The following is a 143,233-nucleotide window of genomic DNA, read 5'->3' as shown; positions in this document are numbered from 1 at the left end:
ATGAATGCTCCCTGCAAGCCTTCAGGGAGAAATACGACGTACATAAGTAAGATTAATCAGTAAGGCTAGCGTCTACCTAATGAGTTATCTCTGACATCACAAAGCTAGAAAAATACAGGGCTGGGGCCTGGTGAGGAGTGTACTCTCAGAAGACACAAAGCGGGAGCCACCCATGTCTGGGTGTGGGGGGCTCCTGAGCACACTGTCTCACACAGAGGAGGTGATACAAAGTGACCATCTCCTGGGTGCTATTGGCCACTGTGGGAAGAGAGTTGGGTGGGTACCGAAGCAAGACTGGGGTGGTCCATGTCCCCTCAGCAGCCCTCCTGTCTCTGGGGGACGGTGTTTCTATAAGCAAGTGCAAGTCTCTAAACCAGGGATGGTCTTACACACCTGTAATCCCAGCACTCAGCACTCGGGACACTGAGGCAGGAAGACCGAAAGCTTGAGCTAGTGTGGGAGATAGATAGATAGATAGATAGATAGATAGATAGATAGATAGATAGATAGATAGATAGATAGATAGAACTTACTAGTCAAAAAAAGGGGGGTGGGGAGGAAGGAAGGAGCAAGCAAATCTCCAACTCTAGGGACACTAAGATTCCAGAGCAAATGGGACCACAGCTTTCTGAACTAACTATACATCCCCAGTCATTTCTTAGTTTTTGAGACTCCCTTTAAACACTTGGCATGCTGCAACTAACCCTCTCTCTATTGGCTGTATTAACAGTATGGCCCTGTCATAGTTAGGGTTTTTATAGCTATGAAGAGACACCATGACCACGGCAACTCTTATAAGGAAAACATTTCATTGAGGTGGCTTGATTACAGTTGCAGAGGTTATGTAGGATAAATTGCTAACCGGTCTTATTAATTAAAAAAAAAAAATCCCTGATCCAGATATTGTAGTAAAAGCTGAGAGATCAGGAAGGCAGAAAGAAGCCAGTCACATTCTTACCATTAGAAATCCTCAGCCAAAGAGAGATCTACTTCCTGTATATCCATGCCTATATGCCTTTCTGTCCCTGCCATCTCTCTTCCTCTCTCTGCCCAGCTATATCACTTCCTCTTTCTGCCCAGCTCTGTCACTTCCTGTCTGTTCGTACCAACCTCCAGACCTCTATGGTTAACTAGTGCTGGGATTAAAGGCGTGTGCCACCATGCCTAGCTCTGTTCCCAGTGTGGCCTTGAATTCACAGAGCTCCGGTTGAATCTCTGCCTCCTGAATGCTAGGATTAAAGGCGTGTGCTACCATTGCCCGACCTCCATGTTTAATACAGTGGCTGGCTTTTCCCTCTGATCTCCAGGTAAGCTTTATTTATTGGAGTACAAATAAAATATCACCACAGGTTCAGTCCATTATCATCATGAAGGGGAGCATGGCGGCATGCAGGCAGATGTGGTGTTGGAGCTGAGAGTCCTACATCTTGTAGCAACAGGAAGTCAGCTAACAGTCACACTAAGAGAAGCTTGAGCAAAAGAGACCTCAAAGCCCACCCCCAAGTGACACACTTCCTACAACAAGGCCACACCTCCTAATAGCGACACTCCCTTTGGGGACCACTTTCTTTCAAACTACCACAGGCCCCAAGAGCCCTAAACCAAGTCCTCCATGATTAGAGGCCAGGTCCCCACATCCCTCACACAGATTCTGTGGTGTGATATCACCCTCCAGAGACCACTGCCTGACCCTGGTCTGATATACCCCAACCAGCAGGCCAGCTTACTCCTAACAGCAGCATTCAGTGTGTGAGCGTCTGACAGTCATTACGGACAAGAATGTCCGGTTGTGTTTTCTTTCTCAGCTCATCTAGATGCAAAGGAAACCGAAGGTCTTCTGGAACTCTTCCTCAGTGATGGCCATTGGGTGGTCAAAAGAGAAAGAGGTTTGGAACCAATGTGGCAATGCACTCAGGTTGGTGTCCTGGGTCAGGTGCCAATGTGCAGCCTACCAGTGAGCTAACAGCTCCAAGCCACGGTTTCCTCACTTCCGGTGCAGTCCTGTGACTGTGCATTGTGACTGCTGTGCACCTGCACTGTTCTGGGCACCGAGGACACGATAGCAAACCGCGACAACACAACCTCTGCTCTGTCGGATTGTATTTTTGTAGAGAAACAAGTAAGCGAATAAATGCAATCAGGTCGGACAGCGACAGATGTCCTGATGACAGACGGACCGTGGCTAGTTGGGTGGGTGAGAGGGGACCTGGGTGGCACAAAGAAAACCACTGATGGGTGAGTCTGAAGTGAGGCTTGATCACCAAGAGGAGGTCAATTCGGGAAGGTCTAGTGAGATGTGGGCAGAGGGGAACACAGGTCACAGTGAATTTAATGTCTCCCCCTAATCTGAGGAATGTGTTCCAACACCCTAGTGGATGGATGCCTGAAACAGTCTACATCCCGGTATACATACCTATGATAGTTTAGTTCAGAATTTAATCACAGCACGAGATTAACAGTGGAACCATGCCTGGTGGTGGTGGCTCATGCCTTTAATCCCAGCACTCGGGAGGCAGAGCCAGGCAGATCTCTGCGAGTTCGAGGCCAGCCTGGTCTACCAAGTGAGTCCCAGGAAAGGCACAAAGCTACACAGAGAAACCCTGTCTCGGAAAAAAAAAAAAAAGTAACCAATGATAAAATAGACTGAGAGTGATATAGTGTAAGTTATATGGATATACTATCTCTCTCTCTAAATGTCTTTTTTTTTTTTTTTTTTTTTTTGGTTTTTCAAGACAGGATTTCTCTGTGTAGTTTTGGTGCCTGTCCTGAATCTCACTCTGTAGACCAGGCTGGCCTTGAACTCAGAGATCTGCCTGGCTCTGCCTCCCGAGTACTGGGATTAAAGGTGTGCACCACCACTGCCTGGCATTCTCTAAATATCTTTTTTTTTTTTTAAAAAAAAAGGGGGGGCGGGCGGTGGTGGTGCATGCCTTTAATCCCAGCACTCGGGAGGCAGAGGCAGAGGCAGGCGGACCTCTGTGAGATCGAGGCCAGCCTGGTCTACAGAGTGTCTCGAAAAACCAAAAAACCAAAAAAAAAAAAAAAAAAGATTTATTTATTTACTATGAATACAACATTCTGCCTTCATGTATGCCTGCAGGCCAGGAGAGGGCACCAGATCTCAATATAGATGGCTGTAAGCCATCATGTGGTTGCTGGGAATTGAACTCTGGGAATTGAACTCAGGACCTCTCGAAGAACAGCCAGTGCTCTTAACCTCTGAGCCATCTCTCCAGCCCTCTAAATATCTTAAAAGATTGGACATCTTCACAATGTCAGCATGTGAATTTTTTTCTTTCCTTACTAAACTGAGGACTTCTGTTTTTGTCCTCACAGCAAGCACCTCACAGCTTTTTTTTGATATATTTGAATCATCAGCATCAGTGTTCTTGGGCTTTGGGGCTATACCAACCATGACAATTGATCTGATCACCAAGGTGACTACTAAATAAATGACTAATGGGTGGGTAGTGTATACAGCTCAGATGCACTGCACAAAGGGATGCCTCATGTCTGAATGGGACAGAGTAGTATGATGTAAGATTTCATTATGCTACTCAGAATGGCATGCAACCTAAGAATTATGAATTATTTCTGGAATTGTCTACTTAATAGTTTTAGAGCATGACTGATAGTGGGTAATAAATTGTGGAAGTGAAACCATGGATGAAGGAGGACACTGAATTCAATAAGCAGAGGGAAGCAGTGGGGTGAGGAGGAGGGGGTGGGAACAATGAATAGGAGACATGGGTGCGACCGGATCACATAGTCTTGGAGCTTGTCCTGGTCAAGTTCACTATTGCTGTGATGAAACACCATGACCAAGGCAACTTCCATATCGGTTTACACTTCCATATCACTATTCATCTTCAAAGGAAGTCAGGACAGGAACTCAAGCAGGGCAGGATCCTGGAGGCAGGAGCTGATGCAGAGGCCATGGAGGGGTGCTGCCTACTGGCTAGCTCCTCGTGGCTTGTTCAACCTGCTTTCTTTTAGAACCCAGGACTGGCTGCCCAGGGGTAGCCCCACCCACAATGGGCTGGGCCCTTCTCCCATTAATCAATAATTAAGAAAATTCCCAACAGGCTTGCCTACAGCCCCATCTTATGGAGGCATTTTCTCACTTGAGGTCCCCTCCTCTCACGTGACAAAACTTGTGTCAAGCTGACATAAATCTAGCAAACACAACTGCAGAGTCCTTGTGTGAATTTCCTTCTAGACTTAATAGCAAACCACTGGATGGCTTTGGTAAGTGGGATATTAGATTTTGGTTTGGAACTTCAGCCCCGTGTCTGACTGCCATGGGATGAGTGGGTGGTGGGGAGCAGGTGGAAGTGAAGCCAGATGTTTTTGAGGCTACCTGGAGGCACTGTGAGTCACTCCCAAATAGCCACAGACTTTGCAGAGGGCAAAGCACCAGATCCTTCATAAAGCCCAGTGGGAACACTGGTGGGCTCTGGGCAATAGGAGGCAGCCAGTAGAGCAGGCCAAGATGGACCAAATAAGAGAGGAAACGGAAGGGGGTGGACAGCTGGTAAATGTCCTTCTGTTAGCCAGAATTTTCACCAAGGATGCAGAGAGCAAGTTTTGTCAAAGGAAGAGTGGACCAAAGGCTCATTAGGATACCAGGAGCATGCTTTACCTAGGGAAGCCCTCTCTACACAGTGGTTGCTATACAGTATAGCTCAGCGCAGACTTCTGAGCAGTGTTTCAACCACTGGTCATTTATAAAAGAGGAAACAGGATGACAACATTATTTTAAAACAGCTCTGTCACTTCCAGGGTCTCTACCACGTCTCGTGTTTTTAACAAACCACAATAATTAAAACACAAACACACACACACATAGAGTTGTAATCATGAACTTTAAGTACTGAACTCTGGTGTGTGTGTGTGTGTGTGTGTGTGTGTGTGTGTGTGTGTGTGTGTGTGTGTGTATGAGAGAGAGAGAGAGAGAGAGAGAGAGAGAGAGAGAGAGAGAGAGAGAGAGAGAGCAGGAGAGCGAGCATATGCACAGTAGAGCTAGAAACAGATAATTCAATCAGGTGGTAAATGAACCTCTTTAAAATCAGGTTCTCTGTGACATAGCATCATCAGATCTCTCCCCTCGGGTCTCTAGTTTCCTCTCCCCTCTCACCAGCTTCTTTCTCAGAGTACTATTGTCATTTAAAGCTTGACATGTAAACAAAACTCTGCCTGGCTAAGCAAGCGTCCATGTTATATTTTCCAAAGTAAGAGAAAGCAGAACATCGCTTTGAATTCTCAGAAACTCCGAAGTTGGTCTAGTGTCTGAGTGCCGTGACAGTCAAAGGTCACAGTTACCACAGCGGTGCCTGAGTGGCAGGTCTGGGGACTTCAGAATCAACCCAGAACGTTGGTTACACTGGGCCCTGACGCTGCCATAGCCCAGTTTCCCTTGGGTTGTTTCTGCAGTGACATCACAGAGCAGCTGGACTCAGCCTCACGCCCATCCCAGCTCTCTGCCTCTCTTGGTTTGGCACCCACTGTCACTCTGTCAGGACTCCAGCCAGTGCAGCCTGATCCCGCCTCTCCCTTGATGCTGGGCGTTGTCTTCCTCTTTCACTCTCCACGTTATATATTGGGGAAGGGTCTCTCACTTGAAACCAGAACTCACCGGTTCAACTAGTGCAGCTAACCGGCTTGCTCACTGGGCCATAGCCTCTGCCTTTTGAGTGCTAGAATCACAAATGGGCCATCTCACACTTGCCTTGCACCTCCGTGGGTGCTGGATTCTGGACTCTGGTCCTCACACTTATGCAGCAAACACTGGACCAGCTGCACCCTCCCCAGCCCCATTCTTGTTTAATGTGTAAACTCACAGTGGGCGTTTGTCTCTGAGCGCTGTTTTGGCTGCACCGTGTAAGTTGTGGTCCACTGTGTTTCTGCTTTCTTTCATCTGTGGGTATCTTCTAGTTTCTCTGTGACTTGGGCATCTCTTGGTTAAGTGTATGCTTTTTCATTCACACGTTATTTGTGGCCTTCATGGTTTTCCCCTGCTCCTGTTTCTAGTTTCATTACTGTGCAGTTAGGAAAAACACTTTTTAAGTCTTTAAACTTTTAAAACATACTGTGTATCACCCAAAATAGGATCTGTTCCAGAAAACACTCTAGATCTACTTGAGAAGAATATGCATCCTGCGATAAAATGTCCTCCTTTGTGTCTTGCTGTATGTGTTTATAATTTTTTTCTTTTCTTGGTTAATTGACCCCTCTTCATAACACTGTTTACCTGAACGCTACTTCGTTCTTTGTTTTTTTGAGACAGGGTTTCTCGGTGTAGCTCTAGCTGTCCTGGAACTCCCCCTGTAGACCAGGCTGGCCTTGAACTCAGAGACCCACCTGCCTCTGTCTCCTGAGTGCTGGATGTAAGTTGTGTGTCTGGCATGAAGACTGTTTGCCTTCTGATACTATGCATCCTGTCTGGTTGGATTTGGAGAGTTTTGTTTTGAATGGAATTGTTTTAACTGTTAAGGAAAGCCAGGCCAGAAAGAAAAAATGAAAAAGAAAAAAGAAAAACTCTAAATTGCAATAACACAACTTGAAATGCACATGTGGTGTGAAAGTGGGGGACAAGAGCAGTTATTTCTCTCATCGCAGCACCCACAGAAAAGGGTAAGAGGGCACCCAAAGAGGAGAATCCAGAAATTCGAGATCAGCAAAGGGGTCAAAACTCAGGTGATGCTGAAGCTGCCATGGCCAGCATCCTGTCCTTAGAGAACAGCCGAGGATGTGTTACAGTGGCTGGACACCCATTGGTGGTAAATCTACAGAGAGAATCTTCAATTTAAACCTTTGATTAAAGTTCTTAAAATGTAGGAAGCGGAACTTGAATAGTTATAGCATTACAAAAGTTGTGATAATTCATTAGAAAACTATAGGATGGAGGGGAAAAAACAACAGAGGTCATGAAGAAGGCTCCAGAGGCCCCTGCTGGCCCGGGCACAGGTACCTGTCGTGTCCAGCTTCACATGGAAGGGCTTTGTTGAAAAGGCAGCAGATGTCAGAGGAATTGGAGACAAGAGCTCTCCTCCTCCCTCCTCCCTGCAGTTTGGAATGACTTTGAATTTCACAGAACCTCCCCCACACTGGAGAATAATTCAGCCCTCAGTGGCCTCTCAGCTCTGTGGCACAGCAGCCAAAGTGTCTTCACATTCATACAAAGATCAAAACAAACAAACAAAAAATCCTGCAAACCTTAATTCCCACTGTCAATTCCTATTCTAAAGTCAGCCATTGCTTGGTGCTGTCGATACCTGACGATATACTCAGCTGGAAATCTAGATCCAAAAGATTGAAACTGAATTTTTACCCCAAAATAAAATAAAATAAATGACAAAAATTGTAGCACATGGTTGATGTTCATACCCATCAAAGGAGAGAGGGGAAGAGGACATGGAGGTGTCAGAAGCAAAGTGACCCAGCACACTCACCTGGGCAGAGCTCTACACGAAGAAGACCCCTCACCAATAAATACAGTCGTCAAGCCCATTTGTGCCCTGGGGAAGACTTTCTAGACTTCTCATAGGGTCAGATTTTTCTTATTGTCCCCATGTTTGGGCTGAAGATGACCTATAAAAGGTTGTGGGTCAAAGGGAAAAAGATAAAGTCTCCTTCAAGAAGCCTTAGGACACAGACAGGTACCAGGGCCAATCATCTAAAGACATGCCAGCATGCTGTCTGCATCACCCTCATCATGTGTTCTAAAAGACGAACCTGGTGCTTCTCAGACATTCACTCCCTTAAAAGAATAAAAGTGCTGAAGCTTTAAATAAGTTGACGAAACTTCAGGAATGTTCTCAGGTAAAAATACAGCACAACTGCGGATCAAGCCTTCCCGTCTGCTCAGTGTGGTCCAGGTCCCTGTCCCTCATCTCAAGCTTTGTCAGTGTCTGAGATAGACACAGGAAGTTCCAGAGAAGTCACGCCAGAAAGTAATTGCACCCATCGCTGGAAACCGAAGGGCTTGGAAGTTCAAAGGTAAGGGACTCAACGTCAAACTCAACCACTGTATAGCTTGGCACTCAGTGCTAGCACTGTGTGTGCCAAAGGGTATAAGGATGCTTGTACTGAGAGCTCCGGGAAAAGGCCTTTGCTGTGGGTTTGAAACTCGATCCTCAGGGCAACAAGATTAAGAAGTGGTACCTGTAAGGGATGATGAGTTCTGCCCTCACTAATGGAATTAGCTTTCTTTTATTTAAAGAGCGGGACAGGACTAGGTCAGCCTTCTTTTATATGCCTTCCAACGTGTGAAGACACCCACAACGGCAAATTCTGGAAGCAGAGACTGAGCCTTTACCAGATATCAAATCTACCATGGAACATTCCACCTTCTAATATTAAATCATTTTCTGAGAAATAAGTGTGTGGTTTTTTTTTTTTTTTTTTTTATAAAATGACCTAGTCTTGGGCATTTTGTATAACAGCACAAACAGATGGTGATAGAGTGCTGTTAAGTTTATCTGGGAGATGACTGCCTTACTGTAGACAGATTCCTGATAAGCCTCGCCCCCCATCCCCGACCCCCGTCCTTCCTTGAAGCACTTCAATACCCAGGAACCTTCTAGAAAGTGGATTGCAAACCTGCTGTGATGAAGCATATACATGTTCTGAGAAATCTCATTCCTACGATCCTTGCTCTGCACTTGGGCCACTTAGAATGAGTTCTATAAAAGTGAAGGGACTCCGGTTTTGAACTTCTGCTTGCTCACTCTTTTGTTCTATATCTTCACAAACAATATGGGTCAGGGGAATAAGCAGAGGTAGGACTAAGTACATGCTTCATGGCTGTCACTCAAGACCCACAGTTTTACCCTAGGACAAGAGGTTGGAACAATTCCCCAGGTATTATTAAAGCTTGGTCCAATTGTACAGGCAGGGCAGCAGGCAAAACTCCTTTGTCCCCACAGTCCATGGATCGGAGCCATACGGCTCTCCTGTGCTCTACCCGCACTTGCTGACTGCGCCAGAATGTCGCAGGGTCCTGCACTTCCCGGCACAAATCAAGCCTTCCACTGGTACTCAAGCTCTGCAGTGAACACACAGCACAGGCTAGTCCAGTAGGGAGGCACAGCCCAGGTCTCTGGAGGCCCCAAACCTCTTCTATGACCAGGGGTGAAAACTAATTTCCTTTTCAAGAAAACCAGGAGTTCACTGGAGGTCACACAGCAAGCGGCAGATCCTGAATTCCAATACAGGGCTGACAATTCTTAGATTCTGATTCTGACCAAATTGCCTGGAGGAGAAAGAAGAGATGTTAGCAATAATTAGCACCGAGTACAACGAGCACAGTAACATGGGGGGGGGGGGACAAGAGATGATAATGAGGGATGGATATGAGCAAAGCACATACGGAAACATGATACGAAAACCCATTATTTTGAATGCCAACTTTTAAAGCATTGATACAACTTTAATTGCCTAAATTGGATGAATTAATAATTTCATAAAGAAAAATCAGAGGCTGAAGATTCTGTAAAACTTATGGATAAATCAAATATTCACTGGGAAGTGTACAAGGGAGAGAATTTACTCGTTATGAAATACAGATTAAAATGAAACTGGATGAGCACACACTTGATTATGAATCAAAGGAAAAGCCTGTCATACTTCACTGTGACCACACGGTGGCAATAAAGACTAGCAGTGATGCGGTCCCAGGCATTTGCACCAAAAAAAAAAAAAAAAAAAAAAAAAAAAAAGGTACAGCTCCAGACAATCGCACAGGAACCCAGAAATGCAAGTCCCTAACCTAGGTACTCCCAGACTCTCCCAAGCACCACTCGTGTCCCCCAGAATCACCAGACACTACCTTCAGAATTTATTTATCTTATCACTAACCTCTGCCTAGCCACAAAACTGCTTAGTTTTGAAAGAAAAACAATGCAGTCAACTCCATCTGAGAATCTGCCTGCCACACTGAACCTCATCTGCAGTAAGGCTCGGAACAGGCAAGGATGGAGCCCTGAGTCTTCCTACTTGGGTGATGTGGCCACTCCCCTCCAGCTGACACCCCTTTCTGACTTGACCCCTGATTACCCAATGATGGACTTTTTACTCTATCTTGGGAAGGAATCTGGCTCTATGTTTTTATGTCTTGGCTCCTTCTGAAGGTCAGAGGTTACCCTCAAAGGAGTTCTCTCTTTCTATAGAATCCTAACTAGTAAATTAGAGCACACGTCCAAACCTGGCCCTCATATACAACCATGTCTTCCTTGGTTCCTCCTCCAAATGCCTGGTGGTTCCCATCCACCCCCACCCCATACCCTGCCACTGGCTTGCCCAGTGTGGACTGTCTACCCATGCTGGCTGGGAATTGGATGATAGCATTACCAGAAGTGAACACAGCATTGCTCTGAGGAAGGCAGACCTACCCCAGTCTTAGCCCTGCTACTTTGGGCAGGGTTTGCACAAATCACCAAACCTCAGCTGTAAAACGGAGGCAAAGCTGTGTCCCTGCTTCTCACTAGTTGACCTGGCATCATTTGTAGGTTCCTGAGAAGTCTCCCCTTCTCTCAGGAAGTAGGGAGTTCCCACGCCTGGCAGTCTAGGGACTGGGATGTCCGTTTTGTCAGAACTTGTGAAGCAGAGATGACAAGTGTGGGTATCTACAGGGTGTAGGAAACACACAAACCAGCACACTCGCGGGCTGGACCTGTGGGACTCAGAAAGTTGCCTGCCTTCTAAAGGAAGTATGACTTGGGCTTAGGATAAGAACCTAAATTTTCGGAGTCCCTAATGACTAAGCTCGGCCGCCTGTGGCAACCCACCAGCCAAACAGAAGAGTAGTGTATAAAACGGAGCCTCAGTCATTGTGGTCAGAGCAGGAATAAGGAGTTCAGATGTCCCAAGTCATCTTTGGGGTAATGACATGAGCTTTGGCTTCAGGAGAGGAATTATTGGGGCAGGGAGCAGCAGTACGCAGAATCTTGGTCAAGAGCTATAGTTTGGTTGGACATTGAGCTTTGGTTGTGCAAAGTGTCACCAAGACTTCCTTGTTGCTTGAGAAGACACGCCTCTTCCTGTAAGATGATTGCTTCTGTTTAAAAAAGGGTTCTTCTGCCGGGCTCTGCTGCTCCTGACAGTCAAGGTCTAGTACAATTACTGAAAACCTGCAGGCGGTTTTGGGGGCTCTGGAGCAGGACACAGTGAAAGCCGGTAAGATGCCTCCAGGAGCAGGACACAGTGAAAGCTGGTAGATGCCTCCAGGGGCAGGACACAGTGAAAGCTGGTAAGATGCCTCCATTAATGTTTTTGTGCCTTCATCCTTGAAGGGATGAAAGAGTCGAAGTGTTAGTGGTTTTCATACAGACACTCCCTGAGGAATCAGCATGCCTGTGGGCCCAGCTAGAGTCTGACTGCAAAGAAAGGGGGCAGACAAAATGCAGGCAGAGAGGCCAGGCTCTCATCTTGCTTTTGGTTACCTTGGAGACCCCTTTGGTGGGTTTGTTTGTTTGTCTGTTTTCACAAAGCAGCTTATAAGCGCCTGTTTTCAGGAAAGCTGCTAATGGTTCTGCTGGATGGATAGGAATTGGGGGTAAACTATACATGTATGTGTTGGTATGAAGCTCAGGCTGCTTCTTGAGGACTCTGGCAGAAGGGATCCATGCTTAGCCAGGGTCATGCACAGTTGGAACCTACTGACACCATCATATTTGAGAGGCCACCTGGAAGCCTCTAACTAGTGAATGTTAGAAACACAGACACAAAGCCAGGGTCTTATCTCCTCTCCAGCTTCCCAGGCTGCCCCCCAACCCTCAGTCAGAAGAGGCCAGCTCTGTAGTTCTACAAAAGGCCCTCAGGTTGTATGGTGCTGGGGAGCATTCTGTGGCTGATATCTCTCTGTAAATCTCTAAGGATGTCGTGCTGAGAAATCTTGTTTTCTAATACATGGCCCGAGAGGGCTGTTTGGAATGGTGACTGAGAAGAGGCTAGCCCAGTTTTACTGCGAGGACTTGAGTCAGGAGTCACCAAGGCTCAGAGAAGCAGGTTCACTGCCAACTTAGATGTAGAGGCCTGGGTGAAGCCTCTCAGCCAGTATTTCGTACGGATCATAACTGCAGTTTTGGAGGACAGGAACCCAACTGGCTTCCCAATCCAGCTCTCCTCCTAAAGCTCTGCTCCCATCAGCCTTCCCGGTGCTCCATCCAGCCTGCAGGACCTCTGTCTCTCCCCGTATAGGAAGCTACAGGTCCCGGGTGTGCAGCCCACCTTTCCTCTCCAGTAAAGGGAGAAAGCTAACTTGGCTGGGCTCCAAGGACACAGGTCTGGTGGTCTTTATTAGGTAATTTTATCACTGTTGGTCAGCAGGACAGACTCAGCCTGGGGTCTCAAAGCCCCCTTAGAAGATGGGTAAAGCAGACTTGATTGCCATCTGTCTCCATGACACGGAGGAAGAGATCTCTGAGGACAGTTCCATCATGTCTCAGTTCTGCCTCCTTTGCTCAGCCGTTCTCCATTCCAGTCTCAGATCCTCAGTGTGGGGACAGGACAGACCAGCAATCCTTTAGCTGCAATGTCAACCCTAAGAGGCACCGAAAGCCGGAAGACTTCTTGTGACTCATACGGCTCCCAACACTGTCTGGACTTACGTCATTGGGTGAAAAACCTGACCTGAAACGACATGAGTCTATTTATGCTCTATTGATCTTCCAAAATAGGGATATTTGTCCAATTTTCTGCACAAATGTCAAACATTTGATTATAGGTAAATTATCCCAAATCTTGTGGAGGAATTATAAAAGGCATGCTATGTGTTGTACATGCATCATCTTATTCCCCTAAAATATTTAAGATGCTCCATTCCAAAATCAATGAAGGCCCAGAGTCTCCGAGAGGGATTTGTGGACCTTTGAGGCTCCCACACAGGGTGGTCAGGATCACTTATGAGGCTGAGCTCTGCTCCTTCCAGTAGAGGCATGAGACTGGGTGCTGCTGGTGCTGCTGCTGGTGCTGGTGCTGGTGCTGGTGCTGGTGGTGGTGGTGGTGCCTCTGGTGCTGCTGGTGCCTCTGGTATCGCTGGTGTTGCTCGCATGGCCCTGCCCTGGCTCCCCATGACTCCAAAGCACATTTTCCTTCAAGATCTTCAAAGCATCCTCTGGGCATCTCTAGTTATGCACGGTCCCCATGGGATGACCGGTTCCTAAAACTGTCTTGTTAGCTGTTCGAGTGCTCCCTTGCCCTGGCACATCCTCAAATGATGTCCTTCATTTCACATCAGTCACCAGCTGGCCCCGGCTGCCCTGTCCTCCTCGTTCCTTCCCACACTCAGGAGCAAGGTAAGCTTACTTGTCTAGGCACTTGTATTTTATACACCATTCTTGACACTGAAGGAAGGAACCCTGTTGGCCATTTACCCTTAGGGGTAAGGCCTACTGTGGGCTTCCTCCTGGATGCTGGGGCAGAAGCGTGGAGGCTTTGCAGGAGTTCCTGAATTCTGGAGTCTCCAGGCTTCCTAAATGTACCATATGGAGACCCATTTGGCTATTGGAGTAAAGGTCAAATCTAGAAAAGGAAGCCAGGCCCAACAGCTCCCTTCCAAAAGCTAGGGCTGGCTGCCTGAGTAGCACTCTTGAAGATAAGGCCCTGATTTTGACCTGTTCAAAGAGCTCACACTGGCAGCTTCCAGCTCCCCTGAGGCCAGGCCTTACCCAAGAGGGTAGTGTCTCTAGGCCCAAGGGAACAGTATCAAAGAGCCACTCTGTTGAGACCATAAACAATCTAAAATGAGGACTGGAAGCCCTCTGACCCTAAGGAAAGGGTTTTCTTCCCCAACTCTCTTTGCATAAATGCCCTCAGCTCAGGGCCAGGGATCCTTTGCATCTCTCCTACAGGGTCTCACAGAGAGGGAGGACAGCTGGACCAGTCTTTCCTAGCATGACCAGAGGGGCCTTCCTGAGAACCTTCCATGTAGGGTACAGCCTGGGTCCCTCTTGAGCTCTGGGCTCTCTCAGTAATCCTGCCCTCTCTCTGATGTTGACTTAAAAAAAAAAAACCCATTCCAAAGAGGCATGACCCTTGTGTTCTCTGTCCAGTCACTCAGAGACTGTCTGAACCAATCAACCACCATGCAGACTGAACGCTCCACAAGGGAGTCTGCAACTGACTCAACGTCTGGGGTCAGTGAGGACGTTCCAGGTCGTGAGCTCTGCTGCCAGATGGCATCTGAGGAGTTCAAATGAGGAAATGGCACCTGTCATTTGCACATCCACGGGCAGTTCACTCTGAGAGGCGCCTGGCAGTGTCTGGAGCCAACCAATGGTCAAATACATCTCATTGGACCACACGTTTGGGCGCTAGAAAGACAGGCACTCTCCTTTGGGATGGATAGAAGGATGAGTAGATAGATATGTCATGATTAGTTTGACCCAATCTTTAGATGAAGCTTAATCAGTTGTATCATAATTACCCAGGAAACAATTGTTCTGGTTACTCTTCTTGACATTCTAAGCACATGATGTTTTCATATGAATCAGAGTGCCTCGGTGGTCTTCCCTGAAGCCGCCTCTCTGCGCTGCCTGGTCCCCACACACCTGTGGGAGGAAGGCTATATGTCTTCAAGTACAAGATCTGAGTCCCTGCCCAACATCACCACTCCAAGCTCTAGCACCATTCCAGAGAATTCCTTTCCCCTGTCCAGCCACCATGCGTCAAGCCTAGCTGTGGAACTTGGCACTTGTGTCCAATCTGGACAGTCAAGGTCCGTCAGGATCGTTCTTCACCACGTTCTCATTCCACTTAGATACAGGCATTTCACATGTCTAATGCCAGCAAGAGTTTAGAATATAGATCCCCTACACTATCAGTTCATCGGCCCAGACCACTTTTCCCTTGCAGAGACCTCTTGCCATGAGGGCACAGTATAACACTAAGATTCTTCAGATGGGTTTAATGACTTAGAGCCTCAACAAGAAAGAATCAGAGTTCTGGACATTTTCCTCCCTGTGAGAGCCTCGACGTGTGCCAGGAATGGTACCAGCTGCTAGAGACACAGCGGATGATCAGGCATTAAACAGCGCTCATCTGGACCACGATATTGACATTGCTACCCCAAACGGCACCCCAGCAATAGTCAATGCGTCAGGTATGTGATCTGTTGCTCCCTCAGATCCATCACCTTGGTGTCACCAGCACCTGGCAGGCTCAGTGTGACCTCCTGACGTATGAGTCGTCCAGCTTCATGAACCGCCATCAGTCATCACTGCCACGTTACGGGGGATGGAGTAAGGCTCTAGAGCACAAGTCTGAGTTCCAGTTCTGATATGATGCTCCGTGATGGTGTGATCTGGAGTGAGCTACTTCCTCTCTTTACACATCCACTAAGATGGGGGAGAATAGTAGTTTCAACCTGATGGAGGTGCTGTGAGGAGGAGTTGGTCAACAACCATTTATCTGTTTTAAAACCAAATTAGAAAGCCAGGTGTGGTAGCACAAGCCTGTAATCCAAGTGCTGATGGGTAGAGACGGGCTGATGTAGGGGTATGTGTGGAAGGCTCACTGGATGACCAGACTGCACAGTAGCAGCTCTGGGGTTAGTGAAAGACCCAGCCTCAAAATAATAAGATGAACACCAGGCAGAGTGGTTACAGGCCTTTAGTCTCAGCCTTTGGAAGGCAGAGGCAGCCAGAGTTCGATGAGTTTGGGGCCAGCTTAGTCTACATAGTGAGTTTCAGACCAGCCAGGGCTACAGAGTGAGACCCTGCCACAAAAATAAATTCAAAAATAGTAAAAATAAAGTGGAAAGTAATAGGACAGGACGCCTGAAGTTGGCCTCTGACCTCCTCATGTGTGCGTGTGCACATGTGCACACTTAAACACACAGACACACAAACACCTTCACCATCACACACAAACCCAGAACAAATTAGTGAGTTGTAACACCTCACTTTGGAGGTCTACACACATGTCTATACGTGTATATTCAAAGCATTCCTCTTAGTCTGGGGCCCATGGCTGGCCTGAGAGATGCCAGGTGAATTTAACACAGCCAAGAAGCCTTCCTAATGATGCTGGGCCAGTGTGTCCCTTGTTGGGAGTCACCTCTCCTTCTGGAAAAGTGGGGGAGAGAACACAGTAGGCTCTGAGTTCAGGCTATCAGGACCCAGGTGCCCTGGGCAGGCAAGCCTGTGGTGGCCATGTGCAGGGAGGAGGTGACAGGGGACGAGCAGACCACACACAGAGGGCCTCGAACACCTTTTGCAGAGCTGATGAACTTGACCTGAGCAGTGGACCTCTGAAGCTGAGCCTGCCCTTTTGTGCCTAGGGTGAGCTAATCCCCAACAACCAGTGGTGATGGCAACGTGGATTCTGCACTAACGAAGAGGATATGAATATCTATTTTGAACTCCTATGTACGAACCTAACAAAATCAAATTATTACTCTATGTTATGTTAGCCTAATATTAATCTTTGCCTAGAAACAACAGGATTTTTTCAGAAATAGAGTGAATTAAGGTTTTGCTTGAGTTCTGATTTCTGCCCACTTGTAAAATTCCCTACCCCTTATCTTGGGAAGGCAAATACTCTAAATAAACTTTGTTAAGGAGTGATTCCCATAGCTACCTATCCCCATGGTTATACTGTAGATCTTATTTGTTAGGAAAGAAGTTGTTTGTATCACTACCTACAAATGTTTGTATGTTTTTTGTTGTTGTTGTTGCCACCTACAAAGCATCTACCTGCAAATGTTTGCTCCTGCTTTTGCTGTTTCTATAAACATGTCACATTCTTTTTTGTGGGCACAGGACTCAGAGATCATCCTCAGGTGGCCACACTGTTTATCTGACCTCTAAAAACTGTAAGAAATTATGAGATGTTGCTGGACCTTTCCAAAGCATTAGCTTGGGTCCCAGCCTGTGTGTAAATAGAGTTCTGTCTCTCTGGTTGCATGGTTTTCTGTGCTGGTTGGAATTTCCATAACATAATTTGGAGGCCCAGCAAGATTCCAGTCACCCCAGCCCTTCACACTGAGGAAACAGCAGCTCATCCAAACCAGAGTGAAGGATTTCAAAGTGAAGATGGTAAGCATTACCTGAAATTCCTTGGGACAGTACTCTGACTCAGTACTTGACTCTCCAGACAGTCAACCTCCCGGACGAGAAAACTCACTGGAGAGAGAAGGACAAATTTGACAGGAAGAACTTGCAGGATAAGGCAAGGCACAGAATCCCAGAGTTCTAGTCAGGCCCATTCTTGGGGTAGAAGAGGTCCCTGATCACATCCTAAAGCTGCAGACAAAAGGTCATCAGATCAGGATCCTCCCAAAGGGGCAAGGGAGCATGATCACCTCTGAATGTGCGTGGCTTATCGACTTGTACTTCAGGTTCAAGTTTACAGCTCCATGGATAAGGATTTCATGAGGGCTTGGCTGGAACACCATGGCAAATGCATATGGTCTAAGGGTGGTCCCAGATTAAAGTCCAGTTGCACATTATGAGAAACTGGGTCCACTGTATCCAAGTGTCACCAAAGCTCCATAAAGGGACATGGACAGATGAGTAACGAATGGTTTTCTCCTTGGAGGGGACTCTTAATCCTTGTCTGTCTGTCTCACATTATTGACACAGGAAAGGAATACCAAGAAATTTGTAAGGTAGAATCTATAGAGACCGCTCAGCCCTCAGTGCTTGGGAAATTTTTCTTTGGAGAAACCAGCGCCCCCGTCTGGTCAGGCCTGGGAGTCATTCTTGTCTGCAGGTTCACTGTTAGCCTGAAGCCTGCCCTCTGCACTCCGGGGCTGAGTGGCTGGCCCATAGACCTTTTTCTTTGACACAAAAGGACCAATTGACATTTGGGGTCTCTTTCCTTCTGGGGGATCCTGGGAACCCCTAGATCCTGCCCAAAATGAGGAGGAAGCTCTGGGTCACTCGCTACCACTTTACGCTTTGCTGTCCTAGTCCTCCATTAGGGTCTCAGTTCCCCAAGGAAGTTTTACCATGGGCCCTCCACCCTACCCCTCTGTCTGAGAAGCCTGCCACTGTGTGGGAGCATCACCAGAGTGCCCTGGAAGAGCCTAGAGGGGCCCAGGGGACAGAGCAGCTGCTACAGAGACACCTGTATCCCAATAACTTACAAGATTAAAATTAATATGATTTCTGATGGCTTGAAATAAGTATGGCCTTTATCCCAGTGTGCCATTTCAAGTCTTGAGGTAATAAAGTTTTATCTTTGAGAAATTCTGTATTATATATAACAAAAAGGCCTCTCTTGACCATGGAGGGACTAAAAGGGAGAATGTTTTCCCCCTGCCTTCCAAGGTCAGGTAGGTCCCAGGAGACTGTGGGGCAGCTCTTGACAAGTTCTGTAACTGTGAGGACTAACCTGTTCTCCTGGGCAGGAGGTCCCCCACCTGGTGATTTCTCACCAGTGTCCAGTCTACAAAGAGGAGGGTCAACACGGAAGAATAATGTCCTCAATACTTCCAAGGGAAGCCATCATCCAGCAAGGCCTTTGACATACTCTCACATAACTAGAACAACTGGTCAGAGGAACTAGAGGCTCTTCCCAAGATCAAGTGACCCCCTGAAGGCCAGATCATCAACTGGCCTTGACAGTGAAAATAAGTGGTTACTTTTGGGCACCTACACTGTTTTAGACCCCCAACAGGAAAATATAACCAGAGACTGAATGCTAGATATGGTCCCTTAATTGGATATTATACTTAACCATGTAAGATTATATAAAAAAATTATTTCTCTCTAATAATTTTCTTCTTGATAAGAAAATTTCTTCCAGGCTATAGGACATCATGACCTCCTCGTCTCAATTCAACCTAGCAGTGTTGATCTGCAGCCAAGAAAGACAGGCCCTCTTTGGGAAATTTGGTTGCTCCCCCTGCTGTTGGAGTTGCAGGTGTTACTCCATGGATCTGCCATTCGTGGGTTAAATGGGTACCACTACCAGAGGAAAAGGGGACCTGGACTGCAAGGGCCCAACCCAGGCCAACCTCTCTGAGTCACCCTCCAAAAACAATGAGTAACCACCTGCTGTAGTCACACCTGGAAGCTGGTTAGCTTGCACAGGGCAGCGCTGCTCCTCTCACACACCTGCAGGCTAACATGAGTAACCACCTGCTGTAGTCACACCTGGAAGCTGGTTAGCTTGCTCAGCTCTGCTCCTCTCACACACCTGCAGGCTAACAGGTCTATGCACAGCAGCAGCCTCAGGAACTTGACGTGGTGGTTCGGTACTGGGGGTTGTGAAGTGACCTTGTTCCACTGGGAGTTGTGGCGATATTATCCCCTTTGCTTTCTGTAGGACTGGTCACCAATAGCTCCCTGAAACTGGAGCCTGGCACAGAGAATGATTCTAGCCATGTTTTCTATAGGATCAAGCAAGTTTGCTAAGAGGAATGCCTTGCTTTCTCTAACTGTTGATGTCTTGTTATATATTCAGGTAGCAGCCCTTTTGAGGACTTCTCATACCCACATTGCAACTGCCAGCCTTACATCCACAGTAAAACAGATTTCTAAAACTTTTGGGCCAGTCAGAGTCTTAAACTCTACAGGGCTTGTTCAGGTCTTATATAGCAGGGTCACAATCCCATTGACAGGGTTGTTACTTAGCAGACCCGCTATATTAAAAACTCAGATGACATTATCCTCTCTGAGAATCTCTGTTGCCAGAGGAAAACATTATATTGTAGCCAACAGTCAGAAGGCATATGTTGCCCTGTTGTAGAATGCCCTCACTGCCTGACGTCCAAGTGTTGCTCATACATACACAGGACGTCTGTACTCCCAAGCCCTAGCAATATGATAGGCAGTCATCTAGGGCTTCTAGATGCCACTTTTTAGCTCCTGGGCTTGTCAAGTCCTAGCCTAGTACTACTGCCTTTTCCTGCCTCTTGGGATGCCCCAGCCGATTGCCATACCAGAAGAAGCACGTGGAAGCATTAGATGAGTTGTCCAGGTTGGACCTTTGTTGCTGGATTTGGAAATAGCACTGGGAGTAGGGACTGGTATTGAAGGACTAGCATCCCCTGGGATCCAATATAAACAACTGACCACAAAAGTAATGCAAAACACGGAACAGGTAGCCCAGTTGCTAGGGACAATAAGAGACCAGGTAGCCTCTTTTGCAGAAGTAGTCCCCAAGATTTGCTGACCACCAAGAAGGACTCCATACTTTTAAATGAGGGGTAGCATTACTATGCAAGCAGATCTGGAGCAATAAGAGGTATAGCCAAGCAACTGAGAGAAAGCAGAGCAAAAAGAAGGGATCAATCCTGGAAGCAATTATTTTAATTGTTACTTACAAATGTTTGCATGGTTTTTATTGCTACCTACAAAACATCTACCTGAAAACATTTGTTCCTGCTTTTGCTGTTTCTGTAAACATATCTAACTGCGGCAGAAATCTCTTTCGATAGACATGGGATGCAGAGACCACTCTCAGGAGGCCACACTGTTGCTTGACTTCTGGATGTTGCAAGAAACTATGGGAGGCTGCTGGACTTCTTCAAAGCCTGAGCTTGGCTCCCAGCCTGTGTACAAATTAAATAAAGTTCTCTGGTATGGTCTCTTTGGTTGCATGGTTGATTCTTTGCTCACCGTAACTTCCATAACCCTGCCTATGGAGGACTAAGGAAGCCCACAGAGGAATCCCGTGAAATCCTAAGGCACTGAAGATAGAGGACCAAGCAGCTGAGCAACAGAGGGCAAGTCAGACGGTCTGTGGTTTGGGTACATCACTCCACCTCTGTGCTGTTCATCTGAACTTGGTCAAGTGGACTGTGGGGGACTAACCTCCCAGAGGGTGATTGGACAAAAAGCTAGTAAGGGGAAAAGTCTTCTACTAGGCTGGCCCTAGCCATGGCTGGGGTCTTTTCTGCTGCTGGTCTCTTTCTCAGTGAACCTGACTGGATAAGGCACCAGCCGGAAACTTTTGGAAGGACACTTAGAAAATATTTTTTAAAAAATTAAAAACAAAACAAAACAAACAAACAACAACAACAACAAAAACAAAAAACAAAAAACAGACCCATTGAAAAAAAAAAAAAAAAAAAGCCTTCTCTGGATTCTGTTCCCAGGTCAGAGACTGCAGTGAGGTTGATGGACATGGGGCGCAGGCTGTGCAAAGCACCACCTTGCCACTAGAGGGGGCTTTCTCCTTATGTCTCCACTGACTGATTCACACTAAGGAGCCGGATTTCAGAGGCTTCCAGACAATCTTGCACTGTGCCTCAATTAACAGAACATATCTGGTAGATGGCCATTACCTACCTGTTCAGAGGTATTAGCTCCACACCAGCCCTTTCTTTAGATATTTAAGGAGCCTCCCACACCACTGTGCTTGGTGATTTTACACACTGTTGATGCTTCCTTCTAGGACATGAAGGGGCCCGTGGCCCTGTTCTCCAGAGGCCCTGCCCCAAATCCACACTTTTCAAGACTAAAAATGAAAGCGATGGTGCCTAATCAGACCTCTTTCCCAATCACAGCAGGCCTCGGCATTTAGGAGAGATGGCCAACAGCCTCTATTTATCTTCTGTTTTCTCAACAAAGGCAACTCTAGACTGTAAAATGCAGTTTCCTATTGAAACTTAGCTTCCCAAAACAGTCCATCTATGGAGATGTTTCCTGGTTCTTCCCAATGTTATCTGGGGCATTTTTTTTTTTCAGGGATATGTCCTCTTCTCCCTAAGTGTCCCCTAGTCTATTTCAGGCTCCACAGCACTTTAGAAAAATGAGAAATCCCTAATTATTTTTGAAATAGGAAAATTCCACAGTCATCTGTCCAGCATGCTCTGCACCAGCCAAGGAGCCAAGCTAAGCTACCTTAGATCCCACTATAAGAGTAACACTCTATTAGAGCAAACAGCATACGTTGATGTAACATAATGTGATCCACACAGTGATAGGCACATGGTCAGAGCACAGAAGAAGATCAGTTTTACTCAGAGGTTGACTTGACCATAAAAGTTGAGTTTAAGCCATCTAGGAAAGCAGGAGTGGTGGACACAATCTGTGAACTCAGTCCATCTATAGGATCATCAATGCACCCATTGCATAAACAGTGTGTAAGGTTTGGTGAGCTTGAGTAAGATATGCAAGGGCAGGGTTTTAGATATGCACAAAGAAGGAACAACTTATTAAAAGAAGGAACAATTCTTCAAGGGTTTTTAAATGACAGCTGCTAAACCCAGAGCATTTGAGCAAGTTTTTCCAGAGAGATAGAAGGTGATAGAATCAGTAATTGAATCTGGGCATTGCATTAGAGTGGAGGCAGTGGGTGGATCAGATAGAGGACCTTTTACATCAAGCTAAGGAACTTGAATTGTCTCCTGTCAAAGAGGCTCTTAGGGCTCTCACTGATGCAAGCAGCCTCACATCCACTCTAACTTACCCTGTTCAAAGAGTATAAATTGCCAAAGCTAGAGCAAAGGTTTAGCAATAATTGTCATCTACAATGGGCAAAGACAGCACATTTAAAAATTCTTATGATTTGGGAAGAAAAGGACAATCTAAAAGAAAAACAGGGAAGTGAAACAACAGGCAATTGAGAGAGAGAGAGAGAGAGAGAGAGAGAGAGAGGAGAGAGGAGAGAGGAAAAGTAATGCAAATGGCCTACAAACATATGAAAAGGTTCTCAGCCAATTAAGCATTTAATGATTGAAATGACAGTGAGTTTTGTCTCCCATCAGACTGACAGAAGGAAAAGACAGCTAAGAGCAAGCGCTGGCACTGATGTGGACTTGGGGTGAAGGTTTATGCAACAATTTGGAAGGCAATTTGGAAATTTCTTTTAAAGTATAAAATGTGCTTGGTGTGAGGCAGCATTCAGGAGATCTGGGCAGGAATATCCTCCCTAAGTTCAAGGCCAGCTTGGACTGCAGAATGAGTTCCAAGCCAGCCCTATCTACATAAGAGACCTGTCTTAAGAAATAAAATAAATGTGCATAGATTGCTGAGTTAGGTATGACAGTCCCAGTTATTTGTTTTTCAGTGGAAGAAACTTCTCTACAAGTAGAGGAAGAGATTCATTGCAACATTGTTAACATCAGCAAATAAGGAAAAACCCAGGGGCATCTATAAGTAGGAGGTCAGTGGGAAATTAATATTTTTTTACAACAAAAAAAATCCCACAGTATAATAGCAGCTAAAAAAATTGAACTCAGAGCTGGGCGTTGGTGGTGCACGCCTTTAATCCCAGCACTCGGGAGGCAGAGCCAGGCAGATCTCTGTGAGTTCGAGGCCAGCCTGGGCTACCAAGTGAGCTCCAGGAAAGGCGCAGAGCTACACAAAGAAACCCTGTCTCGAAAAAAAAAAATTGAACTCAGGACTGGAGAGATGGCTGGTCAGTTGAGAGCACTTACTATTCCTGCAGAGGATCAAGGTTCAGTTCCAGCACCCACATGGCAATTCACAAACATATGTAATTCCAGTTCCAGGGGATCTGGAATCCTCTCTTGACCTCCATGAGCTCAAGTCATGCATGTGGTGCACAGACATACATGTAGGCAAAAACACTCATATACATAAAAATAAATAAACCTTTAAAAGAAGGGAGAAAACAAAACCCCCTTTGTATAAACTAAAGTGGACTTAATGTTAAGTAGAAAATGAGAGAGCCTCAGAATGACACATATATAACACACATTAAAATACACTTAACTAAGCACAATGTTGTTTGTTAAATTCTATATGAGCTCATATCTATGCATAGAAAAGTTTAGAAGGCGCTTGGAAATACACATAAAACGGTAGTGGCACCGGGGGAATAAACATCTATAACACTACGATTTCCATTAGCAGAACATATTCCTGTATTATTTGTGCAGTTTATTTTCATTTCAATAAATGTAGAGGTGAATTTGAAACCCACTAACCTGCCAGCTCCCATGTAAAGTGTTGTGGCCAACGCTGTACAGAATCCCTAACAAACAGAGCCCATCTCTGAAGAGTTCTCAGGCTGGCGTGAGGGTGTCTCCAGGGATGTCATGGCAGACTCCCAAATGCCAGGACTTGGGAAGCTGAGTCAGGATAATTCTGAGAGTCCCAGGATGACAACAACAACAACATCAAACTTGCTGGCTTACAGGAGGGCAGGTGTGAGCTGCTGGAGCTGTTTAGGGAAGGTCTGAGAACTGGAAGGCTGGGAGGCCAGTACGCCAGGCGAAGAAGCTAGGCCCAGTAGCAGGTGCTGGGGGGGCGGGGGAGGGTTGGTGACAAGCTCGGAACTTGCCTCAAGTTTGACAGAGTAAATAAATTTTATGTTGTGCAAGTATGCATTGGCCAAGGGAAGAAGGAAGGGACCCAGCTGAGCGCTGTTGAATGCCCCAGGCTTGGGGGAAGATGGAGTGTCTAGAACAGTGGTTCTCAACCTTCTTAATGCTGCGACCCTTTAATACAGTGACTCATACTGTGGTGACCGTAAAGTTGTTTTTGTTGATACTTCATAACTGTAATTTTGCTACTGTTATGAATCCTAATTTAAATATCTGTGTTTTCTGATGGTCTTAAGTGACCCCTGTGACAGGGTCATTTAAGAGGTTGTGACTCACAAGCTGAGAAGTCCTGGTTTTGGGCAAGTTTTAGAAAAGGAAAATGAACCTGAGGGACTCATCGAATTGAAATGAAAAGTAAACATGAGGGCTAAAAGCAAAGCGATTTACGGGCAGGCTTCCTATCAGAATGCATGTGAGGTATCTCCAAGTCAAATGGCCACGAACTGGCCAGGTCCTTTCTCCGGGTGCTGTGAAGAGCAGATCAGGGTTCACTCACAGTGTAGGAGACTTTGTCCTTTGCTCAACAGTGCCCACTATATCGTCCAAGACTGGGCCCTAGGATGGGCTGGCCAAGGGCAGCCAGGCAGACACATAGTCCTCTGGCTTCCAGCCACCAGACTCACAGGTTTCCGGGAAAGGCTGACACGGGCCACTCTGTTCTTTTGAATCTGAGAATATGTGGCTGTGGGGGCCTAAATTAATTAAGTAATGCTGAAACTCTGAGGCCCTCCAAGGAGGCGCACAGGGGAGGGAGGGCTTTGCGGGGGCCTAGGAACACTCTGCCCTACCCCCACCCCAGTGCTGGAATCCAGAGGCTCATGAGCGTCATTGGAATGCAGCCTGCACTTAAGTGCTCACGGAGACAAAGAAATAATAAATCAGGAGTAAGCACCCCGCCCACACACGGCCAACCACCACATCAACCTGCTTCTCCACAGACACTCAGCCAGTTCTCCTCTCTGGGATGAATTTCTCCAGAAAGCTCTGGAATTGATGGGGCCCCTTTGACCACCTCTGAAATGAAGCTGGGACAGGCTAATCCCTCCCTCCCCGGCAGCAACTACAGAGCCGTGAGCTCAAGAAGGCACTGGTGCAGTATGACTCTATTTCCACCCTCCCCAGACTCCCCAACCCAAGAACTCACCACTGCCCCCCCCCCAGCTCCCCTTGGCACTGATCCAGAATGGAGCAGATTTTGTTCTATCAGGACTAAAGCCACAGCTGTGTCCACTGAATGAAGTGAGAGGAAGAGTTGTCACCCAGAGCCCAGCAAGCCGTCGTCGGAAGCTATTCAAGCCCCCACTGAGGATCAAGCATTCATCCCTGAGACCATGTGGCCAGTCCCTCACACTGTCTATCCCGCTGCAGTCAGATAGCACCGTGACTAGGAGGTGAACATGGGAGCTAGATGTGACCGGGGTGGATTTCTTCACTGCAGGATCCCCGATTATAGAAAGGTAATACGAATGTTAGTGAGGTGATTAAATGACTTGGTTCATGCTTAGTACACTGCTCGGCACAGTGCTAGCTCCTTTTACAGGTTTAATAAATAAATTCCTTCACAGTCCACTTACAGTGTGTGTATCCTATAGTAACGGTTTGAGAAAGGAGGGGAGGGGATGCTTCTGTTTTTTTCCCTCCAGGTTTGAATAGGAAATTTACCCTTGTCTATAAGTTATGCTCAAATACAGGAGTCTCCGGACAGGAGTTTGCCAAACACTGGGGCGAGGAAAAAGCTGCAGGCACAGAACACAGCAGGGAAGGGGCCCTCGGAGGCCGCTGCCCGGCAGCGAGCAGGCCAGCACCATGGACAGTTCCGGAGATTTTTGTTTTGTTGTTTCCATCCCCCCTCCTCCCACCCCCTAGGTCTGGAAAGGACGTTGTTCTCCGACTCTGACACATCCAGGAGAGAGGACGTTTTGTTGAAGGGGATCCTCCCCTACCTGTAACCTCTGCATTCCAGTCCAGATGGGAAGGCTGTTGCCTTTTTACATAGAAGCAAAGAATGACATTTAAGGACCCTGAAGGAGCCAGCCCACTACCTTCCGCTTTCCCATCTTTATCTGCCTCTTGCCCTTACCCTGCCAAGGTGTGCCACATTGTAGATGGAGTGACATGGGCATCATGAAACACAAGGCGTAGAGAGACAGCACAAAGACCATGAAGCAGGTCTCAACAGCCAGAAATCTCCGGCAAGTGACCAGCTTCTTTCTCCATGCCTGGTTTCCTATGTAAGGGAGACGGTAGCATCTCCACTGTACCAGAATTGAGGGACGATAAAGGAAGAGCATACACATGGTCCTGACACAGACCAAGTGAGTCTGCATTCTACCGTACAGGAATGGAGGAGCAGAGAGTCGGGTGTGAGTCCTGAAATGAATTGGCTTCGTTCACGAAAACAGCTATGGATTATTACGTGGGCTGGAGAGCTGGGAGACCAAGTCTGCTGCTCGCTAGCACTGGGAAGTTTCTTTTCTGGAAGATTCCACTGTCCATTAACCACTAGAAAAAAACCTTCTTCCTCCAGTCTCATCCTGCCTCCTGATTTTATTCAGACAGAGTGACAATATATGAATAAACAATCGCTACCACGTAGGTTGGGGAATATCTCTTTAAAAGCCATGAGGCTCTTGGAGAAAAGTCAGAGGAGCGCCGAGTTCTTAAACTCAAGTGTCTGGAGGTCCAGGGAGGTGACAAAAGTTCATGAAGCAAGCTGAGGAAAAACTAGTCGCTGGAGAGTGTGCGATGGACGAAGGGGAGGGGTAATATTTAATATATTTCCTATACTTTCTGCAATGTGTCTTTTGGTAACCTCTTAATGAACAGAGGCCAGGTGGGCCAGAGAGGGGCTGTGACGTGCCCAGTGCCACCCACAGCCGTGGTTGTCCTCATATTCAGGCTCCTTCCCTCGTTTAAAGGGCAGCTGGGCCATCACAGGGCATGTGATGGCAGCACCCTAAATGGATGAGTTTCTCTTCCTCTCATGGGCACCTGTGTGTGGGGGTTGAGAGGTTGAGCACAAGACTGTTGCCTCTCACCCTGACGTTCTGGTCTCCATCACCTCATCTTGTAGCCAAAGAATAGAAGCCAGCTTTCCAGTTCTTTCTGGATCCTCCACCATCCCAGACAGAGCCCAGGCTCACAATGCCTACCGGATCCGAGGGATAAACCAGGGAATCAGAATGCATCTGTCTGCTCTTCATAAGACCCTGCACCACAACATGAACATAAGGCAGCAATACTCTGACAATAATGGCAAATACTGATGTTGCTCATTATGTGTGTACCACACCTTAAGCTGTAGGTACTCCTGTTCCATTTTACTGATAAATAAAGGGACAGGGGAGCAGAAGGAAGAAACAACAGCTCCCTTGGCACTTTTATCTAGTAAGTGGCAGAGCTGGGAGCCATCCTGTCTGCCCCTGGAGTCCAGATATCATGATGCCTCCTTCCCGGTGGGAAGCACGGTGGAGGAAGCTGAACCCCATGCTAGCTTGGGATCTGAAGGCTAGAAGCATCTGAAGGCTCCTCTGACTACGGAAGACAGAGAAACTGCAATCTCAACATCAACCCCCACCCCCCACCCCCCATCTCAGCTGACCAGTACCCTCTCTTCTGCCAGTCTGTGGACTGGAACACGGGCCTCACGGGCCATCTAGGGTCAAAGTTCGTCTGAGGACACCCCGGGCCCAGCGCATAGCCTGATCTGCTTAGCTTGTCGGCTGCAAACCAGGAGTCTCAGCCTGTGCAACCCTCCCGGAAGGAAGGTGAGCCTTCTCGAGCCTCTATTGACAGCAAAGCTGCGGAGGCCCTGCCACGTGAGCCCCAGAGGCGTCCATGCAGGGCTTCTTAGTAGTGCCACACCACTTGTGAGCCCACTCAGGGCTTGGAGGCGGCTGAGGGGGGAGGGGGTTATGCAGAAAAGTGGGCGGAGGCTCGCCAGAGCCAAGGGAGGGCTTGGTCTGGAGAGAAGAGGACCTGGGAGGAGTTAGAATGAGGAGAAGGAGAGGAGAAAGGGAGAAGAGGCGGGGAGCGGGGGGAATGGGAGGGGGACCCGAGCCCGGGAAAGCGGAAAGGGAGAATCCAGGCGGGGGATGGGGGGTGGGTCAAAAAGGGTTAGCGCTGACGTCCAGGACCCTGGGTGCGGGGAACGACTCCTCCCCTCAGTCCTCACACGCGCACAGTCGGGAAATCGCTGCCAAGACATTCTGCCCAAGGGCAGGTGGGTCGGAATCAGACCCTGAAGTCTATGTACCTCCCCCCTCCCTTCCCGGAGGAGGGGGACGAGAGGGGCTGGGGGCGGGGTTGAGGAAGGGGGTTGCTCGCGCTGTGCCCCAGGGTCCCGGCTGCGCGTTCCAGCTGTGAGAACAGATGGAGGCAGCACGGCTCACCTCGGGGGCTCCATGCCCGCTGTGCGCCGAGGTCCAGGCTGAGGAGGAGGTCTAGAGCCCCCGGCTGTCCCATCTCCCACCAGGCTGCGGGGAACCAGCTGCCGCACCCCTCCTACCAAGTAGGGAAGAACGGGGCCTCACCCCTATAGGTCCCAGAATTGGGGGGAATAGAGAGCCGGTTCCTCCCACGGCGCACCCATCCCCAGGGGCTTGTCTAAGACTCTTGCTCCCCAAGACCCCTTCCCCTGGCTTCCAGCCTGGGCTCATCTGGGAAGCGGACCCCTGCCCGGACGCGCCCCGCCCCTGGCCCCCGCCCCGACGACGTCGCATTAGCATGAGCCACGCCAGTGGCCGGGGCATCACTCGGGGGCCGAGACTCACCGCGTCATAGCCCCAAGTGGAAGGAGAAAAAAAAAAAGAGAGGCGGCGGCGGCGGAGAAAGAGGCAAGAGCGGACGCGCGGGGTGGGGAGCGCGGCGGCGGGGCTGGAGAGACGGCGGGTGGTGGCAGCATGCCCCTGGGCGGGCGCACACTGCCTCTCTGCTTGGCAGGGGCTGCTCCTGCGCTCTCTGGGCACCGCGCGTCCAGTCTCCCGCCTCAGCCCCTCTGCTTGCCCGCCTCCGCGGCTGCACCTGAAACATCGGCAACTGGTCCCTGGAGCAGCTAAGAGCAGCGGCGCCGCGCGGGACAGTCCTTGCTTTTCTCTGAGCTCAGGGATATGAGCCCCACAGCCACCTGAAGCACAGGGGGCGCTACGCGGCTAGGACCGCGCCCCCGAAGTCCCATACCCTAGCCTCTGCACTGCGGGACGCCGGCACCCGACTCCGGCAGAGGCGTCTTCGGAAGAGCAGCGGGTGGGGGCATGGAATCCACCGCGCCAACGGGGCAGGCCCGGGCGGCGGCCACCAAGCTGTCAGAAGCGGTGGGAGCCGCGCTACAAGAGCCCCAGAGGCAGCGACGGCTCGTGCTGGTCATCGTGTGCGTTGCACTGTTACTGGACAACATGTTGTACATGGTCATCGTGCCCATTGTTCCCGACTATATCGCCCACATGCGAGGGGGCAGCGAGAGCCCTACCCTGGTCTCTGAGGTGTGGGAACCCACCCTGCCGCCGCCCACTCTGGCTAATGCCAGTGCCTACTTGGGCAACACCTCGGCGTCCCCGACGGCTGCTGGGTCTACCCGATCAATTCTGCGGCCTCGCTACCCTACAGAAAGTGAAGATGTGAAGATAGGGGTGTTGTTTGCTTCCAAGGCCATCCTGCAGCTTCTGGTGAACCCCTTGAGCGGGCCTTTCATTGATCGCATGAGCTACGACGTGCCACTGCTTATTGGCCTGGGCGTCATGTTCGCCTCTACAGTCATGTTTGCCTTCGCAGAGGACTATGCCACGCTCTTCGCGGCGCGCAGTCTACAAGGCCTGGGCTCAGCCTTCGCGGACACGTCTGGCATTGCCATGATCGCCGACAAGTATCCGGAGGAGCCTGAGCGCAGTCGTGCCCTGGGCGTGGCGCTGGCCTTCATCAGCTTTGGAAGTCTGGTGGCGCCACCCTTTGGGGGTATCCTCTACGAGTTCGCCGGCAAACGCGTGCCCTTTCTAGTGTTAGCTGCCGTGTCGCTCTTCGACGCGCTGCTGCTGCTGGCGGTGGCTAAGCCCTTCTCGGCGGCGGCTCGGGCGCGGGCCAACCTGCCTGTGGGCACCCCTATCCATCGCCTCATGCTGGACCCTTACATCGCTGTGGTAGCCGGCGCGCTCACGACCTGTAACATTCCCCTCGCGTTCCTCGAGCCCACCATCGCCACATGGATGAAGCACACAATGGCGGCATCCGAGTGGGAGATGGGCATGGCTTGGCTGCCGGCTTTTGTGCCGCACGTGTTAGGCGTCTATCTCACCGTGCGCCTAGCGGCGCGCTATCCACACCTGCAGTGGCTGTATGGCGCTCTCGGGCTAGCGGTGATTGGAGTGAGCTCGTGCATCATGCCTGCCTGCCGCTCCTTCGCGCCGCTAGTCGTCTCGCTCTGCGGCCTCTGCTTCGGCATCGCGTTAGTGGACACGGCGCTGCTACCCACGCTCGCCTTCCTGGTGGACGTGCGCCACGTATCAGTCTATGGCAGCGTCTATGCCATAGCTGACATCTCCTATTCTGTGGCCTATGCTCTCGGGCCCATAGTGGCAGGCCATATCGTTCACTCGCTTGGCTTTGAGCAGCTCAGTCTTGGCATGGGCCTGGCCAACCTGCTCTATGCACCGGTCCTATTGCTCTTGCGTAACGTGGGCCTCCTCACACGCTCGCGTTCTGAGCGCGATGTGCTGCTTGATGAACCTCCGCAGGGTCTGTACGACGCGGTGCGCCTGCGTGAGCGTTCGGTGCAGGGCACGGACGGCGGCGAACCTTGCAGCCCGCCTGGCCCTTTTGATGGGTGCGAGGATGACTACAGCTACTACACTCGCAGCTAGCAGACCCGCTTCTCCTCCAGGCCACCTGCTCTCCCCGTTTAGGTCAAGGTGGGCATTCTGCGAGAGCACTGGCCAACTATGGCTCGGGGCCCACCTCCTTCAGCGAGTACCCTAGTACCCTCTCCAGTCTTGAATTCCCTTGTTGGGATCCCTTCTCCATGACCCATCTCAATCTAACCCCCTTCCCATACACACTGTCTAATCCGTTGAGGGAATGGAGCAGGGAGGCATGAGAAGCTATTGGGCTCCTGGCAGAGGTGAAGAGGTGTGCGGGGTGATCTCCAATCACCGACCGAGTGCCCCAAAATAGTCATGCAACTGTTTGTCCTTCCTGCGGATCTTTCCAGTGCCAAACTTGATCTGCTGCACCCCGGTGCTTCCGGCCTGAATTAATAAACCATATCTGTCTGAGGAGGCCGTCTCTTTACTGATGGGTGGGTGGTGTCACACAAAACCTGAGCGGAGAGATGGCTGGTCTGGGTTTCACAGGTTCAATCCAGGCCTGAGGAGGAATGAGAGCCCATAGGCTCCTTTGCTGCCTAGAAAAAGAAAACAAGTTCAAATAGGGCTCTCCCTATGGATACCTACACACACACACACACACACACACACACACACACACACACACACCATAGTCCCCCTTTCCAAGCTCAGTGCAGCACCTGGAGGTTCCACCCGAGGGAGCCTGAGGATGTGCCTGGCCTTGGAGGACAGTTGGTACCAGAAGCTCTTGATGCCTGAACTGGCTTTTCCTACACACTGGGATTTCATCTCATCTTGTTAAGAAGGGAGCAGGAGGGGGCTGTTTTCTGCAGAGAAGGGGGAGGCAGTCCTCAGCTTTGAGGGTTCCAGCCTGGGGGCAGTGTTCCTTAAGGAGCTACGCTCTATTATCTGAGGAAGGGGAGACCAGTCGCCTGTGGGTCTGACTTTTCTCAGTCATGCCAGTTTGAATGGAGAAGGGAAGGAATGTGGATGTGAGAGCTGGTGCCAATCCCTAGCCCTCCCTGTCCTGAATAAAAGTAGCCATTCAGGGATATCAGGGAAGTTTCCCATCCTTCATTTCCCATGGTGGAGGCCCAGGCTGTAGGCAGTACACCCATTCCTGGATCCTGCTGTCTGTCCGTGGAGCCCTCAGATTTCAGAGTGGAGAAGCAGTTGGGTTGGGGTAAGCTGTATGTGTGTACTGGTGTGTGTGTGTGTGTGTGTGTGTGTGTGTGTGTGTGTGTGTGTCTGTCTGTCTGTCTGTCTGTCTGTCTGTCTGTCTTGTCTGTGGGTCTGCTTGTGATATATATATGAACAAGGGGGGTACTTTGCCTGGGAGAAGTGTCTGTGGGCCTTTGGTTGAGTCCCTAAACAATCCCTGCCTGCCATCAGAGTGGACCAAGTCTATGTTCCCTTGTCTCCTCCTCCCTCCCCAAAGAGCCTGCAGGAATGCCATGGTAAAAGAAAGGAAAGGAGGTCCCCGAATGGCCAACACAGTCATTAATTATAATATTTAAAGGGCTGCAGCAGGGTCCCAGTCTGGTCTAGCTTGTTAGGAGGGGCAAATTTTCTTCTGACCCAAACACTCTGCAGGGTTCTCCATAAGCAGCTACACAGGAGACCATGGGGATGGGGGATACAAATGGGCACTGTCGAAGGCTCCGGGGGAGCGATGGGCATTAGTAGGACAATGTTCTGTGCCCCTTTCCAGGGCCTAACTGCGATGCCAGCTCACGAACTCATCCGGGAAGCTGTCCGAGACAGGTTTTGAGGACAGAAGAAGGGAATCGCAGGGCGGGGCGTGGGGTGGGGGAAGCAGAGGACAGTGAGGAGGAAGAGGGAGGGAGGGACGGGGGAGGGAAAAAAAGAGAAGGAGAGGGAGGAGGAAGGGGAGGGAGTTGAGAGAGGTGGGGCTGGTTTGATTGCTGTCAGTAGGGCGGCTGCTGGGACCCGGCAACGTCGTCGTCGGAGGCTCTACTACGGACCTAGGCAGCGGCCCCAATCTCTGACGCTGCTGCCACCCCCTCCCTGGTCCTTCTGGCTCACACAGCCGCCTACAGCCCTGCTTGGTGTGGAGCAGCGCCGGTTCGGCGCAGAACAGCCCAGGAGAGCAGGTGAGGAGGGCTGGGCATCCGTGCGCTGGCTGCTGGCGCGAAGAGCTGAGCCACGGAGCGCCTCAGATGCAGGCACTGTCCCTCCGGAGGAGCTGTCCACGGAGGGACAGCTCCCAGGAGACTCTCGGAGTCCTCAGCGTCCCAGGCACCAGTGGTCGTCGGGGTACATTCAGGAGACTGCGGGATTCTGCTTCCCGGATGCCTGGGCTGGGAGGGCTTGATAATCAGGGCTGAGGACTCCCTTCATCTTTACCCGCCCACCTATGTTATTTTTACTTCACCTACCATCTACCAAGCCCAAGGTCTGTGGTTTTGGTGTCCAATACCAGGGGCTGTTGCTGTCATCCCTGGGCCCCAGTTTTCTCCAACCATCCTTGGGAAGGTAGGGAGTGCCAGAGGGCCAGGTGATACTTCTGCAAGAGTGGAAGCACAGAGAGCCTGGGCAGCCAGATCAGACTGGTGGTGGCCTTCATGGCAGAGCAGAGACCTCTCCCAGTAGCCCCCCACATGCCAAGCCAGCAGAAGCAGAAATGGGACGGTACCAAACCAGGGGAAGATAAACACATACAAACTCTTTAAGCCTGGGCAAAGGAGGTAAGGAGGAAGGAGCCGGGGCTTGGGGAAGACAAGGGGACACCCATCAGCATGGCAGCTGGCAGGGGTCCATTCTCCTCTCCAAGATAAGAAGTCCTCTGAAGGCTGGCCAGTGTTTTCCCCTTCCCACTCCTTAGATGGCACAAGAGGAAGCATTGGCTGAATAATCTGTAGAGCCTTTATCAACTTGACCTTGGCTTGGTTGACCCCCTCAAAGTAATCAACAGAACATCCACATCTTCATCGGCAATTTCTGGGCACGGTTGGGCTCAAGGACTATTGTATTGGGAGTGCCTGTGCAAACCTCCAAAGCCTTTACGTTCTCTGTTCAGTGGGGCCAGGCATTCCCAGACTTTTCTATCCCTGAGTCTGGTTCTTCCACCTTTCTGATTGGCCTCTCCCCAGGATGAGCTGAGCCTTCTGCCAGCACCTGGCTGTGCTTGGCTCTGAGAGAGGCTGCTGCTGCTGCTGCTGCTGCTGCTGCTGCTGCTGCTCCAACAAGCTAAACAGCAGTGTTAGCCTCTTGGGGGGAAATAAAGAGTAGGTTGGTAGAAATCTTGACTGTGCGTCTGTGCAGGTTTTGGTTTAGTGGGGTGGAGGATGTACCCCACAGCCCTAAAAGATTGGCCCCTGTCATTCTCAGCCTAGTTTATTTCTACTGCACCTTCCAAATCAATGTGCCTTTCCCAGGTCAGAGACCCTAAGAGGTCTTGACTACCTATCTTTCAGTACCGTGTCCTTCCATATTCCCATGGTACCAGAGACTACCCAAGTCACCACTCTGCTAGCAGACCCCAGAGTCCTCAAGCAGCCCAGAATGTCACACAGAATTCAGCGCCTTAGAAGACTGGAGGGCACTCAAGCATGCACACACACACATTCAAACACACACAGGTGAGGAGGGAGCTTTCTGAACTCACATCCTCTCTACTCCATACCTGACCCAGGTCAGGCATCCTAGAGGAAAATCTGAACACAGTTGGTATAGTTTTGCCCTTGAGGAGCTACGGTTTTGGGTAAAAATTGAGACCAGCACAGTGTGTATCAGGTGAGTTCCAGGCAAACCAAAGCTAGTGCTCTGATCCTGCTAGGTTGGGAGTGAGCAAGCCCAGCCCAGGTCCTCCCAGTGCTACTTGAGGTGGTCAGCTAGCCTTGAGTCACAGCAGCTTCAAGAAGCAGGTTCCAGCTGGTGGCTCAAGGCAGGACTCATCTCCCCTCTGCCCCCTGCCTCTGGATTCAGAGAAGTCACTGTGGTCAGGGGCACAGGACAGAGGTCTGAGATAGCAGTCAGAGCAGCACTGAGTTCCCTACACACGAGTGTCAGGCTCTGGCCTCTTTCTAGTATGGAGGTAAGGCTATGGGAGGTGAGGGATTCATTCTGGCCTAAGTGGCTTTCTGTGATACCACTTCTTCTCTGTTCCAAGGTCCATAGTTCTGCTACTCTGGAGCAAGAATCATCAAGATGCCCATCCTGGAAAAGGTCCCCCAAAAGATGGCTGCCAAACCTTCTAGCAGTGAGGAGGAGCTGGTAAGTAACTTTCTGATCCATGTGTCTTATCCCCGATCTCTCCTCTCACACACTCTTATTCCCGGAACAGTCCTGGGTGGCACTGGCCCCTCGATTGTCCCCCAGCTCTGTATTCTCTTGGTCCAACAAGCTAAATAGCAGCTTTAGCCTCTTGGGGGAAATAAAGAGTAGGTTGGTAGAAATCTTGACTGTGCATCTATGCAGGTTTTGGGTTAGTGGGGCGGAGGATGTACCCCCACAGCTCTAAAAGATTGGCCCGTGTCATTCTTAGCCTAGGCAAAAGGCCAGACTGCAGCCCCATCCTGTTCTTCAGAGGAGTCTGATTGGGCCTGAAGGGCTAGGAGCCCCATTACTGGAGTTTTAAGGCAAAAGCCCCAGCTCTGGTTCTAGTAGTTCCAAAAGCCTAGACTGAGTCATCTGTCCTCAATATATCAATTAAGCTGGCACTATGGTAAAAAGGCAGAGGATAGAGACTTAATCAATTGACACATTGGGAAGATGAAAAGGTAAAGAAGTCCAGGGATTCTAAATCTATCTTCAAGGCCTGGCCATAAACTGGAGTTTTTAGAGGAAGAATTGGCATAGGAGCAGAAACACATACAATTAAACAGTCATGATCCAGACTTAAGATGGGGTCTGGTTGGTCATTATGTCAGCTATGATTCCGCAAAATAGTCAGAAGAAGTTTCTTCTATGACCATTCAGGGGAAGCAGTTTGGTTTTCAGTGTTTTCCTGGTCCAGAAGGAAGCTTCCTTATTATGAATAATTACCCTGATTTGAAGGATTGTCTGTTCTGTAAGGCTTCAGATGGTGCTGTTTGTGGAAGGGCAAGGTATTTAGAACAATGGCTGGAGAGGTTTAGGTACCTCTGGAGGGTCTGGGGCATTGGAAAATCTGTGAGAGATGGTTAAGTTTCTCTTTGTTTTATTTTGTTTTTTTTTTTTCTGGGGGGGAGGGTAGGATTTCTCTGGGTAGCTTTGGCTGTCCTGGAACTTGCTCTGTAGACCAGGCTGGCCTTGCACTCAGAGATCCACCTGCCTCTGCCTCCCAAGTGCTGAGATTAAAGGTGTGCACTGCCACCACCCAGCTACGTTAAATTCCTCTTATCTTTGTCCTTTCAGCCATGTAGAGGGGTGAGTTAGGTTAGGTAATGCTGCTGTTGTCTCTTCGTTGTTTTTTGTTTGTTTGTTTGTTGTTGTTGTTTTTAAAGACAGATACTCCTTGAGTGGTTATCATGCCTACATGCAGAATCAGGCAGGAGTCTGACCCAAAGTGGAGGACATTCAAAATGAAAGCAGAGGTGCCAGGCTTTCGTCCCATTCTTCATTCCTTTGTGGGCCACATGAGGAGTCAAGGCTTTGGGGGCAAAAGCGGCTTTTACATGCCAGCCATAGCTTCAGGCTGCTGGGGAACGCAGATGACCATACCTCTTAATCTGAAGTCCAAGGGGGAGGCCCTGGCACCAGTCAGGCACCATCTCCCTCACCTTTTCCCAACCTCACTGTACCCCAAGTTTTACTTCAGATGGCTTCGAGTCCAATGTACTTGCCTAGGCAAGGCTGAATCCCCTTCCCAAGCCCTGGCACATCCCAGCTCCAACTGCTGCCACTAGTTCAGCCCAGGAGCATTAGGCATCATCTTTTCCACTGCTTTGAAACAACACTACCTTCCCTGGGCAGCCTCCCTGAGAAGGCACCCTCCCTCCTGCTACATCTAACCTTCCAGAGATAGAGCAGTGCATCTCAGTTCAAGTTCCTGCATGCGCTGGTCCCTCTACCACACCCTTCTCGCCCCTCCGCCTGGCCCTATCAGAACTTTCCGTCTTCTGTCCTTGAACTTGCTCCTTACATTGCCCAAAGTTCCATAGTGGACCCATGCTTCTGCTGCTACAGCCCGTGGCATGTCCCTCTTCTTCCCCTGTATTGGGATGTAGCTTCCTGGAGGGCAGGCTCTGTCTCTCCACTGTCTCTAAGACCAGTCCAGAGCCTGGTTCATAGGAGCCACCCAGGAAACATGCAGACTCCAGGATTCCGAGTCTTCACAAGGCCAGAGGTCCACAACAGTCAGGGGAGGAACCATGCCTGGAGCTGAAATGCCTAAACTGAGATTTGTTCATCTTACCCACCACTGTTTCCCTTCCACCCAGGCTGGACCACAGCACACTCTGGTCAAAGCTGCCACCACTCTTGACCAGACCACCGCTTGCTCTGTGCTTTCTGGAGATATTTGCCTGCCCCATCCACACAGATCCCCATAAATATAAGAGGAGGAACAAGAGTGGCTGGGGGGGGGGTCAACCTGGCTTGCTTAAAGCCGGCTAAACAACCTGGGGCATTGGCCAGGCCCACTCTTGCATTTGTCACGTTCCCCAGGACAGCAGCACCAGAAGCTGGTGCTGACACTCCACCTCCAGCCAGAGTAGTGAGCTGCAGAGACAGGATCAGACAGGTGGGACTTACTCATCCATCAGTGCTTCTTCTGCCAACACCCAGGGCTGCCTCAGGAGAAGACAGGTGCTTTCAGCAGCCCACCAGGGTAGGTGAGCCCTCAACTACCCTACAGAAACTTGACTCACCACCTCACAGACAAGAATCCCCGAAGAAGGGCACCCTGCTGTGTGTGCCAACAGTTTAAGCAACAGCAGGCATTAAAGATCTGCTTCTCTGTTATCAAGGGTTGAGAGAGGGAAACAGGGGGGAAGAGCAGAAAGGTTGTGAGAAGAGGAAAATCCCAGAGAAAGGAGGAGGAGTGAACTGGGGGTGTAGCTCAACAGGACTGCCAGCCTAATGTGTGCAAGGCCCTGAGAGAGGGGAGGGGAGAGATGCGGAGGGGAGAGAGGAGGGCAAAGGATGGTGGTGGGGCAGGGGAGTCGGGAGGCGACGGGAGGAGGGAGAGGAGGGGAGAAAACACATTGACTATGTGACCTAGGATTAGTCTCTCCACACTGTGGATTAGTTTCCTCATGTGTACTGACAAAACCCCCCACCCTGGCTATGTGACACATGAAGACATAAGCACACAGACCCTTAGCCCACCATGCCCGTGTGGGAGGAGTCCAGGGGGGTTCCTTTCTGACTCTCACCTCACCCGGAGTCCAGAGACCACAGGCTTCTTCTCATAATTCCCTTTGGAGGGATAAGGCCAGTTAACCAAACCTGACATACGTCTACGGGAACCAATTATTTTTCTCTTTCGTTCCCTTGGGGTCCAGGAGGCAGGAAGATTTGTTGTTTGTGTCCTATGGGTGAAATGACTCGAGGAGAGATCTGGGCAGGAAAGACCTCCACTGTTCCTTATGTGGCTCCAGTTCCCACATGGAACCAGTCCTCTGCCTGGGTTTCATACCTGGAAGTGTGAAACAAGAAGCACAGGGCAGAGCTAGCCCCTACCCCCAGGAAGCCATGTCTCCACGCAGAGCTGTCTTAATCCACGGGGCTCTCTCTAAGAGAGCACACACACCCTGGAGCACCAGCTGGGAAGAGCTCCCCCATGAAGAGTGACCAGCAGTCAGCAATCTCGCCAATGATCTTTCATCCCAGACCCATCCTTTACGGGCTGTAAGCACGCTCACATCTGTCATCCCTTCCGTCTTGTGAGAGGATCATTTTTCATATGAAGAGCTGGGCCCTTGCAGAGGGAGAGACTTTCCCAAGGACGTACAACTGACCAAGCAAGGTCAGGGTGTGAACCTGGGCCTGTCATCTGCCTTCTGTGCCTTCCTGAGACCCAGGGACAGTACAGGGGCAGGGACAGCAAACAGGAGGACCTTTGATTTACAAGTCTGCTGAACTAAGCCCGGTAAACAGGTTCCAGAATGGGGAATGTGGATGGGACAGAATGGGACATGTCCTGGCGTCAACTCAAGGATAGGTATGGGCCATATTAAGGAAGGGGAGTGAGTGCCATGAACCCTCTTTTCCAGGACCTACCCAAATTGCCAGTGCCCCCACTGCAGCAGACACTGGCCACTTACCTGCAGTGCATGCAGCACCTGGTACCTGAGGAGCAGTTCAGGAAAAGCCAGGCCATCGTGAAGCAGTTTGGGGCCCCTGGTGGCCTGGGTGAGACCCTGCAGAAAAAGCTCTTGGAGAGGCAGGAGAAGACAGCCAACTGGGTAAGGGTTGCCGGACAGAAGCTGACAAGAGATCCCTGTGGGGGACGGAGGGAGAGGAGAGGATGTGGGTGAGGCCGATAGGTGGGTGGGATTGGGGGGAGATTGGGATTGGACCATAGAGGGGAACAGACCGGTAGCATAGGTTGGGTAGCATAACAAAGGAGAGGGGCAGGCAGGATGGAAGATAACGGGAAAGAGAGGGAGGGACGCAGAATGTGAAAGGTGAAGGAAGACAGAGAGGTGAGAGACTGGGAGAGATGGGGCCCAGAGCTAGGGACAGGGACGTGGAAGGATGGGGATAGAGATGAGCTCAAAAGGCAGAGTGCAGTGACAGGCAGGACTGAGGCGTAACAAGGACCTACCGGTAGTGCAGGGATGTATCATTGAAGATGGGGACAGAGGAGGAATAAAGGGAACAATATGGGGTGGAGATGAAGGGCAGGCTTGGAAGACTGGGTAGTTGCAGGTTCAGCACATAGCTGGAGCTTAGTGCATTTGTGGAATGACTGAAGGATCCACAGGGCGGGGGCGGTGCTGACCCAGGGTAGTCGCAATGGGACTGATGACTTCTGCTAGCACAGCTCCTGATCAGGAGGGGTGTGTAGGGGGTCAGATGTAACGTGCCCCTCCCCTGTGCTCCCTGGCAGGTATCTGAATACTGGCTGAATGACATGTATCTCAATAACCGCCTGGCCTTGCCAGTCAACTCTAGCCCAGCTGTGATCTTTGCTCGGCAGCATTTCCAAGACACCAATGACCAGCTAAGGTAAGGCCACGGTGCCACTGGGTGTGCAGCAGAGGAACCCACCCGAGATGTGGGGCCTGACCTCATGCCAGAAAGCAGAGGCCAGAGCTTGTGCATTGGCTGAGCTTTCGGGGGCTCGGGACATTAACTCCCAGCACCATCAGGCCAGGAGGGAGGTTAGACATGGTAGTGCTCAGTAATAAACACACAGTCTTGCCCCAAACACATTCTTTTTTTTTTTTTTTTTTTTTGATGGCACTAATGGGGGCCATGGACCCCAGGGACCCACACAGTGGTTTTGACCCGGCTGGATCTGTGAGCTGTCATTTAAAAGTAGTCCCGGCTGGGACATGCTGCTCCAGGTGTCTGAGAGTTTCCTGTGCCCCCTGGAGCCCTGCTCCAAACAGACTTCTGGAGGAGGGACGTCCCTCCCCGCCAGCACAGCTGCCATCTGCTGCAATTTCAGAGCTCAGTGAGCCGCTGGAAGGGCCTCTAGGTGCACTGAGGATGGTGGCAGTGGCGGCGAGGGGCAGGGGAGAAGGGCCCCCCTTTTGGAGTCTGTCAGAATTTCATCCTCTTACTATCCCAATAGGGTGAACAGAGGCACAGCCCAGGCCTGGCTCCCACTTGCCCCCCTCTCCCCTAGAAGGAAGAACGAGGATGGATGGATTCTGAAGACAATTCTCCAAATTGCATCTGAGGGACATTTCCCCCGTATGCAATTAAGTCAGGTCTCGTCATCCATGGCCAGTTAAGAGAGCACTGTCCCCTGGCACCGTCCCCGAGGCTTTCCTCCCAGGACTCACTTTCCTTTTCATTAGCCACTAAAAGGATCCAAATTGCAGGCTTGCCCCAGGAGACAGCATTTCCCAGAAGATCCAGCCAAGGGGCTGGCCTTGCCCAGGGGTACCCCACCCCTCAGCTTCCCTCTCCTGCCACTCACTCTACCACTCCTTCAGACACCTCTTCCTCCTCAAGGTGATTCTGGCTTCCTCTCCCCACCCCCAGAGCTAAGCCATTCTCAGCCCTCACCCAAGGGCCATTTGTAATCCGAGGCTGGGGTGGAATGACAGCCTGGGGGAGGGGCAGCACGCCCCACACCCCGTGAGTGCACACGGGGGCCTGTGTAAGGCAGGCAATAGATGGGCGAGTCTGAAGCAGAGGGAGAGGCGGGGAGCGCGCTGGCGCTGGCTGGGAAAGGAAGGGGGGGGGGAGGAAGTTCGGAAGGAAAAAGGAAAAGTGAGAGAGTTGGGGGGAGGGAGAGCTGGCTCACAAGACTCCTAAGACTCCTCCTGTCTCTCCATGTCCCTGCAGGTTCGCAGCCAGCCTCATCTCTGGCGTGCTCAGCTACAAGGCTCTGGTGGACAGGTAGGCCTGGCGCCCAGCCTGGGACGGGGTAGGGCCCTGCTTGGCCGTCTCCTCCCACGTCTGTCTCCCTGCTGAGGCGTTACAGGGTGCTAGGGAGAGCACACCAGCCGCGTGGTGTCCCTTGCCCACTGCCCAGCATCAGGACGGCCTTCAGGCAGGCTCTCCTGGCTATTAAGCATTCCTTTCTCTGACCTTTGAAAGTGCCCCTCCCTCCCAGCCTCCGCTTTCCTCCCGTGGTGTGAACTAGACAGTTTGGGTCTGGAGATCCCGGGAAGGCGGTGTTAGGGAGGGGTGCTGAAACGGTGCCAGCAGGATGACAGTCTCCCCATTGGGAGCCTCGGTGTCCACATGCCCACCCCAGCTTAGCGAACATAGGCTCCTCCTACGGGGGTGGGGGCTGAACATAGGCTCCTCCTACAGGGGGTGGGGGCTGAACATAGGCTCCTCCTACAGGGGGTGGGGGCTGCTCCGGCAGTGAGTTCTCCGTTCTAGGAGGAAGGTCCCCCTCCCAGTCAACCCCAGGGCACTAGGGACACTGGGGAGAGCAAAGAGCCACAGGTGCTGGAAAGAAGGAGGGGTCGACAGCAATGTCCCAGGCATAGATGAGGAAGTGAAGCTCGGAGAAGTTTAGTAACTTATCCATGGCCACACAGCTGAGACACGGAAGGGCAAGGAGTGCACAGGGTAGCCTTCCCTCTCTGGTCTGTGTGGATCCAGGTCAGTGTTTACCCAACCTTGGGACAGAAGCTAAGACATACATTCTCTCTGGGGAAGAGGGGAAGAGGGGCGAGGCTCCGGCCCTGGGGTCAGCCCGATTGAGTCTGCATTGTTTAAGACGGTGGTGGGAGCGTTGGCTTGGAGCCAGTCTGATAGCTCTTTTTCCACACTGGGCTGCCAGGCCTGTGGGCTGCCCTTTCTTACCAGGCTTCCAGGGCTCCTTCTGGAACTCGCTCCTCCATTCACGTACCATCTCTGTCTTCAGAGAGCTTGTGCCTTTCAGCACCCTTGCTTGCAGAGTAGAGGAGGAACGATTCCGAGCCCGGCAGCAGAGTGCAGGGACCGTGGAGCCAGGCATTACCAGCAGGCTTGACCCCCGACTCTCACATGAGTATGCAGATACATGTGTATCTGTGAGCACAGTTCATGCACACACACAGACACCTATTTCCATACAAGCCCACACAAAGTTTCCTGTGCCCTGTACTTGCAAATATCACAAGGTTGCAACATTTGAAAGAGTGCCTGGCTAGGACGCTCCAGTAACCATTCACTTTCCAGTGTGTTGATGTGGGAAGAGAACAAGAAATTAGGCCTCTTGCCTTCTCCCAAAAGGTTCACAGGTGGATACAAAATAAAACCCCATTCCTTCCCCGAACCCCAGGCATCCCCACTGGGGCATCTCCTGGTCACTACAAAGGGGTCCAGTGAGCTTTGTATGTTTCTTCCATGTGCACTCATCCCTCAGCCATCCTGCCTTCTCAGAACAGGCAGTAGTACAACCTGGACGGGCAGATCCACAAGTCTCTTGGGGTCACTCTTTCTTCCTCCATGACATCCACGCTGCTTAGAAGTGGCTACCACCTACCCCAGCTGGTTCCCAAACATCTTCCTTCCTAGCTGGCCCACATTATTTTCACACCTTGCCTGCAGCCTTCTTCCTGGTGCTTTCTGGGACAGACTTTGATCCTCTCCCTACAGAAGCTAGGCCATTAAAAAACAAAACAGGATAGGACATGCTGGGAATATAGTTCAGTTGTAGAGCACTTGCCTTACATGGGAGAGGCCCTGGGTTTAGGCCTTAGTACTAACAAAAACCAAACCAAACCACACACACACACACACACACACACACACACACACACACACACACACTCCAGAGCTGGGAATGCTGTGTTTCTGTGATGGTGTGTATGCTTAGCATGGGCGAGGCCCTAAGTTCAACCTTTAGCTCCAAAAGAAAAAAGCCAGTGTAATTCAAATCATGCTCCTGCATGTCAAAGCTCCAGGGGCTTTTTAATGCACCAAGCATAGGGTGCCAACTTCTACCCTGCCACAGCAGCCCAGAGGCTGTCCCTGCCCGTTTTTGTAGCCTTTTCTGTGCACTTCACTCAGTTGTGACCCTGCTGGCTTACTTTCTGCCTTCCACTGGTCCACTGGTAAGTCCCAAACTATCTCTGGAGAAGGGTCTCTATTTTCAAATTTTGTAGTGACTTCTACAAAAAAGTAGTCACTAGACCAAGTTTATGAAATACAGGACAGCATGTTTTAGTATGGAATTCAGTTATCAAAAGATCTCACCATTGCTAAGGTGCTTTTGGATCCTGTCACTCATCTCACCACAGGTTGTCATGAAATTGCCATGCAATAGCTTCATTTTGCGGGGCAGCGCTGTGGGCACTCCACCTAGCCTACCTGCCTGGAAGCTTTTTCCCCTTTGGGCTCAGCTCAGTCAAGCAGGTCTTCATAAGACTTCCCCTTAGCCCTGGACTCCTGCCCCTGCCCGCCACTCAATATGCCTGAAATTCTCCTGATTGCCGATTTGCGACGTGCACCCCAGCAACACATCCCAGGACCCGTACTCTGAAAAGAAAGCTGCCTGAACACATTTGAACAGCATGTATAAAGGAGAGAGAAACAAACAGACAGAGAGAGACAGAGACAGAGAGACAGAGATGAGTGGAGGGGGAGCTCAGGAAAGTAGGAGGAAGCTATAAACGCTTAAAGCGCCCCCCCCCTGAAATATACTTCTTCCACCAAGTCTGTACCTCCTAAGGGTTCTATAATCTCCCCCAAATGGTGACATCAAATGGAGGTCAAATGTTCAAATACATGAACCTACGGTGGAGCATTTCTCATTCAACCCACAGAAGACATATATGGTGACTTAGTGGATGGATGGATGGATCTTTAATAGACAGATTTATAAATGCATGTTGATGGATGGATGGATAGTGAATTGATAGACAGATGAATGGATGGGTTAATGCAGTGGTTCTAAATCTTTCTAATGTTGCAACCCTTTAATGTAGTTCCTTATGTTGTGTTCACCCCCAACCATAAAATTATTTTCATTACTACTTCATAACTGTAATTTTGCTATTGTTATGAATCATAATGTAAATATCTGTGTTTTCAGATGGTCTTAGATGACCCCTATAAAAGGGTTGTTTGACTACCCAAATGGATTGTGACCTACATGTTGAGAACTACTGAGTTAGTGCGTGATAGTGGTATATGAATAAATGAATGTATTGATAGTAGCTGGATGGATGACTAGATAGTGCATGGATAGACATATGATGGATTAGATGATAGGTGGATGGATGTACCAGGTTTTTTTCTTTTTGGTCACCAACCAGTTCCAAAATCATGACATGGAGACTTATTGTTTGTTTGTTTGGTTGGTTTGGTTTTTCAAGACAGGATTCCTCTGTGTAGTTTTGGTGCCTGTCCTGGATCTTGCTCTATAATCTATGCTGGTCTCGAACTCACAGAGATCCACCTGGCTCTGCGTCCCGAGTGCTGGAATTAAAGGCATGCACCACTGCCGTCCAGCTTATTACTAGTTTTGAATGCTTGTTCTATCTTAGGCTCATTTCTAGTTATCTCTTTTAACTTAAATGAACCTGCTTCTCTTTATCTCCATTTTGCCTCAGGGCTTTTTATTTTTCTTTCCTTCTGTATAGCTTACTTTTACTGCTTCTCATATCTGCTGACTGGAGACTGCTTGACTCCTGATCCCAAGCGTCTCCCTCCTTCTCTCCTCCTCCTTCTCTCATTCTTTCCTCAAGCCTGGGTTTCTTCTCCTATTTATTCTTTCTGCCTGGCAATCCTGCCTATCTCTCTCCTCCTAACTATTGGCCATTCAGCCCTTTTTTAGACCAATCAGGTGCCTTAGGCAGGCAAGGTGAAACAAATGCAACACATCATTACATAATTTTAAAAAATGCAGTGTAAACAAAAGTAGCACACCTTTACACAGTTAAAGTAATATTCTGCAGCATAAACAAATGTAACACATCTTTGCCTAGTTAAAATAATATTCCACAACAGATAGGTGTATGGATGGATGGATGACAGTTGTGGTTGGATGGTGGATGTATATATGGATAGACAGATGCATGGTGGATGTGTGGGTGGTTGAATGGCAGATGGATAGATGCATGATATCTGGGTGGATGGATGGATGGATGGATGGATCGATAGATGGATGGGAGGATACATGGTTGTTGTTGTACTTTGTTTTTTATTCTTTTTGGGAGACCTGCCACCCAGCTCCCAAATTAGTCGCACACAATGGCTTACTCTTAGCTATAAATGTCTGGCCTTAGCTTGGCTCATTGCTAGCCAGCTTTACTTAACTTAAAATTATCCCATCTAGCTTTTGCCTCTGGGCTTTTACCTTTCTCTATTCTTGTATACTTTTCTTTCTTACTCAGTTGCTGGTTGTGTAGCTGGGTGGCTGGTCCCTGATGTCCTCCTCCTTCTCTCTCATTCCTTGCTCTCTTCTCCCAGATTTCTCCCTCTCTATATTCTCTCTGCCTGCTAGCCCTGCGTATCCTTTCTCTTGCTTTGCTTTTTACTAGACCATCAGGTGTTTTAGATAGACACAGTAACACAGCTTCACAGAGTTAAACAAATGCAACATAAACAAAAGTCACACACCTTAAAATGATATTCTACAACATTTCCTCCTTTTTGTCTAAATAAAAATAAATGTTTTAACTTTAACATAGCAAACTATATACAAAAAAAAATTATCAAGTAGGAATTGCATTTACAATATTCTGTCCATTTTTAGTTAGCATATTCAAAGAAAATAATGCATTATCTATCCTATCTTAGTGAATCCAAAGTTTTACACCTAACTTAGTTTCTATCATAACTAAGAAAAATGGTAACTATAACTATCTAGTCTTCAAATCCATCAAAGACCCAGAAAGGTGTAATATTATCTAACAACAGAGACATTTAGCTGCCCAGACAGTCACCCAAAATTCCTCTGCAATGTTGGGGTATCCATCTTCAGCCTACAGGCCCAGAGTATCAGGCAGACTTTTCAATGAAGCAGGAAATTTGAAAGACTATCCCACCTATATTGGCAAAGTTTGTCAGTCACTTTCCTCTGTGTCCTGAAGAATGTCTGGAAGTTTCTCCTGTGAAGCAGGAACCCTGAAGCACCATCCTGCCTAGTTTGGGCAAAGTTCAGAAGTCATGTTCCCGTGGGTCCTGCATGTCCAGTTTATACAACACACTGTCTAACAGTCCAGGCAAGAGCAGCTTCTTGCCCAAATGGCTAGCCTTGCCACATTGAAAACAAACTCCATAAGGAGTATTTTTGATGCCCATCATCTCTGAAGTAAATTGGTACTGCTAGGAGCAGATCTGTCTCATTGTCATGAAAAGCCCTAAGTTAACAAAACATTTTAAATTCCATAGTAGGTCTTTGAAAGGCTTGAAGACCATCTATCTATCTAAAATATATCTCTATATGATCTGGAAAGCATACCTAACATATTTACAATTTTGATTGCTATAAATGACTAACCACTAATCTATGTTCCTGATTATCCTATACAGATTATAATAACAGCTTTTAAAAACTAGAACAAATGAACTTCATAGGCACAAAACCTCAAAAAAATAAAAATATACATACAATATGTTGTAATAAAAATAACCTTAAATTTTTATCAATATACAAAAATCATTTAAGCAAGATAGAAACATATATACAGTGTAAACAAAATAACTTTAAATGTGTATCAATATACCAAAACCCATGCCAATGAAAAGTATCTGAAATTACTAGTTGTCTTTTTGTCCTATATTTCTATATTCCCCTAAATTACAACAAACATCCATAACGCACCAAATAACCAAAAACCACCCACACCCCCCAACTCTTGGGAATATGGGCATTGTTTTCTCTAAACAAGATTTAGGGGGTCTTCCCTGATGACACCTCATTCATTTTATTCCTAAAGAAATCCACAACTTCTTGTCTCCTGTGGGAACAAAACTTCAAAGCATTTTTTATTTCCATTTGACAAATATATTTTTGACTTGATTTTTAAAGCTAAGATAGCCCTAAAGTATCTAGATTGATTCAACTTTGCAGTCCTGTTCACAAACCCATGTCTGCCAGCATCTGTTTCTTGCCCATCAGTCATCAAAAAATTCAAAATCAACACAATACTACACAGGATTCAGATTCCCTGTGTATTTTCCATCTTATGTGGCTTTTTTCTTTTATATTATTTTACTTCTTTCTTTAAAGACTTTATTTTTAAACTATTTCTTTCTTTCTATGACTGTCTATACCCTTTTCTTTCTGTCTTAAGCCTACACACATTGTTAAACACACTGTAACCTATTCAGAAGTTTTTTACATCTGGACCTCTTTTATCGCATATCTCTAGTCTTTTTTGACTACACAAACTTTAAACTGCAAAGCTGCACAGGCTGGGACCTCTGGCTGTGGCTCTGGCAGCTGGCTCTGCCCACTTCTCGGATCATGAAAGCCATCCTAAACCTTGTGGCCTGATTGGAGTTTTGTCTGACCAGGAACTGCATTCAACCTTTCTAGAGCTCTAGAATGCCAATGCTTGCACTGTGGCAGGCATTTTTACTTAGTTTTTTGTTCCTATGTAATGTACTGGCTGCTCAAGGGTGTGACAGCAGGAAGAAACTCTTAAAGGAGCTGTATCCTCTTTTTTCCCCTCAGCTTTCTTAAGCCCTACATGGAAATAAGGCCCCATGTTGGGTGCCAAAATGTTGTTTGTTTTTTACTCTTATATGGGGGCCTGTCACCCAACTCCCAAATAAGTCACACACAAAGGCTTATTCTTAATTATAAATGTGCAGCCTTAGCTTGGCTCATTGCTAGCCAGCTTTATTTAACTTAAAATTGTCCCATCTAGCTTTTGCCTCTGGCTTTTACCTTTCTCTATTCTTGTATACTTTTCTTTCTTACTCAGTTGCTGGTTGTGTAACTGGGTGGCTGGCCCCTGATGTCCTCCTCCTTCTCTCTTGTTCCTTGCTCTCTTCTCCCAGATTTCTCCCTCTCTATATTCTCTCTGCCTGCCAGCCCCACCTATCCTTTCTCCTGCTTTGCTACTGGCTGTTCAGATCTTTATTAGACTATCAGGTGTTTTAGACAGGCAAAGTAACACAGCGTCACAGAGTTAAACAAATGCAACATAAACAAAAGTAACACACCTTAAAATAATATCCTAAAACACATGGAGATAGTGAATGGGTGATAGATAAATGGATGAGTATTTGGAGAAATGGATAAATTGATGAATTGATAGATTTGGTGGATAAAATGGGTGAATGGGTAGAAGGATGACTTAGCATGCATAATGATGGATTGGTGGATGAATGGATAAAAGGATGGATGGATGGGTGGATGGATGCATGGAATAGACATATCATTTAGAAACCACATGACAAAAAGAACTTCCTACTTTGAACTTTGAGAAGGTTTCCAGAAGAGATAATATAGAATTGGCTCTTGAAGGAGGAGTTTTCTAAAAAGACAATAAGTACCAGGGTAGAGGTAAAGGTGTGCCAAGAAAAGATTGATGTAATCAAAGGTACAGGGGATTTAAAAGGCAAAAATTACACATGCATTGCCTGAGACTGTGGTGAGGATGGAGTTGTAGAGGTTTGGGGAAACTGTGAGGTGCTCCATGAGTCACAGAAATGGAACATTCCATTACTTCACAAAATGAAGATGAGCTCTGCCATAGTGCAGTTGTAAGTTTGGTATAGCTTTAGCCTAACCACAAGAAAGTATAGGGTAGCAGCCCAGCGGTAGAGTATTTGTTTAGCATGCCCTCAGTTTGATGCAAAATCCTTCAAAAAGGAAAAATAAGGTTACCATAGAAGCCACCTCAGTGCCTCTCTCCTCCTCCATCCTCTCACCTGCCTGCCTGCCTCTCTATGCTCTCCCCTTCCAGCCACTCCCTCCCCACGGACTGGGCCAAAGGCCAGCTCTCAGGGCAGCCCCTCTGCATGAAGCAGTACTACAGACTCTTCTCCTCTTACCGGCTTCCTGGCCATACTCAGGACACGCTGGTGGCCCAGAAGAGCAGCATCATGCCTGAGCCTGAGCACGTCATCGTTGCCTGCTGCAACCAGGTAAGTGGCCCATTGTCACAGGCTCTCAGACTTGGAGGGGGCGTGGAGCATAGAGTGGCACATATATGTAGCATATAGTTCCCATCTATTTCTACTCCTTCACAAGCGTGCATGCACTTGTGTTCCTGATCAGTGAGCTTGGGGCACGGTGCCCCCCAAATAGGATTCCCTACTCAGTCAATCTATTTCTCTCTTACAGCTGTAATTTAAGAATGAATAGAATATTCAGTTAGGGAATGCACCCCCTGGATGCTTATCCCTGAGAAGCTGAGTCAGGCTGAAAACCCATCTAATGAACCTTCATCTTCACAGCTATTCATTCTCATATAGTAAATGTCCTTCCTGGGGACTAGATGGATGGACAGAGTAAGAACTAACAGAAAAGACCTCCCATGTATAGGACTGTGGGTCCAGAACTTACATTTATTAATTTCATTTAATTATTCACAATGACCCTGTAGAAGAGGCCTTTGAGTCTTCATTGACAGGCGAGAAGATGAGGCTTAGGGAAGCTAATGGTGTGTGTAAGAAGAAGAAGGATTCCAAGTCCTACCACCTGCCCAAGGGCGGGCTCTATATCCTAAAGTTCAGGTTTTCAGCCAGTTCTACAGGGCTAGTCTGGGTCCCCATGGCAAGGGAACAAGGTGAGCGTGAAGGCTACCGACCCCTTCCCAGTGCCCACCACACTGTGTATCTTGTATGCTGATGCCTCATAAAGTATTTCTTGTGACAGAAAGTGGGGGTTTGGGGATCTTTCTGACTTTTTATATTGAGAGCCTAAGTCTGAAACCATCCCTGCCTCCGTACCCACACTCTCTACTTATCGTCTAATGTTTTCTTCCTGGGCTCATTTCAGAAAATTGTGAGCTTGGGGAAAGTCTATCATCTGAGGGTAGATGTGACCACTGTTTGCAGGCTTAAAAGTTAGCAGCATGCTTCCCAGCCACCTGATCCCCTGACCAGCCAGCCACAAAGTGAAAAACTCTCTTCATTTTCATTCAAAGAAAGTCAAATCAAACATTTCTCAGCCTCCAAATGGCACATTATTCAAGCCTTCTGGAAGCAACCATAGACCAGATTTCATGGACTTCGCTGAGGGTGACGGGTGGGGCAATTGCTCATGTCCATATGCTGAAAAGGATGCAGCAGGATGTGTCAAGATTGATACCCTTTACCAAGTCCAAGGCCCTGGCTTTTAGAGCTATAGAAGCCCAGCATCACAAGGCATAGCTCGTGCATACACAGATGAATGTGCACAGATGTACCTAGTGTTTTGTGTGTTGGTTTTCTATTTTAATATTTGTCATGACTGTTGGCTTCTTGTTGTTGTTGTTGTTGTTTAGATATACACCCACAGCTCTGTCTGTAGCTGTTTGTTCCAGTTCATAGGAAAATGCATAGGTGCACTGCATTTTACTTACCCAGTCTACTCCAAAAGAGCACCTGGGCTTTTTCTATTGTCTTGCTAATACAAGAAGTCTGATTTACACACACTCTCTCATATTCTTCTGGTACACATGAATGTGCTTCCCTAAGCCCCAGGCTAAACTCTGCATATACAAGTGCAGCTGCTGAGTCAGACAAGCGCTTTTAGTTTTGATTGACACAGCCTTCCAACAGTGGTTGTACCGGTTTATACCTGACTCTCCGCAAACAGGAGAATTTTGCATGCACTAGAAGCCACAAAAAAAAAGAAAGAAAGAAAAAAGGAAGGGAGGGAGGAAGGGAGAAAGGAAGGAAGGAAGGAAGGAAGGAAGGAAGGAAGGAAGGAAGGAAGGAAGGAAGGAAGGAAGGAAGGAAGAAGGAAAAAGCTTTCTCGTAGCTAGGTTTAATCAGACCTGTGCTAGAGAGAGCTTGGAGTCGAGTACAGTCGACAGCTTTGGATGCTCTCCAAAATGAGACAACTCGGGAATATTAACCCCCCTGGGAACCTTGGGCCTGAGCTTCCTGAAGGCTCCGTGAAGCCTTGGGAGCCTTGGGCTGGCTGCCACAAGTGATGTGTTTGACCTGTTTCCCCCACAGTTCTTTGTCTTGGATGTTGTCATTAATTTCCGCCGTCTCAGTGAGGGTGATCTGTTCACTCAGTTGAGAAAGATAGTCAAAATGGCGTCCAGCGAGGATGAACGCTTGCCTCCCATCGGCCTGCTGACGTCAGACGGGAGGAGCGAGTGGGCCAAGGCCAGGACGGTCCTCCTAAAAGGTTAGCTGCAGCACCCAGCCCATCTCCATCTCATCCTCATGCCCATCGGCTTTCCCTCCATCAGCCAGAGCCGGCAGCTCAGGAGCCTCAGCTCAGGGTGGGACAGTGGGGAGGTCCCTGGAAGCAGAGGGGCCTTTGCGTCCTACGCCATGACACTCTAGCTTTCCGGATGCGAGAAAGGAGCCCGGAGTGTGGGTCATCTGGGAACGCCGAGTGCTGACGACAGCCAGCAGCTGTGTCATGGTGGGCTGTGGCACGTTCATTTGGAGACTCGAGTCCCTGGAAGAGAAGGCAGATGGGAATCGGGTGCAGGGCCCCCCTCTGGGAGTATAGCTGCCCCTTCTTTACCTGGCTTCTTGGTTCTAGGACTTTTCACATACAGCCTGACACATGCTCCTCTGGCTGTTCTTATGAAGCTTCTAAACATCCTCATTAGACATCTAGTTACCCCCTCCCTGTGTGTATGTGTGTGTGTGTATATGTATATATGTGTGTATGTGTGTGAATATATGTGTGTATGTGTGTGTATGTATGTATGTGTGTGTGTGTTCATGTTCATGTGCATACAGGTGCACATGTGTACGCATGTATACATATAAAGGTCAGAGGACATCTTCAGCTGTCATTCATCAGGTGTCTTCCCCCAACCCCGCGCCCACCCCACCCCACCCCACACACTTTCTGAGACAAGATCTCTCACTGTTCTGGAATTCAGAAAGTCAGCAAGCCTGGCTGTCCAGAAAGCTCCAGAGATCCACCTACCTCTGCCTCTCCCCATGCTGAGATTACAAGTGTGTTATACTATGCCCTGTGTGGTGTTTTGTTGTTGTTTTATTTAACTTTACATGAGTTCAGTAGAATCAAACTGGTCTGTGTGCTTGCAAAGCAAGGATTTTTATAAATTCAGCCACCTCTCCAGCCCCAGCTTTAAGTTTTTATTCATCTCCTAGAAGCGACTTTTGAAACAAAAGCCAGCGTTCACTGAAGGAATGGCTTCCTTTCTTGACTCTGTGGGATGTCATGCACCAAGAAGCCAGCCTTCTGGGAGTCTTCACCCACTGCTAGGGATTGCAAAGGGCCAGGCCATAATTCAGACTCTGTGTGTGCAAGCTCTGGGGTGTGAGAGTCGGACAGGACCAAGCCCCCATGCAATCCCGCGATAGAGGCGTAGAGAGGACGCCATCTTTACCCACATGGGACAGGGAGAGCAGGTGTCTCATGAACGCCCCAGGGCTCCGGAGAACAGAAGGAACACACCCAAATAGGATTTGGAAGGTCTTGTAGGGAAACTCTGAGTGAGAGAAGCCGGTGGGCTGGAGGGTGACACCTAGGCACATAGATTAGTGGGGACAAAGTTGGCCACAGTGTAGGGACGTGTTGTCCTGTTCTAGGAATCACAAAAGCGCAACCTGTAAGCAAGGATGTCTGTGCTGGTCAGATGTCCAGGGGCCTGCTCCCAGATGATAAGTGTTTGCATGTTCTAGTCCCTCCCCCTAGAGAGTTCTTCCTCCAGAGTTGGTGGGCCCCTTGTACCATGCCAAGCTCAACTCTGGTGTCAGGGCCTCGGGCCTCCCTAAGCTCCCTTCCTTGCTGTTACCTTGATCCACTTTTTAAAGGTTTGTTTGAATCTCTCTCCCCACCCCTGGGTGTGTGGGGGACTATGGGCATATGAGTGTAGAGATGGGAGGAGGTACTGGATTCCTGGAGCTGGAGTTACAGGCGTTTATGACCCAGCATATTTTAGTGGGTGCTGGGCCAAACTCAGGTCCTCTGAAAGAACAGTAAGTGCCCTTAACCCCCGAGCCATCCCTCCAGTCCCCTGGACCCATTTTCTCATCTTGAATGACTCGCCATGCAGAAGGAAGGTCTGCTCTTTTCTGATCAGTGCTCTGACTCCCTGCCACCACCTGTCAGGTCTGGTAGGACAGGGACCTGTTTAGTTTAACTTCCAAATCTACCAGGCCAATCACAGAAGCAGTGCAATGTGGAATAAAACGACAAAGGGTTACCAAGGATACTATGCGGGGACATATTTACCAAATACTCATCCAAATATTGAGCTGCATACTTGGTCCTAAATAGAGGGCTGCAGAAATGTGTACCCCAAATCCATTTTCATGGACATGATGCCATGTTGGGGAATTAATAACTTAGAATTTGAAAGTAGTTAATTCCCTCAGGAGACTGTGGTGAAATCACATCCCACTCCTTTGCCCTCTGGGGATGGAGACAGGCATCAAAATAATCACCTCTGCAGTCCAGATAGTTTCCACTTTATTAGGTGGCCAGGCCCAAGATGACTGAATGGGGTTGCCTTAAGGTCTGAGTGCTTGGGCAGCACTAATCAGAATTAATTTGTTAATGGCACTTGATCTGGCTTTCTGAATGGAAGTGCTGTTTTTAAAGGAAGTTCTGCAGAAAGGGATCTCACACACACCTCCCCTTGGGCAAATCAATTAATCCAATTAGCACCGCTGGCAGCATTCTCCACACAGCAGGAAACCAGTTCCTCCCAGAACGGCACCCTCTTCCCTGGACCACCACGGAAGGGAAACAGGGAAGCCAGTTCAGAAATTATTCCTGTTTCCAAGTGAACTCCTGACGCAGCGTGGGCGAGGGGTGAGATGGGGATGAAGAGATTCGGGTGAGTCTAGACAGGTCGCAAAGCAGAAACCTCATCAGGAAAGCACGGGAAAGGAGGGAGAGCCATGTGTTTCTTATCTGAGCCACTGAGTGGACACTGGGATCATTTACTGAGATGGGGAGCGGGTTGAAAATGGAGAGATCTTGTCTAAGCACACTTGATTTGAGGCACCCTGAGTCATCTAAGTGGAGGTGTCATGTTAGATCTATGTGTCTGGAGAGAGAGAGAGAGAGAGAGAGAGAGAGAGAGAGAGAGAGAGAGAGAGAGAGAGAGAGAGTTATAAATTTGAGAGGCATCAGAACCTAAGTAATATTTAAAGTTATGGGCCTGGATGAGATCATCTAGAAATAGAACAGGGTCTCAGGGGTCAAGCAGAGAAAAGCAGAGGAGTGAGAAAAGCCTGGCCAGGACAGGAAAACCAGGAGCTGAGGCAGAGACTGAAAGGGGGAAGAGGAGAGAGCGTTTGGCCACATGGAAGGCTGTTGAGAGCTTAAGAAAGGAGCTGCTGAGCTTTTCATCCTTGACATTGTCCGGGAGCTGACAAGTGCACATGTGGGTAGGAACAGCAGCAGGGAACTGTTGATGAAGTGGTCAGTGACCAGACCCAGCATGTGTGGGTGACTGTTCAGAAACTTGGGGACTGAAAAAAAGCAGAATAGAACATTTCTGGAAGAGGATAAGGGCCAGGGAAGTGTTAGTAGGAGAGACAAGTGCATGGTTGTGGGCAGGCAAGTGCCATGAAGGAATGGAGTAAAGGGAGATGCTGAAGAGGAGAGGGGGTAGAGGACACGGGATGTTTGCAAAGGAGAAAGCAGATCGAAGCAGGGATGAGACCTTCGTTAGATCTGAGACCCATTCATGGGTCTACAGCTGGCAGAGTGGAATGGAAGGAGGCTCCCAGGAGCAGATCCAGGTCAGGAGTGGGCAGAATCATAATGTGAGTTAGAAATGAGGGTAGGATTCTGAAGACAGAGAAATTTGTAAATAGCGTCTTTGGAAATGGGGGGGGGACCCTCTGGATATAGAGATTTGGGGACTGTTTTGGGCCCACATAGGAGGGTTTCAGGAATAATCAACCTAGGAAAAGCTATTTAACAATGTTATAGGAGTCTCTCTCCACATACACACACACTGTTCAGCTTCTCAGATTCAAGGTGGGTGTCTGGATTTAGCAGAGTTGATGAATGTCACTAGGGGACAGGTAGGGCAAGCAGTGGCTGTGACGCTGGGGTCTGAATTGAGTAAGTTGCTACAGTGCCATGCTCAGGCTGCCACAGGCTGTGGTTAACAATAGAGGGGATTGCTTCCCAGTTTGGGAGGCTGGAAGTCCACTGTTGGGGGATCCACAGGGCTGTTTTCTACTGAAGCCTCACTTTGAGCCTTGCAAGTGACAACTTCAGCCTGAGCCTCCACATGGTCATTCTTCTGTGTCGGTCTGTGTCCTAGTCGGCGCCACCACCCCCCACCCCACCCACCCCACCCCCCACCCCACCCCCCGCCTTCTTATAAAGGTTCTAGTACTGTTGGATTAGGGTCCACAATAATAAGGCCTCATTTAAGTTAATTAGTTCTTTCGAGGCAAGGTGCTTCTAATAGAGAGAAGTTCCCCAGTGGGTGCTGTGGTTACTCAGTCAGAGACGAGTGAGTCCAGGAATAGAGAGGGGAATTGAATAAGGACCGGATCGTCCGTATGGATGTTCCAAGTTGCACAGAATGAGGATGAGAGTAATAAGGGATGGGAGCGGGGAGAAAGTGATACAAGAGCCCAGGTACTCATGATAGGAGGTTGGAAAGAGATTGTCACAGTGTAGTCACAAGGAGACAATGCCTGGGGGGGGCGGTGAGGGGAGGCACAAAAGTAATTATAGGCTCTAGACCCAAGTGTTAGGGGATGAGGGACAGGGACTGCTGAGAAGGTACCTACCCAACTTGGCCCGGGATATGTGGAAGTGAAGGAAAACAGTAGTGTCCTATTATGGGGCCCGGGGGTGGGAACCTTTGGGAGCATCAGACTCCAGCTAGTTCGTAGAGGGATTAGGCACGCTGAGAACTGGCCCATCACAAGGAGCAGTACGAATTGCTCGGGGAGTTACAGAGGGCAGGAGACTGACCAAGTGCTCTTAGGGGATACCTGAATGGGGAATGGGAGGAGGAATCGCCATAGGCAGCCATGGTCTGAAGTCTGTAATGTCTGGGAAGCTGCTGTCTGCCAGCTGGCAGTCCCTGGCCAGAGGAACTCAGTGTTGGTATTGAGCTGTTTCTAGATGACGTAGATCCCAACTCTCAGCTGAAACCCAAGAGCCCCACCCCCCTCTCAGGTGTTGGCACAGGACCAGAGAGGTGCTGTCCAGCAGACTGACTGGCACACTCCCCTTCTCTCCCTGGTAGAGGGGGCTGACCAGGGACACCGCTCACAGGAAATGTGCTCTCTGGTCAAAATGAGTCCTTCTCCAGGCAGCTGAGAGCCAGTGGGGCAGGGCCTTGGACAGTCCTTTACCTTGCCGCCCCTTCTCCTTCCAGACCCTGTCCCTGACCCTCACGCAGCCCTCAGCTAGGACTGTCCCTTCTGTGAGCTCCCGTCAGTGAGTCCAACCCCCTGCCTGACAGGCCGTGGGGCTCCTGAGGGTCCAGGGAGCACCAGGAGGCATAGCCCACTCCAGGGAGCAGACTGCCTGCTGCAACGTCCGTCCCTTCCCTACACCCACGTTTCCCCTTCCAAGCTCCCTCAGACACCACACTCTGGACAGTAGCATTTGCACCCCAGCATCGATGGGCCAATGCTAAGAGTCCTCTAGGAGGCCTTGGTGCCAGGACATACAGGCTACCACCAGAGAAGCATTTCAGACAGCATCTGAAAGCAATGTGGAGCCACATTCCACATACCTGTCATAGTTTAGGAGGCAGTGGAACCTGAGACCCAGCAAGCCATACAGTGAGGTTGGCTGATGACATGAGAATCCTCTGAAACACTGCTGAAAACAAAACAAAACAAAAACAAAACAAAACAAACAAAAAAAGATCCCCAAGCCCCAGGAGTTTCCCAGTGAGGTTGGCATGGACTAGGATTCCGTTCTAAAAGCACACTGTCGCCTTGGTTGGAATTCACTTACTCAAATATCAGCCTCAGCCGCACTCCAATCTCCCCCCCCCCCCACCGTTGCTTCAACCTGGGCATTTCTGTCCATCGTCAGAGTTTTCATTTTGCCTATGAAGGAGAGATTTCGTCTGCATGGCTTTGTGCAGCGTCCTAGCCTTAGAGGTAATGGCTGAGGGCACTAGGTACCTAGGTAGCCAGCCTGAGATCCATGCTGCAGGGGGAGAGGATGGAGTCTGAAGATGAACTTGGGGCCTCAGAAGGGTCTGCTCATCCTTAGAGGACCTTCCTCCCCATCAAACTGTGAAACTGTGGCCTCCTGAACCCGGGAGGAGCTAACACCATTATCGTCGTCTGGAAATTTAATTAGACATTCAGCCCTGAGTCTGGAAGACTACAGCGCTTGTCAATTTGTAGGAGAAGTATGGCCAGCTTGGAGAGGTTGCCGGAGCCCTCCAGCCTTCCTGGGCGCTGTGTGGTGATCCTGGGAACAGACCTCACAGGCAGATGCTCTCGTTTACACAGCCCCGTAAATATTTATCCCCAGCAGCCAATTAGAGCCAAGGCACTGCTTCCAAGAAGGGAGCTAACAGAAGGTGGCTGCAGCTGCATAAGGCCGTGGTCATGGTTTACAAGAACCACTCAGGAAGGGGGCAAAATGCTGCTTAAATATTGTCATCCAGAGCTCAGCAAGTCTGTTGGCTTTAAAACCAATTATACATTAGCAATAACAGCCTCTCTGATTTAATTGGCCCAGAAATACCTCCTGAGCTTTCGAATTGGAATACAATTTTCTTTCTCTAGGGAAGGAGGATCTGGGGCTATGCCCCCGCCCTCTGCAGTAGAAATAGAGACCTTTGTGATAAACACATCCAGCAGGCGAGTGAGAGGTCCAGAGCAAAGGTCTGGTATTGACCCATCCTTCTTATCAGTTACAGCCTGGGATTCCTATTCCATGGTGGAGACCACAGCCTGCTCCTTGGATATAATGGGGGCATGTGGCCTGGTACCTGGTGCACCAAGGGTGTTCACTAAATGAGAGCTCTTATTAGATATAGGGGAAATCTCTGCGTCACTTTGCCCAAGGCCCCCATGGGCACTGCCCATGTAGTCAGAGACAATGGCCTGCAAACTTGTAGGCTGCACAGCTTTCTTTCTTACATGCCATCCTAACTTAGAAGCTTTTTACCTTGGGAGCATTTTGTGTCCCGTGCCTTCTACATATCATCTTGTGCACACATGCAGAACCTGTCTTTTTAAATATGTCTCTGACCTGCACTTCTCTAGCCTCCGTCTCCCATTTTAGGCATGAAGTGTAAAGCACTGGGAAGTGGGTTTTGCTTATCTGCCCCTGCCACCCGACCCCACTGCCACCCCTGACCCCGGTTCTAGAGCAAAAGGACTTGTTTGGCTTGATTCTTGACTTTTTCTTCTCCTCCCCTCCTTCCCCTCCTCCTCCTTCTTCTTTAAATAAATTTTGATGGCTGGGCATGGTAACACACACCTTTAGTGTTATTACCAATTTCCAGGACAGCCAGGGCTACATAGAGAGAACCTGTCTCAAACAAACAAACAAACAAACAAACAAACAAACAAACAAAACACAAACTCCATAAAAGAAAATAATTTTTTACAGTGTATTCTGATCACAATTTCCTTTCCCCTCATCTCTCCCCAGTTCCTCCCCACGTTCCCATCCATCTCTATACTCCTTTTCTCTTTCTCTCTCTCTCTGTAGAAAACAAATAGGCAAACATAAAAAATGAACAAATTAAAATACAAACAATAGCAACAAAGAGAAAGCACAAGAAACACACATACCCCCACATACATACAGATAACACATACATATAGACACAGATATACATACACACAGACAGACAGACACACATACAGATAACACATGCATACACACAGATATACATAACATACATACAAATAATCCATACATATACACGCACAGATATACATACACACCACACATACACACACACAGACACACATACAGATAACACATATATACACACACATAGATATACATATACACACATACAGAGACACACACATAAAGATAAACACACATACAGATACACATACATGCACACACAGAGATATACATAACATACACACATACAGATATACACACACATATAGATACACATACATACACACACACATAGATATACATAACACAGATACACACACATACAGATACATACATAGGGACACACATACAGATAAACACACATACAGATAACACATACATACACACACATAGATATACATACACATACATACAGAGACACACACATAAAGATAAACACACAGATACATACATAGAGACACACACATACAGATAAACATACATACAGATACACATCCATACACACACAGATATCAGATATACATACACACAGACACACACACACATACAGATACACAAAAAAAAATCCAAAATCCATAAAAAACACAAAGTCAGAAACTATAATATGCAAGCAAGAGACCAGTAAGATAAACAATGCCCAAACAATGTGAGGCAAAAAAAAAAAAATTACAAAAATACCATTGAGTTCATTTTGTGAGCCATCTACAGGGCTTGGGGCGTGCCCTTAAGTGTGGTTACCATACCCAGTGAGACTCCACTGGAGAAAACTAATTTTCCTTTGCAAGTTGTTTTCAGTTGGAGATAGCTTCTGGATTAGGGATGGGGGCTCATGTCCACATCCCTTCTCGGAGCCGGGTGGCTTGACCCTGTGCAGGCCCTGTGCATGCTCCCACAGTCTCTGTGGATTCATATGTGCGTAGTCCTGTTGTGTCTGGAAGACCCCATTTCCTTGGAGTCATCCATCCCCTCTGGCTCTTACAATCTTTCTGCTTCCGCTTCCTCATAGCTCCCCGAGTCTAAGTGGAGGGTGGGGAGGGTTGATGAAGACATCCCATTTAGGACTCAGTGTTCTAAGGTCTCTCACTCTCTGCACATTGTCCAGTCGTGGGTCTGTGTATTAGTTCCCATCTACTGCAAGAGGAAGCTTCTCTTGCGATGGCTGAGTCAGACACTGAGCTGAGTCCTTGTCCCATGTGACCACTGGGGGTCCCAGGTAGAAAGTATTTCCAGGTATCAACAGCTGACACAAAGGAATTGGAATGGGCTGGAAGAGAGGGTCCACAAGTATGAGGAAAGCTGAGCGAACACCAAGGTTAGGCAGGGTCCCCAGGAAATGGAGATAGGGAGCGATCTGCAAGCAGCCTGTACCAGGCTGGGCACAAAACCCCCAGATTGTGGTGAAGGGTAGGAAGAAGAATGGAAAAGAGTTCTTTTTTCCCCAATAAAGTTAAACTTATTTTGGCATAAGTATAGGTGATCCCAAAATTGTGCGGAAATAACATGGAGAGAGGCCGCCACGTGTCTCTGTTTACCCAAGAGTTGACATCTTGCGAAACTACAGTACAGTGCCACACCCAGGGTGCTGACAGTCAATTGTAGGACATCTCTATCACCTCAGGGACTCCCCAAAGTAGACTTTTGAGCCACACTTGCCTTCTCCCACCTCAACTCCTCTTTAGCCCCTGGCAACCACAAATCTCTCCATTTTTATAATGCTGTTGCTTTGAAAATATTATATAAATTAAATCCTATAGAATGTGTGGTTGTCAGAATTTTTTGGTTTTTACTCAGCATAATTCTCCAGAGATTGATTGATTGATTGATGATTTGGGTGTTTTTGTTTTGTCACAAGGTTTCTCTGTGTAGCCCTGGCTGTCCGGACACTTGCTCTATAGACCAGGCTGGTCTCAAACTCAGAGATCTGCCTGCCTCTGCCCCCTGAGTGTTGGGGTCAAAGGCGTGCATCACCACCACCCAGTAGAGCATATGGGTTTTTACAGAAATGTGTTACCATTTCTGGAGAAATGTTCAGGCATGAAAGGACATACTATAGTTGCCTACTAACCTTTTATTTTATTTACTTATTTTTATTTTGTGTGTGTGGGTGCTTTTGCCTTCATGCATGTCTAAGGATACTGAGTATCTTTGCATGTGTTAGTTTTCCATCCGAAACAAGGTTTCCATGTCTGTTTGCTAACTGGATTCCTTTGTTCACTGTGAGCTTTGAGAGTTGCTTGCATATTCTAGATGCAAGTTGTCGGTTACATGGCTTCCAAATATTTCACACTAGTCTATAGCTTATCTTATTGGAATATTCTAATGGGCAATATGTTTTTATTTCATCGTGGTTTAATTTATCAACTATAATTGTGGTTTTGGTGTCAAGACTAAGAATTCTTTGTTTAGGCCTAGATGCCAAGGCTTTTCTCCTCTACTTTTTCCTGACAGTTTTGTAGCATTACAGCATATGCTATGAAGTCAGGAATCCATCTTGAGTTAGTTTCTTTATAAAATTCAAGCCCAAGTTTTCTTTTCCTTTTCCTCTGGGGCCTCCATCGCTTTGAGAACCTTTGCTGAAGAAATGGCTCACCTTCCTCCATTGCATGGTCTTTGCACCTTCCTCAGTATCAGTGGGGCATATTTAGAGAGTCTATTTTAAGGAGTTCTATATATTATTCCACTGATGTTTATCCCTCTGCCAATATGGTATAGTCTTGTTTATGTGGCTATATAATGGTCTTGAAATTCAATATACTGATTCCTCTAACTTTATTCTTTTTGAAGTTGTTTGAGCTGTTTTTCTTCCATTGCCTTTTCATACAGACTTTAGAATAATCTCATCTCTATCTGCAAAAAAATTCTGCTTGGAGCTTGATGGGAATTCTGCTAAACCCATGTATCCATGCAGAGAAAACTGAGAGCGTCATGATGTTGGGTCTTCCAAAGCATGTGCCTAGAACAGCCCTCCTCTGTATTTTGAGCTTTCTTTCTTTCTTTTATGGTTTGTATTTTCAGCATAAAAGTGTCCCATATATTTTTGTTAGATTTACACTGAAGTATTTAGATTTTTTTTTTTTGAGACAGGATTTCTTTGTGTAGCTTTGGAGCCTTTCCTGGAACTCACTCTGTAGCCCAGGCTGGCCTCAAACTCACAGAGATCCACCTGCCTCTGCCTCCTGAGTGCTGGGATTAAAGGCATATGCCACCACTGCCCAGAAAGTATTTAATTTTTATTTAATTATTATGATTGGGGTTTTGTTTTTTATTTTTCTAAATGTTTGTCAATGGTATACAAAACTATAGTGACTTTTAGGGTAGTGATTGTATATCTTGAAATATTGATGAATCTATTAATTCTAGGAGAGTTATTTTTTAGTCTATTTAGCGTGTGTGTGTGTGTGTGTGTGTGTGTGTGTGTGTGTGTGTGTGTATGTGGGAACACATACTTGTTTCTGTAGAGATCAGAAAACTATTTGCTGGAATTAGGCCTCTCCTCCCACTGTATGAGTTCTGGAGATCAAACTCAGGTTGTCAGGCTTGGCGGCAAGCACCTTCACTGATTCAGCCCTCTGAGAGTCCTCAATAGATTACACAGGACATCCTAGGAATTACAAAGGATAACTAGGTGCGTTATGTGAAAATGGTCACGATTTTCTTTCTCTTCTAAAAACGTTCTCTTTCCTTATTACAGTGGCTAGGCAGCTGTCACTGTGTTTAATAGTTGTGTGGAGAGAGTGGGTGCTTTTATCTTGTTCCTGATCTTAGAAAGCATTCAGTCTGGCTAGAACTTTGTGATTGTTGGAATGTTGTGGCCCAGAACCAAATTATCTTGGACTATCTTTAGTCATGTTGGTAGCCAATCATCGCCCACCTCTGTATCTAAGCTAACATCCTGTGACTACCCGGTAACCCTTGGGACTGTATTGACAGACCACTACCTTTCCCCAACCCCAAAGCTAAGATTGTCATCAGATTATCTGAGACATACACTCTGCTGTAACCCGCATACACAGTGAGCCCCCCTGTGTGTTCGAAAGCCCTACTTTAGGACTTTCTTTCATTCTGTAACTGTAAAACTTCATGAACAGTTTCCACATTGGAACATGTTATTTGGGGCAGTCTGAACCCACATTCCTGGGCCATGTCCATCCATATGTGGCTCAAGAATAAACCTTCTACTCTATTAAATTTAAAAAAAAAAAGATTCAATTTTTTAACCTATAAATCTGTGAGCCAGAGCTTTTATAGATTTTTATTTATTAAGTTGATGTTCCCTTTTATTTTCTGGTTTTTAAAAATATTCATCTATTGATTGATTGTTTGAGTGAGTGAGTGTGTGTGTCTATGTGTGCTGTGTGCACGCACACAGCAAATACAGGTACCATGGCACATATGCAAAAGTCAGAGGACAACTTGCAGAAGTCAGTTCTCTCCTTCCACCACGTTTCGGGGATCAAACTCAGATTGTCTAGCTTAGTCACAAGCACCCCTGCCCGCTGAGCCATCTCGCTGGCCCTATCCTTAGTTTTTGAAGAAATTTTATCATGAACAAATGTTGGATTTGGCCAAATAGTTTTTCTTCCTGTATCAATGTTTATGATAATGTGATTTTTTCTTATAGAAAAGTCAGTCTGCTGCTGACTTCTATCCTTTAGCATATAGTTTGGTGGGTTTTGCTGTTTGTAAATGGGGAGCGCTGGTCTGGAGTTGCCTTGTTCTTTTGTATATATGTAAGTCGTGCTGGCAGTGGGGTGATCCAGTGGGAGTGTTCTCCTTGTATTGTATGGAGTAAATGACACAAATGTGATGCTCATTCTACCTTAAACACCTAGTAGAATTCTTCAGTGAAGTCATCTGGGTCTAGAGATTTGTTGGAGGGAGGGGTCATAAACTTACAAAGCCAATTTTCTTAATAGTTGTAAGACCATTTCAATCATCTATTTCATACTCAATGCATTGTGGGAGTTTTATACATTTCATGAATTGGTCCATTTTCTCTAACTTGCCAGATTTATGTGTACAGATATTTATAATATTTTAATTGTATTTTTGTATCTATGGGGCACTGATATTGGTAATTCATTCTTTCAGCCTCTCTCTCTCTCTCTCTCTCTCTCTCTCTCTCTCTCTCACACACACACACACACACACACACACACACACACACACATTTGGCACTTTAAATTTCCCTCTAATTGCTTTAGCTGAATCTAATTGTTAAATTGTGTATTTTTATTCTCATTCATTGTGGTGTATTTTTCATAATTCTCTTATGACTCTTATTTTAACTATTGATTATTTTTCAAGTGTGTTGTTTAACATGCCAATATGTATAATTTTATGTTATTTATTTATATTTTATTTATATCACAGTCAGAGAACAAACACGAAGTATTATTTCATTCTTTTCCATTCTGAGGGCTGTACTATGGCCCTAGATGTAGTCTGTCCTAGCATATTTGTTCAGCGGGTGCTTGGAAGGAATGTCCATGCTGTTATCCTTGGATGAAATGTTCTGTAAATGTCAAACACATCCCGTCGGGTGGTGGCATTGGGTTCTGTGCCCTTGCTGAATTTATACCTAGTTGTTCTGTCCATTACTGACAGAGAAGTGCTGATGTCTTAGCTCAGCAATGCATTTGTGGATTTTTCCTTCTAGTTCTGTTAGTTTTGCTTCATATACTTGCAAAGTGTTTGTTACCTATAACACATGCATTGCCCTGTCATCTTGCAGGTTTACCCTTTATTTATGTAATTTGCTCCTAGGTCTCTAGTTCTGTTTTGTTTTGAAGTGTATATCATACTAATTCAGATTCATGATTTCTTTTGATTAATGCTGTATGAAATAGTACTTTCCTTCTTTTTGCTTACAGCAAATTTATAATATATTTGATGTAGCTCTCTGTAGGCAGCATGTAGCATTCTATTATATTCTGCCACCACCTACCATTATTTATTTATTTATTTATTTATTTATTTATTTATTTATTTATTTGTTTGTTTGTTTGTTTGTTTTTGACAGGGCTTTTCTGTCCTAGAACTCATTCTGTAGACCAGGCTGGTCTCAAACTCAGAGATCTGCTGCCTCCTGACTGTTGGTATTAACGGTGTGTGCCACCACCGCCTGGCTCCTACCACTGTTTCTAACTGGTGTATTTAGATTATTTATACATAAAATAGTTATTGGCATGTTTTGACTTAACTCTGCTATTTTATATTTTTTTCTCTGTTTTTAAATTATTTTTCCTGGATTCTCATTCTTTTTTTCTCTTTCTTGCCTTCCTATAGATTACATGGTCTTTTCAAAAATAATTCTAGTGTTTTAACGTTATCTGTTTGTATAACCTTTTCTAGATGTTCACATAAGTATTGCCTTCAGTATATACAACTCATCAGTCTGTTGTGTTGAAGAAATCATCTCCCATGTGCACGAAGCTCACCACATTCCCTTTATTTATGATGCACTCATCTTGTCTTCATGTACATTTAAAACCATGTCAAGCATTGTTATAGTTAGCTTCATACTAAAACATAAAAACACAAAGGAAAATGAACTTTTCACTTAGGCTTTTACTCTTCCCAAAGTCTTTTCCTCCTTGGTGATGTACCAGTATTCCAATAATCACGTCCGCTATTGTTTTAGACACTCTTTAGTCATTGTTTTATGGTAGACAGGCTAGAGATACATTCTCTTCCCTACCCCCAGGATCAAAGGCAAGCATCCTACCAATGAATTACGCCCCATTCCTCACTTTTATGCTTTGATTTTCTTCTTTTTAAAGGGCTTTTGTTTGGATGTAGAATCCTGTGTTGACAACATCTTTCATGTCTACATCTACTTCCTTCCAGGCCCCATGGGGTCGAGTAAGAAGTCTGCCGTCACTCTACCTGCTTTTCTCCCATAGATCATGACATTTCTGTCAATACTTCCTCTGCTGTTGGTTTTCATGCATTCAGCATGATGTGTGTTGGTGTAGATTTCTTTTGACTTACCCTGTTTGGGTTGCTAGTCTCTTCAGTCTTTAGACCAAGAACTTTTCCTAATTCTGGGAGTTCTAGCCATTGTTTCTCTGAGTGCTTTCTGTTCCGCCCTCTCTCTGTCCTTCTTGTGGGAATGTGATGACATGGAAGTTGCATGTCCTGTGCTGCACATTCCACAGCTGCTCTGCACTCTGACATGGGAGTTGCATGTCCTGTGCTGCAGGTCCCACAGCTGCTCTGCACTCTGACATGGGAGTTGCATGTCCTGTGCTGCAGGTCCCACAGCTGCTCTGCACTCTGACATGGGAGTTGCATGTCCTGTGCTGCAGGTCCCACAGCTGCTCTGCACTCTGACATGGGAGTTGCATGTCCTGTGCTGCAGGTCCCACAGCTGCTCTGCACTCTGACATGGGAGTTGCATGTCCTGTGCTGCAGGTCCCACAGCTGCTCTGCACTCTGACATGGGAGTTGCATGTCCTGTGCTGCAGGTTCCACAGCTGCTCTGCACTCTGACATGGGAGTTGCATGTCCTGTGCTGCAGGTCCCACAGCTGCTCTGCACTCTGACATGGAAGTTGCATGTCCTGTGCTGCAGGTCCCATAGCTGCTCTGTGCTCCCCTCCAGTCTCTTCTCTTTCTGCTGTTATTCCATCTTCAAGTTTGCTTTTCTCTTCTCTGCCCCCTACGTTTGGCTCTCGATCCATCTACTGATTTTACATTTTTATATTTACTATTCTTTATTTCTAAATTGTCTGTTTGGTTCTTCACAGCTTCTTTTCTGAGAGTTTCTATTTATCTGCCAGTACACTCTGCCTTTAAAAACAAAACAAAACAAACAAACAAACAAAAACAACCTTTCTTTCCAAACACGATCAAAATTGCTTGTTGGTACATTTCATGAGTACTGGATTTGGATTTAAAAATCTATGTCACATAATTTGAACACTTCTTTCACTCTGTTAAAGTCAAAATGTCCCCAGTTGTTGATGTGGTTTCTACTGGAACTTGAGTGACTTATGTTATAAGTCCCTTGGAGTTATATAAACCCACGGATTCAATTGTCTTATTCTCCTACAAAGTTCTTCAATCTGTTGATACTCTGGTAGGAGAGGTAGCCCTTATTATTGCTCAGTGAGAATCCAAGGTCTCAACATGCTTTCTGTAGGTGCTTTGTGAAATATGGTGGTCTGGGCCGGTCACCATTCAGTGGAGCTGGAAGATCCAGCTTCCGTAAGAAGCCATGGTGTCTCTGACATCCACAGAGGTGGAGGTGCCTCAGCATGAATCAGCGACGGCAGACTAGGTCCTCCATTGGCCTTGAGCTGGCAGCAGGGGTGGAACAGCTAGGCTACAGGTGTATATAGAGTTGGGGACTTGTACAGTTGTCCTGGTGCCATTTGACTGAAGTATAAAGGCTATTATCTAAGAGTTGTCTTTCTTTTGGAAGTTTTTTGTTTTGTTTTGTTTCCTTCTTTCTTTTTCTTTCTTCCTTCCTTCCTTCCTTCCTTCCTTCCTTCCTTCCTTCCTTCCTTCCTTCCTTCCTTCCTTTCTTTCTTTCTTTAACAATGTCTGGTTTCTCGGCTGGCTTCACATTCACAGACATCCACCTGATCTGCCTGCCAAGTGCTGGACTTGAAAGCAAGCACCAATACACCCTGCTTATCCACGAGTTTTCTATTTTGCTGTGGATAGAGAGGTCTGTGCAGGGGCATTGTCTTTGTGTGTGTGTGTGTGTGTGTGTGTGTGTGTGTGTGTGTGTGTGTGTGTGTCCTCATTTGTGTTTTCACGTTTCTGCTTTCTTCTCATCCAGAAATGAGCTGTTTTAGATGAAAAGGAAGGAGACACTCTCTGTGTTGGTTTACTTAAGATGCCATGAGAAAAACAGCACAGACTGGGTGACTCGGAAGTGTCCTTCTAACTTACAGAGACTAGGGTCCAAGAGCAGCATGGCAGCAAGGACGTCTCTCTGCAGCCTCGCCCCTTGCTTGGCAGACCACCACCTTCTCGCTGTGTCTTTAAAAGGCCTTCTCGCTGTGTCCATATGACTGGTGCCTCTCCTTACATGAACCAGTCCTATGGGCGGATTACAGGCCCTGCTCCTGACTTCATTTAACCTCAGTTACTGCTTTAATGGTTCTTTCTCAAAATTCAGTCATAATGGAGCTTAGCTCTTTACTACATGATTTGCATAGAGTACAATTTAGTCCAAAGCACTCAAAGGACCTGCTACCATGCTGCTTTTTTAGGTCCTGAGGTCCCGTCTGGCATGCTTTCCTCTTCCCATCTTCCAGAGACTTCTTATATTTGTTTCAAATATAATATTTACTCAGGACATCCAATGGGAGGGATGGGGGGAAACCTAGTCCATTTTCCTGGAAGACAAGACTCTCTTTTTTGAAAAATTTAAAGGAGATTTTATAACTCAGTTCAAATTGGTTCTGATTCACAAGAGACAGGTCTCATTGACAAAGACATACTTTTGTTGACATCTCAGCCACTGGGAACTGGGATGATAAAGATTACCTCCCCAAGTCCATAGATTAGGGGAAAATATCAAATGTTTGATGGAAAATTTGTCTCCCAAAAGATGTAATCCCTTGTCCTAGAAAGGAAAGTCATTATGACAGACATGACAAAAGATGAGAAGCTCTGTGTCTCTAAGAGGAATTCCAGGACCTCACCTCCTGGAAGAAAATGTGATTTGTACTTTTTCTGGTAGAGATCAGAGAGGGCAGAAGTCCTGGAGAGGGCTGGGTATGTGTATGTGTTTGTGTACAGGTGTGCATCCTTGTTAGAGAGTAGGATCTGAGAGCCCCAGCCTTCCAAGGCAGAGGCACGGAGGTATGTGATGTATCTTTGCACACCTGAGTGAGTCTGGAAGCTTCTAACATCCAGACCTCTGGAATTTCCACATCACCGAAGCTGTGAGGCTCAAGAGAAACTCCCTATTACTTAATCCCCACTTCCACTAGACAGTAGGGGCTTCTTGAGGAAGATTGATTCCCTACATTAAGTAAGCCCCAACGTGCACCATGAGGCGGTCACAAGACAAACAGCCCCCGCCACAAGCTTCCATCCCACCACCCAGTCTTCCTGTTCCACTTGGGCCACAGTCACGGTAGATGAGTTTGGGTTGCTTCATTTCCTGCCTTACACAATAAACTCGTCAGTGTCTGACGGCTCAGGGCTTGCGATCAGGGAGTTCATTTGCAAGGCCACCTGGCACCCCGGCACTGCTCCCTGCTCCCATTTCATCTTGCCTAATGAGCCAGGGTGTGTTCCTGGTGAGTGGTGCTGAACTTCTGGGCCAGACATGGCCAGCATTTGGCAGCAAGGCCTCAGGCCCTCCTCAGGGATCCGTCTCATCTGTCTGAAGGAGGTCAAGCTACTAGCATGGAGAAGAGCAGCCCTTTTTTGCTGCAAGCCTGTGCTGGACAGCTGGGAGGAGCATGTCAAGCTTTCACCCTTCCATCCAGAGGTTGGATCAGGCTTGCTGCAGCTTCCTGCTGGGCTGCATGCAGCCTATCTGTCACACACTGGTTTGGGCTTGTTTCTAAGAAACCCTGGTTAAGGAAGATACAAAGCCAGACTTCCAGGGCTCACCAAAAAATGGACAAGAGGGAAATGATATATAACATTTGAGCGGTCCATGGCCCCTCACTAGCCAACAAGGTCTTATTCTTCCCATGTTTCCAGGCATCCTTGGCTCTACTATAAACACATAAACTGGGCCCAGGAAACTTCAGTGACTCTTGGGAGGACTCCTCATTCCCAAGTCTGATCTTCTTGATGCTCTGCTCCCAGCTTGGGCTTGGGGCTTACATGATTGGAACAAAACCAGCCTTCTCCGGTTACTGGGCAATTATTATCAAACCTCATATTTAAGTAAGATCTTGGAAATGGCTTATAGTCAGGTTATTTATTTCCTTTTCCCCTCACCTGCAAATGGGACATGATAATGTTGCCAGTCCCCTATTATAGTATGCATGCCTAAATCGGCACCTGGCACATAGCAGGTGCTCAGCAAAGGCTGGATCATAACCTCACAGCATTGTGGTCAACTGGCCTCATCTAAATCCTATAACCTTTACACTTAAGCTGGAGCCAGTCAGTTTACCCATGAGCTCCACGCATGTGGCTGGGGTCTGCTTCCAGCCCTCCCGCCATCCTGGGTGTTATCTTCTTCCTATATGCTTCTCCTTTCTCCTGACTATCTGGATCTGACATGGGTCTGTCCAGGCATACCTTCCCATGCTCTGAAGGCATTGCCTATACTAGGAGTTAAAGGGACCCCAGGACAGCACACCATATAAGGATTAGCTCCACAGCCATCTTCAGGGATGCATGCTGGAGAAAAGAGGGCCAGAGTGTGGAGAACCCTATGTGGAAGGGAACGTATCCTGTTCCCAGCCCACCCTTACGCCTGCCTTTCCCCTAGGCTTATGCCAGATGTTTCATGGATTGGTCCTTAGTGGGGCCTGAGCTATCCTGTAAGGCTGCTCAGCTATTATCATCTCTTATGGCCCAGGCTCAGGAAAGTGCCCTGAAATCTGTTACTAACCGTGGATACTTCTCTTTGCCCACATTAAATGGAGGTCTCACCCTCGATGAGTCCACAGACATGGAAAGGTACCCAGACCAGAGCCCCCGGAAGGTTGCATGACAGCCAGAACCTTGGGGACCTAGGAAGGCAGACAGGGAAGGGTGGCACAGGCCGGTGCTCAGGAGTTGCACAGTGTGGAGGAAGGTGGAAAGAGTGGCCGAGTAGCTGCTGCTTCTCTCTAAGACGGCTTCCGGGGAGTGAAGGGAAGGATCTGGCCCAGCATACCCTCTGTGCTCTGAAGGCGCTGGCTAGCCTGGGAGCCCAAAGCCCACCCTGACCCCCAGCTGACATAGAGCATGCAGTCCAAAACTAAGCACCACGGCCATCTTCCGGCCAGAGTGACAAGGGGCACAGTGAGGAGAACAGACGCTTGGCTTTCTTGTCTCCAGATTTTATTGGAAGAATTTAGACCTTGGCTTGCTTCTAGCCGAGAAGAGACTGGAAATTGTCGCTTTAACCAGCAGTCCATGTGCCAGGCTAAACGCAGGGTCCTCTGAGTAAAGAGCAGGGATGCTGTAGGATGCAGGCAGCAACCCCTGCCACATAGTACATGATGGTTCCTAATGCCACATCCCAAGTCTTCTGTGCGTAGAGCACTCTCACCCCTGCCACATAGTACATGATGGTTCCTGAGGCCACATCCCAAGTCTTCTGTGCGTAGAGCACTCTCACCCCTGCCCAGAGGCTAAGGGTACCTGTCTCCATTCTGTCACTGCATCCAGCTCCAAGTTCAGAGTCCCCAGGCCATGCTCAGCCCTCTCCTCTGGGTCTTGAAGTAGCTCCTTGGAATTTTAGATCAAAGCTATGAAGTTTTGGCTTATGATGGACTGAAAATTTTGATTAACTTTAAAGCAAAAGATGGGTTATTATGCTCATACCCAGCACGGGATGGTAGAGAAAGTCACCACCTCAGGAAAGTCCCGTGTTTGGAAGAAGGAAATACATGGCAGTGGCAGCAGCAGGTGCCCACAATTGGTGCCACTTGCCAGGTGGGCTTGTCAATCCCTTGGGGAGTGGTAGAGGCTTTATGTAAGAATAAGCTGTAGGCCAGGTTGGGCTCCCAGGTCATCTGTCCTGCGGACATCTAGTGGCTTCTAGCCTATTTGCCCTGATAAGTGAGTTCTATGTGCCTTCTTAACTAGCCCCAGCCAGTTCATTAAGGTTCAGCATCCGCTGTAGCCTTGCCCATCCCCCTGCAACTCAGACTCTGAACCAACAGCCTCGGGGGAAACGGAAGAGGCAAGCAGCACCATTCTTCAGTTTTTCATGTGAAATTGCCTAATTTAGAAACTTCAGGAACAAATACTCAGAAAAAAATCAGAGTTGCTGATCAATGCGCACAGATATGGTAATATCGGTGCCAGAGTGAGGGTGCTGTCGGACAAGGGAGTGGGATCCTGGGCAGGGCTGGGGACTGAAGCACCCCCCTTCATCTGGGCAGGCAGAACCAGCGGCTTCACACTGGGTGAAGCACTGGGCGCTGCTAGGTTTCAACAGAGACCAGTGGGGTCGAGCAGAGGCTCGGGACAGTACCTCTGACTGCAGAGTCCTGTCAAGGCAGGTAGGCTGCATGCAGCCCGTGGGACTCTGCAGGTGCCCCAGACCTGAGGCTCCACTCACCTGTCCTGCAGACTCCACCAACCGGGACTCCCTGGACATGATTGAGCGCTGCATCTGCCTGGTGTGCCTGGATGTTCCGGGTACTGGAGAGCTGAGTGACACTCACAGGGCGCTCCAGCTCCTCCATGGCGGGGGCTGCAGCTTCAATGGCGCCAATCGCTGGTACGACAAGTCCCTGCAGGTAAGTGCCTTGTCTGTGGCCTGGCAACTACACTGTCTCTGCTAGAGTTGGCTGCCAGCACATGGTCTTGCTGTCTCTGTCACTCAAAATGTACTAATGATGTCACCTCTAGACTAGCTGGAGTTCTTCTCAGAAGCCAAGTAGTAGAACCCAAATGAGACTCCCTGACTGTCCTGCTACTGTGTTGGAAGAGCTTGGTCACACCTGGGCTCAACCCCCACCTCCATCACACTTTGGGGTGGGAGAGTACCACAAACTCACCCAGTAAGTCCTCAGCAGTTAGTTAAACAGGTCAGACCGGGGATGCCAGCTTCTCTGAATGCCCACCCCCTGGCTTGACTATTTCAACCCATGCTGAGAAGCAGGGCAACTCAGCACTCCCTAAATCATCATCCTAAGGTACAACCAAATAATCCATAGCTTTTCACCCACATGCGTCAGGATAACATGTTATGTTGATTTAGAGGAAAACACGCACACAAATGGGTTGTGCTCTAGGTTGGCCATTCATTTCAGACCTCTACCCTCCAAACCCCACCACGCCCAGCACACCCCACAACATGCCAAAATCTAATGCAATCTTGTTTATTTACAATACCACCACACTCTCACAGTGACCATATAAAAGCAAGTTAACCATCTCTCTGGGTTGGGACAGCCCACCTCCATAGGCATTTCCCGGAAGTATCTAACTTTCTCCTCTCCTCATCCCTGCCTTTGGTGGGTTATTTTCTTTATTGGTTTGCATAGTGATTCTGTTATTTCTGATGAGTTCTATCCCCACCGTGCTGGCTGTTTAGCATCCACAGTGGTGCTAATGGCTAACAATCATTCACAGAGCACTGGTGGGAACGTAATGATGTAATGGATGTACAGGACACAGAGCAGAGTAAGCATTGGGTACAGTTTTTTTAAAGATCTATTTTCTTCCCTTTAAGTGACAAGGACAGAAAGGTGTTCATAGGGAGAAGGCACATGTCCCCCATTTTGTAGACAGGACAGAAAATAGGTGAGCTAGGGTTGCTACTGGGGTGCCGTGGACCTGAATTTAAGGGGATGGAAAGTGAGTCTCCACATGGAAAGAAAGAGATTGCTGGTGAAAAAAAAGAGAGAAGGATGCATACAAAAAATGCTCTGTGGGTGTGTGGTTGTTGGTTAGAATACTGGAATACATTGAGATTCCAGTGTCTGGCAAAGATAGCCAAGACTGGGGGAAGGTATGGAAAGAGGCAGCTCAAACTGTGTGTGCCGTAGTCCCGGGAAGTGCCTTCAGGAAACACCGTAAGAGCTCGGTCCTTTGCTTCCTTGTTTGTTCATGACCCAGGGCAGTCTGAGTGTGAGGAGCTCCAGAGAGGCCCCACTTCACATGGGGTATACCCCAAGAGTCAAGCCTTGTCTTTCTCATTATTTTCTCTCAATACTTTTGAGCCCTGAGAATGTTTGTTTCCCAAGTCAACTCAACATGGTCTTTGTAAAACAGGCCCACAGAATCTTTCTGGTGTCTGTGGATCCCCCAGAGCCTTTCTCTCTAATTTCCATCTCAGTCTTGTGAGTTGCTCTGCTGGGCTGATTTAAACGAGCAAGTCCAGGGGTTCGAAGAGTCTGGTGGATGTTTCCTCCATAACCAGACATGACAGCAGACTGAGATCTGGTGACTGTTTAACAGAACATTCTCCCTACACCTTTCCCGCCAAGGAACCTGTTATTTCTCCCTACAAATCCTCTTACCACCAAATCACATTGTTATTTTTTATTCATTCATGCAACTCAATTACCCGGCAGCTGCTCTGGGATGGACACTGGTCTAGATCCTGGGAATAAAAATCAACGGTTGCCAAGAGAAGCAGAGTCAGTCCATTAGGCAAATGGTTACAAAAAGCAGTGGAGAATGGTGTCTGCTGTGCATGCAATTAAGGACAAACAGGACTGAGCACCCACTCAGCCCTATAGGCCATGCACCAGACAGTATGAGCTCACTAAGAACCCTGGACTGCTTCCACAGGGGACTTGGGCTGCCCCTCCACTGCCTGGAGTCCTGTGGGAGCTTCCTTGAGATTTCCACACTCTCTCTGCCCGCAGCCACCTGCAGCCTCCTTTTCAGGAATCAGCGATCCTCGGTATCCTTGGAGGAGAAATGCCCCAGTAGGTCAGGTGGTCCTAGCCCAGGCCCAGAGCCTAGTTTGAAACGCTGACTCCAGGGTCAGCTCACCTGCTGCTTTCCTGTTGCAGTTTGTGGTGGGCCAAGACGGCACCTGTGGCGTGGTGTGTGAGCACTCCCCATTTGATGGCATCGTCCTGGTGCAGTGCACGGAGCACCTGCTGAAACATATGTGAGTCTGGGGCAGAGCAGAGGAGGACCTCAGAGGGCTGCCATGAAAAGCTGGGAGAAACTGGGGGCGTCGGGCCAGAAAATGGCTGAGCCAAAGATGAATTTGGAAAGATGCTCAGAAACTGCAAGATGAGCTTTATGAGCCACAGAGGGGAGGTACAGATCAGGCGGGAAACTCAGGGCAGACAGAGAAGCGGGGACCCAAGCTTTGATCCAGGGAAGCTCAGATCAGTCTTTGTTGTTGGGCCTAAGACCAGCAACAGGCACAGAGGAAGGTCTCCTCCATCACAGGCCAGGTCCCCAGCCTTCATGCTGGCTAGGGTGAAGCCCTGCTTTCCTGTTCCTTAACCAGGCCGAGTTCCTTCTAGCTTTCACGGTTTTGCTCACTCTCTTGTACTATCTCCTGGCATGCAGGTTCTCAGTCTCTTCCACAAAAGTCTTTGGAGTGACTGAGACACACACTCAGCTTGCTAACCACATTTCCAAGTCTTCCATAAGTGCAGCCCGAACATGGTTTAACACTAGGAGATAGAGAAGGAAATGATGCACTTTGGGGTCAGGTGCGAGTGGGTGGGACTCTGGCTCTGTCACTCACTGAACTTGTTTTATCTGCTCCACGCTTCCAGCAGCTCAGACCCCCTAAAGTTCAGGAGCTGTGCACGTGGCTAAGGTGGCTGTGCAGGAAAGCCGCAGCGTTGCCCAGGGCCCCAGGTTGCAGGGTCTCAGGAGGTTGTCCCTTTGTGTCTGCAGGATGAAGAGCAACAGGAAGCTGGTGCGAGCTGACTCAGTGAGCGAGCTCCCTGCCCCCAGGAGGCTGAGGTGGAAATGTTCCCCAGAAACTCAAGGCCACCTCGCCTCCTCAGCAGAGAAACTTCAAAGGTGAGGGGAACCCCCCCAGGCCCGCTCAGCCCCCTCAACGGCTGCTGAAGCACCCTGGGTGGTCCCAAAGGCCCCTGGGACTCTGTTCCCCTCCAGGCTCCACCCACTCTCACCCCTCATGGAAAATCAGTCAGTCCAGCTAAAGAGGAGTCATGGCTCTCAGGAAATAACCTTGCTCGAATATCTACCATTTTCATAAAATGCAAACCTGAAGCTATTTTTTTTCCTGCAGGTTTCACCTGACTAAGCAGAGTCAAGGCTGGGAAACGATTCCCTGCTTTGAGGGAGTAATGAACAACTGCTTTGAATAGGTCATTTGAATCCAGGCTATTTCAATTTGACTTTACACTGCAACTTGACAAGGGAGCCTTTCTCCCCGGGGAGGGGCCGCTTCGGGCCTTAACGGACACGGGCAGGAGGGCGGGATCTGAGCGACCTTATCAGCCCCTGTGTGAATGAGTGTGAGAACACCCATTCACTCACACATCGAACTTGGGGAGCTCTAGTGTGTGTCAGCTCTGCGGTAAGGTACTGGGAACTCAGAAAGGAGTGTGCCCTGGGCTTTTCCTCCACACTTGAGTGGAAGAAGCAGACCCCGGATCAAATAATGTACGAGGCATGAAGTGCCCAAAACAGAGAGAGGCCTGCAGACCCGAACCTGAAGATAGACATGAGGTTGAACTCTGCCTGGACAGTGAGGATGAAGAGCAACTTGAGGGGCTAACAGGCAGGGAAGAGGCAAGACAGAGGCGTGTATAAGCCTCTGTAGATTCGTAAAGATCCAGGCTGGTATGGAGATGGTAAATGAGAAGATGGCTGGATTTGGGACATAAAAGAGAAGCTGGGCCAGGCGGTGGTGGCGCACGCCTTTAATCCCAGCAGAGCCAGGCGTGGATCTCTGTGAGTTCGAGGCCAGCCTGGGCTACCAAGTGAGTCCCAGGAAAGGCGCAAAGCTACACAGAGAAACCCTGTCTCGAAAAACCAAAGAGAGAGAGAGAGAGAGAGAGAGAGAGAGAGAGAGAGAGAGAGAGAGAGAGAGAGAGAAGCTGGGTCATGCCTTGCCTATGATGAGGAGCTGCTCCTCAGTAGAAGTTGTGGGGGCGTCTGTGAGAGTAGCACAGGTGAGCAGGACACAGCAGGAAACCTAGCATGGACATTCCTCACGTGGAGCTGCTGTGGAGGCTGCCTGGCTTTACTGAATGTGGAAGGAGGCTCCAGGTTTCCATGGGATGATGTTGACATCTCAACTTTTATGATGGGGGTCCAAGGTGGGTGGGTTGCCAGAAGAGGGAGATAGAAAAAAGGCTGAAGGGCCTGAGCTTGCCCTGTGTGTTAGGAAGAAGTCCCCCCCAGCTTCTTCCTAACAGGCATGAGGAGTCACCTGGACCTGAACAGTCTATGGGAGGTGGTGGAGCTAGGTGAGCAGTGTGTGGGAAGGCGGTTTCTGAGCAGCCATGGTGAAAGAGAAATTTGTCCACGGAATCTGTCAAAAGGCAGGGTCTCTCCTGTCCCAAGCAGCTGCATGACTCGTGGGAGCTCAGCTCATGTGAGGCAGGAGGACTGATTTAAGGTGGGCTGGGGGGGGGGTAGTAGATGTAGCATCCAGTCCCAGGGACGGTGAGAGTCAAGGCAGGTGACTCCTGCAGGACCTGAGACAGTGGCATACACCTCCCTGCCAATGCCCCCATGACAGTCAGACCGGACCCCTAACTCCTAAAGGATGACACTGGTCAATATGGTGGTGGCACAGGCATTTCTGTGCAGACCCAGGGAAGCTTCCTGACACTCTGAGAATGATAAGCATGTCCTGGGCGACCTATCAGCAGTCGCTGGATAACATGGGATTTCTTTTACAAGTAAAGCAACAGATGAGTAAAGCCCCAGCCCTCGCTGGGGCTACCATGACAGTCAGTCAGATCCCAAGTCCTTCTGCCCATGGCAAGCAGGGATGAGTATGGGTGACCACCGGCTGAGAAGTTAACTGTTAGGACAGCTGAGAATCCACGGGGACATTGGACCCCTGTTCCTCCACAGACATATAAATGGTCTCTTTCAGGCTTGCTTTGTAGGCAGCCAGCAGGTAGGAGTCTGTGGGTGAGGCTCACCCAGCCCATGCAAATATCTCATTTCCATGCTCCGCCCACCTCACTGCTGCAGCCAGACCCACCTTTCCCTAGAAGGGCCCCTCTGGGCTGAGCTCTTCTAGAAAGGCACAGGTTCCAGGGTGCCTTCTGCCCCTTGGCGTGAGTAAAGGTAGGTCTCTGATATCCTAGGGTGTTTCTGGAGGATAAGGGCTGTGCACTCACCTTCTGGACCACTAGGACATGGACCAGGAAAGCGTGGGTGGGCTCTGTGGCATAGGTAACCTATCTTGCATGCAGAATATCTTCTTTCTCTTCCACAGAATAGTAAAGAATCTGGATTTCATTGTTTATAAGTTTGACGACTATGGAAAAACATTTATCAAGAAGCAGAAATGCAGCCCTGATGCCTTCATCCAGGTAGCCCTCCAGCTGGCCTTCTACAGGTGGGTGAAGGCAAGATGAGGCGTTGCCCGGGTCAACTGTCCAATTGGATGCTTTAGAGTCCAGAAGCATCCTGAAGGGAAGCGTGGCTTTCAGGGTCAGGAAGCAAACGTCCTGGGCTCTGTTGTCACCCAGTTTTCTATCCTATCACATTGTCCCTCCAGGAGCTCACCCCACAAAGGTAGTGAGACGCAGAGCTACAGATCCTTATGTGACACTGGGCTCCCATTGGTCTGAACTCTGTCGTTTTTCTTCTTCCTTTTCCTCAACTCCATGGATGTTACTGGCTGATGGGAAGAGGGGGTTCTGCTGGTCAGAGAGGCAAGCCGGGGGGGGGGGGTGTTCACCTGGTTTCCATGCACAGGAAGAAAGGCTTCCAAGCCACCAGCGTGAGCTCTGCTAGAATGGCCAGGAGACTGAAACAAAGTGTGGGGATATCAGCCGCAGTTTCCCCATGAGACACACCTTGACACGCTTGTGGGCCTGGGCATCTGTCTACACTCACCATGCTCGCCTGCTTTGACTAGAGGTCATGGTGAACCATTTAAAATAAAGCAGGCTTCCAAGAAAGGTGTGTGTGATGCACTGCACTTTCATCTGATGCTGTGATAATATTAATCAACACTCATTAGGGTTCACAGAAAATTCCAGGTTTCCCTACAGACTGGTGGCGGTGTTTTGTTTTTCAAAAGCAACCAGTTGCCTCCTCACTTTACATCAATGGAGTCCCCAGTGTATAAAAGTGTACATGGTTCTTCACATCAAAGACTTGCCAGCATTCATCTTTGGAATTCTCCTCTAGAATTCTATTAACATTAAAATGAAATACTATGCCACGTCATGTCAGAGCTATGAAAATAAAGCCTGCCGGGGCTATATTTCTTTCAGTATTTATGACTCCCTGAGAACAAATTACTGTTTGCCATCCATCTTTTATCTTGTGCAGGCTTTATCAGAGACTGGTGCCCACCTATGAGAGTGCATCCATCCGCCGGTTCCAGGAAGGTCGCGTGGACAACATCAGGTCGGCCACTCCAGAGGCACTGGCTTTTGTGCAAGCCATGACTGACCACAAGGCTGCCATGCTGGTAAACCCCCGCTCTGCCTTAAGGAACCACAAGGAGGCCTGTGAGGCTGCTGTGGCTGCCCTAGCACTTTGTTCTGGGACAGGATTCTCTGGCTCCAGCACCCTGACACCCTCTCCTTTGTTCACAGGCTTTTGAGAAACTGCAGCTGCTGAAGTCAGCCATCCAGGCCCAGACTGAGTACACAGTCATGGTGAGTGGTGGTGCCTCCCTAACACCAACTGCCCGGTGACTCAGCCAGGCTACCGACCCTCATTCTTATTCTATTCTTGTGACATTGGGGATTGAACCTGAGGTCTTACACATGCAATACAAGTGCTATAGCGCTAAGCTGTGTATGCTACGTCCTTTTTTTTACTTTTCATTTTGAGACAAGAGTCTCATAATGTTGCCCAGGCTGGCCTTGAATTCACTATTAGCCCAGGTTGGCCTTTAATGTGGGATCCTCTTACTTCAGTCTCTCAAGTGGCTGGGATTGATTACAGGCTTCTGCCACTGGATGGGTCTTTTTCTTCTTTCTATACCACGGGCAGCCTACCCTTCCTGCTTTCCCCAGGTTCCACCAGAGAACAGTGAGTGGTGTTTGAAATCTGCTGACATAGCCATAATGATAATAATAGTCCACAATATGTGTGGTGCTTTACAGTTTACAAGAGCCACCAAATTGAGGTGGGGTTGGGCAGCTTGATGAATACTGGTTAACTTGGTCCCTGGCACACTGGAAAGGAGTTAGAATTTACTAATACCCAGGGCTACTTTTCCCTCTTGAATGCTCTGTGTTCATTTATGCAGCCCATGAACGGAAAGTCTTTGCTCAAAATTAATAGTGACATCAAAATTGTATGGAGACTATTTCTCTAGTTTGAGGGAATAATTTATTTTTTAATATTGCAAAGCCATTATTTACATACAAACAATGGGGAACTTGAGCTAGTGATCAATACATTAATTATAGATCACTCAAAATCAACCAGAAGAATGACAAAAATCTATGAGAAGGACTGATGAATTTTTTCTCTATGTACTTGAAAGCAAATACAGCATATCTGTGGGTTTTAGAACTCACCAGTATAGACTTTCCTCTAACTCAGTCCCTAATTCATCCTAATAGCTATGTTTGTTCTGTTTAAGCATTGTATTAGGTAGTGTTCCAAGTACTGAGGAGCCCAAAGTAGGAGGATCACAAGTTCAAGGCAAGCCTGGCATTCGAGTGTGATTCTTGTCTGAAAAGGTCACTTTCCATTACTCAAGCAAAATAGTCAAGACAGTCAATCAGTCAGCCAGAAAAGGGACAGGGTATCGGCTCACAGCTTCAGAGGTGTCAGTCCAAGGTTGGTGGCGTCCAGGGATTTTAGGTCTGTGGAAAGGCAGTACATCATGGTAGGGAGCCCACGATGAAACAAAACCATTCCCCGCTGTGACAAAGTAAAAGAAGGAAGGGAGGAGCTGGGGTCCCACAATCCCCCTCAAGGGCACAAAGAAAATTATAGGAAGACCTTCCACTGGGCTCCATTTCTTAAAGTTTCCACAGCTTCCCAATGATGCTAAGTCTTCAATGCATGAGCCTTTGGAAACATGTCATCCAAACTCCAGCAAGTGTCCTCTCTGTATTCTATAAATTATTCTTTTTCCTGCTTCATGCTAGGCAAAGTGCTATATACAGGAAACAAATCCCTAAGCGCTGTCAGTAGGGAGTTTAACATGGAGCTGGGGTAGAGGTACTTCAAAGTTATGTCAAAGCCACATGAACAGAGTCTGAGAAATTTCAGAGAATGTGGAAGAGCAAGCTCTCTCCTCTCCTTTGAAAAGTTGAGATGAATTCCCTGAGGAAGCAGTCTTTAACGTGAAGTAGGAAGGATTAAGAAAGAGAAGGAAACCTGAGTTGGTGGCACACGCCTTTAATGCCAGCACTCAGGAGGCTGAGGCAGGCCGATCTCTGTGAGTTCAAGGCCAGCCTGGTCTACAGAGTGAGTTCCAGGAGAGCCCAGGACTAGGACTACACAGAGAAACCCTGTCTCGAAAAACCAGGAAAAAAAAAAAATAAGAAAGGGAAAGAAGGGCAAGGAGAGAGCAGCGTGTTGTAAAGGCAGGCGTCTTGTGAATACATCTGATGACAAGAGCAGTTCAGTGTGTGCAGCCTGCAAAGGACTGAGGGGCAGAAGAGCCAGGTTGTCTGTTACACCAGTGTGGGACAAAAGAAGGGCAAGTGCGGGGCGTTTACCCACCAACCCCACAGCTCCCCAGAGTTTTGAGTGTGAGCAGCAGGAAATATTACATAGAAGGATTTAGGTTGTGGAGATAAACAGATAGAAAATAAAGGATAGCCTCGAGAGGGCCTGGAACCTATTCCAATGGGCCCTGACTGTCTCTGCCCCAGGGTTTTTATAGAGACGCCAAGGGGTGGAGCAAAAGACCTCCTCCCCCAGCACAGCCAAGTGCAGACCATCTCAGATGCCTGCACTCAGGCCCGTGGTCCTGATCATCCTCTATGCGGACCTGCTAGGTAAAACCACAAGGAACCTGAAAAGGGGCCCCCACAGGCAAGTTGCATTGTGGGAGTGGCTGGCTAAGCAGAAGCTGTATGATACTGGGAAGAGCTGGTGTACAGACTGTGGCTGGGCAGGGTCAGGGTCAAAGGGATGAAGAGGAATGTGTAGGCTTCTGACTCAACGGGGCATGTTGAACATAAGAGTTGAATATCCCCCACTCTGGAGTTCTCCAGCACAACATTCAGGTATTTTAAGCCGTACACATAGAAAAGAGGATTGGAGAAAAGGTGACAGCAGAGAATTAGAGAAAGCAGAGCAGGTGGCAGCCGGCTTAGGGCACAGGCAAAGAGAAAACGCACCCAACTGCACCGCAGCACCTCGGGGTAGCTCAGGCACCAGGGATGTACCGGAAGTGGGGTGTGTGGAAAGAAGGGGTTGGCTGATGGGTTTTTCTGTTTGGCCTGCTAGAACAGGATCCCTTGAGCTGGATAGTTTACCAAGAACAGATTTCCCACACCTCTGGAATCAGGGAGTCTGAGATCAAAGGGTCAGCAGGAGAGGCTGTTGGCCCCTGCTTCCAAGATGGTGCCTGCTGCTGCATCCTCCAGAGTGGAGGGATGTGTTATGCTCATGTGGTGGAAGACAAGAAAGCTGAAAGCTGTGTGAAGCCTCTCATATAGGAACCTTAACAGAGAAAGAGCCCTAATGACCTAATCACTTATTAAAAGCATGGCCTCTTAATGTAGTTCATTGATTAGTAACTTTTAAGATGTGAAATTTCAATTTTTCTTATTCTATAAATAAGAATTGGGCCTGGGAGGTGGTGGTGCGCACCTTTAATCCCAGCACTTGGGAGGCAGAGGCAGGAGTATCTCTGTGAGTTCGAGGCCAGCCTGGGCTACAGAGTGAGTCGCAGGAAAAGGCGCAAAGCTACACAGAGAAACCCTGTCTCAAAAAAACCAAAATAAATAAATAAATAAGAATGGGAAACTCTAAAAAATATTACCAAGAAATAAAGATAGTTCTAAAGTAGAATGTAGTAGAAAATTTCAATGGAAATATTGGGAGACAATCCAAGGCAACATACTTTAAACACAAACAAAAATGGGTGAAATATAAGAAAAATGGGGTGGCTTAGTTCGGGTGAACAGTATGCCAATTAAAAGTTGTTCAGAAAAAGAAATTAGAGAGTAGAGGGATCACCAACAAAGTAATTCAGAGAAATATCAAAGGATAATTCTGTGGCAGAGAGCTTGCCTAGCAGGCATAAAGCCCTGGGTACTATCCCTAGCACTAAGAAAGTGAAAATTCTTTAGAACTGCAGAAAATGTTTCTCTATTGAGGAAATTCACCAAGTATCTTACACAATAGAAAATTCTCATATCAAGGAAATTTCATTACACTACAGACAAAGAGAAGATCCTAAGTTTCTCAGAGGAAAAGAGAAAGAAGGTCATAAATAAAGATTTCATTGGTTTCTCAACAGCACATCGGAAGGTAGATGACAATGGGACAAGGCCTTCAGACTCGGGGAAAACTGTCTTCAACACGCTTTCCATACCTAGCTAAACTGTCATCGGATGCGAAGACAGAATACAGACATTTTGGACAGAAGAAATTTATGTTTTTTACTTACTAAATACTCTTTCTCATAAAACTGCTAAAGGCTGCATGTCTCCAAAGTAAGAAAATGAGACATAAAATCTAATAAAACCAGAAGATTCAACACACACAAACAGAAATGAAGTAGGACTCCCCAGGATGATGCCAAAAGGAAACAAAAAGTCAGCAGCTACTCAGTAGATCTAGAGAGCTCTTGGTGCACAAAGGAGGGACCAGTGAGAGGAGGAATGAAATGATGGCTGCACTTGAGAACTAATCAGAAGTAGATACATAAAAAATATCCAGTTTAATCTATTCAATTTAAAGGAAGAACAAAATGTTTAATAAGAAAGGAAATCTATGTCTGGGAACATAGCTAAGTTGGTAGAGCACTTGCCTAAGGTGATAGGTGCTGGGTTCTAATCTAATCATAATATCCTACAAGACCCAGCTGTAAATGTTTACGCAGTGACATCATCTAAGCACTTGCTGTTGCTCAAACAGCAAAGAGTTGAAATATGACTCTATTGGAAAGACGATAGAGGAAGCAGAAGCTAATGTTTTATTTCTTTTTCTTTTTATTTATTTATTTATTTTTGGTTTTTTGAGACAGGGTTTCTCTGTGTAGCCCTGGCTTTCCTGGAACTCACTCTATAGACCAGGCTGGCCTCGAACTCACAGAGATCCACCTACCTCTGCCTCCCAAGTCCTGGGATTAAAGGTGTGTGCCACCACTGCCCAGCTGTTTTCTTTCTCATAACATGAAGTTCTAAGTAAGTCTGGAAAAGTACAGTCATTGTACTCTCAAGCACGGATTCAGAACAATGATCATAATATCAGAAGAGTGGCTAAAAGGCCCTGCCCCCGTGGAGTGGGAATCAGACAAAAGCAATTGACTCGGGAGTGGGCGGCAGAGAGAGGAGGGAGAGGTAGGAGGCAGGTGGTAGGTGGCACTGGTACCCAGCCAGCCCTGCGAACAGGGGAAAGACACAGGAAAAGGCAGCCTCACAGCACAAGTGTACTTGAGATAGAAAGGAAAGGAAACTCGGTGGGAAGGCACGGTCCAGCCCCTCACTCCTCTCCCATCTCTTGACACTCCGCCTTCCCAGCAGTTGACGGTTACATGCAGGTCACATGACGGTGACGCCCTGCCCCGCTACACCACCAACACAGGCCTCTGCCCCTCTGCTTTCCACGGCGGCAGCAGCAGACATACGGTAGCTCCTCGAAGTCCTCGATGGAGGACTAACCCAGGAGTCCTTGTACTCACTGCTGCTCAACACTCTACATAACTGTTCATTTCATTCCTCTGGGCACATTTAATTGACAAGAGCAGAGTGGGCAGGCTGCTTTACAGAACGTCTCCCTCTGTGGGCCTTACAAAGGGAAGGATAAATAGAGGTCCCCAGAGAAACAAGAGTGTTCTCTATTGGGGAGGGCTTGTAGTGCGTCTTCTCTGTCCCAACAGAGCATATAAAATCCAAACCATGGGACCTGGCTATAGCTCCATGGTAGAACACTTGTTTAACATGTATGAGGCCCCTGATTCCATCTCCAGCACCACCTTACGTAAGTAAATGAATTAGGAATAGAGTTAGCTGCAGGTTTATAACATCTTTTCAGACTGTAATTAGATGCCTTCTGAGAGACCAGAGCCTCTGCGTCATCCTTATGCATTTGTTCTTAACGGAAGGAGAGCAGCTCTCAGATGTGAATACGTGCCTGGTAAACCCAAGCCAAGTTCACTGGCAAAGGGCAGTTTCCTCCCACGAGGGCCTCAAACAGCCAAATGACCACCATACATAAGGAAAACCCCAAAAGTTTAATTACTCTGGTGGTAACCGGGTTATTGTTACTGGCCAGGAGCAGTCCCCCGAGTCTCCCCACTTCCTCACTTGCCCAAAATAAACACATGATCACAAACAAAAGAGTGTAGATGAGATGCCATCCATGCTGCCTTAAGATGGAGACACCTAGAACAGTGTTCTGGCCCCAAGTCCTCCCCCTTCACCTCGGCTACTGAGAAGAGTTTAACTATCTCCAAGAGGGCGGGGGTAAGAGAGAGAGAGAAGAAGAAAGCCAGGCGGTGGTGACACACACCTTTAATCCCAGCACTTGGAGGCAGGGGCAGGGGGATCTCTGAATTTGAGGCTAGCCTGGTCTATAGAGTGAGTTCCAGGACAGCCTGAGCTACACAGAGAAACTCTGTCTCAAAAAATGAAAGAGAGCCGGGCATTGGTGGCGCACACCTTTAATCCCAGCACTCGGGAGGCAGAGCCAGGTGGATCTCTATGAGTTCAAGGCCAGCCTGGGCTACCAACTGAGCTCCAGGAAAGGCGCAAAGCTACACAGAGAAACCCTGTCTCGAAAAAACAAAAAACAAAAACCAACCAACCAACCAAAAAATGAAAGACAGACAGACAGACAGAGAGACAGACACAGACACACACACACCCCGCATCATTCAACTAGTGCTTTCACCTTAGCATCAGCAGAGCTTTGCTCAGCAGTCTAGTTCCTGACTTAATTTCTGAGATGATGAGTCGAATTTAAGGGAGTCCACACACTGCACTGAGTGGGTGACGAACCCTGTCCCAGCTTTGTGCTGGAGGGTGAAGAATTAGTCATGGTGCGATCCTAGCCCTGACAGTTTTGACACCCCTCCCCTGTGACTGGACCCAACACATGGGCCGGCCTTCTCCTGAATACCCTTTGCCTGTCCAGAGCAGGCTGGAGTTGGGATAGGCAGGCTCACCCACTCTCCTGTTAGAAGAGCATGCTGGTGCAGCTGTGTAGTGGGTGATGGGCCCACCCACTTTTCCCCAGACATTGGTAAGGTTGGCCCCAGCCTTCTCTGGACACAGCCTGTGCGTGTAGCCGTACGCAAGAGTCCAGGAGCAGAGGCTGCACAGTAGAGCAGTCAGCCTGGGTTCACACAGGCTGTCTATCCAGAGTGGTTTAAGCAAGAGCCGTGACTGCTGGAGTCATCACTGGTCTTGAGGAGACAGGACAGGAGAGACGGAACAGAGGAGTGCAAGTCTCATGGATCTCTTGTTCCTGACTCCCAGGCCATAACTGGCATGGCCATTGACAACCACCTGCTGGCACTGAGGGAGCTGGCCCGGGACCTGTGCAAGGAGCCACCTGAGATGTTCATGGATGAAACATACCTGATGAGCAACCGGTTTGTCCTCTCCACCAGCCAGGTACAGCCTCTGTGTGTGTGACCAGGGCCTCATAGTAGAACCTGGGAGTTTCTGAAGACATTATTGACTTGGAATCTGCCTTTGTCTCTGCTCTCTCTCTCTCTCTCTCTCTCTCTCTCTCTCTCTCTCTCTCTCTCTCTCTGTCTCTCTCTCTCTCAATCTCTCTCTCTTGTATGAATATATTTGCACGTGTTTAATATATGTTAATTATGCAAAAAAAATATACATACTTACAGGGTACAGTGTATGCTGAACTATCTGCGTGTAATGGGTAGCAGTCAGATCAGCCTAATTGGTATATCTATCAACTCAGTCATTTAGAGAACATTCAAAGTCCTTTCTATTAGCGACTTTAAAATATTTAAGTTACTGTTGAAAACCATATCCTTCCTACTGTGACGTCAAACAATATCCTCTCCACTCTCAACCCCACCACTTGGCTCTCCTTTTTTCTTTTAACAAGTTTTATCTTTACTTATGTGTTTCTATGTGTTTCTATGTGTATGTGCCTCTGTGAATGTATGCTCTGTGTCTGCTGGTGCCCTCAGAGGCCATAGGAGGGTGTTGGATGCCCTGGAGCTAGAGTTACAGGCATTTGTGAGCTAGATGCCTGATATGGGTGCTGGGAATTCAACTTGAGACCTCCAGAAGAGCTACAAGCTCTTTGAACCACTGAGCCATCTCTCCAACCCCAGGCTCTGTTCTTAAGGAATTGATAGTCCCCTATCTTCTAAGTAGGAACGACCACAGGCTCCCTTAGCCAAGGTAGACAGGCTGTAAACACATCCACCTGGGGGTTCGAAGTATCATCGGTGCTGCCTGGCCATCTGCTGCACGGACTGGTATTCCACTGCAGAGGACCCTAGGATCCGAAGCCAGACAGGCCTGGTTGGAGGTTCCCCAATTAGGTCACAGGGATTACATTAATGAATGGCCAGGCCACCGATGGCAGAAAATCAATTGTCAGCCCAACACTTCTGACCTAATGCTCCACATATGCCGACTCTGTTAAAGGACCACAACCACAGAGAAATGACATTGGTTAGTGGGAAGCTGCAGGGGAGGGGAGGACACACCTAAACACACCAGCCTCCTGGAAGTTACCTTCTCTGCAAAACGCTGGACATGGGCCGCAAAGGGGGCCGACGAAGCTCTATGTTTGAGGATAAAAGCCCACTCAGTAATTTAATTTTGTCATTACGGCAGTGAGCTCGCAGACATGAATAAATGAGACCAGAATACTACAACATAAATTCTTCAGGAAACCATCCGTGGGCACAGAGTGCTCTGGAATGGCTTTATGGCCTCCAGCCATTGCACGGCAAATTTCTCTGACAGTGCGGTGAGTCTATTAGCAAGACTAATGGCTTGTTCTGCCCCATTAAAATGGCCAGTGTCATTTCTGCAGGCCCAAGAACACAGCACCAGAAACCTGTGGACTGAAAACAGACCCTGTCCCACATACACCGGCCCAGCAATCCTTTCTACTTATCCCTAAAACCAGCTGATAAAATGAGTGTGGGGTGTGAGTGGTTAAGATCTTTCCCGCTGGAAAGTGGCATTTGCGGCGTGAGCTTTCAGTGACACACTGTCTTGGTTTGTGATCTGGACTGCAAAGCCTCTAAATTCAAAACATCTTAGACGACTGACTGCCATTCCAGGTGACAGCAGGCTTGGAGGTGCCGGGTGCTGAGCAATTGTGCATGGGTGGGCCTTGGGGAGGAAATCAGCCCAGCCAGGCGGTGCTGACAGTAATTAAGGATCTGGGGGAAATCAACAGAGAAGATGGGCCAGATTTCCTCCAGTTCATAAATTACTCCCTGTGGGAAGCCATCTAATGGTGGGGTGCCACCAGGGTGCCGTTTAGTAAATTAGCCTGATTGCCACAGTGCCTCAAATGGCCCCTGGATGAAGGAAAGTCTTGGCTCAAGCCAGAGCAGCAGGTCGCCCTGGGAGTTTCCAGTTCCACAAGCAGAACCAATTGCACAATGGAGAGTGGGTTGGGGTCTCTCTCCCTCGACACCGCGCACCTTGATGGGCTCATCTTTATTACTCCAGCCATGCCCTTTCATTCATGCCAACACAATCCAATCTGGTCAAATCCAGATAGACAGGGACAGACAGGGAAACAAACGCCATGGAGGTCTTAGGATACAGGGACTCACCCACCGCAGTCTAGCAGGTTCCAGATTGAATGTCAGAATAGGTTGCATCTGACCTATGCTCTTCTCCAGGTGCCCACAACCATGGAGATGTTCTGTTGTTACGGCCCTGTGGTCCCCAATGGATATGGAGCCTGCTACAACCCCCAGCCTGAGGCCATCATCTTCTGCATCTCCAGCTTTCACAGCTGCAAAGAGACCTCTTCTGTGGAGTTTGCAGAAGCCGTGGGAGCAAGCCTGGTTGATATGAGAGACCTCTGCAGTGCATGGCAGCCTGCTGAGGGCAAAGCCCCAGCAACAAAGGAAAATGCTAGAGGCCCAACCAGGGCAAACAATCTTGACTCCTGCCGCTAGCCTGATCTCCTGCTGGAGCCAAACCCTGCCAAGCCCTGCTCCCATCCCCCACCCCAGCTTTTTGTTGCTCCTTAGTCCTTATGGGCCCAACCCACAGACTCTGTGGGGAGGCATCACACAAAGCTGGCATGTTAGGAGAAAGAGTCCCTCATTATTTATCAAGGTGGCCTCTGGCCTTTACAACTGGAAATGAGACTAGCCTAGCTTGCAAGCAGCCTGGGTGAGCTGGGACCATACTCTAGGATCTTCAAAAACTTAACATTTACGCTTCTTTCCCAGCAGCACCCAGTGGTACACATAGTAGTTCTGCCTAATGAAAGGATGAGTCATCTCATCACGTGATAGGGACCCAACTAAGTCATGAAGGCAGAGGCTAGCTCTGGATCATTACCTGCCGCTGTCCCTCCACACACCCACACACACACATACAGCCCAAGTTCCATTAAAATACAGCGGCCCACACCCTCAAAGACATTGCTTTCATCTTCCACAGCAGTCTTCCTTGAGTTCAGATAATCTCATCCAGATATTCAGAAAGAAAAAAAAAAAAACAAGTTTCTTCATTTGATAATGGAGGGAACTAAGTTTCTGGGCTGTGAAGATTAAAAGCTGGGTTGTGGGTGAAGGGCTTGCATGGTAGCTGAGCAGTGGTGCCCACTTGGGATGATAATACCCCACTGGCATTGAGTGATTTTCTCAAACTATTTACACTGATCTGGAAGAACCAACCCTCTATCAGAAAAGGAATTCACTGTATTTATTGGATATATCAAACCATGCACTGTGAGGTTGTCAAGACTCATGAGTGGCAGACCCTTGGCTGGAGGGAACACCTCCTCCCTTAGGAAGAGACTGGAAGCTGGCCTTCCCCCTCCAAGAACAAAGTGTACTCATCTTTATGCAAAGGCGACACTGAGCCATGGCCACAGGCTACTCTGTGGGGACCCTGGGAAGAGAGACTGTCCCATGTGTCCCTAAAGAGATGGAAAATGAGACAGTTGTTTGAAGCAATGATGCATCCTAAGTGTGGCCACCTTATTGTACTGCTAAATTGCCAAATTACATATGAAGTTGACGTTTGGGTTCTATTTTTATAATATAGCTCTAGATTTATGGCAATATGTACATTTTAATTTATAGTTCTGTGCTTTAAAGAAATACATGTATGAAAAAAATGTATATTGAAAGTATTCTATTCAAGATATTTAAGGACTGTAAGACTGTATTCAATAAAATGTAATGCCAAGAAAGATGATGATGTCATTGTTCCTGCTGACAAATGATATAAATTCACAACTCAATGGCCTGTATCTATGACAGCACCAGGGTCTGAGGGTGAGGCTAGAACATCACATGAAGTCAGGAGTTTGAAGCTAACCTGGGCAACATAAGGAGATTCTGCATCTAAAATAAAAGATACTGGGCCATGAAAGAAAAGGAAGAAGGAAACTAAGTCTCTGCTAGTGTATATGGCAGACCTTATTGTGATTGAGGAGAGGCATAGGTTTCATGTGACATTTTGATTGATTGACAGGAACTCAGTGTAGGGATGGGTGCTCCCTGTAAGCCTGTCCAAACATGTGTAGGCAGCATAAAGTAGAGATAAAACCTCCAGGCTCAGAAGCTAACAAGCCCAATGGTACTCCAAAGTTGTTATGGTTCCTGGGGAGCCTTATTGCCTTTCAAGGTCATAGAATCCTTACCTATAATGTGGGAATGTTGAGATCAACACTACTTATCTCTGAGGTTTGGGACAAGATGATATGAGATGGCCATAGTTTGAAAATAGAAGGAAAAAAATGTAAAGATCAAGCATTCTTGTTACAGGCTCACAAATACATAGTTGCACTGGTCCAGGCTGCAAGACCTCTCCACAAGTGAGCAATCCATAGTGCCAGAATGGAGATTCTTCCAAATGGGAACCCCAGGACCTTTGATGTGGAACCCTGGGGTATGCTGGTTAGGGAGTCGGGATGTGGGAAAGGCACTTTTGGAAGAGATAATGGCTTAGAATATTCCAGCATGGAGAAGAGGATGAAAGTAATGCGATTTGTTCTTATCTATCACACGTATGGCAGGTGGCCTTCAAACAACCAGATGTGAAAATACAGATAACAGAGAACAGGAAGTAAAGACAATATAAAATTATGCCTCCTTTCCATTGGGTGGATGTTAATATCCAGAGAAGTTAGCGGGGAGAATCCCTCTGAATGGCACAAGAGCAACCAGCAGTCTCCAAATGATTCTGGAGCAGCAGTCTCCTTAGAGGGAAATACCAGTGGCCATTCTCTTGTCAGTTCATCCTAGTTACTGTGTGTGTGTGTGTGTGTGTGTGTGTGTGTGTGTGTGTGTGTGTGTGTGTGTATTTCCCTGAGTTTCCCTTTCAGAAATCCCTTTACATGTATAGGGTAAGCACAGTGTTCCTCCTCCAGGGAAGAGCTGGCCTCACATCAGATACAAAGACCTTTCTAAACCGACTCTCGGTTCCACTCCTTTCATGTGCTCCTTCCATTTCTTGAAGTGATTTCTGTTCCTGCCTCTGTCCCTTATATCATGCGCCCCAGTGTTCTGTCTATGCTTTCTGTTTCTAATTAAGAAGTAGTGGTATGGCAGGCCGAGTTGATGCAGAAGGGCTCCTACAACTATGAAAACATATACTTAAGGGAAAATATTTAAGCTATGTACTGGCATTCAGAAGATTTAAAAAAAAATTCCAGCACTTGTGAAGCAGAGGCAGGGAGATCTCTGTGAGTTCTAGGCCACCCTGGTCTACAAAGCAAGTTCCAAGACAGTCAGAGTTATGTAAAGAGAGCCTGTCTCAAAAAAGAAAGAAAGAAAAGAAAAGAAAGAAAGAAAGAAAGAAAGAAAGAAAGAAAGAAAGAAAGAAAGAAAGAAAGAAAGAAAAAAAGAAAGAAAGAAAGAAAGAAAGAAAGGAGGGAGGGAGGGAGGGAGGGAGGGAGGAAAAGAGAGAGAGAGAAAGAAAGAAAGAAAAAAAGAAAGAAAGAAAGAAAAGAAAAGAAAAGAAAAGAAAAGAAAAGAAAAGAAAAGAAAGAAAAGAAATGAAATAAGTGCATTCCAGAAGGAAGGGCGCCCATAGTTAAGCAGGAGCTACAAGTTTATACACGACAGGTCTGTCCTGGCTTCCGTTCTGTTGCTGTGGTGAAATACCCTGTCCAAGAGCAACCTGCAGGAGGGAAGGGTTTATTTGGCTTACAGTTCCAGGCTGCAGTCCAGTATGGCTGAGAAGTCAAGAGGCAGGAACTTCAAGCACCATATCCACAGCCAGGAGTACACAGAGAAGATGCACATGGACCCCTGCTGAGCACCTGGCTTTCTTCACTCTTATACAGCTCAGGGCACAGCCCATGAAATGGTGCTGCTCACATTCAGGGTGAGTCTTCCCACCAACAGTCAAGGCAATTCAAAGGACAAGCCAACAGGCTGACCTGATCTACATAATCCCTCAACTGAGACTCCCTTCCCAGGTAATTCTAGGTGGTGACAAGTTGACATTTAAAACCAGGCAGCCCATGACCCCACTGGCCCATACAGCACACCATCCCTTGGGGTTGACAGAATGCACAAGCCCATGGAGGGTGGAAGAACCACTTAATTTCCATCACGAAACCAATTTCCAGAGGCATCTTCATCCTGTGAAAGGGACTAGAAAAACTCTTCCCATCAGCCCCCACCCAGCCCCAGACAAAGCCAAGAAAGTCTGTCATCTACTCAAGGTAGTAGATGTAGAGGGAAGAAATGAATGAAAAATCAAAACCACAAACTTTGCCATGTGAAGACAAGAAATCTGAATTTACATGATCATTTTAAAAGGCCAAATTGGCCTGATATAATATAAAACCACTTTCCACCTTGGACACATCAAACACCCACAGTGGGAAATAGTCTATTGCAGATGAGCTCAAAGTCAGAAATACAAAGCTAGGAAATTATGTACACCACAGGAGAGCGGCAGAGAAGTAAAGAGGAGCCAGTACCACGGCAGCTTCAGATAATAGACACCTCAGAGAAACCAATAAACAGATGTGTCTAGTATTGCTAAAGACATTGTTGAAGGAAGACAAAATACGGAACTCAGACGTACATGTAAGAGTCGCAGGGGAAGCATCTCAGTTTGTTTCCTGTTGCTGTGATGAAGATCAAGGCCAAAGGCAACTTAGGGAGGAAAGGATTTCTTTGGCTTACACCTCTCCATCACAGTCCATCACTGAGAGAAGTAAGAGCAGGGACTCAAGGTAGGAACCTGGAGGCAGGAACTGAAGCACGGACCACGGAGGGATGTTGTTTACTGGCTTGCTCTCACAGCTTAGTTTGCATTTTTATGCAATCCAGGACCACCTGTCCAGGGGTCATACCACCCACAGTCGGCGAGACCCTCCTATATGAATTATTAATCAAGAAAATGTCCCCATGAACTTGTCCACAGGCCAATCTGATGGAAGCAACTCCTTAGCTGAGGCTCCCTTTTCCCGATGACTCTAGCTTCTGTGGAGTTGACAAAATCAGAACCAGCACAGGGACATGTTAGATAGAATGTGGGAAAGCAATAGTCAATGAGAAATGACTGAGAATATTCCAGAATCTAATAAACAATTCTAAAACTCCTGGGTCAAAGAAAATAAGATAACACAAACTTTAAAATACTTAAAGAATGTTAAAGACACCACATAGCAATGCTGTTCCCAGAATGTCTGGGGCCAAATATAGGATACCTTATTATGAGACACACACACACCCAAAAATACAGGCCATTGCCATTGTTCTTGGTTACCAACCAGAACTAGATGATAAGACCCTGATGTTGAAAGCACCCCTTGATTTGGTCTCAGGAGACCAATAAATCAAGCTGAAATTGATCTGGAAGTGTGCTCCCTGCTGGCTAGCTTTCACACTGCTGGAATGCACTTATAGTCTGCTGGGGGAGAAAAGGCATTCACGGTCTTATCTAGCTATGAACGCTGTGCACTATACCGTTGACGTAATAGTGGCATGGCTGACATGGGAGTGTCCGATCGCTTTATTGTTGGATTTGAGGCTCTCTCCACAAGAGGAATTCATGTCTGGTACTAGAAACCTGGTCACAAACCATGGCTAGAAAGGTCATAGACCCTAAGATGGAAACCTACCCTATTGTTTTGCTAAATGGATATGGTGCCACGCTGCCTTCCAGTGTTTATACCCATAGTTTAGTGCCACTCTCTGAAGTGGTCAGAGAAGCTTCTGTTTGGAGTTGATGCAGAGAATAAGTAACTGTTGAGTGCTTGGCCATAAATCAGACAACTATATCACTTCCTCCAAGGAATATTGTGGAAGAGGATATGGGAAGAATGTAAGAGCCATACTATTTTCTAAACATGGCACTGTGAAAGCTAAGCAACCAAGGAAGATGCTTCCAACTATTGCACCTGTGAACTCATAGCAGCAGTGGTTACCTGCACAAGATCTTCATAAGACTGGACCTATCAACATTCCTTCACAGACTGAGAGGGATCCATGAAGCTATAGGAACTTAAGGGTTGATGGAGCTAAAGGAGTCATATTCCCCAGTGGTAGAGACACTGGTAAATTTCTCTTGATCAAGCAAATAATCTCCCATACATGCTCAGGAAGGCAACTGTAATTAAATACAGGAGGTAAAAACAACAGTAACAAACAAAAAGACAAGAATGAGGGAGGAACGCTCATTGGAAGGGAGGAAAAGGGGTTCAGTGGGAGCAGAGAGGCTGAGTGGGAATACACTCAAAGCATGTTAAAGATGTGTATGAAGTTGTAAAGGAGTAAATGAAATTCATTTAAAGGTACCTAATATCGAAACCTTTGGGATATGGCAAAATTTTTCACAGGCAAGTAATACTTCAAAATACATCAGAAAAGGATATGATAAAAGAATTGGTGAGCTAAATATAGCTTTGAAACAGAAAGGGAAAAGCTGGACCTGGTGGCCTGTGCCTATAGTCCCAGCACTTGGGAGTCTGAGACAGGAGGATCAGGTTGAAGGCCAGTCTAGGCTACACAGTGCGTTCAGACTAGGCAGAGCACCACCATGAGACCCTGTCTTAAAAAGAAAATCAATAATAAGTAAAGGGTTTTAGAATCAGTTAGAAGGAACCAACCAGTGACCCCAAAGAAGAAGAGAAAAGATTAAAGACAAAAATCAGTTACCAAAGAAACAGAAAACAAAACACAGTAGAAAAGAGAAAGAAAATTAGGCTATTTGAAAAGACTAACAAAATACACAAGTGTGGTAAAACTAGTTTGGAATAGTTTAGTTTCCTATTGGGGTAAAGACTTTTCTTCCCAGAAAACCACCACCTTGTCAGTAGGAAGGAAAAATATGTTAGAAAAAAATTATTCCTTTTGGAAGCATTCTTGTTAAACAATCATGGAACTTACTTTTTTTTTTAAATTTATTTTACAATACCATTCAGTTCTACATAATAGCCACAGATTCCCTTGTTCTCTCCCTTCTTGCCCTCCTCCCCTTCCCCCCAGCACACCACCCATTCCCACCTCCTCCAGATCAAGGTCTCCCCCGAGGACTGGGATCGACCTGATAGACTCAGTCCAGGCAGGTCCAGTCCCCTCCTCCCAGATTGAGCCAAGCGTCCCTGCATAAATCCCAGGTTTCAAACAGCTAACTCATGCAACGAGCCCAGGACCTGGTACCACTGCCTAGATGCCTCCCAAACAGATCAAGCCAATCGACTGTCTCACCTATTCAGAGGGCCTGATTCAGTTGGGGGCCCCTCAGCCTTTGGTTCATAGTTCATGTGTTTCCATTCATTTGGTTATTTGTCCCTGTGCTTTATCCAACCTTGGTTTCAACAATTCTCACTCATATAAACCCTCCTCTTTCTCACTAATTAGACTCCCAGTGGAACTTACATTTATGGACAAACATTTCAATCTAAAAGTTGACCTATTGTGCAGAATTTTCACTGTGCCTACGATCGTCAGTCCTCTGGGTAAGTTGTTAAACAAATGACATGGAAAGAAATTGTCAAAATCAACCACGCTTCAGCTTCTTTAGCCAAAGAGGCTGCCTTTGGCTCTTCAGTCTAAGATCTATGTCACGTGGAAAACATCAGTTTATATCCTTATAAAATCATCGCTGGGCATGCTATCAAAACGGAATGACTGCATGAGGCATTGGACGGTATTTTTCAAATGATAGCTAAAAGTTCAGAATTGGTTACAGGGACTTTGAAAAAGACACCAGATTGAAGATTCTGTTCAGCCACAGTAAAGAGAGACACAGCAGCCACTTCTAACCCCCTCTTGTGTTACAAAACTCCAAGAGACAAAGCTTGGGTTTGTGTTTCTCACCTCAGACTTGTGCCCCCTTGTCCTGTGGGCATACCCACGTGAACCTCAGGGGGCCTCAGTGAGGCTTATTTCCACTACTTCAGATCTGTAGCGGAGGACCCCAGCTGGGCACAATGGGACTCAACGCTCCTCTCACATCTCTACTAATTTCTGCTCTTTTATAGCATGTTTCCTAAATCCTTTTATATTTCAACTATTTGAAAAAAATCATTCCTTAGTCTATTTTTTTCTAAATGAGAGAGATAGTGATGATCTGAGTTTTAATAAAAGTACAAATGAGGATGATATCACATCCTCACATTAGTCACATTATTTGTTATGACTCTTGCCTTACCCAAACCTCCTACTTCATTTGAATCAAGTTTCAAGTCTCAAAAAATTTAAAAATTTCACTCCCTTCATAAAATAAAGTATCTTATTTGGAGAAAATATAATTTTTAGACAAAAATAGGACAGAGGAAGCCGGGTGGCGGTGGTGCACACCTTTAATCCCAGCCCTCAGGAGGCAGAGCCAGGCGGATCTCTGTGAGTTTGAGGCCAGCCTGGTCTACAGAGCGAGATTCAGGACAGGCACCAAAACTACACAGAGAAATCCTGTCTCGAAAAAACAAAACAAAAATTGGACAGAGGCTTTTCGTTTTTAGATTTGTTTTTAATTATGTGTGTACATGTATGTTTGTATGGGTGTATGTGCATATGAGTTTCAGATGCTCACAAAGGCTGGGGTCATGCTGTCCCATGTGGATGCTGGGAACTAAACTTAGGTCCTCTGTAAGGGCAGTACTCACTCTTAACTGCTAAGACATTGTTCCAGTTCCATAGAGGCCTATTGAAAATCTTCCAAAAAGAGCTTTGTATTTTGGGGTACTTTTCTCTCAGATGAGATTGGGTGAGTTTAGTCTGGGATGGCTGTATATCATATCTTTATTTGAGATCTAAATTCTTACAGATAAGAACAAAAGAACTTCTTAATATATATTGGATTTGCATGTGTGTATATGCATGTCTGTCACTGGGAGGGACCTGAATCTCACTCATTAGACTAAGATGGCTGGCTACCATCTTAGCTGAGAGTCTGACAGATCCTCCTGTCTCTATCTTTTCCGTGCTGGAATTGTCAGCGCACACTATCATGCCTGGCTTTTTTATGTGGGTGCTGAGGCTTGAGCTCTGGTCCTCAGACCTGCTTTCCAAGTACTTTCGCAACAGAGCTATATTTCCCCAGTGCCCCCCAAAGAAAGAATATTAACTGGGTCTGACCTATTGGTTTCCTATGTTGCTACTGACACTAAAAATGTTTAGAACAGATTAAAGCCTCTAGACAGAGCCATAGTGTAAGTTAAACTTATGCCTACTTTAGAGTCACTTTGACCATTGTCAGGACTACCCAAGATTTAGGTTGACACTTTTTATTTAAATTATGTACAAATAGTATCCAATGGCAAAAACATTTATGATGATGTTTTTGTTGTCAGTTTGTTTTAAATAAAGATTGGCCAAAAGCTAGAATCAAGAAACTTCTCTGGGAGTATAGGCCTATGAATTTTAGGACAAACCCAATCTACTGAAAATAATTTTAAAAGACATACTTTAAAAAGAATTAATATTCAAAAATGGGACATGAAAAATGTTATTTCTGAACAAAGAAAATTTGTAACCTAGGAGACCAGAGTTTAAGAACCCATACTTCCTGATTGAGTCTTCAAGGTGCCCCATCATGCAGTTAGTTTGGATTAGAAAAAAAATACTAAACAATAATATTACATTTTTCCAATGAAAAGTAAATGAACAGTGTTACAAAATAACTCCATTGGAGTCACAATCCCCTTTATTCTTCCTTTTCTCTTTTTTTCTTTTTTGTTTGTTTTTGTGATGACAGGGCCTCATGTAGCCCAGGCCAGCCTTGAACCTATTACCTAGGTTGAGGATGAACTTGATCTGATCCTCTTACCTCCACCTCCAAAAAGCTGAGAGTGGTTAGATCCCATTTCTTATTTTTCTTTTTTTTTCTTTTTTCTTTTTTTTGCCGGAGCTAAGGATAGAACCCAGGGCCTTGCACTTGCTAGGCAAGCACTCTACCACTGAGCTAAATCCCCAACCCCATGGATCCCATTTATTTTTCTGATATAAAATAAAGAATGAGATTTGGTCATGCAAACAAAAAATCTATGGAGTCCTGTTTTCTCACATATTTGGCCTCTTATTTCTACCCCTATTACTAATAATGTTTTGAACCTGTGGAAAATATAACTTTGTTTAAAAATTTTTTTTAAGTAGTATAGCCTTATTATCTTCAGGAGTGTGAATTTCCATTCGTTTCCACGAACCGGAATGTAGACTAACACCAAGGTAAGAGGACAAATCAAGTTGTTATCCAAATAAGAGTTATGGTCATTTACATATGAAAGGCCAGTCTTCCCTGGAATTAGAACTGTTCCATGTGAGGCTATAGCTGCGGAATCAAGGAGGAAAAATTAAGATTAGAGGACAACATCTCAAGTTCAGGATAAAGAGAAAATATATATAATAACCATTCTATTCAACTTTGTGGTAGAGTTTCTAGCCAGTGATATATGATAAGAAGAAAAAAAGAAAGGTTCAATGAAGGAAATACAGCTGTAACTGTTTGGAAGCTGTATGACTGTTTACACAGATAACCCCAAAGGACCTACAAATACATTATCAAAAAGAACAAAGAAGATCAAGGTAGTTTACATAAGATCAATATATAAAAGTAAAATGTTATACTCCAGAAATAAACTCAGCATTGAAAAGACATGGTTTAGAGGCTGGGAACATGGTTCAGTGGGCAAAGTACTTGCTATGAAAGCATGAGAAACTGAGTTCATATCTCCAGTGCCCATGTAAAAGCTAAATGTGGACGCTCACATCTATAACCTCAACCCTGGGCACTTGGGGGTGGGGTGGGGTGGGGTGCAGAGACAAAAGGTTTCTAGAAGCTTGCCCAACAAGCCACTTGTGGTGGTTTGAATAAGATTGGCCCCCATAGGCTCATATATGTAAATGCTTAAGGAGTAGCATCAGGAGGTGTGGCCTTGTTGGGGGAAATGTGTCACTGGGGGTGGGCTTTGGGGTTTCAAATGCTCAAGCCAGGTCCAGTGTCACTCTCTCTTCCTGATGTCTGCAGATTCAGATGTATAACTCTCAGCTCCTTCTCCAGCATCACGTCTGCCTGCATGCCACCATGCTCCCCCTTATGATGATAATGGGCTAAACTCTGAACTGTAAGCGAGCTCCAGTTAAATGTTTTCCTTTATAAGAGTTGCTGTGGTCATGGTGTCTCTTCACAGTAATAGAAACCCCTAACTAAGACACCAGTTTAGCCAAATCAATAAACTCTAGGTTCAGTGAGAGACTCTGTATCTAGATCCAAGGTAGTGCCAGGCATAATAACACACACTTCTAATGCCAGCACTCACAAGGTAGAGGTGAGTTTGAGTCCAGCCTAATCTACATAGCAAGTTCCAGGACAGCCAGGGTTATATAGAGAAACCTCGTCTCAAAAAAAAAACAAAACCAAAAACAAGAACAAGAAATTCACTATAGTGGGCTGATAAGCAGACGTAGTGAATCCAGGCTCTGGGCACCAAGGCTGATGACCTCAGTTCAAGCCCTGTAACCAACAGAGAGAGAGACAAGTCCCACAAATTGTCCTCTGACCTCCACACGCATGCCACAGCACAGTGACAAGGAGGTGAAATATGAAACAGATTAGTAGTAAAACCAAGAAAAAAAGTACTTACAAACGCTTTTAACAAAGTTAATCATCCAATCAGTAGTACTTCAGTGAGGAGTAGATTTTGTCTTCTAAAAGTGCACCAAGTTCAGAGAAAACCAAACATTAGTGTCTTAATTAGGGTTACTACTGCTGTGATGAAACACCATGACCAAAGACAACTTGCAGAGGAAAGGGTTTATTTGGCTTACACTTCCACATTGTTGTTCATCATTGAAGGAAGTCAGGACAGGAACTCAAGCAGGGCAGGAACCTGGAGGTAGGAGCTGATGCAGAGGCTATGGAGGGGTGCTGCTTACTGGCTTGCTCCTCGTGGCTTGCTCAACCTGCTTTCTTTTAGAACTCAGGACCACCAGCCCAGGGATGACATCACCCACAATGGGCTGGGCCCTTCTCCATCAATCACTAATTAAGGAAATGCCCTACAGGCTTGTCTGCTTACAACCAGATTTTCTCAATTGAGGTTCCCCGTCTCAGATAACTACAGCTTGTGTCAAGTTGACATAAAACTAGCTAGCACAATTAGGTCCTTCTGAAAGGCATGAGGCCATACTGATTAGGATGAAGAGCACTGATGTCATTCATGGAGGGCACTGCCTGTCTCTCCCTGTAGTTGGCTGTGCTCCTCTGTGTCGTGACTCCCTTTCTGCTATTCAGTGGTGCTGTGAACTGAAGTTCCCAGAAAAGGCCACACCCATATGAAAGAGTCTGCATGGCTGATTGGTTGGTTTGAATTTCGTGATTGTAATGTTCAGATCCAGAGCCCAAATTATCTTGAGTTATTGTTAATATTCATCCATTGCTAACTTCCCTGTCAGACCTAACATCTTTTCAGCTATTATGTAAAACCTTTGGAGTATATTATCAGACCATTAGCTTCCACAACCCCCCAGCTAAAACATCATCAGACAATGTCTGCAGCCTGTTGCTGAGTTACCTCTGCCTTGCTTCGACTTGTATACCCACTGTGCCCACCAATGCATTTGGTAAATGCTTTGAATTATGACTTTTTTTGTTTTATGACTATAAAAAAGTTCATAAGATGACTTCTATGTCAAAACATGTTATATTTGGGGCAATCTGAATTCATGTCTCTGGGCCATGGTTACTGGTATTTGGCTCAGAATCAACTCTTCCTATTAAGGTGAAAGTCATGTCTTGCATTGACAATGTGAAGCAGAGTACTAGGGGAAATTCTTTGTGCCCTCCAAAAGTCATAATTCTACTGGCAATATGGATCAACCAGTATGTGTCACAGAAGAGCAGACTGTGCACGTGGAGAGAATGCATATTAATGCACAACAGCAGCATATGTTGGGAGAAGAATTAATGGGAGTTTTTAATCCTAGCACTTTTCATAATGAGTGTAAAAATATCAACCATGTTGGTTTTTATAAATGTGTGTTGCACTCACAAGAAGGTGATTGTTAGGACTGGCTAACTGCTGTGAAAAAAAAAGAAAAAAGAAAAAAAAACAACCCACCCCTGAATCTCAGGACTGTAGAAGAAATGCTTCCTTCTTCCTCTCCCAGAATAAAGCAGGCCGCTGAGGCTACGTCCAGGAATCCAGCTTCCTCCCTGTAGTGGGGTCTCTCGTCCATGGGACCTCCAGGTTCTCCCTGGGTTGTCTGTGTCTGGGGTGTGTGTGTGTGTGTGTGTGTGTGTGTGTGTGTGTGTGTGTGTGTGTGTGTGTGTGTAGGAGGAGGAGGAGGAGGGAGAGGAAGAGGGCAAGAGGGAGGGAGGAAGAGAGGGAGACAGAGACAGACAGACAGACAGACAGACAGACAGACAGACAGAGACCCTTTTGAGTCCTTATCCCAACCCCAGGATGAGAGTTTGGTGAATCTAGGTTTGTCTCAGCCGAACAGGTTAACTAGCAAGGAATGGAAACTACTTCCAAACAGAGCGGAAATGGACTAATTGAAAACTTATCAGCACATGTGGTGGCACATGCCTGTAATCCCAGCGTTTGGGAGGTTTCAACAAAACAAAGATATGTCTATTTGTATGTATGTATAATCAATCAAACACAGAACAGAGAGTAGAGAAAACGCAGTTTCCCATCCACTCTACTTTCCTGCGCCACCTGGCAAGGCTCCCGAGCCTCAGCTGAGTAAATACAAAACCGCAGGCCGGCAACTCACCTGGAGCAATGGTTACTGGGAAAAGGAGGAAACTTTGGAAAACACAGCCAGACACGTGCTTTCCATAGCTAGTCAGCGTTAGTCATTCACCCATTCACCGCAAGCACTTAGCACAGCGCGTACCACACAGCACTTACCACAGCAGGTGGAAACTGAGTTAGTTTATGAGGCTGTATAGCAACTGTCCTAGGCCTGGGGACCTGGGACAAGGAAGCCTTAGCCCCGCCCAGCGCATGGCCACGCCCACCCCTCTGAGGGCCGGAAGGGCAGTTGCCTAGCAGCAGGTGTTGTTCCGAGTCCTTGACAGCCTCCAGCAGCCAGGAAGAAGCACCATGCCCAAGAACGCCTTAGTGACCTTGCGCTACGGGCCCTACAGCGCAGTGGGCCTGTCCGTGGAGCACCGTACCTACCGACTGGAGGGTCTGCAAGGTGGGACACCCCGCTGAGTGCCCCTTTTTGAGACTCAGCCTCCCGGACTCAGGCTGAGTCCTCTACCTAGGCCTTCCCTCCTCAGACCCCAGGGAAGTGCTGCCTTCCCTAGGAAGCCTTCCTAGGATGACTTAGCACCTCCCTCTGATTCCCACTACTCTATGGGCACCCTGAGTGTTACCAGGCAAAATACACACACACACACACACACACACACACACACACCACCTAATCCCACATTACAATTTGGGAAAATTAGGTCAGAAATACTAAGTGTCCTTTGCAAGTCAAATGGCTGCAAAGCGACAGAGCTGAGATTCTATCCCCTGCTTGTTCATTTATGCGGCAAGGCCTGTGTTAAACATCTGTGTGCCTGGACTCAGGCAGATGGGCTCACCGTTGAACAGGATGTGTGCAGGAGAGCATTGATTGTTGAGAGTCATGCCTAAACCCTAACAGACTAGAGGCTGCATGGGAACCTGCCGACGGCAAAGCGACCAGAATTTTAGGGCAAAAGTCCCAAGAGGCCAAACTCAGCCACCACCTGTATTAGTCACAGAACTAATAGATTATATATATTTGTTGTTCTCTAGAGTCACAGAACTTATAAAATATGTATTTGTTGGAATGACTTACAGGCTGCAGCCCAACAATAGCTAGTTGTGGATGGAAAGTTCAAGAATCCAGTAGCTGCTCAGTTCCCCGAGGCTGGGTGTCTCAGCTGGAATCCCGAAGTAGGCTCAATGGATGTGCTGACAAGGACAAGCAGGCGAAGAATAAACAACCCCTTCCTTCTTCTAGTGTCCTTATATAGGCTTCCAGCAGAAGGTGTGGCCCAGATTAAAGGTGTGTCATCCCACCTCAAGATCCGGATCAAAGGCATGTTCCCTTCCTGCCTCAAGATCTGGATCACAAATGTGCCCTCCATTTCACTCCAGATATAGTCAAGTTGACAACCAAGAATAACCATCACACCATCCCAATATGATACTTAAATAGATAAGCCTAGAGAAGCAGAGAAATGTAATTAATGTTGCACACTGGAAGGAGGAAGAGACAAAGGGCACAATGAGCCAAAACCCATCCCTGGGGTGCTGCCTAAATTTTAGGATTAAGTGGAGAAAGGGCCCGGTGATGGCACACGCTTTTAATCCCAGCACTTAGGAGGCAGAGGCAGGTGAATCTCTGAGTCTCAAGCCAGCCTGGTCTACAAAGCAAGTTCCAGGACAGTCAGGGCTACACAGAGAAACCCTGTCTCAAAAAAAACAAACAAACAGCCGGATGGTGGTGGTGCACGCCCTTAATCCCAGCACTCAGGAGGCAGACGCAGGTGGATCTCTGTGAGTTCGAGGCCAGCCTGGTTTACAGAGTGAGTTCCAGGAAAAGGAAACCCTGTCTCGAAAAACCAAGAAAAAAAAAAAATTGAAGTGGAATTGGTGCAGGAGGTGAGATGCTCATATACTCCAGCCATCCTGATTGATTGAACATCACCAGTGTTCAGGAAGACTCCTTGAGCAATAGCCACGTTAAGCAATTGAGTGACCCAGAATAAACGAGACAGACACAAAGTGAAGGCAGAAATGGCAGACTTTCGTCCCACTCCGAATTACCTTGTACAACCGAAAGATGAATTGGTTCTTTTTAGCAAAAGCATTTCCTAAGTGCCTGTTAGAGTGCCGGTAAATTGGAGGGGATTGAGGATACATTTGCGTTTTGATGAATGAATAGAGATTGGCCAGGGAAAGAGAGGCCAGGGCATTCCAGGCAGAAGACCTGACACTTTCAGAAACTGATGATAGGAATAAGTGTTGAGACGTTGAACTGATGGAGGTTAGGCCAGTAGGAGCAGCCTGAGAGCTCCAGGCAGGGAAATGAAACCTCAGCTGCTCTGGTCAAGCTGGAGGGTCAAGAGCGGAAGAGAGAGACAGTAGAGGGCTTTGATGGTGGTCCGAGGTTGTAAGGAGAGCATCCTGGGTCAAGACGGCCATAAAGGGAAGTTATGCCAAGTAACAGCAGTGACCTCCCTAGGACAGTAGACCGGGTAGGCAAGGGCAGGGAGGGTGCCACCGGCATTTAGCCATGTCTGCCTAGCAGCAGAGCTGATGGATGGCAATGCTGTCTACCAAACTGGGAAGCACCAACCGAGGGCCACAGTTTGGATGAGCACATTCTGTTGTGGACACATTAAACTTCATTCGCTTTTAGCTACCTAGGTCAATGTACAAAGAAAAAGAAACTCTCTAATCCTGTCAAACCAGCACCCCACCCCACAATGACTTCATTTCACCTTAGTTATGTCCTAAAGGCCCCGTCTCCAGGCATGGTCAGAGGGAGTTAGGACTTTCAACATACAAAATAGGAAAAAGCACAATTCGGTCCATAGCAGCAGCATGTGGTGACATTCATTACAGATTGCAATATCATAGACCCATCACTGTCTATTGCCAGAGTTTTTCGGTATCCTGAACAATAACGTAGAAAGCAGTAACTCCACCTCCCACGCTAGACCTGACACTCTAATCCTCTCTACAGCCCTGTGTGCACCAGGCTTTCTCTCTCTTTTCGGCCACCACCCAGCTCCCAAATCATGACATGGAGACTTCTTAGTTGTGAATGCTCAGCCTAGCTTAGACTCATCTCTGGCTAGCTCTTTTAACTTGAATTACCCTGTTTCTGTTTACGTACCGTTTGCCTCAGCTTTTTGCTTTTCTTTCCTTCTGTATAGCTTACTTCCACTGCTTCTTGTGTCTGGCTGGTGGTAACTGTCTGGCTTCTGGCCCTGGGTGTTTCCCTTGTTCTTCCCTCCTCCTCCTCTTCCTCCTTCTCCTCCTCCTCCTCATCATCATCATCTCCTTCTCTCTTCTCTCCCAAGCCTAGATTTCTCCTCCTATTGATTCTTTCTGCCCACCAGCCCCACCTATCCTTTTCCTGCCTAACTATTGGCCATTCAGCTTTTTATTAGATCAATCAGGTGCCTTAGGTAGACCAGGTGAAACAAATGTATCACATCTTTACCTAGTTAAACACACATCCTTACATCATTAAACAAACGCATCATAAACAAATGACACATACCTTTACACAATTAAAGTAATATTCGGCAGTATAAACAATTGCAACATATCTTTACATAGTGAAATATTCCACAACACCCGTGAATCTTCCAAGTTTAGATATTTAATATGTTAGAATCTGCTCATAGGCCTTCTCTACTGCCAGGGAGACAGCATCAGCAGAGGCAAAGCACAAGGGCCCTGAAGTTGAGCTTACCTAGTTTTGACTCGGTCTCTACTCCTCATAGACTTACAGACAAAGTTAAGATCAAGTTGTTTTTCCTTTATGAGCCTCACCTTCCTTGCTGGTAAAGGAGAATGTGAACCCCGCCCCCCATTGGTGTGAGTCTGATGAGAAAAGCATGGAAACGCACATGTGACAAGGACTTACTCTGGAGACAATCGTTAGGAAAGGGGGCGGGGTGTCTCTCAGAGCATCTGAGGACTGGAAAGCAGTGTGGGCTGGTAGAGGATGGTGTATAGCAAGAGAGTTGGTCTGTTTTGCCCTTGACATCAAGCAGTTGGCAAAGGTGCCTAGGTGAAGAACCATGAGTTAGCTAGGCGTGGTGGTGCACACCTTTAATCCCAACACTTGGGAGGCAGAGGCAGGTGATTCTGAGTTTGAGGCCAGTCTACAGAGCGAGTTCCAGGATAGTCAAGGCTACACAGAGAAATGCTGTCTCGGAAACAAACAAACAAAACCCACCATTAATTTGTACTTTAATGTTTGATTCTGAAAGGAGGAAACTGGAGAAGAGAAGTGGAGGACGTTGGATTATTAAGAAACACCAAACCAGTGGGTAGAAATCATGTTGTAGGATTTAGAAGGAAGAAGGCAGGAGCCCTTCTAACTGTAGACCAGATCTAGATACTGATGACATCAGCATCCCTGTCCCAGGTCCTGACTGCTCCAGTTCTGCTGTCACTCATGTCTCAGACCTCCCTCCACTGTACCTTCTGTCAGGCCTGTCAATCCATCCCATGGTCCTTGTCCTCAGCATATGTCGGTAAGTCAACCCTTTGCCCCGTCAACCTCCCTCCTCCCTCCCCCACCTATGTCCAGTCCCCATCACCCTCTGCTGAATTGTGTCATGGCTTCCAGCCAGAGCTCTCTGTGACCACAGGAGTCTCCTTATAGTCTGTTCTCAGAACCAGAGCTGGGTCAGAACATGGCTTCATTCCTGGATGACTCTGGTGACTCCCAGCTCATAGATGCCAAAGACCTTCCAAGGCTTTCCGGCTTCTCCTGACCTCTTTGACCTCCTTACACATCCTCTCCAGCCATAGCCACATCCTCACTGACCAAGGACCTCTCCAGGGATCCCGGGAGCTGACACCCGATGCTCAGCAGGCATTGTACCTGTGATGCCTTTTTCTACATGATCCTCCCTTTCCACCCTCAGCCTTTAAGTCATCAGCCCGAAAGTCACCCTCATGGATAAGACATCCTGAAGTTGTGTGTGTGTGTGTGTGTGTGTGTGTGTGTGTGTGTGTGTGTGTGTGTAAGTGGCAGGAGTCTGTTCTCTCTTTCCACCATGTGGGTACTGGGTATCACACTAAGGTTGGGGGGGACTTGATAGCAAATGCCTTCTTCACCCACTGAGCCATCTCAGCAGCTCTAACCCCCTCCATCTCTAGTCCTTTCCTCCTCCTCTGTTCTTCGTGTTTCTAGATATCTGCCACAGCACTGATCTCACATCCTCACCTCACACACATTCGGATGTAATCTTCAGAGATTCTTGTCTGTCCCGTGGGGTCCCAGTTCCTGTACTTGGTGTACGGAAAGTGTTCCATGACTTTTCCTGGAGAGGGGTGAACAAATATTCACCCCAGATGGGGCACTAACAAAGACCGAAGAAACAATTCCACCCAAGTCTAACGCAGTCAGCCAGTGAGCTTATTGGGATTGCCTGCTTACAGGAGCATGAGCGACTCACAGGGAAGCCCACTCTGCCAGGGCTGATGAGTCACAAAAGCTGCATTCCTGGAGGTCCCTGCTCAGCTGACCCTGCTGAAGAGTATGCTCTGCCCCGCTGTGCTTCACTGCTTCCATGACCTTCAAAGTGGGGTCTCCTGATAATGCAACTTTCTAAATATTCCAGGAGGGAATGTTTTAAGGACATGACTACTCATCAGAAAGATAGAACCCCGTGCTGGAGGGAGAGACGGAACCAGGCGGCTGGCAGAGGCGTTGCCTAGGGACAAAGTGCTAGGGGCCAGGGATGGGTAGTGCACAAGTGGGAGATGATGAACCAGAAGGCATGTGAGGTGGGATTCCAGAGGAAATGGATCCTAAACGGTTGCGCTCAAATTATCTCCAGAGAGAGAGATGCTGTCATGGTTGTCAGCTGTGGATTAGGAAATGAAAATTCTCCTAGGTTCCCAATTGTTCACAAATGGGACCGTGACCTTGGAAGGCAACTTGGAAGAGTCTATAAAATGTAGCCCACACAACAGAAGCCAACGGCTTCATTTCCAGGTGCCTTCTTAACTGGAAAAGACCACCCAGACCCAGGTGGCAAACTGCCAATGTCTTCTGCAACCTTCTTGGTGAAGGAAAAAAATAGAAACAACCAGAAACTGCAATGGCTGGGTAAATCGCAGCACATCCGTCATGTGACATGGGGTGGTGGAAGGCTGGGCTGGGTAAGCGCAGCACCAGGGAGCGAGCCTGCCCCTGAGCCCCTGCACACCATGATCTCCCTTCGCTCAAAGAGGCAGATAACGCAAGAGGCACACAGGGTAGAGTCAGGGTGGTTTTGAAAATTTTGTTGTCCTTTTCTATAATTTCTAAGGTTTTTACAGAATCAAGAGTCAGCTTTATATTGATAAGCTGATAATATTTTAGATGTACTTTTTTTTTTTTTTCAGCAAAAATGTACTTAAAAAAAGAAAGAAACATAGGACCAGTGCACATCTGTATGCATGGCACTGGGAAAGAAACATAGAACCAGTGCACATCTGTAATCGTAGTACTTGGAAAGAAACATAGGACCAGTGCACATATGTATGCATGGCACTGGGAAAGCAGAGGGAGGATTAGGAGTTCAAGCTAGCCTGGGCTACATGAGACTCTGAAGAGGGGAGAACAAAAGAGGAAGATGGAGAACCAGTCAGGGGAGAACACACCTGTAATCCAGCATTCAGGAGGTGAGGCAGGAAGGTCATGAGTTCAAGGCCAGCCTGGACTATGCACCAAGACCCTGCCAGCCCCACCCCCAATAAAGTAAGAAAGAGGGGTGGGAAAAGAAAGGATAGAGGAAGGAAAGAGAGGGAAATGGAGGAGAGTAGAGAAAGCAGACACGGGTTGGTGAGGGATGCAGAGGTAGGTGAATTACTGAGCATGTGGTTCTCTGACTTCAGAGAAGCAGGCAGTGCCGAGGGAAAGGAATCGGTGGAGCCGGGCACTGAGCTGAGGCCACAGGCGCAGGCTGCTGCACCCTCTTGGGAAGGGAAGGGTAGTCTGAGAAGATCACGGGGAGCATTTTGGTGGCCGGCGAGGTTTGTAAGGTATCTGCAGGTGGCTGATTTGTAGAGTCATTTGTGTACACCCATGCTTGATAACACATCTAATAACAGCTGCCAACATTTACAGAGGACCCAGTGACAAGGGCCGAGGTGTTAATAGCAACAAAGCAGGGAACATTCGCTCCCTCCCCCCACACCCCACTTGAGACCCGGTGTCAACACTGAGGCAAGCAGGTCTACTTGCTGCCCTTCCTCTGTAAAATCTGCATCTGAATTCTGCATAGGACTTTTAAAAAAACATAGCCCTTTATCGTTTCCCGGAGTGCCGCTGTCTTTGGAAGGATGCCTGATCTTTTCTGAACGTACCATGCCCTAAGCAATCTGAACACTTTTGTTCTTTATTATCCATGAATTATAATGGCGCAGCAAAAAATGTCTTCACTAAACCAGTTGCTTAAAAGAGCGCTAAGTAATTGCCCTGGCCACGGTTGCTCCTTGCCTACTGTAGCTGAGCCTGCCAAACGAGCCCCTCAAAGGGATTGGAAGGCACTGAAACCGACCATTAAAAACAGAATCAATCTTTATTTAGTCGAGGCACCCAAACGCTACCCTGCCTCCCCAGTGATGCATTAGCTGAACTCATTAATGGCCGCTGGCATCTTGTCTGCTCGGAGTTAAGGAAGGAAAGCGATCTGCCGGTGAACCTCGACTTCCTACTCAGAAGCATTTACACCATCCGCAGATGCTACCCAGCTCTGCCCGCTCAGTGAGGACAGAGCCTTTCCCCTGTCCCTTTGCTCTATCCAGATCTCCTGTGAGGAATGAGGTGCCACTTCAAAGAGGTGGGTGTTCGGCGGGTGGCTTACCGCTCCTGGCTGATGTATGCTGGAGTTCAGCCACTGCCTGTGCACAGACTTTGTTTCAGGGAACACATTTATCTGACCTTTCTTTGAATAGACAACTCAGTAGCAACTCAGGAAACCGTGGCCCGCTCCGTGCCGAGTGGTGGCATTTGGGTGAGCTGCAGGGATTCCAACGTGTCTTCTTCTCTCATCCCTTAAGGCCGCACCAGCCACGTCACAGTCAGCCTCGCTGTTACATGTCACTCCTCTCTGATAGGAAGGGGACGATGTCCTGAGGCTGACAGTGTGACAGACTGTGCAGGTGTTGTCGCTGGAGTACAAACCGGGCAGGTAACCAATAGCCACAAGGCAAGTTGGTGGTACTCAGCATCATTTTGTGTTTGCTACTTTGGGGAGCCAGTGTTGACCCCAGGTTCCCAGAAGAAGGTCAAGAGGCCTGCCCTTCCAGAGCTCAGGTGCCTGTACTTGGCAGCCCATAGAAGGAGAGAGGACCCTTTCTTGTCTTTTTTGTAGATCAAATCCATTTTCTCAGCCACACCTTGTCTTGTAAGAGCAATTTCATCTCTATACGATACTCCAAACCCAAGTGTGATCTGAGCTCAATCTGATGGGCCTTTCAGGGGATGTCAGGGACAGCTGGGAGGTGCTTACCTCCTGAGGTCTCTTGCGGGACTGCCTGTCTAGTCCTTATAGTCTCAGTCTCTCAGAGCCCCTTAGGCCTTAGAAAGCTGGCCTTAGGAGTTTGTAGCAGAGTGACAGACAGCTAGGCTCCTGAGTTGTCCCCGCCAGATTCTAGCCCACTCCCCAGGAGGGTCTACAGACCGTGCAAAGCCTAAGGTCCCAGAGGCCACGGTGTACTTTCCCATGTATAGCTATTTCCTACTGGGTAGAGGGGTGCTATGGGCGGGGGAAGGTGAGGCCAGAAATCCCTACCACGGACTGACGTCATGTCTCCCTACACGATGAACTACCCTTCCAACCCAGCTGGACCACTTCCATTTAAACAAGTCACTGGTCCAAGCTGAGTGCCCTCTTCAGAGATGTTTAAGATCAAGACACTTGAACAGGATACAATAGCATAAATATGCCAAAGAAATGATGCAGGCGTTCTTTGGAGCGAGGCATTAGCTGAGGCAGGTCAATTAGGGCCCCAACCGGGTGCCTGAGGAGCGTGATCGTGTTAATGGAGACCCTCACTGAGTCTTTCTCAAGTTTCTTTCCAAAAGTGAAATCAAAATTATGCAATTAAAATGCTCACAGCTGGGGCTGGATGTTCTTGAACTGATTGAAAGATGAAGAAGTGGACAAGACAACTTTTCAAACAGCGATTGTCTCTGTAATTAAATGCAATTAACTGACAGAAATGTCTGCTTTTCCCATCCCTAAAACTGATTAGAATGCTAAGACTTTTTAAAAAAAATGACCCCATCTGATGCCTTGTTCCTTCTAACCCAAATATTCAGCAGCGCACACAGAACGCTGAAGGCAAACGGCACACAGACTCTAAGATGGACTGTGTCGCCCTGGCTGTCCTGGAACTAGCTCTGTAGACCAGGCTGGCCTCAAACTCAGAGGTCCACCTGCCTCTGTCTCCCAAGTGCTGGGATTAAAGATGTACGATACCACTGCCCAGATAACTCATGGTTCTTTACCTAGGCACCTTTGCCAACTCCTTGATGTCAGAGGTAAAACAGACCCAACTCTCTTGCTATACACCATCCTCTACCAACCTGAACTGCCTACCATTCCTCAAATATCCTGAGAGACCCCCACCCCCACCCAGCAAAGCTCCTATTTAATTTTTTACATGTATTTACACATTGTGTGTGTGTTTCTGTGTACATCATGTGTTTTTAATTAGGGTTTCTATTGCTGTGAAGAGACATCATGACCACGGCAACTCTCATAAAGGAAAATATTTAATTGGGGCTGGTTTACAGTTTTAGAGATTTAGTCCATTATTGTCCTAGTGAAAATCATGGCGACATGCAGGCAGACATGGTGCTGAAGAAGGGATTGAGAGTTCTATATTTTGATCCACAGGCAACAGGAAGTAAACTGTCACACTGGGTATGACTTGAGCATATGTGAGACCTTAAAGCCCACCTCCACAGTGATAAACTTCCTCCAACAAGGCCACACCTTCTCCAACAAAGCCATACCTTCCAACAGTACCACTCCATATTAGCCAAGTATTCAAACACATGAGTCTATGGGGGCCATCCCTATTCACACCACCACATCATGGCACACATGTGGACATCAGAGAATGACTGAAGAGTTGATCCTCTTCTTCTACTTCAGGTTCTAAGTCTTGGCAGCAAGCACCCTTCGCCAATCTCATCATCCTGTAACTATAAACTTCCAAGTTAAAATCTCATTATGAACACATAGCATTATTTACTCAGTCAGCCTTTTATTATCAGACTTACGGATAGTTCACTGAATTTTGGTATTATATAGAAAAAAGAATATCTTGTTGCAAAAATCTGCCTGTATTTCTGACTTTTTTTTTTTACAGGGTTTCTTTTAAGTATGATGTTCTCAAAATATGTTTTTGAAGGTTATGGTTTATGCTATGGATTGCCCTCTTGAAAGGCAACCAAATTATATTTCCATCATCAGGGAAAGAAGTTGCTGGATCCTGGGTCCCCTGAGCACTGTCTCTATGAGATAAAGCTGTGGGACACTCAATTGCCACTTCGAAGATATGGGTCATTTCCTAACAGATCCCCTAGGTCTGGGGTAATTCACAAGCAAGAGATGTGCCACTTGGGTGTCTGTCTTTGCTTTCCTGAGACTATAAGGACACATGGAGATCAAGGACCATCTAGGTGCCCAGCTGGTGGTTATGACCATGAACAGCCAGGGAAGAGAGAAAGCTGCTGCTGTCCATGAGAACATAGACATAGGCTAACCTGGAGTCTGCCCCCATGTCACCCACATCCTTCCCTGTTTTCCAGCTGTGTTGACCAAAGATGGACATGATGTCATCCTGGAGCAGATAGAAGACTGGAATCTAGTGGAGCTTGTGGTAAATGAAGAAATAGTCTTCCGGTGTGATATCCAAGACCTGGAATTTGGTAAGGCCATAGGAGGCCTCTGCCCAGCACTCAGCCTCCTCTGAGAAGTCCCTCAGTTTCTAGTTGAAAAGCTCAGGGAGTCATGCCTAGAACCAAATTGGGGTTCTTTCTGCATCTCAAACTCAGATCAAGAGCCCTGTTTCCTGAGGCATATGAAAGACAGCACACACACACACACACACACACACACACACACACACACATACACACACACATACACACACACCATGGTACAGACACACCACTATAGGAATAATAAGATAGTAGATTATTGAATCTACCTTTAAACTAAAAAAAGCAACTACTAGTCTTAAGTATTTTACATTGGTATGGATTTTGTATATTGATACAAATATAAGGTTATTTTTGTTATACTGTATATATGTTTCTACTCTTGTTTAAGGTATTATACCTATGCAGGTCATTTTAAAATGTAGTGTAAAGTTTTAGTCCTTAAAGGCTATTATCAGAAACTGTTTAAGATAATTAAGAAATGTAGGTTGGTAGTTAGTCATCTATAACAAACTTGCAGTCATGTAGGTATGTTTTCAAGGTTAAACAGAGATATATTTTAGATAAATAGATGGTCTTCAAACACTTCAGAGACCTATAGAATATGGCATTTAAGATGCTTTAACAACATAATGCTTTTCATGACAGTGAGACATGTGTGCTCCTGGTAGCACTGATTTACTTTAAAAAAAAAAGATGATGGGTATCAAAGAACCTCCATATGGAGTTTGCTTTCATTGTGGCAAAGTTAGACACTAGGCAAGAAACTGTCCTTGCTTCAACTGCTAACATTATGTTGTCCTAATTGGACAAGCAGGACACAAAAGAAGGCAACTGTCAAACTTTGCCAAGACAAGGTAGGAGAGTCCTTCAAAATTCCTGCTTCACAGAAAAATATGTCATATATGCCAGGCCTGTAGGTCAAAGATGGATGACCCAGTGTTGCAGAGGAAACTTGTGGTGACTGTCCAGGCAGCCAGATGTCGCTGTCATTTCTATCGTTTTAGAAGTTGTTTGTTCTGTGCTTCCTGTTTACGTAGGTAATAGTATATTCTTCTCAGGTCTTTGATTGGGTTGAAGACTAGATAGTTATAGTTACAGTTTTCCTTGTTATCAAATTCAGAAGAAAACTTACAAAAGAGATGTAAAGTGTTTAAGGTTGAGAGACATAAAAGCTTAATTTATCTATCTAAAAAAATGTTCTAAGATCTAAAAGGATATTTTTAGGATGGTTATACAAGTTTTGATAGAAAATGGTTTAGGTATAAAACTTTGGACTCATCAGGATAGGATAGATAATAATTTCTCCAAATTTGCCAAATAAAAATGGACTTGACATTGTGAATGCAATTTTTACTTGATAATTGTTCTTATTGTATATAACTTTACTGTATTAGAGTTAAAACCTTTCTTTTTTATTTAGACAAAAAAAGGGGAAATGTTGTGGGATACTTGTACACTGTGTGAAGATGTATTACTGTGATTAGTGTAATAAAAAGCTGAATGGCTAACAGCTACTCAGGAGGTATAGGTGGGACTTCCAGGCAGAGAGAGAACTCTGGGAAGAAGAAAGGTGGAGTCGCCAGCCAGACTCAGAGAAAGCAGGATGGGCAGTACAGAGATGGGGTAACACCACATGGAAGAATGTAGGTTAGTATAAATGGGTCAATTTAAGTTATAAGAACTAGTTGAGACAAGCCTAAGTGAAAGGCCAAGCTTTCATAATTAATAATAAGTTTCCATGTCATTATTTGTGAGCTGGCAGACCAAAGAAAAATCTGACTAAATACCACACACACACTCACACTCACACTCACACTCACACATGCACACATACTCTCTCACACACACACCATGGCACACACACCACACATACATACATACATATATATACACACACACCACGCATACACACTTACACACATATACTACACTCACATACAAATACACACCACACACATAGACATACACACTTATATAATACACTCACACACACACACACACACACACATACCACACACATACACACACACTTACATAATACACTCACACACACATACACACACATAGCATGGCACACACACACACCACACATGTACACTCACACACATAGTCACACACACTCATACACACTTACACACATACACTACACTCACACACACATACACACCACATACACTATACACATTCACTCACACACATACACACATACACTACACTCACACACACATACACACCACATACACTATACACATTCACTCACACACATACACACATAATACACACACACATACACCACACTCACACACACATAGCATGGCACACACTCACATGCACATAGCATGGCACACACACACTCCACACACATACTCACACATACTCACACACACTCATACACACACACACACACACACACACTCACACACACCCATACACACCACACACATACACTCACACTGAAGTGCTGTGGTACCCAGCTTCTTCCCCAATACTGGAGATGAGAGAGAAAAGAAAACAAAGCTGAGCCCACCTTTCATATGTGATGGAATTGGAAGAAAATAAGGTTTTGTGGTTAGTTTCTTTTTTTTAACTTTAATGATGTGTTTTATTATTTACTTCAGTGTGATTTTTTGTTCCATTTGTTTATTTCATCTAGACTTCTGAGACAATTAGAGTATGCCCACAGTGTGTGGCGTCATCAGCTATATTCTGCACCTTCTTTTGCCCTGGAGGGCTTCTGACCCATAGGCTGACACCATGTTTACCTCCCTGTGTCTGAGAGCAAGAGCTTCAGGAATCCACTAAGACTCTGCTAGAGGCTACTTAATGTTTTACATGCCTGTAGCTTTGGAAAATACACTTCCAGTGGAAGCCTGAGGTATATTTACTGCTACATCAAACTGTACCTAAAGCTGGCCGAAGGTGCGTGTTATCTATTTCCCTAGGGGGTGACGGCAAACTAGACCCGCTGTGTGAAGAGGCCAGGATCGCTGTGCTAAATGCCTTCTGATCTCATGGAGCAGACAGAAGAAAGCCAGCTCTGCCCTCCAGTCTACAATGCCAGCAAAAGGGGCTTATTGGGCTCTCTCTACCAGTTAGAACATGGCAATGGCACCCATCCTCTAGTCTGTGTGTTTTGGGTTTCTCATCTGGCTGCATAGACACTCACAAAAATAATAAAAACCACCTCACTGGCAGCATCTCTCTGTCTCAACCCATAGGGAAAGCCCTCCAATATCAGATGCATGTGGATCTGAGGGAAATAATAAAATGCAATCTAATAACAGAGCGCCATCCCCTAATAAAGCGCCATTGCCAGGAGCATTAGACATTCCATTCCGAAGCAAGCCAAGAACTAGGAATAGGTGAAATTAAAGCTGCCTGGGCAGGGGTGAGAACGACGCCTTTGAAAACCTGGACCAAGCCGGTGTCAACAAAGAATTCGGAAACCCAGCTGTCTCTACAGATTTATTTCTTGCTCCTACCCGAGTACATTTTTAATTGCTAGTATAAAATTAGGTGAGATCAAATCTTCACTTGTCCCTGTTGCAAACAAGAAAAGCATCTGCCTTTTTGTGTGTGAGCCATTTTAGCCGGATGTTCTGAAGGAGGCAGGAAACAGTCCAGGGCAATGAGAGTGACTCTCGGGCTCCCTGGTGGAGAACACAGCCTCACAGAAAGGGACTTCAGTGACAGGCACTGTAAAACAAAGAATCGGTCGTGCTGAAATGATGGTGTGTTTGCTTTCCAAGTCCCATGCTGCGTGTGTGTGTGTGTGTGTGTGTGTGTGTGTGTGTGTGTGTGTGTGTGTGAATAAATATGTATATTCTTAACTACAAAGCCACAGAGTCAGGAGGGAAACAGATACTACTGTATGGTGTTACACATGAACTTGTTTGCAGCAGACTTCTCATATTTTAGAAGACCCCAACGGAAGTCAAGAGCCTATGCAGAAAGAAAGGTGCTTTCATACCCTTCAGGGACCTACACCATCTAGGAAGCTGTCCTTCCTACCAGCCTGGGAAGCCTCAGGTTCCCCCACATCCTCAGTTACAAAGGCCAATAGAGATTCCATGTGCTGAATTACAGCCTTCATTTGTCAGAGTCGATCCAGATTACAAATTGCTCAGACCGCTTCAGAAATATTTAATCATCCCCTTATTAAGAAACTCAGGCTCCAGCACAGTTCCCTCCCAGTGTCTGGTACTGGTTTTCAAAGTTCCTTAGTCCCTTTTGTTAGAGGCCAGCTTCAGTTACAATATATGTAGCATTGCATATTTATTTGAATATAAAAATTTAGAGGAATATAGTTTCACTAAAGAACTATGGAGAATACAAAGTAATGATAGAGTAGAAATTCAGCATAGTTTTGGTGTATTTCATGTTTGAATTTCTTCTAGTTAGGTCTATATATTCACAGAAACGAACATACACAGAACTTGACTGTGCCTGGTCAAGATCACATTGTAATTTCTTCTTTTAACTTAGTGTTTTATATTGAGCTTGTTCCCATGTGGCTGAGCGTTTACTGACTGCCTGAGCATTGTGTTTAAATCAGGGAAGTTCTTCGCCTTGGAAGTGTGTAAGGAGCTGTCTTAGTCCGCTTTGCATTACTGTAACTCAGCATCTGGCCCGAGGTAATGCACAAAAAAAAAAAAAAGGTTTATTTGGCTCATAATTCTGTTTGGTAGAAAGTCCAAACATCATGGTGCTTGTGTCTGGTGATATGTCAGAACATGGTAGATGCCACCCCATGTGAGAGATGAAGCAAGAGACAAGAGATGGCCTAAGCTTTTATAAGAACTTACTCTTGAGACCCATGAGACCTGATTCATGATACCATTCATGATACCATTCATGATGCCATTCATGATACCATTCATGATGCCATTCATGATACCATTATGATACCATTCATGATGCCATTCATGATACCATTATGATACCATTCATGAACCACTCATGATGCCATTCATGATGCCATTCATGATACCATTATGATACCATTCATGAACCACTCATGATGCCATTCATGATACCACTAATGATGCCATTCATGATGCCATCACTAATCTCTTCCACAAAAAGCGCTCATGACTTATCTGCTGCCTGTGAGGTTCCACGTCTCAGAGATCCCACCATTGCACTGGTGACCAAACTTCTAGCACAAAAACCTTATGGTAAAAACCCATTCCAAACCTAGAGAAAGTACTTTCAAGAAAACATTGAAACTAAACTTAAGGAGCAGCAAGATGGCTCGGTAGACAAAGGTGTTTGTCACCAAGTCTAAGGATCAGAGTTCAGTCCCCAGAGCTCACATGGTAAGAGGAGAGAGCCAACTCTCTCAACTGTCCTCTTACACACACACACACACACACACACACACACACACACACACACGTTAAAAACTAAATAGATACACTTAAGACTTTGGCATGGGAGCCATCTATCCTCATGGCCTCTCTTTAGAATCGTCTGAGGACATGTCCCTATCATTCTTCTGCCTTCCCTGCCTTCCTCTGTCTTCCATCTCCTTGAAGACACTTCCCTGTAGAGAACCAGGGACCTGCTTTTGCCCTGTCAAGACAAAAGTACTCTGTGCCTCCACAAGCTAGACATCCGGGTGCCTTTTAATGTTCCTAAAACACCACTTAATTAAATCACATTTCAAGATTTAGAAAATGACAAATCAATGCCACTCTTAGTGGAACACATAAAGAAAGTGTCTTTTTTAGAATAAAATTAAAGTCATGGTTCTGTCTCAACAGTTTAAGAAATGAAATTTGGAGTCTCTAAACCTTTTTCATCATTTTAAAATTTTTTAATGAATAGATTTGGGGCATGGGGCCTTCCAGGACTGCTGCTGCTGTAAGTCTTGCTGACTACACCTGCTTTCTCTTGTTAGTTTTACCCTTGAAACCTGTGACCAACAATCCTATGACCTAGTCATATATAGGAGAACCTCAGCTCCCGAGGGCAGTCACAGGAACATTTCAGTAGTGTGACAGAGAGAAGACCCGGAAGAGACCCTTGTACCCTCTGGGGCTAGATACTCTCTTGGACACATCTCCCAGACAAATTAATCCTGGGACATGACACCCAGATCTTTCTCCTTCAGACACTGACTTCCAGCTGGTGCCTTTGTGGGTGATTCAATGTTACAGGAAAAGCACATGTCAGGTGATAACAATGCATGCTCCCTCTGGGTGCCAAGTTTCCAAGAAAAACACACTAGCTAGCCAGATCCAGGTGAAAGACAAGAAAGTGCCAGCAGAGAGATAGTCTTCCTTAATTGAACATTTAAAGGGAAAAGAGCATGAGATGGTAGTGCAGCCAAGTGCTCTCAACTTGGCTGTGAGCTAGTGTTCTGATCCATGGGAAGCAGATAAGGGGCCTTTTCCAGGTAAGCTCACATTCTGGAGCTATGGAGGCTGGATGACAGCAGGCTGACAGTGCCAAGCTCATCTAAGAAAATGGGTATCCGGGTAATATGTGCGGTGGATTGAATGAGAACGGCCCCATAGGCTCATATGTTTGAATGCTTAGTCCCCAGTCAGTGGGACTATTTGGGGAGGATTAGGAAGTGTGACCTTGTTGGAGGGGGTGTGCCACTGAGGACAGGCTTTGGGGTTTCAAAAGCCCATGCCATTCCAGTTGACCCCGTCTCTGCCTTCCTCTTTCTCTGACTTATGCTTGTGGATCAGATATGAGCTCTCAGCTACTGCTCCAGCACCATGCCTGCCTGCCTGCTGCCATACTCCCTACCATGATGGTCATGGACCCTCTGGAACCATGATCTGCCAAATTAAATGTTTTCTTTCATAAGCTGCTTTGGTCATGCTGTTCTGCTGTAGAAATAGAAAAGTAACTAAAATGGTGTGTGTATATAGGATAAAAGGCAGGCCAGTGGTAGGACTTAAATGTCATGAAAAACCGTAATACATTCAAGGCACAGTTTGCCGTGCAATAGTCAGAGCAATTTGGAAGTCTAATGCAAAGCCCACAGAGAAAGAAACACGCCACAAAAATTGGAACTGGTTCTCAACTTAGCTTTCTTCATTCATCACATGGTCACATAGGTATTACAGCTCAACAATCTGCTCACCCCCTAACCGGGTACCATACTAGTCTCTACTGGGACTCCAGATGAAAGAGTTACAACTCGAATGCATCCTGGGAGAAGGTCTCAGGCCCACTCCTCCAAGATCACAGCTCCCCAGCCACCTTCCACCGGAACACAGGCCTCTACTGCTTTTTATTCAAAGCAAAAGACTTCTAAATGGAAAACTGTGAATTTTAATACACAGATATTGTAGAAAGGGAGGCAATTTTCAAGCACACCACCCAGATCCTCGGGGGTTCTTCCTGGGTTGTGGGTTTGCTCAGAAGTGTCCTCCTGCATGGTAGAAGGACAAGGCCACACCTCCAAGCCAGATTGTCTCTGGACAGGAGTGTCGAGGATTATATGTGCCAATGGTCTCCCACAGAGACCTGCTTATTGCCCGACTCACCTCCAGCAGGTTCCGTGGGCTCTGACCACAGCTGCTGCCCCTGTTCTGGTTGGAAATCGTTCCCTCCACACACTGGCCCTTAACTCCACCCCAAGAGCAGACAGACCTTGCAGGTCTGTCCACATCTCAGGAGGCTCCAATGTTGCCGCTGTTAGCAAGCACTGGCCCGAGGCCTGGGGAATAACTCGTCATGTTCAGTGAGAACCAGCCCAGAATCTTTCCAGCCCAGCCATGAACAGAGGCCTCAGCCAGGAGAGCATCTACTCTCACCGTACAGGAATACCCCAAGCTCTTCTGAGCTCCGTGGAATCTGGTCACCAGTGTCCCACGTGCTCACAGGATGTCCCCTCCATGTGAACCAGAGGGAAACTGGTCACCGTTTGGGGCTTATGACTTTGATGAACAAAGTGTTTCAAGTCCGGGGATATTTCCACATAGCCCTCTCACTCTTCACTCTGTCAAGTGCTTTAGGCAGATTCATCACACAATACCAGCTTTCCTATGAATCTGATGTTGCGCCAATAAAAATGCCAGCCGGGCTGTTTGAAAACAAGACAAACTAATTACAATGTTTATATTGAAATATTATCAAGCAAAGCGACCCTCAGTGTGGAACAGAACTGAAATTTGACCCACCAAGGAAAGCAGCATACAGTAAATGCCTTTTCAAACCACTCGAGGGAAGAGTGTTTATTCTAAAAATGCTAGGGAAGTTTGACAGCAACCTGGAAGAAGGCTGGATTCAAACCTAGACTGAAATAAATGCTAGGGATTTAAATGTAACAAATAAAACCACCAATCTGCAGTTCTTGAAGAAAGCTCTTCCTTTTTAAGAATTTATATTTATTTGCTTTCTGTGGAGAGGCGCGAAGCATGTCAGAGCACACATGTGGAAGTCAGAGGAAGGTTAGCGAGTCGGTTCTCTCCTTCTGCCATGTGAGTGCTGGGGATTGAACTCAGGTCATTGGGCTTGCAAAGCAAATACCTTTAACCACTGGACCACCTCAATGGCCCCATAACGAAGGCCTTTAAAAGTGTGACTTAATACCCTCAAACACAAAAGAATAAGTGGATAACTTCAATCCCATAAGAAATAAAATTTCACAGGTTTTTTTTTTTTTACAAAATAGTAAATCACATCAGAAGTAAAAATACATGTGGAAAAGGGCCTTTTCAACTCATTTTTTAATCAATACAAGACTCCCAAAAAAATCAATAAAAAAAAATCCTAACAGCTAACACAGAAGAAAGGCAAAGGAAATGGAGAGAACATTCACAGAAAAGGATATATAAATGGTCCTTCAACACAGGAAAAGATGTTTTAACCTCACTCATAATAAGATCATTGTGAATTAAAGCTGGATATTAAATCAGAGGAGAGGGCACTGTCTTTGTGGCAGATGCAGAAGAAGCACTTTCTCCTGGACAGAAACAGTATGTTGATAAGATGTTTGCATAACAACTTGGCATTATTTGTCAGAAAATTAGGGCATATATCCTTCAGTTCAGTATTAGTCCCTTTCAGGAATTCATCCTAACAGTATCCACAAACCAATGTTTATAGGAACAAAGAAACTCATTAAAATATGGTTAGTAGTGCTGGAGAGATGGCTCAGTGGTTAAGAGTACTTGTACTTGCAGAACCCCTGGGCCAGATTCCCAGTACCCACAATCATCCATAACTCCAGCTCCAGCAGATCCACACCCTCTTCTGATTGCTAAGAGCAGCAGGCACGCACAACATACATACAGGCAGGCAAACATATGCATAAAATACGAGTAAATCTTTTTTAAAAGACCATTTATCATATAAGTCTATTCATATGAAAAAAAGTCAAACCAAATGAATATACAGGGACCAAATGTAGATTAGTGGTTGTATGAGGCTGACATGGGGAGTGAGAAGTGATAGCTAAAAATTAAGGGACTTGTTTAGTTGGTTAGTTGGTTGGTTGGTTGGTTTTGGTTTTTCAAGACAGTTTCTCAGTGTAGCTCTGGCTGTCCTAAACTCACTCTGTAGACCAGGCTGACCTCAAACTCACAGAGATCCACCTGCATCTGTCTCCTGAGTGCTGAGATTAAAGGTGTGTGCCACCATGCCTGGCAAGGGCCTTATGTTTTACATAATGAAAATGTCCTATAATTAATTGTAGTGATGCTTATACCAGTCCATGAACATGCTAAAATCCATAGAATTGTGCACTTAAAAATGGGTGAATTGCATGATCTGTGAATTATATATATCTTAACAAAGCTGTTAGCAAAAAAAAAAAAAGAGCAGTTATATCTACTCTTTAAACTATTTAAACAACTTAAAAACGAACTTGCTTATTATACTTGTCTATATGTATTAGCTTTGCAAAGATGCCATTGTCATAAATATGTTAACAATGCCTGGTGTGTGTGATATGTACGAAAGGATGTGTGCACGTGTGGAAGTAGGTGGGTGTGTGTTGTAGGTACACCAGGTTGTGGTGGTAATCTAATTATACTGAAATGTGATTTTGATTGTATGTTAATAAATAAAGTTGCCCGGGGGTCAGAGCTATTAGAGCCATTGCAAGAGTGTGGCGGTGGTGGCACACGCCTTTAATCCCAGAAAGCCAGCCTTTAATCCCAGGGAGTGGTGGTAGAAAGCAAAAAGATATATAAGGCGTGAGGACCAGAAACTAGAAGCATTTGGCTGGTTAAGCTTTCAGGCTTTGGAGCAACACAGTTCAGCTGAGAGCTATTGGGATGAGGACACAGAAGCTTCCAGTCTGAGGAAACAGGACCAGCTGAGGAACTGGTGAGGTGAGATAGCTGTGGCTTGTTCTGTCTCTTTAAATAGACGAACAGACAGGAAATAGAGCGCTCATTCGGGAAGCTGAGACATCGCAGGCGGAAGGGTGAGATTTTGGCTCTGAGCTCTGACCTCTCGGCTTTCTCTTTTGCATTATTTCTGTGTTTCTTATTTAATAAAACGGTTGGTTACATCAATACCAGGTCACACAGGTAAAAGTACACCTGAAAGAATATTCTTTCCTGGAGACCCCAGGAGTGGGATGAACAGGGAGAACGAAAAGGAGACTCCCCTTTTACTCTGTGTCAGTGGGCGCGGCCTGGATGAACACCGCACTATGAGCACATGCAGTTTTGTTTGTATACAATTAAAACACAGTAAAAAGACAAACCCTGAGCTCCTTAGGAGCTGGAGAAATGGCCCAGCTGGGAAGAGGGTATACTGCTCTTGTAGAGGGCCTGAGATGGGTTCTCAGCACTCATGTTAGGCAGCTCACCCGACTGCCTGTAACTCCAGAGGCATGTGTGCACCCCCTACACACACATATTATTTTAAAATAATAATAAAAGTTAAGCTCCTTTACTGAGGATCAGTGAGTATTGAGCCCTGGCTATGTGCACATGCTCATCTGGTGTCCTGATGCGGTCAGTGTCACTGAATTCTCACACAGATCCCTGTACAATATTCTATTTAATAGATGGGGAAACTGAGTCTCAGTGGAGCTAAGGGGCTCAACCAGGCTGAGCTGTTCAGGTAAGAGGCAGCTAGGCCTGTAGAAAGAACCAAGTGCTGTGAGACCCCCAAGCTCAATTGCTCCCACTCTATCCTCTCCTGTTCCTGAAATGGGCCTCAAACTATTTTTGTAACTGTCCCCCAATTGACCTTAGTGACAAAGAATGACAGACACAATCCACCTCAGCACCCATGTGAGATAAACCAGCCTCATTCAACAAACTTCAATATCACCAATGCTTAGGCAAAGAGCCTGAATAGCACACAGAGGATTCGGGGCAGCAGCTCAGGCACCAGGACCTGACTGGTCCTTGTTCTTAAATGTACGTCATTTAACTATGCCCTGGTGGTTCGGCAGCACTGGGAAAGTGAATTGAACACCTCGAGTCCTAGCAGAGAAATATCCAGCGTGCTTGTTATTTGACGCACTTTCTGCAGACCTCCAGAGAAGTACAATGACATGTGAAAGGCAGAAACTCTGGACTGTCTTCTGAGGAACCTCTGCTTTCCCCCCTTCTAAAAAGGCTTCCCAAATGTCAGCTGTATCTTCCTTACAGAAAAACAAAAACAAAAAACAAAACAAAACAAAAAAACATGCTGGGCTTATCGTAGTGTGTGTGCATGCATGCATGTGTACATATGGAGGTGAAGGTGCATGTGGAGGCCAGAGGTTGACATTAGCCATTGGTTATCTTCTCCTATTGCTCATCACATTACTAGTTTTTGAAACCATGTTTCTCACTGAACTTGGAACTTGCCAGTTCAGCTAGACTAGCTGGCCAGCGGAGCCCGGGGGTCCTCCACTGTCCTACTCCCCAATGCTGGCATTACAGGTGCATGCACTCTGCCACACAGATGCTGGGGGTGTGGGGTCTGAACTCAGGTCCTCATGCTCACAGGGCAAGCATTTTACCAACTGAGGCATCTCCCCAGGCCCCTTCTTGTATTTCTAGCTGTCTTAAAGTGTTTTCTCAATCTGTTACAAACATTAGTGCTTTATAAGAACAGTGAATTGTTAGTGCTTTGGAGTTAGAAGTTTCTGAGCACATCTCTACACAAGCTCCCAAATCATGGCTCATCTCATGGTTCTGTCCATACCTATCCTCTCCCCTGCAACTCTGAGGTCCCTGCAACTCTGAGGTCCCATCTCCTCTCCGACACCCCAGTGTCTTCCTCAAGCCCTATTTCCCTTACTAAGACCAGATTCCAAATCCCAGTAGCTGAGCCAAGTGGTTTGAAGTCAACTGCAACTGACTAAGGAAATAGATGTATGCTGGGTTGTGTAGCAGAGAAAGTCAGCTTCAGTCATAGCTGGTCACGAATGCCCCATAGGTGATATCTGGCCTCTCCTGCCACTGGTTGGCTACACTTTTCCCAAAATAGTGACAAGGTGGCCACTCCAGGCTGGCTGGAATTCCCTGGCTGGGAAGTCCTAGTGGAAAGGAAGTTTTTGCTTCCCAGTGAATTCCAGGAAAGTTCTGTAACCTAACTCTGATGTCCCCTGATTGGGTCACGTACTCATTTCAGAATGATCTGGTGACCTGGGTTGGCCACATCACACATACACTTCTGGGCTAGAGAGATGGAGAATTTCATCCTCCATGAGCAACAGACCTGGTAGGGGGAAGGGGTGAGTTTCCAAAAAGGAGAACAGTGACTGTTTCCCGAGTAGGGAAGACTAGAGTAACCAAAAAGAGCATTAGTCCATGTACTGTGGACATCTCCAACTACATATCCCCATCCACACGGCCAGCACCCCACCTGCTCCTCATCACTATACCCAGCCGCATCTGCCCCCATGTTGACTCGAGTTATCAGTGGCTTACTTTGGAAAGTTGGGGACTGCCACGATTACTCCCTTGCCATCTTACATTTTCCTGAAATATCACCAATTTGCCTTTCCTACAGTGTGCTACCCATCTCCCCATCACCACAACAACCAACTAAGATCATCAATTTAGAAAGAGAACATGCTTGCTTGGGCCCACGGCTCTGGAGTTTCCTGTCCCCTGAGCAATCTGCCCCGTTTGTTTTCAGTCCTGGAGTCCAGCAGCAGAGCCAATCACTCCCGCTGTGCCTGGGGAGCAGAGCAAAGGAGAAAGGGCAGGGAGCCCCCTCTTGCTGTGAGGGTCTGCCTCCCCCATGTGACAGGAAGAGCATCCACTGGGATCCACCTTCCCACAGGACCGTTCCGGGTACCACACCTTTAACACACGGCTCTGTGGGGACAGCTAAGATCCAGGCTGCGGTACCCGACAGCACTCTCACTTTTGCTTTGAGTGATTGGACATCCCCCTCTTGAGCTGTTTCATTGGATTCCTGTCTCATGAATCAGTCCCCGGGATCCCCACCTGCAAACCACTCTCCACACGACTACCAAGAGTTCCTCTACATCCCCAATCACCCATTCCTTTCCTGTGGTTATACTTCCCTTCCTGTCCTAATATTATTTTAGGGACCTGCATTATCATGGATATTGGGCGACATGAGCAAATAGCTCATGCTTGGTCAGTTTCTGCCCCACGCCTTGACTTTGGAGTATGTGACTCAAGGATAGTGGAGGAAAGATATAGGCTCCTCTTGTCTCACACAGCCTGCGTGCTCCATGGTCTCTGAGAAAATATCTGACACATTGTAGCTGTGTCTGTCTCCAGACAGGGTCAAGAGCACATAACAGCAGCAGCCATGTAATCTTCTCTATCTTTGTGCCTCTTACCCAAGAGCAAAACATGTAGGTATCACCTCATCAAATCTCCAGTCATGTGGAGAACACCAGAAGGGATGATGGTCCATCTTCAACGTCAGCTTGACTGGATTTACTTCACTAGGAGACACATTTCCGGGCATCACTTTGAGGGAGGTTCCAGGGGCGGTTCACAGGAGAGGACAGATCCACCCTGTAAGTAGGTGGCACCATCACAGGGGCTGAGGGGGAAGCAAACGGTGAGCTGAGCCCCGGCACTCATCTCCCTTGACTTTCTGACTGTAGACACAATGTAACTAACTACATCACAATCCAGAGCTCACGCCTTTGCTGCCATGATCCACTGTCACCCTGGCCGGGAGCCAAAAGAATCTTCCCTTACGTTGTTCACTGTCAAGTATCTGGTCACTGTGACAAAAACAGAAACAAATGGTCACAACAACAGGTAACTAGTAAAAAAGTAACCATACACTGTAACCTGCTAAGATTGAGCAGGTCCCATTCATACCCCAAGGTGCTGTGCGGCATTCTTGCTTCATGCGATAAAGCATGTTTGGGAATGTCTAAACGTCCCAGAAGTGCATAGTACAAATTGTTTCTGACAGCTACTTGGCATCTCCTTTTAGGGAGCAGTTGACTCCTTGGGGAAACTATTTCCCTTGGGTCCCAGTGTCTGGCAGAGCTCTGACTGTGAGTCAGGGAGGCTTGACTCTCAAGATGCTCCAGCAACAGTGGTGGACACTGGCTGTTTCTCTTTGGCCTTTTCAAAGCAATAGTCCTGTTGTTTTAAGAATCCACCTCTCAGCCAGGCGGTGGTGGCGCACACCTTTAATCCCAGCACTCGGGAGGCAGAGCCAGGCGGATCTCTGTGAGTTCGAGGCCAGCCTGGGCTACCAAGTGAGTCCCAGGAAAGGCGCAAAGCTACACAGAGAAACCCTGTCTCGAAAAAAAAAATCCACCTCTCCTTCCCTTGATCTCCATGCCATCCTGTTGTTGCTACTGACTCATGCCTGGTCAATCAAAGTAGGACATCTCCCAAGACACAGATTTTCTTAGGCCAGCTTGATTAATTAGATCCTATCACTTGGAACCAAAATAATTTTCCCTAGAACCACCTCCAAACATAACACAGTAAGATGCTGAGTAGCTGGAAGGCCAGGGTGCCTCTCACACAGGAACCAGGCAGCTTCCTACAGCTCCTAACATGTTTCACTCAAGTCTTGGACTTGAGTCACTCACACTCCTGTAGGAACTGGCTATTGATGCTCCTCTACTTGGGACATCTTCCAATCCGCCCGCCCTCCCAGAGACCCCCATGCACCAAGCAGAATTTCTGATTCCCTAGGGAGAAAAGACAGGGCTCCTATGATATATCCACAGCAAGTGTTTTAAAGATTTATTTTTATTTTCTGTGTATCAATGTTTTATCTACATGTATGTATGTGTACTGTGTGCATGCAGTGCCCACAAATGCCAGAAGAGGGCATCAGATCCTTTTACTAATTAGCATGACTTGATTGTTACACAATGTATACATACACTGAAACATCATACCATGCTGTGTTGTAGAATATTATTTTTTTTTCCCACAGGCAATTTATTTTATTCTATTCATTCACAGTTAATACAGAAAATACTTAGAAACATTTCCATATAATGTTTGACACAGAAATCATCAAATAGAAGTATACAATGTTGACAGGAGGCAGTACATTTATAATTTATAACCCCAAATGTATTTATAAATTAGAAATGGAAAGATCTACAAATGAAATTATGAAGGTTCACCAAAGTCATTTAATCTGTCAGTTTCTCATTCATTTTTATGTCTTAATAATATCTTAATAATATTATTAAGATATTATTAAGACATTTTTATGTCTTAATAATATCTTAACAATATCTTAATAATATCTTCTTTTTTTTTCTGGTTTATTTCTATCTATTACAAATGTATAAAAAATCCTCCATCAACCCTGCTGATAGAAGCAGAACCTTGAGAAATATACCTTTGGTTTGCCTCAGAAAAGGAACACGTATTGCACTGTAAAGTTTATAAAATTGGCGCAAAACATTGGGGTAATGTTACAATACCAGTTTTAAGAGTTCAGTGACTAATGGGGAGCCGATGGGATACATGCAGAACTGTGAAAGCGATCTCACTTAGCCAGCTGTACACGTAGACTGTAAATCTACATTCAGATCAATTCAGATCAATGAACTAAAACTATCATCTCAGTTTATCTGTTGAGGTCAACCAGGAAACCCTAGAATATACCTTGATTTTTGCAAAAAACAAAATAGGGGGAGGGGTTTCTTCAGCATTTCAGTCCACGAGTAACAGTATCCTAACAGGCAAAGTGTTTTCTCACTGTCAACATAGAATGAACTGCTGCTGGAGGTCAACTTGGGCTTTAATTTGCATTAGTACTTACATGCATAGTAGTCCAAGTTGTTGATCTCATGACTTTAAAAAGTAACTCTAAAAAAGTAAAATGGTCCTTCTTGGAAGACTAAAGAAAGACATCCAGCCACAGTTGTAGAGAGTCTCATCAAAACAATATACCCTTTTATGGATTATGCCTCAATTAAAAAAAAATAGCCCCAAATAAGAAGCAGCTCTGAAAAAGAAAATATAACTTAAGATATTTGAAAAAAACAAGGTGAATACAGGTTCAAAAATAATTAAGATACATTTTCTTAAGACTACCTAGAATTAGGCTTTAAAGAATTCTACCATTTCAAGTTTACCACTAGCTACTAGATACCCATTTACAAACAAGATGTTCACTTTTTTTGTTCCTTTATCGAAAGAAAAATCTACCTTCAGACTATGAGGGTGGTGATGGGGAGGGACTAGAAAACAAAATTCAAACAATCCCATGCAAATATCACATTTTTCAAATGGAAGAACTCCAAACTGCACTAGAAGTTCCAATCACTAAGACACTTTCCATTGAAATGATTTAAGTACAACTACATGGCACCACGGTTTAGGCCTAACATCGGCCTGACAACCAAGTCCCTGTTCTCTGGAAGAAAAGCCTCAAAAGTCCCACTCAATTCCACATAACAATACTTCAAAGATCAATTAGGTTTTCCTTTCCTTAATATTTTTGTTTTCGACTTCTAATCTTAAAGACTAGATTAAAACTTAGCTCATTTCCCAGAAGGCATTGCTTCCCTTTGCTCCATGAAAGAGTCCACCAAGACCTCTTCCTCAAAACCATCTAGCCCCCAGCCTCCAGCCTGTGCTTGTGATGCATCTTTCTCAACATCAGCTTGATCTGCACTGACAATGATTGTCGAAGCCTAGAATTCAACATTTACAAATTGTCATTCACACACACAAAACACACTATTATCACACAACTTGTGTCTTGAGAGAATCTTCTGCTTTTTAAATCTTTGGCCTCCCAGTCAATCCCAAGTTCAACCAACTTTAACTAAAACTTCACTCAGAATTTCACCAAGCTTTTCACCCACACATTAATGCTTGTCGTATCTTTCATCAACTGTCAAAAACTGAAGCCTGCTCAGAGATCTCCAGGTATAGGTGAGTTGAGACTATTGATATTGATGGATATTAATGACCAGTGATTGTTAATTCCTGTTATTTTTTGTGGTTGTGTTGTGTTGTCCTTCTGTGGTGTATGTTGGTGTGGGATTATCTATTGCTTGATTTTTCATGGATGTGTTGAGCTTCTTTGGGTTGAATTTTCTCTTCTAGTGCTTTCTGTAGGGCTGGGTTTGTAGAGAGGTATTGATTAAATTTGGTTTTATCCTGGAATATTTTGTTTATTCCACCTATGGTGATTAAGAGTTTTGCTGGGTATAATAGTCTGGGTTGGCATCCATGGTCTCTTAGTGTCTGCATGAGATTTGTCCATGATCTTCTAGCTTTCATAGTCTCTATTGAGTAGTCTGGTGTTATTCTGATGGGTTTACCTTTATATGTTACTTGGTCTTTTTCCTTTGCGGCTCTTAATATTTTTTCTTTGTTCTGTGTGTTTAGTGTTTTGATTATTATGTGGCGAGGGGACGTTTTTTTTGGATCCAGCCTATTCGGTGTTCTATAAGCTTCTTGTATCTTCATAGGTATTTCTTTCTTTAGGTTAGGAAAGTTTTCTTCTATGATTGTGTTGAATATATTTTCTGTGCCTTTGAGTTGGCATTCTTCTCCTTCTTCTATCCCTATTATTCTTAGGTTTGGTCTTTTCATGGTGTCCCAAATTTCCTGGACGTTTTGTGTTACGACTTTTTTGTCTTTAGTATTTTCTTTGACTGACGAATCTATTTTCTCTATCATGTCTTCAGTGTCAGAGATTCTCTGTTCCATCTCTTGCAATCGGTTGGTTATGCTTGTTTCTGTAGTTCCTGTTCGTTTAGTCAGGATTTCTATTTCCAGCATTCCCTCAGCATGTGTTTTCTTTATTGTCTCAAATTCATTTTTCAGGTCTTGGAATGTTTCTTTCATCTGTTTAATTGCTTTTTCTTGGCTTGATTTGATTTCTTCCCATTTTTTGTTCGTTTTTTCTTCCATTTCTTTAAAGGAGTTTTTTATTTCCTCTTTAAGAGAGTTTTTCATTTCCTCTTTAAGGGAAGTTTTTATTTCCTCTTTAAGAGAGTTTTTCATTTCCTCTTTAAGGAAAGTTTTTATTTCCTCTTTAAGGCAGTTTTTCATTTCCTCTTTAAGGAAAGTTTTTATTTCCTCATTGAGGGAATGTTTTATTTCTTCTTTAAGGGCCTCTATCATCTTCTTAAAGTCATTTTTAGGGTTGATCTCTTCTGTTTCTTCTGTCATGGTATGTTTAGGTCTTGCAGGTGTAGAATCACTAGGTTCTGATGTTGCCATATAGGTCTTTATGTTGTTGCCTGTATTTTTGCACTGGCGTCTACTCATCTTTTCCTCTGTGCGGTGCAGGTGGTGTCTGTGTCTGAGAGTGCCTCTCTTGTTCTAATTTTTAGTCTTGGTTTAGTAGGGGTTCTTGGTTAAATTGGTGCTATTGGGCTGTTTCTTCAGGGACAGCTGATTTCAGTCGGTGAAGTATATACTTATGATTCTGGTGATCTGGTTTAGTGGCTGGGTAGCTCCTTCTTCTGTGTTCCCAGATCACGTTTTGTTCATTTGTCAACTCCTCAGCTGATCTTGTTTCTTCAGACTTCAAACTGTAGGCATCTGAATCCTCTCCCAGATGGGTTTCAGCTGAGCAGGGTAGTCTCACCAATACCTCCAAGTTGTTGGGTTTCACAGGATCAGCAGTTGGGCCCTGGGTTGTCCCCAGACGGAGTGTCCAGACTCGCCCTGGTTCTGACCCACGGAGATAGCCTCTTCCCCAGATGTTGGGGCTAGGGGCGTCCCCGTTCCAAGCTGCGTCCACCCCTCTCTGTCCCCGGGCCTGTCCACCCCTGTGGCCTGCCGCCACAGGCCCACCTGCCTCTGCCCGTCTCCACCGCTGGGCCTGTATGTCCCTGTCAGCTGCCGCTGGCTCCGTCCACCTCTGTGGGCCACCAACGGGCCTGTATATCTCTGCCGGCTGCCGCTGCGGGCCTACCCACCTCTGCTTGTCACTGCTCCTGGGCCCATCCACCTCTGCGGGCCGCCACCGGGCCTGTATGTCTCCGCCGGTCGCCGCTGGGCCTGTATGTCCCTGTCGGCCGCTGCCACCAGGCCGTCCACCTCCGAAGGTCGCCGACCTGCGTCCGCCCGTCTCCCCCGCGCGGCCCGTCTATTTCTGTGGGCCGCCGCCACCGGGCCTGAATGTCTCTGTGGGCCGCTGGCGCCGGGCTGTTGACCTCCGTCTACTTATCTCTGCCACAGGGCCTGTCCACCTCTGTGGGCCGCCGCTGGGCCTGAATGTCTCCGCCAGCTGCCACCGGGTCTAAATGTCCCTGTCGGCTGTTGCCGCCGGGCCCATCCACCTCCGTGGGCCGCTGCCACAGGCCTACCTGCGTCTGCTTGTCTCCGCCATCTTGGATCGACTCCCGTAGAATATTATTTTAAGGTATGTTACTTTTGTTTATGTTGCATTTGTTTAACTCTGTGAAGCTGTGTTACTGTGCCTGTCTGAAACACTTGATGGTCTAATAAAGAACTGAACAGCCAATAGTGAGGCAGGAGAGAGATATAGGTGGAGCTGGCAGGCAGAGAGGATAAAAAGGAGAAATTTGAGAGAGAAAGAAGAAAAGAGGAGGACTCCAGGGGCCAGCCACCCAGCTACACAGCAAGCCATGGGGTAAGAGTTAAAGTAATATATACAGAAGTAAGAAAAGGGAAAAGGCCAGAGGCAAAAGATAGATGGGCTGATTTAAAATAAGCTTATAAGAAATAAGCCAAGGTAAGGCCGGGCATTTATAAATAAGAATAAGCCATGTGTGACTTATTTGGGAGCTGGGTGGCATGTCCCCACAAAAGAGTAGAAAAACAAACAATACATATGCCTCACAAGAGTGTCGGTAATCACATACCAATTAGGAATAAAGTTTCAAAATAGTAAGAAATATCTGCCTCAAGTTTAAATAACTATCCCACCCCACCCCAGGCTCTCACCTGTCTTATCCAGCAAGCCCAGCTCTTCCTTCGTTCTCCTTGTTTTCCACAGGTTCTGCCACCTCCTCCTTCAGAAGCAAACACTCACTGCTTACTCCTTGGGCAGCCAACCTCCCCCTGGTCTCTATTCCAGGCAAACAGAGGCTACAGTTCAGACTTCAACCTGTCACCTCTTTGAGCGAGGAAGCAATACCAGGCTCTTCACATGTGTTCAGGAGCTCCCAAGGACTTGCATGTTAACAAGCCTTGCTGTCCAGATGCTGTTGGTTAATAGATAACAATCATGCAGCTATCTGGGGTACTGTAAAAATGTTGCACTACATTTACACATTGCTTATTGGTCAACTCAGTACATGTACTTGTTGTTTCTTTGAGATGACAACATTCAGAATTCAGTTTTCTGGATATGCTAAATTATGCTACAAAGGGTGTTTCAGAGAATGAAACTTCTCACACACACACCCAAAGTCTGTAGAGGCCGAGTCAGCCTCTAACTCAGACCTGTGTGACCCAGATGGAATTAGAAGATGGCTTGGGTGAGCAGGGTGCTGATGAGTGAGGGAGACCACAAGTGGGGTGACTGAAAGCACTTGGACTCTCTCCATTTGATGTGGAGGTGTTTGAGCATGTTAGGGCACAGGCACAAAGTTGTGCTGTAGAGCTTTTCCTGAGAAAGCTCTTTGTCACCATGGCATGTTTGGGAAAATACTACCCTTTCCCAATATGCAGTTCAGTTTGTCACAGTGATTGTTGCTGTTCTCTGGACAGTGTGTCTAAAACGTAGATGAGTCCTGGCCCCACCCAGCATGGATGGCCACCATCTTGTTCAAAACACACATGTCAACAGGCTACATGGTTGTCCCGAAATCCCTTTACGGCACAAGACAATTTGGGCACACTTGTGTCTGGGAAACATTTCAGTGGTTGCTCATATAGAAGCATCTATGTCCTCTGATGGGATGGTGAACCAGAAAAAAAGAGAAGCTTGCTATCTTGATTTTTACTCACCCAATCTGTGCAGCTCCAGGCAGAGATTCAGAATGCCACCTCTCTAGATGACTGAAAAACTATTCAGCCTCTTAAACCTCAGTTTTCTGACCTATAAAATGGGGCAGTGCAACTCAGCCTTCCTTGGGTTCCATCCTTATCATCACAGATTTATCTGTCTATCTGTCTGTCTGTCTGTCTAAACTATGTAGCCCTGGCTATCCCGGAGCTCCCTACATAGACCATGAGCTCATAGAACTCCTTACACTGGCCTCAAACTCATAGAAATCCACCTGCCTCTGCCTCTTGAGTGCTGGGATTAAAGGCACGCACCACCACACCTGTCCCCCAATTTTTTTTAAAGGAGCCTAGACTGTGTGATTCAAGTCACGAGCGAAGCCGTCAGTGGAGATGGAGGACTGGTCCGCTGTCTCTTCTTGTGTTTGTCCACACAGCCTACGGTTCAGGATCAGCGCAGAAGCCCTGCCTCTGTCCTCTGCAGCCCTCTCTGTCTGGGTCTGACATTCTGAGAAGGAAAAAACTGCAGGGGATTTTCATTTTGCACTCCAGCTAGACAGAGAGGTGCAAACGGCCTGTGGAGGTGGATAATTTGTAACATAGTTCCGCTCCTACCTCTAAATTCTGAGAAATCCCTCTGATCGCATTGGGAAGTTGCTTGTTCAAAAGGAAACAGCTGGCTGTATTCTTCCACTCCCCGAAAAAGGAGACAAGCAAATGAGCCCCAGCTGGACCCACACTGATCAACATGGCTGGGCCCTGAGCAGCACAGGCTGAGAGTTTCTCTGGTCCACCTCTCTTTCTTCTCATAACAGCCTTGAGTACCCCCACCCAGAGGCCGTGATGCTCAGCGGTGACCCTGGGTGTGACTCCAGGAAAGCATACAAGTAAGGTGTGTCTCCTAGGTGGGTGAGGTTGAGAGGCCATGCAAGGTAGAAGGGCCCCAAACCAAGTGGACACACAATAAGAACTTGAAAGCGCTGGGTAAGTACTGGGTATTGTTATTGTCTTCATATTGCCTCTGGCAACAGAGGATGGCCACCTGTAGTTTGTTCTGACTATACCCACATCCCTTTCTTCTTGAACCAGCTTTGTGTGGGTCCTTCCACCATTCCTTGTACATAGTTTTAAGAAAACTGTCAGTCAAGTTACCAGTTACCCCAAGAAAGATATGGATTGGCCAAGAGATGCCATATTTTTTTTTCTAGACTGTGACTCTTAGAGACAGTGACAAGTCTTAGAAAGTGGATAGAAAATCCAGGAATTCATCTTGGGAACCAAACATGGAGCGGACTCTCCATCAGCTCTGGCAGCAAAAATGCTCAGATCCATCCTGGTCATACACACCCTGTGTACACTGTTCCATGGACTTTGTAGATGCAAATTCTCCAGGTGTGTGGCTGGCAAGAAATGCACTCTAAGACATCCTGCAAGAAGGCATATTCAACACACTGCCCTGCTCCCGATACATCACAACCACAGGTAGAATTAAGAGAGGAGTCCCCTAATATAAAGTCAGTTGAAAAAATGATAAACATCCCGAGACCAGAAACAAGACTGGACGGAAAATAGTAGATGGGCCGGAGCCACAGGCGTGTGAGCACTGGAGCTGGAGCAGGAAGTCTGGCTTCTCCAGGAACAGGGCTGAAAGCATTGTGTGTCAGGTGGAGACTGACACCATATTTCTGTTTACAATCAGGTGCTGAGTGAGTACCCATTAGTCAGGAAATGGAGCCAAAGCAAACTCTACCTAGATGCTTGCAACATCAGTTTCTTTGCACTTCTGGACCTAAAGGAGAGTCTGGATAAAGAACACAAACTAAATGAATCTCTTCATGGCATCTAGCCTAGGCTTTGCATCTCTCCTGTGTCACCATAGAAGAGAATCCATGATCTCCATTGCAGTCACTTCCCCCATCCTTGGGCTACATTTCAAAATCCTCAGAGGATATCCGAAATCAGAGACAGTTATGAACCCCATTATGAGTACCATTTGTACTGTTTTGTGATCAACTGCTATCAGAAAAACAGTAAATGGAAAATTCCAGAAATAAAGAATCAGTTTGTAGCAATCTGAGGGGTGTGATGACGTCTCCCACTTTTGGCTCCATCACAGTGGCCATGACTCACACCTTTGTCTAGCAAATCTATACTGTGCACACACAGCCCCACAGTCTCTTGTAAGCCGTCTTTGTGATCAGGCTGGCTGAGCACTCACACTGTCTGCATCAGGTGACTCATTGCACTTAATAACGTCTCCAAAGTACAGGGCTGGTGATGCCTGGAGACTCAGAGCTTCCAAAGAGAAATACAAAGGGCTTCCTTTAGGCAACAAGGTGTTCAACAAGAACAACAACGCAATGGGTCTGCAGTGGCGCACGCCCTTAATCCCAGCACTCGGGAGGCAGAGGCAGGCAGATCTCTGTGAGTTCGAGGCCAGCCTGGGCTAAAGAACTAGTTCTGAAACAGTCCAGGCTACACAGAGAAACCCTGTCTCAAAAAACTGAAAACAAACAAACAAACAAACAAAAAACCTAAAACCCTATGTTGGGATTGCTAAAGTCTATGGCTAGTTACCGTTGCTAATTTACTACTGTACCTAATTTATAAATGAATCTTTAACATAGTTATGTGTGGATAGGGAAAAACACAGTATTCTTAGGGTTTGGTAACATCAAAGGTTGCAGGCATCTACTGGAGGTCTTTAAGTGTATCCCACAGGAAAAGGGATGTGTGCTGTTTTTATGTCAGCTTGACACAAACTCAAGTCATCTGAGAGAAGGGAACCTCAACTGAGAAAATGTCTCTGTAAGATCAGGCTGTAGGCAAGCCTGTAGACAATTTCTTTTTCTTTTTCTTTCTTTCTTTCTTTCTTTCTTTCTTTCTTTCTTTCTTTCTTTCTTTCTTTCTTTCTTTCTTTCTTTCTTTCTTTCTTTCTTTCTTTCTTCCTTCCTTCCTTCCTTCCTTTCTTTCTTTCTTTCTTTCCTTCTTTCTTTCGTCCTTTCTTTCTTTCTTTCTTTCTTTCTTTCTTTTGTCCTTTCTTTCTTTCTTCTGTCCTTTCTTTTGTCCGTTCTTTCTTTCTTTCTTTCTTTCTTTCTTTCTTTCTTTCTTTCTTTCTTTCTTGTTTTTTTTGAGACAGGATTTCTCTGTGTAGCTTTGCGCCTTTCCTGGATCTCACTCTGTAGACCAGGCTGGCCTCGAACTCACAGAGATCTGCCTGCCTCTGCCTCCCGAGTGCTGGGATTAAAGGCATGCACCATTTTCTTAATTAGTAATTGATGGGGAGGGCCCAGTCCATGGTGGGTCAATCTGGTGGAGGCAATTCCTCAGCTGAGCCTCCCTCCCCCTTCCCAGATACATCTAGGTTTGTGTCACGTTCACAAAAACTGACCAGCACACAATTCTCTCCAATTACAGCTGTTCAAAGAGGTTTGTTGGCATTGGGGATTTAGCTCAGTGGTAGAGCACTTGCCTAGCAAGCACAAGACCCTGGGTTCGGTCCTCAGCTCCGGAAAAAAGGAAGAAAAAAGAAAAAAAAGATTTGTAAAAATAACATTCATTAAAAATAAAATCAGGGGCTGAGAGATGGCTCAGAGGTTAAGAGCAGTGACTGCTCTTCCAGAGGTCCTGAGTTCAATTCCCAGCAACCACATGGTGGCTCACAACCATCCGTAATGAGATCTGGTGCCCTCTTCTGGCCTGCAGTCATATATGCTGTATACAAAATAAATAACGGTAGCTGAGAAGAACTAGAAGACAGTCCTGGGGAACCCGCCTGTGATGTGAGATACAGAAGAGCAGAAACGCATACTCAGGGGCATTAGCTGGTCGACACAAAATGCACTCGTGGTGTGTGTGTGTGTGTGTGTGTGTGTGTGTGTGTGTGTGTGTGTGTGCTATAGAAGGGGACCTTAATTTGAGGGGAGAACAGAGAAGTTGGGTTTTTTTTTAATGATGTCAATACAGTGTATTTATGTATAAAGTACTCAGGAAATTCAAATAACAAGCATTAAAAATTTTTTTAAAAAGTAAAGCACGAAATCAGGAGTTGATCAAGATAAGTGGTCCGTGGGTTTATTGATGTCAGTTCCTGTGGCCCCTTTTCTGTATATTCAAAATATTTTTCCACCTAAAAATCAGAATGAGTCCTAAGTATTGTAGCAGAATCCAATGCATACCTATTGAGCTCCTGGTTTACCTTGCCCATCACCACGGACATGTTCACTGTCCCTTCCCATCATGGCCCAAGTTCTGGGATCCAGCAGGGATGGATGATGAGAGAAGGAAGCCCTATGGACCTGGCTTCTCCCATCAGAGACCTTTGCCTCCCTACCACAAGGAGTAGTGAACACTTTCTCACCAGTGTTCAGAGGCACAGATGACTTCCCATGGGTGGCAAATGTGGTCCTGAAGCTGGCTTCACTCTGGGGGTCCAGACACCTTTGGTGTTCTTTACTCCCATGTAGTGCACAGCAGCAGGGAATCACCAGCAGGAGGCTCACAGAGTTTGGAGGAAGGTCTGAACTCTCCTTTCTGCAGCAGAAGCCCCCATAAACACAGCCTCTTCAGTACTGTTCCGTTCTCATCTCAACACAAGAAAATCCTGTTCAACAGTTAGCTGGAAGCCCCACCATACTTTTCAGAGGATTTAAATACCAAAGACAACAACATTTATAAAAGTCACTCTGACGACTAGGGAACAGACAAGTGTGCTGGCTCATTTTATGTCAACTTAATACAAGTTAGAACCATTTGGGAGGAGGGTCTCTCAATTGAGAAAATGCTTCCATAAGGCTGGCTGGTTATTAACTCTGTAGTGCATTTTCTTAGTTAATGATCGATGTGGGAGGGCCCAGACCACTGTGGGAGGTGTCACCCGGAGCTGTAGGTCCCGGGTGCTATAAGAAAGCAGACTGATCAAGTCATCAAGTCGTGGAGAGCATACGTACAAACAGCACACCTCCATGGCCCCTGTATCAGTTCCTGCCTCCAGGTTCCTGCCTTGAGTTCCTGCCCTGACATCCCTCAGTGAAGGACCGTGACTTGAGAACTGTAAGGTGAAATAATGTCTCCAAGTTGCTTTTTGTCATGATGTTTTATTACAGTAATAAGACCCCCAAGACAATCAATGACCCTGTTTTAAAGCCAAAAACATTTCCATACAATCAGTGTTCAACATATAGCCCTCAGCTTCAACGACTTAAAATGAACTTATCCCTTGGTGATGTTGTACCTCTTAAAGGTAAGGGCATATTGCTGAATTGGTGGGTGGGTGGGAGCTAATCTCAAAAGGTGGCAGAAGGGGTGATTGCATTGATAAGACAAAATAACAAGCCCATATGGATGGAAATGGATTCATGGCTGCTGGGGTCTGGGATAGTGGGTAGTGAGTAGACCCATTGGTGGTGGGTACAGGGAGATTTTTGGGGTGATGTATGTATGGGTCTGCCTTTTTGTGTGCAGTAGTAGTTACACAAGTCAACATATGTGAGAGTAGGGTATTTAATTCACCTATTGTTATTATTATTGTTGTTGTTGATTGCTGTTAGCCACCATGTAAGTGCTGGGAATTGAATCTGGGTCCTCTGGAAGAGCAGCCAGTACTCTTACCTGCTGAGTTATCTCTCTAGCCCTGGATCCTGTTTTTTAATCCTATCTGTCAATTTGTGTCCTTTGCTCAATGGAAATTGAGACCATTAATAGTCAGTTATGACTGAAAGGTGTGGCTGATTTCCATCCTTTTAATGGTTTTGCGGTTTCTTGTTTTCTTCTTCTTCTTCTTCTTCTTCTTCTTCTTCTTCTTCTTCTTCTTCTTCTTCTTCTTCTTCTTTTTTTTTTTTTTTTAGTTTTTCGAGACAGGGTTTCTCTGTGTAGCTTTGCACCTTTCCTGGATCTCACTCTGTGGACCAGGCTGGCCTCAAACTCACAGAGATCCGCCTGGCTTTGCCTCCCGAGTGCTGGGATTAAAGGCGTGCGCCACCACTGCCCAGCTGTTTCTTGTTTTCTAACTATTAGTTTGCTTAGCATGTGAATGAAATGAGGACATGGCCACTCCAAGGTATGAGGTGGAGGATCTTATGGTAGATATGAGGGAGTATATAGCCAGAGGCATCTAGAAGAGTCCAGAGCAGGGAGAGAAAATAATAGAATAAACAGGACCAGCAGGCTGAATTGGGCCATGGGGGTGGGGGGTGTGAGAGAGGAAGAGAGAGAGAGGGAGCAAGGGAGACAGAGAGAGGACCGAGAGAGAGGCAAGATGGGGGAAGGAGAACCAAGAGAGCAAAGGAGCAGGGGTGGGGGCTTGAGGGGATGGGGGTGCAGGCGGGCAGAGGAGCCGAGGAAACCAATGGAGCAAAAGAGAGTGCATGGACTAAGTGGCCAAAATACAGGAGCTGGCGGGAGGGAGCCCCTGGGCTGGAGAGGTTTAGGGAAGGAGGTGGGGTGAGAAGAGCTGAGAGGAGCCACACAGGTGCTGAGGGAGCCTATAGGCCAGCATACACTTTGGTATGCTAATGTTCACTCAGTCATTTGTCCTGAGTTTCTTTTGGACCTGATAGTATGGTTCATTCTTTTCTGTAGCATTGTGTGTGTGTGTGTGTGTGTGTGTGTGTGTGTGTGTGTGTGTGTGTGTGTATACACACACACATATATATACACATATATACATAAAGAGTCTAGTTTATTCAAGTGTTTAGATAGCACATACACAGAATAAAAATCCTTGACTTTTTATTTTATAGTTTTATAAAATAAGGAACACAAACACCGTTTATACTCAGAGAAATATTGAAAGGAAAGCCAGAGCAAATGACAATCCAGTCTACACCGTGAAGAGGCTGACGAGTCCTCCCTGAGCTGGATGAGGCTGTTGGCTCTCATGAGACTGATTCCACATTGGGTAATTGACAGGATCTTTCCTAATATTGACCAGGGATTGGGAAATACACTCGAAGAGCCTCCGAAGAACACTTTAACAGATAACATATGTAAATATGATTATATATAATCATTAATTTTCTTCTGTGCCTTCTGTATTTTTGAAAATTCCCACAGGAAGAATGTACATACTTTTAAATGGTATATACATATGAATACCGATTGCTGTTTGTATTTCCTTTAATCCGAAATCATCTTTGCACCTTTTTTCCCCTAACATTGCCCTTGTCAAGAAACCAGGTGAGATGTCCTGGCCTCTAAACTTGCCTAATTATTTCTCAAGATGCTCTTCAATCTGTTCGTCCGCCATTGAATTGCCCAGAAACAAGATGTTAAACTAGAGGCTGGATCAGATTGAGGTCACACATTTTTTTTGGCAGTTTTATGTGCTGGATAAAGCTGTGTACATGGTGTTTCACCCTGTCAGGTTGTCCCTAGTTCAGAGTTTAGCCCATGATCGCTTGGCCCCATGGCCTTGAGCAGACCGTGTTGGCATGAGAGTGTTACAGGAGAGATCCTTCACCTCATGGTGAACAGGAAGCCACACTGACATTTTTTAAAACAAATAATAAGAGTCAATTGTTCTGCAACTTGTTCAACTTCCATATACATAGACACATACACATGGCATATGCGTATCTATAGAATTGTCACTGGGATGGCATTGAACCTAAAAATCAATTCAGGGAAATTCTATATAACTCATTTAATTGTAATATTATTTATCATTTTATTTGCAATTTTTAAATTAAAATATAATTACATCATTTCCCAGTCTACTTCTTCTCTCTACAATCCCTTTCATGTGAAGGGAGAAATGAGAAAGGGGGTGGATTTAATTGAGGGGGAAGATCAATACAGAGGGAGAGAGATGGTTTGAGTAATTCTAAAGATTTTTTTAAAAAAGCCATAGAATTCATATTATTTTATATTTACCTAAAATTATACATAATACATATAAATGTTTGAGTATATACATACATATATAGTTTAAATGAAGTTATGCCATTTGGGGTAATAATATTCCCCCCAAGAGTCATATACCTAACAATAATCCCATACCAGACGATGAGAAACTTCCATTTGAGTTATTGACCAAGGGTGTCTAGGATAGTCTCCAAACAATAGAGGCCACTGCTGTTGCTATTGGTTGCCCCCCAGAAGTTGAAGGTGAGTCCCTATTGCTGAAGAATCATGCATTCACACATAGGGTTTGGAGAAAACCAGCTGGATCTGCCCTGAAAGCATCTTCCCTGAGGACTGGCTTTCATAGTACCACAAGGTGCTATGCACGCTTCCAGACAGAGCAGGATAAGGCTGGCCTGCAAAGTCG

At 46.6% G+C, this 143,233-nt stretch overlaps 3 protein-coding genes and 1 long non-coding RNA gene across 4 annotated transcripts; 3 read left to right on the top strand and 1 right to left on the bottom strand.

Annotated features, from left to right (window-relative positions):
• The first annotated feature begins 28,958 nt into the window (after nucleotides 1-28,958).
• Nucleotides 28,959-31,502, top strand: Slc18a3 (solute carrier family 18 member A3). Its single transcript, XM_006976724.3, has one exon. The coding sequence runs from the start codon at nucleotides 29,497-29,499 to the stop codon at nucleotides 31,093-31,095; it is 1,599 nt and encodes a 532-aa protein (XP_006976786.1). The 5' UTR covers nucleotides 28,959-29,496; the 3' UTR covers nucleotides 31,096-31,502.
• A 1,577-nt stretch (nucleotides 31,503-33,079) lies between these two features.
• Nucleotides 33,080-90,777, top strand: Chat (choline O-acetyltransferase). Its single transcript, XM_015995640.3, has 15 exons — nucleotides 33,080-33,191; nucleotides 35,210-35,313; nucleotides 39,237-39,428; nucleotides 40,076-40,194; nucleotides 41,488-41,541; nucleotides 49,509-49,689; nucleotides 51,712-51,889; nucleotides 72,727-72,896; nucleotides 75,126-75,226; nucleotides 75,976-76,104; nucleotides 78,509-78,631; nucleotides 79,576-79,717; nucleotides 79,845-79,907; nucleotides 86,874-87,011; nucleotides 89,246-90,777. The coding sequence occupies exons 2-15, from the start codon at nucleotides 35,248-35,250 to the stop codon at nucleotides 89,525-89,527; spliced, it is 1,938 nt and encodes a 645-aa protein (XP_015851126.1). The 5' UTR covers nucleotides 33,080-33,191; nucleotides 35,210-35,247; the 3' UTR covers nucleotides 89,528-90,777.
• Nucleotides 90,778-98,962: 8,185 nt separating this feature from the next.
• Nucleotides 98,963-103,091, bottom strand: LOC121832177 (uncharacterized). Its single transcript, XR_006075706.2, has 4 exons — nucleotides 102,910-103,091; nucleotides 100,636-100,699; nucleotides 100,434-100,505; nucleotides 98,963-99,323 (listed from the first exon to the last, which is right to left on the bottom strand). It is a non-coding gene; the product is annotated as an uncharacterized LOC121832177 (long non-coding RNA).
• On the top strand, nucleotides 103,042-116,877 carry C9H10orf53 (chromosome 9 C10orf53 homolog). Its single transcript, XM_006976725.3, has 3 exons — nucleotides 103,042-103,201; nucleotides 113,549-113,668; nucleotides 116,626-116,877. Exons 1-3 carry the CDS (start codon nucleotides 103,105-103,107, stop codon nucleotides 116,688-116,690), a joined length of 282 nt encoding a protein of 93 aa, XP_006976787.1. The 5' UTR covers nucleotides 103,042-103,104; the 3' UTR covers nucleotides 116,691-116,877.
• Nucleotides 116,878-143,233: the final 26,356 nt, after the last annotated feature.

This window comes from Peromyscus maniculatus, chromosome 9, assembly GCF_049852395.1.
Source record: "Peromyscus maniculatus bairdii isolate BWxNUB_F1_BW_parent chromosome 9, HU_Pman_BW_mat_3.1, whole genome shotgun sequence".
In the NCBI taxonomy this organism is placed as follows: Eukaryota; Metazoa; Chordata; class Mammalia; order Rodentia; family Cricetidae; genus Peromyscus; species Peromyscus maniculatus.
This window is presented reverse-complemented; position numbering and strand designations above follow the sequence as displayed.

What these genes read in the sequence shown, in the direction of transcription:
- Slc18a3 (XM_006976724.3), top strand. Translation starts at nt 29,497, where the DNA reads ATGGAATCCACCGCGCCAACGGGGCAGGCCCGGGCGGCGGCCACCAAG.
- Chat (XM_015995640.3), top strand. Translation starts at nt 35,248, where the DNA reads ATGCCCATCCTGGAAAAGGTCCCCCAAAAGATGGCTGCCAAACCTTCT. An exon ending in CAGGACGGTCCTCCTAAAAG is followed by an intron (nt 51,890 to 72,726) that starts GTTAGCTGCAGC and finishes CCTGTCCTGCAG; the next exon opens with ACTCCACCAACCGGGACTCC. An exon ending in GGTACGACAAGTCCCTGCAG is followed by an intron (nt 72,897 to 75,125) that starts GTAAGTGCCTTG and finishes TTCCTGTTGCAG; the next exon opens with TTTGTGGTGGGCCAAGACGG.
- C9H10orf53 (XM_006976725.3), top strand. Translation starts at nt 103,105, where the DNA reads ATGCCCAAGAACGCCTTAGTGACCTTGCGCTACGGGCCCTACAGCGCA. An exon ending in CCGACTGGAGGGTCTGCAAG is followed by an intron (nt 103,202 to 113,548) that starts GTGGGACACCCC and finishes CCTGTTTTCCAG; the next exon opens with CTGTGTTGACCAAAGATGGA. An exon ending in TATCCAAGACCTGGAATTTG is followed by an intron (nt 113,669 to 116,625) that starts GTAAGGCCATAG and finishes CTATTTCCCTAG; the next exon opens with GGGGTGACGGCAAACTAGAC.